At 34.0% G+C, this 101,470-nt stretch overlaps 2 protein-coding genes and 1 long non-coding RNA gene across 4 annotated transcripts; 1 reads left to right on the top strand and 2 right to left on the bottom strand.

The window, feature by feature from the left end:
* Positions 1-14,929: 14,929 nt before the first annotated feature.
* Positions 14,930-21,124, bottom strand: LOC147069439 (uncharacterized protein KIAA2013 homolog). The gene has a single exon (XM_085950283.1). It carries the CDS (start codon positions 20,967-20,969, stop codon positions 19,113-19,115), a length of 1,857 nt encoding a protein of 618 aa, XP_085806409.1. The 5' UTR covers positions 20,970-21,124; the 3' UTR covers positions 14,930-19,112.
* Positions 21,125-21,702: 578 nt separating this feature from the next.
* svr (Carboxypeptidase D svr) lies at positions 21,703-98,564 on the top strand. Of its 2 annotated transcripts, XM_085950120.1 has the most exons (21): positions 21,703-22,446; positions 26,560-26,801; positions 29,957-30,126; positions 41,555-41,751; positions 44,607-44,719; positions 47,584-47,684; positions 74,800-75,027; positions 76,182-76,373; positions 77,723-77,808; positions 79,146-79,346; positions 79,671-79,756; positions 81,257-81,413; positions 82,662-82,828; positions 83,586-83,696; positions 84,319-84,475; positions 84,588-85,257; positions 90,657-91,010; positions 92,366-92,653; positions 92,776-92,946; positions 94,772-94,914; positions 98,433-98,564. In XM_085950120.1, exons 1-20 carry the CDS (start codon positions 21,988-21,990, stop codon positions 94,885-94,887), a joined length of 4,266 nt encoding a protein of 1,421 aa, XP_085806246.1. In that variant the 5' UTR covers positions 21,703-21,987; the 3' UTR covers positions 94,888-94,914; positions 98,433-98,564. The 2 variants fall into 2 exon arrangements, with proteins under 2 accessions (XP_085806246.1, XP_085806247.1); XM_085950121.1 differs by lacking the exon at positions 98,433-98,564 and having other exon boundaries at positions 94,772-95,404.
* On the bottom strand, positions 63,027-83,869 carry LOC147069438 (uncharacterized). Its single transcript, XR_015071135.1, has 3 exons — positions 83,751-83,869; positions 65,007-67,572; positions 63,027-64,946 (listed from the first exon to the last, which is right to left on the bottom strand). It is a non-coding gene; the product is annotated as an uncharacterized LOC147069438 (long non-coding RNA).
* Positions 98,565-101,470: the final 2,906 nt, after the last annotated feature.

Here is a 101,470-nt window from a genome sequence, read left to right as displayed (position 1 = left end):
AGAAATTTTATGTGAAAACAATTCTACTGCCATCTTTGGAATTTCTGACTGTGTTAGCGGAGATTCACACCTAATATTATTAATATTTTTGTTGGAAAAACAATTAATCATTTTTACTACATAATAAATTAGACCACACCAATATATTTGAATTTCTGTTTCCTATAAAGAGAAAATCACTGAAGTGAGACATTGAAACCGATTGTATGAGAACTTGGAAGTATATTACCTGCCTGACGATAATAGAAACTAAATCTTCTGGTGCAGTCACTACTGATTGACTGTATGGGTTTACGGGTCGCAATGTAACATCTGCTTCCAGTAAAAACAATAGTCTTTCACAGAAGTGACACATTATTGGTTATGATATGGGCAGATGAACCGCAAAATAATGTTGATACTTACCAGAAAAATACAACTGTATGTTTGTGATGAGTTCTTTGGAAAAATGTATTTTCCTGTCGGTTTTCAACTGCAATCTGCCGTGTGTTTTGCTGTTAGATATCCTCCTTACGGGAAAGCGGGATTTCAAAATGATTGGGTCATATTTTATTTTATACAAATTTAATATTTCCTTAAATTTAAAGCTCGGAAGTCCAAAGTTTTCTTATAATAGTCGAATGCGATTTTTAATTCATGCAAGGCTAGACCTTCCAAACAGTTGTTAAAATGTGCAATTTTAAAAGAAGTCAGAATTTAGACATGTCTTTTGTCATTATTGTTGTTTTAAAAAAAATATAGTGCCTTATTTTTGCTTGAGACATGTTCTTAAAGTTTATGATTAGGGTTAGTCCATATATGATGTCACACCGAAAGAGGAGTGAGGGTGGCTGATGCTGACCATGGCGAATGTGAATTTGCGATTGATTTTTTAATAATATTTTTTTCTGTCATGCACTTATTTCGACAAGTGCCATCTGTGATCAGATTATTTGACAGTTATTTACAAATTTTACATATTATATGCGGAACATCCGAGCAGGATAAACTATGTAGATTATTTTTTGCAACGCGGAACAAAATTAATGTTATTTTTTCAGTTTATTTCAAAGTTATAATATTACAAAGTATAACATTTATTTTGTTTAGTTTATTAAAAAACTTTTCATATTTTAAATTGTTTGGTATTTCAAAACCCCCGATGTTTGCAAAATTTCAATTATCACGACCGTGTCGAAAACTTATCCCCTGGGGATTAACCTTAATGTGATGATTTGTGATGTCACAAAACCAAAAATTATTTTTTCTGAAAATAAAATATTCTACTGGAATTGATCATTTTCAACGAATGGGGAGGAGTTATGAAATATGCTGTAATTTTGACAGATGGATAAGATTTTGTGACTATTGAGGGGGGTAAAAATTATGAAAATTGTGTGTCAACATTTATGGACAGCCCTTAATGTGGTTTTTAAAAATGCAGTGCCTTACATTATATATTATATTCCAATTGGACCGCATCATATATCGTGGGTATTCTGCGAAAAAGCACTAAGTCAAAATTTTGCTGTTTTGACTTAATGATGAGGTAATCTTATTAAGAGTACGCTCTATAGTCTACAAAAACACACACAGTCATATCTATAAAACTGGCGAAGATAATTCATGTTATAAGTCAAAAAGACATACATCTATTCAGAGAAAAAGCACTAAATGGACTTGGTGCATTTGCTTCTCTCATTCTCAGGCTATATTCACAAAATTCTGTGTGCGAAACTGCACTAAGTCATACTCAAAGCAATATTGCAGAAAGGAATTTGCCTTTTATATATATAAAATAAGTTAAGACCGTCCAAACTTTCAAACTCGATTATCTCAAAACTAGTATTTTTGACTTAATGCTTATTCGCAGAATACCCACGATATTTTGTGAATCGAGTGTGCCCAAAATAAGTAATGCCATCCACACTTTACTCAATGAATGCTTATTTTAAATGAGTTTTTTTTAAATTTGATAATTACCTATAGATAAGTAGTATTTTGTGATCTTCAGTGATGAAGGGTGGAGGTAGGTTGTGGAGATACAACATGAACAGTGTACACTAAACTTTGTCAGTCATACTTATTGAAGTAAGCTTTAATTGCATAATTTTAGATATTTTCTAGATTTTTCATCTATTATGGCTTGGTTTAGGCAGGGTTTAATCAAATTTTAACAACTAACCAAGAAGATCTGCAATTTATATTATTAGTTCAATGAAAACAAATAACTATATCTGACAAAGTTTAGTGTGCACTATTTATGTCTGATCTCCACAGCCTACACTGCTGGTATTTAAACACATGTTTCGTAATCATCGGATGTGTTATCGATCTGGATGTATCACTGTGTAGTGGATCTGATTCAACCAATCCGCTGTCAAATATCAAAAGTGTCCTCGAGTGTTTCACTGATCAACCACCTTCAACACCATAAATGGTGACCTTGACGTGATAAAGAAATAAGTAAAAATTAAACTCAGTGATAAATTTAACTTATCTCCATATAAAAAATGTGTGAGTGACTATGTGATATGCGTCTTGCCTGTGCCGAGGCCCGCAGCGGACTGGTTGAATCATGCCCGATATTGATTTTACAATGTGTTATCATTCATAAAATATTTTTTATGAATGACAACTTTTATGAAAAGACGCACAATAATTGTATCTAATAATGTATCGTTGTATTCATAATATTATATATGTATATAAAGTTTATAATATACATTAGTTATTCCTCAATTTACACAGTGTTAGATTCCTACACTTTGATTGGAAGTTGAATTTCATAATATAAATAAACGTAATGCAAAAACCATTCAATAATAATTTATTTAGTTTAAAATCAGTTGCAACTGCAAAAATATCGTAAATCAAGGAATATCTTTATTACTGAGAATGGAAGTGAGTTCCAGAGTCTAACCAATTAAAAAACCGTCTTCCGACTTTTGTGTGTTTTAAAAAAAGGTCATGCTGTTATAGCGCATGTACACGTGCATGGATTTACTTGCACCAATAGTGTGTATTTTAAACTATTGCGATAATAACCGTTTACAAAACTGTAAAAGTGCTGACTGTCTCGCCAATCTCATTCTTCAAGAGTAAGTGAGACGTGTTGTTGTCATTGTATGATACTATTTGACAGGTCGTGAAAATCGGTTAACCTCAAAATGAGTCTGCACGGTGTAGCTCGTTTTTTTACCGGCAGGTTCGCTACTATCGTTTTACTGTACAGATATCGCACAGTACAATTGTCGCTCGAAAATTCAGAAGCTTCAGATCTTTTGACATGATAATACACATGCATTTTTTTGTTATGGCCGCGATAATATGTACTGTAGGCAGTAAATTCATGCACGTGCAAGTGGGGTATTATACTTCTTATCAAAAATATCCTATTTAATGCATTTATAGATCAAGCTTCATAATCTAAAAAATGAGCTATATCTTTGGTTTTCAAACCTTTTCGCCTTACAGTTCCCTTATTATCTGAATATTTTTTCACGGCACTCAAAAATGGTAGTTTTTTAAATCTTGGAATCAACCGCACTTGGGTAAATTCAAAATGTCGTCCCATATTATTTTTAGTCTCGAATTTTATGTAATGGCTCGTAATTTGTGTGTCATTGATGGGTACGAAGATACCATGCGGCACGCTCCGCTCAAGTGAGCTCAATAGTCGTTCCATGTTATTGAACATGCAGCAGGTCACCGAGCCATGCAAAACAACTGGTCTTGTTAATATTAGTGTATTATTAGTGTTTGTACAAGATACGTTTCAAGTTTCAGTTCAATGCCTTGGAAGTTAACATTAGACCAGAGTGATATTTGATGCATGTTGTAGGTAAACGTTATTTCCGTAATTTTCAAGGAAAAGTTTTAACGTAACAATCATAATTCCTCCATAATTTTTATTTTATTACAACATAATATTCTGAATATTGCAACACTGAAGATGTTATACATATATTATTGTCGATATGAATAATTATTAATTTGTGTGACAATTGCATTTTACTCCTTCGAAATAGTGAAAATGAACTGCTATAGAGGCATTTGCATAATATATAAAGCAGCATTTAGACCAAGCGAACGAATGTTCGTTCTTCCCCCACTACAGCGAAATTCTCTTGACGTAAACGCTTTTTGTCAAGCGAGCAAGCATTCTTTTGGATTCTACGGAGATTCGCTACATTTAGATAGAATGCTCATTCGTTTGATGTAAACGCATGCTAGAGCGAGAACACAGTTGCATTGAACACTCTTTCGTGTTCGGTCACGCTCGCGTGTGGAGTGGTTTTATCAAAGTCTTCTTCGCTCACTGCCGAAAATACCTATACGATTACTAAATAGATTATGTTCTATATTCTAGCTCTTAGTTTAAACTCGTTTGTGGATAGTTATCACTAGGCGTTTACACCAACCGAGCATGAACAGAATGCTCTGGCTCTCGCTCTACGTTATTGTTCGTTTGGTCTAAATTCACCTTTACATACCAGTAGTGAAGGGTGGAGATAGGCTGTGGAGATCCGACTTAGGTAATCCACACTTTAGTCATTATACTCAGCATATTTTGTTTTCATCGAACAAATAATACAAATTTGCCGATAGTTTTTAAAAATTGATTAAAACCTGCCTAAACCATAATAGACACTAGATGACTAGATAAAAGAATATTTTCTATCTAATATCTATTATGGTTTGCTTTAGGCGCGGTTTAATTGAATTTTAAAAAGTAACCAACACCATCTGCAATTTGTATTCTTAGTTCAGTGAAAACGAATACATATGACTGACAAAGTTTAGTATGCACCATTTATGTCGGATCTCCACAGCTTACCTCCACCCTTTGCCACTGTAGATAAATACTATTATAATATAGTTTTTAATTTAAAGCCATAACAATGACAACTGAATATAATATGTTATTAAATATGCATCAGGATCAATTTTAAAGTTTTTAATAATGTACACAAATGAATAATAATGAAGATGCATAGCAATAATAAAATTATGAATTATATAAAAATTAATGTTATTGAATGTTCGAAAAATATCTATCAATGTTTTTAATTATAGTAGAAACCTATGGCTTCCTGAATATATGTGACATTATGGTTGAATGTGCGACAGAAAAGATATTCTAGAAATGTAAAAATGTTAACAAATCGTATAACTGAATTATACATGTTCAAATTAAGAATTACGAAATCTGTATACATTTTTGAATTGTTTTTTTTTTATTTCGATCGAAGGTAAAACCTAATTTTTATATCCGTGTATAGCGTGAATATGTTCACAAGTCTAAAAACATCAATTCTCAGGGCAGCTATTTGTGCGTTTAGCTTTTTGTTGTAAATCAAAAAAGTTTTTAAATTTTAGTTTAGAATTTACAAACATTTTACTAAAATTTAAAAACATCCAAAAACATATAATCTGATTTACCATAGAAAGCTAAACGCACAAATAACTGCACTGAGAAATTATGTTTTTAGACTTATCAACATATTCACGCCATACACGGGTATATAGTTATAACCAAAGATGTTGAAAAAAAACATTCTTCCAAAGAAATGACGTCTAAACATATGAAAATGAAACAAAAAAAGAACTCTAACATATTGCTTAAAAGCGTATGATTGCATCCGTATCTCGTAGAATAACACAGCTAACATGTCTTTCTTGATTCCAAATCTATCCCATTAGAATCAAGTGAGACGTGTTAACTGTGTTAATAATTATTGTAGATAACCAACTGCCATGTTTATGGAATTGCTTCAAGTTATATCCGTGTTATTTTGGAGCAATAAAAATAATGTAAATATGTAACTGTGTTAACTTTTTAAAATCACCCCTGTTGGTCTACTATTTTTCATAGAAACTGTCAAGAGACACGGGAGCAATTTGTTGATGTTTTATCAAAAAATTGACACTTGGACAAACTGGAGTTTCGTCAACATCTTTTGTTGTAACCTACTTATTTTGAAATGAAGAGTTTATCAAAAACAATGATGTCTGTTAACAACAATTTCGAATTTTATGTATTTGAATTTTCGTAAATTTTACTGGATATATATCATGATATTTGCAATCTGTAAAGATATTTTTTAGCCATTGGTCGATACATTATGTTTGTTAATATATTATTATAACCAATAACCGTAATCACTTGTTCACTCAATCATAATACATAATTGTAATCTGATATTTTTAGATATTTAAATAAGAGTTCCTGCCTTTTCAAGTATTAAGTGTTGAATGGTTTAATTATTTTAGTGGAGAAATCAATCAGTGCCTTCTGTTCGTAATATATGACTTTTAAATGATTGTTGATTGTATATGGACCACAAGGGAGACACCGCACAAGTGGCGGAAGGTGGAGGTAGACTGTGGCGATCCGACATAAATAATGCACACCAAGTCAGTCATGCTTAGGCCTTGTCCACATGGTGCGTTTTGACTCGCGCGCATTCTAGGTACATGTGACCTCATTGAGCCGTCCACAAGCACTCGTGCCGTGACGACTGTCGAGGTACAGGTGACCTCATTGAGGTGTCCACATTCACTCGCGGTGAGACACGTGCCATATGGACAAGGCCTTAGGTATTTGTTTTCATTGAACTAAAAATACAAATTGCAGATGGTGGTGGTTAGTTTTTGTATAAACCAAACTATAACAAATAAAAGGATTATAGTTTGGTTAGGCATGTTTAATTGAATTTTTAAAACTATCCCAACACTATCTGCAATTTATATTCTTAAAGCACGATGCAAAACAATACTTAGCCGCGTAAGTCCTTAAGATACGCGGGGCCGATTTCAACGACCTAAGTTCAATGAGAAAAACATATATAGTTGTTATTAGAACGATTAAATGGAAGAGAGAAAGAACATGTGACATGATTTTCTTGTTCGAGCGGCTGCTTAACGTCACCTGTTCTGCATCGCGCTCTTAGTTCAATGAAAATAAATAAGTATGACTGACAAAGTTTAGTGTGCAATATTTACGTCAGATCCCGCAGTCTACCTACACTCTTCGTCACAGCGTTACACACAAATAATCAAATTATTATTGTACAATATCTTGCATGCACTGTTGTCACATCAAAAATAACGCGTCGTGTGGCGTCTCTCTGTTTTAATAGAATTTTAGTACATAATATTTCAAACCAGAATTGATTTTAACATAGTTGCTAAAAACCTTAAGAATGTTTGTGTGACGTGAATGAATATAATAGCCACTTATATATTGTCCGTTTAGCTGTTGAAATCTCAGATTTGACAATTTGATTCAATCTGATGTGGATCCTGTCCGTCTTGAGAAGATATTTCATTTAATGAAAAATGGATGTTGCCCACATGCTAATGTGTAAACATAAAACGAACATGTGAATTTGCCAGATTCATATGAGTTCATATGTAGATATGTAACCACTCTGCAGTGGCGAAGGATGGAGGTAGGCTGTTAAGATCCGCCATAAAAAGTGCACACTAAACTTTGTCAGTCAAACATATTTGTTTTCATTGGAACAAGACTACAATTTACAGATGGTGTTGGTTAATTTTTAAAATTTAATTAAACCCTGCGAAACCAAGCCATAATAGATAATAATCTAAAATTACTCATCTATAAAATATCAAATATCTAAAATTATGCAATTAAATCATACATAACTTTGGATATTTTATAGATAGAATAATATTTTTTATCTATTATAGTTTGGTGGCCACGGTGGCCGCACGGCTTAAGAGTTGGACTACCACGCCGTGGGTCCCAGGTTCGAATCCTGGGTTTGGCAAGTACACATTGTTTTTCAGTTTGTGTGTGAGTCAGAGTATGGACCTAATAGGTTGAGCAAGTGGCTGACATCCATTTCTTGTAAAAACAAATCTGTTAATACAAACCTCTACTCTGTGGAGGCCCATATGATCCTATTAGGATCGGACATGGTCGGAATAGTTTGGTTAGGCAGGGCTTAATGAATTTGAAAAATGAACCAACAATACGTGTAATCTGTATTCATAATACAATGAAAACAAATAAGTATGAATGAAAAAGTGTCCACAATTTTGTCGTATCGCCCAAAATATACCAAAACCATTATGGTTTGGTTTAGACAGGGTCTAATTGATTGTTAAAAACTACCAATACCATCTGTAAATTGTAGTCTTAGTTCAATACAAACAAAGTTTAATGTGCACTTTTTATGACGGATCTTAACAGCCTACGTCCACCCTTCGCTACTGCCACTCTGTCATCGCGGGCCACATAGTTTAGAGTAAACCCTCATGTTCTATTTATATACTACCAAAATTAAAATAAAAACCTCGTATTGGTGCATTTCTGAGGCAACGGGCATTGCACAACGTCTAAGAGAAACACCTGTTTGTCTTGCTTACGCCTACTTATTGCGCTTATAGCGAAAAGAGGACAACATGCGTATACGTTGATGTCGATTTAAAAATTTGAAGCATCCTTTTTGTAAACAATGCGTCTGTGTGAGTATTGCTTCGCCTCAACTCTTGTTAACACATCTATAACACGTCTCATTTTAATAAAACCATAATATCTCCAGTGTATGCTGTCATCACTCCGGACCTATTACATACACTCGATGATTAATCTCCAAATACCTGTTATTTAGATAAATAAAGTTATTCGAGACTTCTCTTGTAATATTTAAATTCTGTGACATTTGAGGCTTTAACAGCTCAACGGCAATATGCCGACACTACTACAGAATATCATTGTAATCCAAGGCCCACTATTATAGCCAGGTTGTGACACAAAACTTAAAATTTCAATCGTAGTCATTGTTATTATTCATACATCGATTGGAATATGGTGAATTGTTGAAATTCATGGTAATTCATGTAGTTGCTACCAAAAGTTGGTAAGTCGATAAATTAGGCTAACAAAAAATTAACATCATCCAATATGTAGAACATGGAAGCACAAAAAAATTAGCATTATGCCTGATTTTAGAGGGCATGTCAAACTTTAAATTGCAATTACTCCATAACATGATTTCGAGACTTACCAACATTTGGCAGTAACAATCGAAAATCTGTATTTACTGCGAAAAAGATACCATATTGCATTCGATAATAATCAATAACTAGCACTATTATTGTCGCAATTCAGTGCCCCAGCCTGTCTATAGTCAGTCTTGATTGTAACCAGAGGTGTTGAAGAAAACCTACTTCTATAAAAATATCTTGATATAAGAAAGTGAAATTGAAAAAAAGATATTTCTGCATTTGTTGATACTTTGTAGCAAGATTCTTTTGCTTTGAGACTTAGTTGCCAAAGCAACACCGAGATGAAAGCGCTTAAATTTATCATATATTTTGGCTCCGTCTATATCATAGTGCCTTGCTTTTAAAAGATATTTCTTTTCAGCCGCCTGGGGAAATTATATTTTATATTTTGAACGAATAATAAGTGTATGTAATTCAACAAAATATTTATATTTTGGATTTCAGTAAGCTAGTTTGGAAATTATAAAACTATTTATTAAAATGAAATAGGAAATCTCACATGAGCACAGTAGATTGCTTATTAGTAAAGTTTTAAATAAAAACTAATGAGAATGTCGAGACTGGTGTTCTACCAATATGCCTATATTTCTCATTTCCGATTTGCTTCCTATCGCCGCCCACCCCAGAGCCTCTTTAGGAAGCCATGGTCTATAATATAGAGAAGGTTATCTTCAATGCTTCGGCATATATTGACGTGTTTGTTATCACCGGAACAGTAAATATTGCATTATACCACGCAGCGTTTGGTTGAGAAAGGATTTCCTGTCTGTAAATAGCTTATTTTCAGTGATATGAATAAAATAGTCTCTCTTTTAGTTAATGAAGTCTTATTTTTACATTTCTGATAAGCCAAAATTATTATATTATATAATACGCAGATCAATCTAGATGTATTAGGGTTATAGTACTTCTTACATGCTTTGTGCCTCATTTATGTTATAGCTTTGATATACACAATAGAATTTGTCAACTATTTTTATACCTATTAAAATTATTAAATAATGAAAACGACCGATTAACTGTGTTTTTATTTTGATTCCCTTCTCCCTCCCACCTACTTAAGACAATGACCCTGTGACTGTCTGATAATATCGTCACTTTTCTGGCAGAAGACACTAATTCGAAAAAATGACATATTGAGTTAGTTATACCAAAATGTTCCTTATTTCAAACTTTACCGTTTGGAAACCTTCTTAATAAATAAAGTCTTTATTTTAAAATCATCTTTTTTACGATTACATAATAAACTCACATGATAGACCATTTCAAACATTTTAACAACTTCAAAGTCAAATTACTCAAAACTAGTATTCTCCAGTTAGTGTGTTCTGCCAGAATAGAGACGATATATGAGTGTGAAAGGAGACAAAACAACACAAGTACACATGCCTGTCTGCGTAAACCCATGTATTTGTAATGGCCAATCCACGCAGTTCCTGCTTTAGATTCCAGCAATGAACACCTGGGCTGCAGCTGAAATCACCGCTGGGAACAAAGATGTTGAAAAAACACTTTACTACAGAGATGGAGCCCTAATGTACGAAACGATTTAACATCAATTCGTGGGTCGGGATGTGAAGTCAGATAAGTCACAAATTGTCATTTTGAGATATAGCAAAAACAAAGTTCAAAAAATTCCCCACATTCCCCTAATTATAGTTTTGTTTTTTTATGAGTAACAAATCAAAGTACATGTAATTGGCTTTCAATTATATGTCCTAGAAGTATTCTAACTATTTCGTTTCATTAAAATTTAATTGGTTTAAAAAAAAAAGGGAATTCACTTATCTGGATTTGCACAAAAAATGATTGACTTACCTTACTACGCACAAAGTAATATTATTATTTTTTCATGTAAATCCGACTAATATTAGCAATAAACACACATTTTATACATAAATCTTATTGGTTTATTGAACAAAATATTATATAAATTTAAAATTAGAATTTTTATAACTTATTTTTACTTTAATGTTATTTAAGTAGTGAAAAGGCACACAAACCTGAATATTATAAAGGTTCATCGTTATCATTAAACTTCAGTACGGATTTCTTCAATTGTATCAGGTTAAATATCCCTGACTGTCTCAGATGTCTCAAGTGACTCACAAAATTCTTTGTAATAAGGTGAAATGTATGGAAGTAAGTCTATCAAATCTTTCGTCTTGTCTCGTCTTATATATGAAATTTGTTAAAATGCAGTCGTCTCGTCGAGAGTTCTTTTAAATTTCACTATTCCCGGTTCGTGTTTGTTGAATTAAAGCCACTTAACATCTCTCCAAACAAACTTATTCCCATATGTGTCTATACGATACGAGTAGTTAAAACAATCTGCACGAGTTATTTCAGTGACTTGAAAAGGATTTTTCTTTGCAGTCTCGCATATTGATGTGGCCCAATCATGAGGATGTTCGATCGTTCCACCAAATGTCTTTTTTTTCTTCTCAATTATGCGATGGTCACTATCGCACTCCATATGTGTGTGGCCAGGGACTAAAATTTTTTAATCAATTTTGTTTCAAGTCTCAGAATGTTTCACTGCTATCATGCACATTACAGCTACGTGGCTATTTTTGTTTTGACCCGCACATCTATCAGAATACATGATCACAATATGCTTAATATTGTCATGTATCCCCTTGGTTAAGTATTTGAATAGGCATGCAGCGATATCGTTAGCTTCTCTATTAGCAAGAGCCTAATGGCATACAAAGCAATATCCCTGGTTATTATCACAATCATGCACTGTCAAAATGTCGTTTGTAAAAAGCCAGGGAACTTTCAACAACTGGTGTGGGCATACATTGCTGCATGTCAAATGTTACAATTTGGCAAGAGGAATCTTGCAAGTACTCTTTATCACAACTCTTAGCTGAATATGCAAAGTCAGCTTCGTCATGATATGATGCTCTTTCAATTCCTCACGATTTTTATTTCTTTCTTCATCATCGGTGGAATTCTTAATTTGTATATATGTATATAAGTTTATCGCATTTTTGGCAAGTATCCTTATTTAGCCGTTTGAATGTTAAGTTCATGCCATGGAATATTTCTGCGTATAAACGAATATTGATGGGATTAGAGCTAATACTCTTCAAATATTGAGAATACATCACAGTTATTGTCAAATGTGGCGGTAAGTATTTTCTGACAGTCACATATGTGTCTTTGCTATTTGCCTATCTTGTTCGCTATCTTTGTTTTTAGGGATATTTTTCCTCTTGCATGAGTATACCGGAAGCAGTCGCACGTTTTTTTTTCAAAACATGTTCAAAAAAATTGTGACTTTCACTCAATGTTTTTAATGTACAACCTTTACAAATTGGTTTCCGTAACAGTACAACAGTCAAGTAATATTGAACTGTTACTTGGGCGAAAATGTTGTTTTCCTGGTTCGCTTTGTCTGATACGACTTTTTTCCATATTCATAACTTTTGCCAGTAATTCGTGCAACTTCTTTATCATTTCTGGAGGCTTTTGTATCATCCTTTAAGTCACGTTTTTAATGATTATTTCTTCTGAATCAAGAACGAGGGTCATAGCTTAAAACAACGTTGTGATGTGTAATCGTGGAAGCATTATTTAAGCATGAAGGGTGTGGTTCTTCAATGTTGGTAAATTAGACTAATAATTCTTGAATATTAAAATCAAGATCTTTTATGCTACCATATGAATCGTCAACATACAAGTTATTGGAGTATGTGGTTGAACCTAGAAGCAAGATTATTTGTTTGGATATTGTTTACTTGTTTTTAGATTTAAATAAATCAAATTCGATAAATTTGGTATATTTTTTATAATTTACTAATAATACACATACTTATTTATATAAGTCATAATTTATTAAAATATGACTATTTTACTAACGTTCTGTTGTTATTTTTTTTCAAAATTTCTCAAAATATCTTAAAAAATTCGTTAGATTCACCAAGGTCAACATTGAGTAGGTATGACGTTTGAAGATAAGCCAACCATGAGTAGTAAGGTAAAGCGTCAATTACATTGAGCTTTTTTACGAGCTGATTATTGGCAAATTTATAATCTGCCTGTAAATTCGCCCAGTGTAATCATCGAACAAGCTAATAAGCAGGTTGTAAACACTCCACCGAGAAAAGTTGAAAGCCGGTCAACTTTATAAGCTACACGCCGGCTTGTGGGCGTATCGCGTCTGCGCAGTAGAGCGTGGTGGTGGAAAAACGAACTACTCATTTTGAAATTTACCTTTTTGACGTTTAATGGAAACATTATTATGGAGCGTAGCGACCTCCCGGCAAAAAAACGAACTACGTTCCGTCAAAATCGCTCGCTGGCTTGTGGCTTATCAGCGAATGGAAAATTTTGTGTGTAATCATGAAATCGCAGTAGCTGAACCGCCCGCTTTTAAATTTGCCAATAATCAGCTCATAAAAAAGCTCAATGTAATTGACGCTTTTGTCACACAAAACGTTGACTTATCTGACTACTCATGTGACTTAACTGTGTACACACCCCGTAAAATAAAAAATATGTTTAGACTGAAAATGCATCTCGCTAATGGTGAGACGTACGACCTATCTGACTACACAGAACGAAAGTTTTTTTTTTTTTTAGTATAGTGGCATTCATATCTCATTTTCGCTGTTTTGTGACTTACCTGACTACACATCCCGACCCACGAATTGCATGCTGAAATTAAGGTCTTTCACTGAGAAATTTTGGGAATTCCGTTCACCCTTTTTAATGTCATAATTTTATTAACTAACGATTTTTTAATTTCAATAACTGCAGTTGGCAGTTTCCATTTTACAACATTTTTCTTAGCTCGTATTCTTATTTGTCCGGTACAAATATTGCAATCGATTTTTAACTAACTTCCAGACTAGCTAGACATTTGAAACTTTTAGAATATATCAGAACACGATGCCAATGCATTTTTTAAATACTTTTAGCCATCTTTAAGTAGAATTGAATTTATTTTCAGTTAATTCTGTTTTGAAAAGTTATTTCGACACTTACCTTTTTAATGTCATAATTTTATTAACTAACGATTTTTTAATTTCAATAACTGCAGTTGGCAGTTTCCATTTTACAACATTTTTCTTAGCTCATATTCTTATTTGTCCGGTACAAATATTGCAATCGATTTTTAACTAACTTCCAGACTAGCTAGACATTTGAAACTTTTAGAATATATCAGAACACGATGCCAATGCATTTTTTAAATACTTTTCTTCTTTTCTTTCGACCATGTCCGATCCTAATAGGATCATATGGGCCTCCACAGAGTAGAGGTTTGTATTGACAGATTTTTGTTTTACGAGAAATGGGTGTCAGCCACTTGCTCAACCTATTAGGTCCATACTCTGACTCATATACAAATTGAAAAACAATATGTGTACTTGCCAGACCCAGGATTCGAACCTGGGACCCTCGACTCTATAGGCCGGCATTTAAGCCACTCGGCCATCTTTAAGTAGAATTGAATTTATTTTCAGTTAATTCTGTTTTGAAAAGTTATTTCGACACTTATTGGTTGCTGGGGGTCTGGGGTCCAAGCAACTAAATTATTAATATATACGTGCGTTACCATGGAAATCGATATGACATGTCAACTACAAATTTTTTTGATCGTTTAAGCTAGTCAAGTCAAGTTTATATGATTCAACAGAAAATTTAAAAACTTATATAAAAAGTTCTTTTTATCTTGTAATTATTTTATTTCTGCTTAGCAACATTTCTCGAAAATTTGGAAAGTAAATTTCTAGAGTGTGGCCGTTTCTGATTATTTCACAACCTCTATTTATTTGTATTCCTAGATTTATAAAAGAATTTAATTCTAGGGTTTTTATTTTTAGTATAAACGAGGATATTGATTCGGCTACCATATCATAATCAGTTAAATAAAACTAATAAAAGACGTTTAAACTGTTAAAATAACATTTATTTACAAGTATATTACAAGATGTTTACAATTTAGGGAATAACAACATATCAACCCTAAATCCACGATATTGCACGCTAAATTAAAATATATTACTATGTAACAAGAGGATACAGAACTCGGGCAACATTTACAAAGATAATACATAATTTATTATTGTAATCACTAAAGCAGTAGATTATTGAAACAATTATCATTATTAATTCGAAAGGCATGTTTTTATCGAGTAAATACATCCACAAAACATTCATTTACCAATATATACATGTATATAACAAGATCTCTCTTTAATCGAGCTGTGGTGAACCTCATGGATTCCATTATAGATCGGCTGGGTTACGGGGCAACTGAAGGAGAATAGGAACTCAGTCGGTGAGACAGGTGGCAGAAAACCGGCCTGGATAACTGCATTCTGGTGGCCATTTTATGTACGTAACTCATGTGAGATTTCAACCGATCCGGACATTACATTGCAATTTGTAACCTGTTCATTCATTCAATATACAAAATATATATATATCCAAAAAATATTACGCCCAGAACTGGTGACAAATGTAGTTTTTTGTACATTCATTGGTTCATTTAGCTAGTGATTGAACCATTGAAAATTTGCGTTAAATTTTCTGTGAGTAGGTAAAACAATGAATGATGATACTTAATTAATAATAAGTAATAATTATATAATAAATTAGTTTACAATAATTAACTAATCTAAACCACTCAATCAGACTTTCAAATAATTAATGTACATTATAGGTAATTCAATGGAATTGGCGATTACCTGTTGATTAAATTATTATTGTTAATAGGATTATGTAAATGCATAGTTTTCTTAGCCGTAAATAATATATTATCAATGGGTTAGTGCACAAATGTTGTATGTCAGATTTTTCAGTTATCTTAAGATAACAGGCTTGTTATAGCTAAACCGCCGTATAATGATTAATTCGATTATACAGATTGATTCAAAAAGTTAAGTTCATACCAAGAGCGTGTCCAGTGCAACCGTCGTGGAAACCATAATTCTATCCGCGCAAACTTTGTTAATCAAACCATATGTGTCTGTGTTACCAGCACAGGGTGTCACCTTATTTATACATACATACGTACCGTGCGAGTGTCTACTAAGACATGAGGGCATGCTCCAGGTACTGGCTTCAGCCAGACCGCAAAACATCATAAAAGGTCAGTGCCTGGCATCCTACGTGTAACCTCCCCCCAGTATCCACATTCACCATCACAATCATTCCACCAAACAATTACAGTCCACTATGAAAAGCGCAACCAACCATCTTTTCAGGAACGTATCTCGGCTGTAAAGCGAAGTATTAGTGTGTTCAAATTCGATTTACAAACTGGACATAGAACATTTATGCACTGATTCATCGGTATTATTAATAGCTGTAAACAGACACAAATCAAAACACTTCATAAGTTTAAACTATCGGGATAGCCTCTGGCAGCACTGAGCAGAGCAGAACGGAATCTAGCCGCAGCATCTTACCCGGTGACTTACTGTGGATTTGCAGAATTACCGTCCAACTGTGCCATTTACGATTTCGAAGTATACATGAGTATCGAATAAGGATCCGAAACAAATACATTGTTTTAAATAGTTTTTAATACATTTTTTCGAAAACGTTTTGAAATAACGCAAAAGTTTTTAAAAGATTTTTTAATGGCGCCCTAACATAATTACCAATTAGTGAGGTCGGTGAACCTGTTGTTCACCGTACAGTTTCGGCAGACAAGGGGAGGGAGATGAAGCCGTATCCGTATGGTATAATATATTTTATGTGATTTCTATGGTTACAAGTAAATTGTACGTAAAACATTTCACCGTGGCACAGTTCACAGCTTTCTTATCGGAAAGAGATGACCGTATACTATACAATCTCCAATTTTATTAGATTCAATATGAACATTAATTACATAGCTGATTTTAGCAAAATTCATGAATTCAAGAATAAAAACCTAACCTAACCTAACAAATAATCCAGTATATCGACTTTTTTCAATACTTGTTTGCTGCTGACTTCCTTTAACGTGTAAACCGACAAGAACCGTGTTTTATTTAGACATAAATTTTATGTCTACTATATGACCTAAAGAGGTTGGACGGTCTTTAATATACGGCCGTATATTTCCGATACAACATTTCACGGTAAGTGTGATACGGCGAACTGCATATATACAAGTTTCTGCACACGCACATGTTTCCTACAAAGTCCATAGATTGTTTAGGTTTAGCTACCAAAAATACCCTAAATAGTAACTGGGCCGTTGCAGAAACATTGCGATGAAAATGTCATGTTTATTCTGACCAATATACTTAGACGAGTCAGCATTTTCATACATGAATTTCATCAACGATAAATATTAGACAAGACTCACTAGCTAATCGCGATGTCGCAAACTGTTTCCCCAATTTGGAAAAAATATCATGCCTTTCAACACAGTGATTTTTTTAATGTTTTTTTTTGTTATTTCCTTGCGTAAAATTACACATAAAATTTTAATTATGAGTGCATTTATTTTTTCAGGAAAAAAATTGGTCGACCTTTAAATCCCTCTAACAGTACCTCACACGACTTTAAAGTTTGCCGACCTTTGGACACTTATACCTCACCAAACGGCCGATAGTTATATGGTTTTTCACTATATGGCTAAAAGTAATACATTTCACGTTGGGAAAGACTATTGTGCCCGTGAAATGTAGGTAATACTTATAGAATATATGCATAAAAAAATTGAGCAAATGAACAATTGAAAATGGAAATATTTGGAGCGGATGCAGGTCATAACAAGTCATGAACATTTGTAACATAGAAATTGGACAAATGAAACATCATAAGAACTACTCGGCCAGAAGTTCGCGAATGCAGAACTACAAGGTTCAAGTGTTTATTTTTGGCGAAACAAAAGTAAAAATATGGCAGCTTAGAATACTACTTCATTGTTAGCCGAGTCGCACATCTATCTCGTCTGTGACAGCCATAAATTAAACCGTGTAGGAATGTTGCATATGACCGTGACGATTGCAACCTCTCGAAACGTCAAAAAACAGCGATTATTATGACATAACTGCAACATAAACAGCGAGCAACCTGCAGCGCGAGTCACGTGAAATTTGTTGCTTGCGACAGATGTTTTTATCAAACTAAAATATCACATTCCATCAATGTGCGGAGCTCCATTTGGTGCCGTGTGTTTTGTGAATAACAACTATGTGACATTGACATATTGCAGACAAGACGAGCTAAAGGTGCTTTTAAATGATCAATTTTGATATCCAATCAGTCTTCGTTTCCGTCGAGCTGTCCATTAAACTGATGTGTAAATGCAAAACTGAAGCGGCCGGCTGAAACCAAAACACTGAGACAAGACAGGATGGATTTTCAATCAATTATCGTATCCGTTTTTAGAGTTGCCAGTTAAATTGACGTGTAAATTAGTATGTTGCCATATTTTTAATACTACTTTTCTAATTTGGTTTGAAATATTATAATTTCTTTAAATATAGGTACTGCATTACACCAACCAATATGTTTTGAAAGTAATTATAAAAATAATATTCATTTTTAGTGGGTAAAAAATACGTAAATATACACCCCCGATTCCGAACTGAGCTGGCAACTGAAACCTCGCGCAACTGATCGTCTAAATACACCGCCGTTTCAAAACTGAACAGACCAAAACAGAACCATCGACTGAACGGACAACAGAACTGACTTTAAAAGGACCTTTAGATGTGCGAGCCGGCTTAGGTTTATTTTGTCAAAAATAAACACGTAAAACCATGTAGGCTCGCGAGTTACCTTTGAAGGGTTTGTCAAAATCACATTCTCAATTCGAACAAGGAGTAAATACTTTACTCGAAATTGATCCTGATGAAGAAGGCATTAATTTATGTGATTTTTAAATTAACAAAATGCAATTTCGAACTAAAAATGTTTTTCTATAATTTTAACAGATCCTATAGAATTTATTGTATTTCACTCTAAGGGTAACTTTCCATTAACCTACCTCGGCCATAAAGTAAGGTATTAGTGTATTACGATAGTATCGACTGCCGAAACATAATTTATCGATTACAAGGTTTTTAGTTTCCGAAAATACATCAGACGTAAAAGCACAAATGTGAAATCCACGACGATATTATTAATTACACCTAAGGCTTGCTGTACAATCTCCTGTATTTATCCGGAGGATCGCAGTACTCAGTCATTATTAAACGGCAGAGGAACAAGTGAAACAGTACGATAATAATACAGATCGTCACCCAAACCATGGTGGGCAATCCCCCTAAGCTGTGGCCATGTTTGTGCAGCGCTATAACGTGGTGCTCATGCGGTGGAGCTTCTACCACTTCCTTAAGATGTATAGCATGCCGTAAATCTTCCATGTGTTGTTTATCAGATGTGATATATAAAATAGCCGTCAACGGATCAGTTAATTTCACGGGGAAAAATTTCCTAGCTGGACCCAGTTGAATTGGACTATCCAAACAGCCTCCGTCGCATGCGTAATACGTTCTATCCGATCTATCAAGCGCTACATATAACGCAGCTTTATTATCTTCTTGCACGATCACGCTTATATTTACGTGCGTCATATTACCGTAGTTTAATCGACGAAATTGGAAGTCTCTGTGCAGATTCGACGGGTGAATATTGAATTCCAAATGTTGATTGCTGAAACGTAACCCGCCGAAACTTAACACCATCGCTTGTACAGTTCCGCTCGCGCCGGCACGTAACAGATTATGACATCCCTGTTTTTCGAGTGTCAATAACCACGCTCCGACAACGAAATTTAATTGGTGAATATTCTCCATTGATTTCCACAAGTTTTCGGCTTGTAGTGTGTAATATCCTTCGTAGCAGCCTTCGGTGTATGTGAGTGATCTGAATATTTCAGCTTTTTTTTGCGGAGATATCGCTTCTTCGTGTTCCATTGAACGGACTTGTGAAAGAACAGCGTATATTGTAGCGTTGATTCTGTCTCCGTTTATAACGTTTTGCGCTTTGGATTCGCTGATAGAAAAACCAGTCAGCCATAATTGTTGCCAAACATTTGTGTGAAGATCCTTTAGTGATTTATTTTTAGTTTTTTCTTCGGACGCCTCGATAGCTTTCTCCATAGCCTTTGTGGCATACTTCTCAACGATATCTTTCTGTACTCCATATTTATCTTTCGGTATCGGTTCGCTGTAATGCACAGTTGTAAATATATTAAACGTGATGCTGTCTTTTGTCTTTAAAGCGACATTTAGTGGCATTATTCTTGAGACAATACTGACGGCTACCACTTCGTCATTCGGTCGTTGTAAATCGATCATACCTGTTATGATTTCGTAGTCATTGACAGCCAAACCGTGGTGCAGTTTGATAGTCTGCTTCACGATGGTCGGCCAGTTGGAGACTCGAGTCGGAGAAAGATTTAGATTGATAGGAGAATTAGACGGATTGGATATCTTAATTTCTTGCACGAATAGGGAAGATATTGTCCGGTGCGCGTAATATTTATACACTACGTTAAAGCCAAAAGGCGAACACTGAAATCTGTGAACGATTCCATTCATATAATCAACAACTAACGATTCTGTAAGGGCAGGATCGTCCACTGAAACAATTGGGTGAAAATTCACGGGAAGAGCGAGCGTGCGGCCGAGTTTAATGTTTAATTGCGAGTCCGGCTCTATTGTTAGTCCGAGAATTCCGTTTCCGACGTAAGGCACGTAGCTATTTTCATTTTCTGGCGATTCTTTCGATCTTATGTTGACATTATGTTCGGAGAAAGGTACTCGGAAGGGGGCCAAACGGTCGAACATGCAGATCCCCTGGGGGTCCGTCGGGCCCTGTTCTTCGCTGCTGAAGAACCATCGCACGAATCCCGGGCCGACGTATAGAAACAAAAACACTACGATGAGCACCAGAATGATTAAACGCCGGCGGGTCATATGACCGTCCGTCAGGCGTTTTAAACGCCTGCCGGCCTCCAACACTTCGGCGCGGAGTCTGTCCATGATGATTTATAGAATGCACGAGTGGACGTTCACAAGCATGATTGTTTCTAATAATTTCTCAGGATGTTTGATAAATTCACTAGACAATTTGTACGATTTTACAAAACATTGATCAAGCACCCATCGTGAGCTGTCATTCATAAACATAAAATTGTTGCCGTATAAAAATATTATTTTCAGCCTCATTATATAAAATCATTATTGTTGTATTAAAAATCAAAACGTAATATTTATGTTAAAAAATGCAACTATGTTATAAAAAGATGCTTTCAAATTGAAATGTTAATTTTAATCTACATTGTGAATAAAAATATGTTCAACATTAAAACAAAGCATACATAAAGTGATTAATGGAAGCTCATACAAAACTGCTTCACAGGCAAATTCATTATTTTTATTTTCTGGTAAAACTTTAAAATTAGGAATAAAAGACACGTTTAACTAACTGAATTGGTAAATAATTAAAAGTATTTGTATTATAAGTCTCTTTTTATTGCTTTTCTTGTAAATCTGTTGTATTTACATGGACGATTATGGTAGTTATGATCTAGATTATAATGTTTGTAATATTTGAATGATTTCTATTGTGTGCATGTACAATATTAAATATTTATGATGGTAAACTAAAGGCTGATAACACCTTGTGTGTTTGCAACAATACGGAAATAAAAAAGTTTACGAAACTCTGTGACAAATGGGTATATTAATCTGACAGAAATGTTTCCTGTCCGTCAGTTCTGAAAAACACAAGTCGCCTTGAGATCGTGCATGACTTGTTTTAATTAAAAACAATTTAAAAAAAAAACTCATTCGTTAGTGTAGTGATGACTTCGCGTCCGCAATGCTACTCATAATGCTTAAATCAATTCGTTCGGTCTAGATTTAGGCACCGAAAAAAGATTTTCTTTATGGTTAATCAAAAGTGAAAGTAAATAATTTTTGTACCTACGTGTGATAATAACAGTATATTAATAGTAGTGATCTGTGATTTAATAGGTACATATATAATAATAGCGAAATGGGTACGTGTCGCGGGTGGTTTTTGTTATGTTTATGTGCAGTTTTTATTGTTTTCGGCAAGGAATGTTTTGCCCGGGTCGCCGATAGTCCGCGCGATATTTCTTTCGAGAATCCTAAATACTTAAAATATGACGAACTCACCGAGTTCTTCAAGAAGTTGGAGGCGGACTATCCGACCATGGCGAGGTTGCACAGCGTCGGAAAATCGGTGCAGGGACGCAATATGTGGGCCATTCAGATTAGCAATAACGTGATGGAAAGATCCATGGGAAAGCCGATGTTTAAATACGTCGCAAACATGCACGGCGACGAAACGGTCGGGCGGCAGATGGTTATATACCTGGTCCAATACTTCCTCATGAATTATGGAAAAATCGACAGGATCACGAAACTCATGGATACAACAGACATCTTCATCATGCCGTCCATGAACCCTGACGGCTTCGAAGCTGCCAAGGTTAGACATCTTATTACATTTAAAATTAGCTTTGATATAATATATAAATATGGGTACTGATACACCCCTGTTACAGGCGGGCTTCTCCCGGTGTAAAATAATCATTTAGTAGTCATAAGTCGAAACGTAACCCTGACCTCTAGAAACGGCTTCATAAAACATCTAATCTGATTCCTTGCTCAACTACGTAATTTTTTTTTTTTTTTTATTCATGAGTAAAGGCCTTCGTCCGGTGTGTGAAAATCACATATTGGGCGGAGGTGTAATTAAGATAAATTTAATTTAATTTAAAAAGTGTAAATGATGATGGATGAAAGAGATAATTTTAAGACTAAATATAAGTATTCATATATAATAAATTTTGCCGCGCTTGCCGGCAACGTTAAAAGCCTGCGCCGGGGTGGTCCTCATGATTCGTCAAATCAAAAGCATCACGCGATAAAATTTGGCCAATCACGAGAGTCCTTTTTGCTGGACGGCGTGGGTACGGGGAATTTGAAAAAGAAAAAGAAAGGTAGTAAGCGTCCTTTGTAAACCGTGTACGGACCTGCGTAACTAATTGTAAAAACAAAATATGTAATGGACTATAAAGTAACGTTGTCCAACCAAATATTAAAATATATAACGCTAAGACCGCACGAGAAAGACTTAGTGTTTTATTTAATTTTACCAACATATGTAAATCCTTTTTTTATCTTTTTTTGTGAATCCGGGGTTCGATGGACACCTGAGCTAGCCGCTGGAACCCCGGGCATCTCAGTACAAGTCGGTTTGTGAAAAGCCAGGCGGGAACTGCGCTAATTTTCATAGCCGATTTTGGCAAAATTCACGAATTCAAGAATGAAAACCTAACCTAACCTAACAAATAATCCACTGTATCGCCTATTTTCAAAATTTGTTTGCCGCTGGCTTCACTTAAACTGAAAAAACGTGAATATATAATATTACTATACTCGATCCGAATTAAGATGGCATATAGGTAGCTGGAATATACATGCTGTCCTGCTTTAACATTTGAGTTGCCTGCAAAACTTTTCTACCATATCACTTAATACCGCTTGTACACGTGCATGGATTTACTTGCACCGATAGTGTGTATTTTAAACCATCGCGATATTAACTGTTTAAACGTGAAAGTACTGACTGTCTCTAATCTCATTCTTCAAGCGTAACCAAGACGCGATATTGTTCTATGGTGCTATTTGACAGGTTCGTCGATAATTGGTAAACGTCAAAATATTCTGTGCGGTGTACTTCGTATTTCTGCCTTCTGTCTCACCACTATCAGTGATAATACGTACTGTCAGCAGTAAATCCATGCACGTGTAAACGGGGTATTCGGGAAGCTTCTGATTTTTCCTGCGACAGTTGGATTTGTTCGATATCTGCACCTGCTCAGTAGAATGATAGTGGCGAACCTGCCGGTAAAAAAACGAATTACACTGTGCAGACTCATTTTGAAGTTAACCGATTTTCACTACCTGTCAAATAGTACTATAAAATGAAGAATGAGATTGTTGAGTTATTATCATGATATCTTAAAATACACACTATAGCTGCAAGTAAATCCATGCACGTGTACAGGCGCTATTACTCTAAAATCAATAAAATAGGGTAAATATAATATGATATGTCGTAGTCAGGCAGTTAATTATCCCGGGAAGTTAACTGTCGTTCGCATGGCCCCGCATCCTGAAGCCGGCTCAAAGGCCACGATTTTCCGTGCTTAGTTGCTTAGGCAGGGTTTAATTGAATTTTAAAAACTAACTAATACCGAAGCATTTTGTATTGTTAGTTCAATGAAAACAAATAAGTATGACTAACAAAGTTTAGTGTGCACTATTTATGTTGAATCTCAGCAGCTTACCGCCACCGTACGCCACTGCTTAATATAATGACATTTTTTTTTCTACGAACGTCATTGGAAATAACGCCCCTCCTACATTTCAGAAGTGTATAAACAACATGTATTCTACCCATTTAAATATTTGCACATCCGTCGTTTGACAAGCATGAGTGTGTTGGTATCTAATCTGAAAATAAGTATAATCCAAAGAGAGTAAGACAGACACAGTAAAATGATAAAAATAGAATTTTATTATAGATAGACCTTATTTGCACTGTTCAATAGGTTAATCGGACAATAGACAGCATTATAAAACATCTGTATTAGTAATCATACCACTCAGCATTACAAGTGTGACACAATTCGATAGCCATGTTTTGTTTTCAAAACAAATTGGAGTGGCGGAAGCGATTGTTAGCATTTTCCTCAATCATAACCTAGATCAACAGTGTCTATTTTGATTTATTTAATTGCGACAATGACTCTTATAACGTATTGATTTCATGTGTTTAAATAGCGAGGACGATCCATAAGTCGTCACTCCATTCGACTCAGTCACTTGCTCTCGACACTCGTCATTTGACATTCGTCTCTAAATTCGTCAGACTCCCGAGCTTGTCATCCGATCATCGTCACTAACGGATCGCGGCTCTGTCTGAGCACCTCACCTAAGCTCACCGCGATACTCTGTACCGACCATTGTAACTCTCTATACTCGGCATCAAGATAATAAACATCTACATCCATCTACACCGTCGCCAATCAACTCACCTGCCTACCTCCTCATCCAACCGCAAACATCCATACTTTGATTTTGCATATTCCAAAATCGTTAAAATCTTCATTGATGCAATGATCAAAGACTTACACTTACCTTAGATTAAAACTTTTTTTTAAAATAGCTCGAGTAGCTGTTTGATAAAAGATAACAATCATTCTGAGTGTGTTTATAAGTATGTTTAAAGAAATATTCTGAAAATAATAAATGAAATAAACACAATGTCAGATATTGTATTTTCATGTTATCACCTATCTGGCAAACACTGAATGTGTTATGTCAGTCAACAGAAGGATTTATCAATGAAATATAATGGCGATTGAATTCAACAATCGCTTTTGCAATAGTAAATCCCAAGGGCAACGCACACTGTTCGAAAAAAAAAAATTCACACAATCTTGACTGATATGCAATAAAATTGAGGCTTTTAAAATGTCGGTTTACCGGAGAATCCTTATGTTGTCGTGGGAACTAAGTATTTGCATTGATAGAGTGCAGTGGTGGCGAACCTTTTTACGTACGCATGCCAAAATTTTCCAAATATAATTTTTTTACTGACGTGCTGAGCAGGTTTTAAATTACAATTGAGTCGTTGAAATTCTATCTTCCATCGTGTTTCTAACCGAAGGCATATCTTTTATTCTTTGAATAAATTTTTCCTTATTTTCAAAATTTTTGAAGAGAGCTCGGGAGCATTTTAACCACCCTTCTTTCATATATTCCCCATCCAAATAACAAGCAGTTGTTATATTTGAATGACTGCCGATAAATTTCCTTAGGTTTGTTGATTGAATATTTTTATTTTTAATTCTTTTTGTTCATCCTTGATTTTCCCAAGGAGTGATTTATGGTTTGTCTCGTAATACCGTTTAACTGACGAGGTTCCGCATACAACTCTCCCAGAATACAAAATACATACTGCTTTCTTGCCTTCATTAATCATTCCATACTCTTCAGTCCACCAACTTTGAAAGTCTCCGGTGATTCTATTAATAAAACGGAGACTTCTTTTTCCCTCCATCCTCTGGCGTAACGAACGTTATACAACCTTCAAAAATGTGCTGAGAGTGTCTCATGAGCATCTTCCCAAAACCTTTGTTGGCGTGCACTAGAGTGCGTGATTCCTATTCTATAATATTATATTAAGTTTCTTCTTCGGCCATATCCGCCGCTTAGTTGGAGCATATGGACTCCACGCGGCGCCTCCAAGAATCCCTGTGGCTTCTTGCTTCGTTCCAAGTCAAACCAGCATCCCGTAGCTCCGCTGTATACACTCAATAAATAGTTTTTAGCGGCCTTCTAGGACGCCGGAATCCGGTCGGCTTGAACAGGCAAGTCCGATTGAAGTTTTTTTCAGGCATCCGCAGCATGTGGCCGAGCCAGGTCCAACGTCGCCTCTTTGCTCTCAGCGTGATGAGAAGCTGCTTGGTGCGTTCTCTTATCTCTATTTTTTTTTTAATTTCATTTTAATTTTAATTTTTGTCCACAGGAAGGCCTATGCGAATCGCTGCCTATGTTTGTAGGGCGGACAAATTCGAATGGCAAAGATTTGAACCGTGATTTCCCGGAGCAGTTTGAACGCAACAAGGGCCTCATACATGGCAGCATCTACCAGGGCCGTCAGCAAGAGACCAAGAACATGATGAACTGGATCAGTTCACTGCCGTTTGTGCTTTCGGGAAACCTCCATGGTGGTGCCGTCGTCGCCAGCTACCCCTATGACAGTTCAGCGTAAGATTTTTAATTTACTTCTGCATTTGTGTTGCGTCCACTGATACACCGCAACGTGTTTCCAACCTTAATTTAGTCATAGAACCATTTGATATTTATATAACGAAATCTCCTAAATATTTATAGCATGGTAATTATATTTTAGTATATGTGGCTGCCCATCGTGAATCTCAAACATGCCTAATTTATTTAAGTAATACCTACATAGCATTAAGTTGAACCTACAATGTAAACTATATCATTTATGTACCCTTCATCAAAATCATGTTTGAACACGTACGCCAGAAGTCACCTTTGTCGTCATCTAGACAAAGTGACATTTGCTTCAGATGCAAGTCTGCAGATTCTTTATCAAATCGCTTAGTTCGCGACTTTCTATTACAATGTATTTTTGAAACAAATCTGAATTTGAAACAATTGAACAAATCAAATATCACCTCGTAAACAAATTCTTTTGGAAGCAATATGAAGAGGCTGTGTAGACGGCAACAAAAAGAATTTGCTGACAGCAGTGTCGCCTCGATACATGCCATTGCATTCGATCAATATATAAAGGAAGTATTTCTATCTACTTTATTAATCTCTTATCACTCAGCACTCACAGTCAATCAACGTAACCACGACCATCGGGTAACCGCTCTACCCGGTCCGATCGTCCAGTAACTTCCTAGAAATAACATCATTGAATTGTACTTGTAACACTGTCTATAAATATTATTTCGTCACTGTTCTGGCAGAAGACACTAATTCGAAAAAATGACATATTGAGTTAGTTATACCAAAATGTTCCTTATTTCAAACTTTACCGTCTGGAAACCTTCTTAATAAATAAACAATATTTTAAAGTCATCATTTTTACGATTACTTAATAAATTCACATGATAGACCATTTCAAACATTTTAACAACTTCAAAGTCAAATTACTCAAAACTAGTATTCTCCAGTTAGTGTGTTCTGCCAGAACAGAGACGATTTATTGTTGAGGATTAATAAATGGGGTATAATCTGTAATCACGCAACCAAACCTATACCTCTCTACTCCTTATTCCTACCAACATATATTATATTCTTCTACTTCGCCATGTTCGATCCTTAGAGGATCATATGGGCCTCCACAGAGCGCAGGTTGTAGTATTTAGTTATTACAAGAAATGGATGTTGGCCACTTGCTCAACGTATTGGGTCCACACTGTGACTCCAAACACAAATTGAAAGACAATATGTGATTTTCCAGACCCATGATTCGAACCTGGGACCCACGAGATTATAAGCCGACGCATAAACTGCTCGGCCATCGTGGGCAGATATATATATATTCTTTTTAGCACTACAACAGGCCATGAGGCGAAATGACAGTAGTATAGGTAGTCATATAACTGAAACAATCCCAAATACCCAGACTTTGAGAAAATCACGTAAATATATTGTGACCTCACGAGAAATTGAACCAGTGGCTCTCGGATGAAAGGGCAGCGCCTCATACACTGGACTATGAGGGCCATGCCCCCAGATCCTGAAGCGGGCCCCCAGGCTAGGTTGTTTGGTGGGCCCCCCTACCTATCACTAAGGGTAAAGGCAGTGTGACGCGCTACATTAGCGTTTTCCATGGTGTACGCGGTAAACATAAGGTGTATTTTTGACGATTTTTTGTATTTTCCCATCCATTTACATCCATTTGAATTATGGAGTTGTCGAGTATCGGCACACAGTTAAAAATTGCATCGTACAATCAAATATTTTAATTATTTATAATTATCGAAGCAAAATAGCGCCGCAAACAACTTTTTTTTACTGTTAGAGCAAATTTGTGATCTGTGTTTATCTCACTCATCTGGCCGACTCGTCACGCCGGGCCCTTTCTGAGCCGGCGCCCTAGCCTAGAGCCCTGTCAGCCCCCCCCCCCTTGTGGGGGCCATAATAAGGGCCATGCGGTGACCACATTTAGAGTGAAGAAGCAATGTTGGATCTGGCTTGGCCACTTCCTACAGATGCCTCAAGATGCTTCTTGCTTTAATGCTAATTGGGCATCTTGGAAGGTCGTTAAATACCAATAACAGGGTAATGCCTGTAGAAATTCTCCCGGACATTAAATAAACCCCCAAATATTTCTACAGTCATGTAGTGTTACCATCGTGATAATGCGGCCTTATAATTAATTGGTTGACCTAAATGAACAAAATTTAATTTCATTTATTCAAAATTCCCGCCCTTTCAGTTCGTAATTTCAAAAGTATATCAAAATAGGCGTTAGAGTGCTAGTACAAAGTACCTGCAGTATAGACTTTTGATAAATGGCAGTTGCAGAAAGGCTGAACGTGCGAGTACGCCATCTTTATTACCGACCCATAACGTAAAGTCATGTTTAAACAACATGTAATCGAATTATACCATTCAATAACGACATAATTTATAACCGTATATAATATATAATGTTTGAGGCTTTCACGGTTGTTTTTTATCGTAGTAGATTTTCGGGTTTCCACCCTCTGCAACGAGCCCGAAACGTCGAGGAAACAAGGAAGAAGGACACATGGTGGAAACCCAAAAATCTACTGCGTATATATTATTATACCCAAACGTAACTAACTTGCCTTGAAGAATAAATGTGTCCACATGCTAAATGCAGTGATTAAATACATTAAACCGACCCTCTCCAAGAAATTTCGGATCGATCGTATGCTGTAATAAGTTGACTTTAAACTCAAATTACTAGTCACTGTTGATTAATTTGCATAATCTAAAAAATTAAACATACAGTGACATCTGTTTGAATAATTATGAAATACTAAGCCAAAAATTATCGATATTACAGTGATTTTAGTAAGAGCTTTGCTCTGCATTAAATGCGTGTCATCGTGAGTCATCATGCGTAATATCGTGAGGCATAGAAAAGGTTAATGGATTTTTTTCCCCAAGTTAAAAATAACAATACAATTATGTACTGTCGTGTGCTTCTGAATTATTACGTGTAATATAATATTAATGACAACTATATCACGAAGTCCTGCAGTGTGCTCCATCTTGGATAAAAATCCCCAGTCGACACAACACCAACGGTTGTATGTAAGGCGGTGTCCATTAGTAAGTCATAAATGACGAAATCGATATGGGTATGTTGTCCAGCTGAAACTGAAGATTAAATATCATCACTCCAGGTCCCTCCGAGAATGTTGCGAGGAGAGTAAATCGCCCGACCACGAGCTGTTCCGCCATCTTGCGACGGTGTACGCTTCTAACCACCACGTAATGAAGATGGGAAACAGCTGCCCCCCCGACAAATTCGATGGAGGTATCACGAACGGCGCCAACTGGTATCAGGTTATCGGTGAGTGGATATTTTGATAACACAAATAAATTAAAATTCATTTATTTAGCGAACAATTTGTATGCTTAAGGCCCTAGGTGCTGTGTGACAGTCGAAAGTGAGGAATTTGGGGTATCTTTGCTAGCTTTCACCATTAATAATCTGTAGACTTTGTAGGAAAAACATGTATAATATGTCATTATGATACCATATCTTTTCTCTGTATCATTTTTAATTCGTAAATGAAACGCACATTCAATATTATTAATATTTGAAAATATTCAGCAGGCGCCAGTGGCGAGGGGTGGAGGTAGGCTATTGAGATTCAACATAAATAGTGCACACTAAACGTTGTCACCAATACTTATTTGTTTTACGATTTTACAAAAAGAATACAATTTGCAGATGGTGCTGGTTAGTTTTTAAAATTCAATTAAACCCTGCCTAAACCAAACCATAATAGAAAATGATGTGTAGCAACATAAAGGCATAATTGTAGATATTTTATAGGTTAATAAATGTTTTTGTGCTACTAACTTACGTATTGCTATGGCTTGGATTAGGCAGGGTTTAATTGAATTTTAAAAACTAACAAACAGCAATCTTAATTCAATGAAAACAATGTTTGACTGTTAAAGGTTAGTGTGCTTTATGTCGGATCTTAACAACCTACCTTCACCCTTCGCCACTGGTGGGCGCTGTATTTATTACGTTTAGTGGCTTGCCTGCCATAAGAAAAACTACCGCCAAAGTCTTGGTCTATGTCGACAGGTTGTTGGTCGTTGATAAAGCCAAATGTCCTGGTCATACCACTAATAAAAAGTATATAAATTATGCAAAAGCCTTGGAAAATCCTCAGAAATATCTAATGCACTAGGCTGAGCACAGAACAGATAATAAATAGAATACCGATAGGCTATATTCAATACGCCGCATGTTAATGCAGGCTTTTGAATGTGTGAGTGTCCTACGAAAATGAAGCACGCATTACGCATGTGCAATAGTGTGTGTAATACCCCAACATTAAATGAGCGTAAATGCATAAACCGAGAGCAGTTTTCCGTATTCAACGTAAAACGTATTCTTGACACGTGTGTAAGTTTAACGCAGATTCTTCCTTACTAGAGTCGGTTACCTGCTATCGCCTTACCCGTTATGTATTTCAGTTTCCATTATTTCTGAGTTCCCTGAGGCTGAGTGATCTATAAATCGTCACTGTTCTGGCAGAAGACACTAATTCGAAAAAATGACATATTGAGTTAGTTATACCAAAATGTTCCTTATTTCCAACTTTACCGTCTGGAAACCTTCTTAATAAATAAACAGTCTTTATTTTAAAGTCATCCTTTTTACTATTACTTAATAAACTCACATGATAGACAATTTTAAACATTTTAAAAGCTTCAAAGTCAAATTACTCAAAACTAGTATTCTCCAGTTAGTGTGTTCTGCCAGAACAGAGACGGTATGGTCAATAAATTATCCTGCATTCAATGTATGTAAATTATATTCTTACATATTTACATTATAAAAATCATTCATTGCATCAATTCTATTATGAGTTTGTTGACAATAATATCAAATGTAACAAAAGATTCTCAGTCATTATTATTAAGGGGGTTAATGGTATTAAGATATCGAAAATTATGAATTAAGTTAATTTAGGACTTAAAAATCCTTTGTATGAAAGGTATTTATGTCATTCTCTCACCCCGTTGCGTCTTGATAACTTCAACCTATAGATTATCCAGACATCTTGTACAACAATCTGTTTTGATTATCCTCACTATTATATATTATTAAATACTTTTCCTGTGTTTGGAAATAACCAGATTAACTCCAGACCATTGAACTTCAGTTTTTAACCAGCTACGGCGGTTTTGCAGCCAAGCTTCTTCAGTTCGGCATAATAATATTTCCGACTTGCTTATGTATCGAATTGCGGTATACTGATCACATCCTTTAGAGCAGGGGTTCACAAACTTTGGACAATTTTGAAATAAAAAATGGGCGGGTTTGATTTATTAATGCCCATTGTAGAAAATGTTTTTTCACAAATATACGTACTTCCAAATAAAAAAGCCATTTGATGAGCATGTTTAACTATATTTGGATATACCTCAAGTGAAAGTCTTTTGTAGAATCACGATAAGATGCGTTTGCTTCCGCGTTCTCTTGCAAATCTATTAATTCAAACTACATATTTACGGCGCACCCGTAACTGTGCCTGCGTCTAACCGTCTGACCATTCATTCTTGCCAGAGGATATTTAATTTTAAATGTAATTTTTAATATTCGATATGAATAATAAAAAATAATACAGATTTAACATAGATCTAGCGGGACACACTTTGTGAACCCCTGCTTTAAAGTGTACCTGTATGTCAGACGGTTGTATGATTTTAAATTACAAACGTTTGCTACTATTGATAAAATATTAAAAAAAAACATCTCAGATTCATATTTTTAAGGGAATATTGATGCAGGTAACTCTTGGCTTTCACCCAGAATGCAATAGATGTGGGTTTGAATGCTATTCGTTCAAAATTATATAATTAATAGTCTATTCTAAACATTCAATAAACGCTAAAATAATTTTTGAGAAAGTTCAATTTGAGTATTTGTGACACCCCTTAAATATACACTGATTGCAGTTATCTGAACATGTGATACCAATTTAATGACATGTATTTATTCATTGCTTTTAATGCATCAACTGCAAAGCATTCATCAATATTCAATTATTGCCTTAAGGTCATTAATGTGTTATCTAACCAATTAAATTCTTAATATTCAATATCGTATTAATAAAATCTTTTATATAATATTGTGTTTATACTTATGGCTACGTTAAAATTATAAAAATTATATAAAAATAATTTTATTATTTTCAATGACATCATCTTTAATAGCAGTGGGGTTTTCCAATATTTTTGGCAAAATAAAATAATTTATTTACTCATTTAATCTAAATTGCCATATTATGTGGAATTTCACAGAGTGATTCGATTTTAGTACGAGGGTGGGTCAATAATTCCTTAGAAAAAAGCATTAAAACAGTTTTTATTTTTGTATTTTTTTTATTTCTCAACATAATCTCCTTGGAGCTCAATACACTTGGTTAGACGTTTCTCAATTTTTTTTAAACCGTCAGAAAAATAAGTTTTCGGAAGGTCCTCAAAATAAGCATTTGTCCGATCGATGACTTCTTCATTTGAAAAAAAACGTTGTCCACTTAGCCATTTTTTTAAGTTTGGGAAAAGGAAAAAGTCACTGGGGGCTAAATCTGGCGAATACGGTGGGTGGTCGACCAATTCGAACTTCAATTCTTCAATTTTAGCCATTGATCGTAAACATGTGTGAACACGGGCATTGTCCTGATGAAAGAGGATTTTTTTCCTGTTTAAATGAGGCCGTTTTTCTTCAATTTCGTTTTTTAGCTGGTCCAATAAAGATGCATAATAATCCCCTGTTATTGTTTTTCCTTTTTCCAAATAGTCAACGAAAATAATTCCACGTGCATCCCAAAATACAGTAGCCATAACCTTACCAGCTGATTTTACGGTTTTCGCCTTCTTTGGACATGGTTCGCCTTTCGCAATCCACTGCTTTGACTGTTCTTTCGTCTCGGGAGTATAGTGGTGTATCCATGTTTCATCTACAGTCACAAAGCGACGAAAAAATTCATCCGGATTGCGTTGCATGAGCGACAACAGGGCTTTAGAGGCCACCACCCTATTGCGTTTATTGTCGACTGTGAGCAAACGCGGCACCCATCTTGCAGAAATTTTTTTCATGCCCAATTTGTCATGTAAAATAGAAATGACGCTACCTTTTGAGATCCCTGTAACCTCAATTATCTCACTCAACTTTAATCTTCGGTCACTTAACACCATATCGTGGATTTTATTGATCATTTCTGGTGTAGTCACCTCTACAGGACGTCCTGAGCGTGGTTCATCCTTTGTTGATGTACGACCACGTTTAAATTCATTTAACCAGTTATAAATAGTTGCAAGTGAAGGAGCAGATATGCCGTGAACTAAATCCAACTCATTTTTTATTTCCTTTGCTGTTAACCCTTTTATATTAAAATGTTTAATAACAGCTCTAAACTCCATTTTCTCCATTTTTGTAAACAAGCAAATTTTTTTTTTAAATGTACGAGAAACACACAACAACCCGACCAATCTGATTGAAACTTCGCAGCATACTGAATCGGTAGTGCCGCTGCATGAAAACAAACCGCTTACAGTACTAGTCGCGCCACCTGTCGGCTTTTCTAAAGACTTATTGACCCACCCTCGTACATGGGGAACGTCCAAAGAGTTTGAAATACTGTAATGAGAGTATTAAGAACAGATTGTATCATTAGTCTGATCGCCAGAGGGAGGAATCTGGTATTTTCGAGGGGTAAAGGTGTTTTGACTGATTCTGACTCAGTTTCTTTGGTTAATTACAAATTATGCCGGGTGACCAGTGCTCGAAATGGACTGGAACGCACCGGAAAGCCGTTCCGGTTCGTGCAATCGGTAAAGTTATCGCTCCGTCTCGTGGAAAAATAATTTGACCGTCTGAGCTAGATAGGCCATATAACAAAAAAATTAACACACTTATTTTCATAAAATTTGATGACTATGTTAATATTTTCAGAAAATGGTCAAGCGCTCCGGTTCGTAAACTTTTCCATTTCGAGCGCTGCGGGTGACACTCTGGTACCCTTGTGCAATCGACACCATCTTGTTAAAATGGCGGCCAAAAATGATTTTTGAGTAATATTTAAACGGTTTTACCACATTTTGAGTAATTAACGTTAGCATTTAGCTGTCTTCTCATTTTATCGACTTGTATTTCTAAAATAAAACAAAAATCGTCTTTGATTCTTTGTATCACCAGTCTGTTTCAATACATTGCAAGATGAAGACTTCTTCAAGCTCAATCTGCTCTTTTCGGTTCCTTGTACTTCTTACTTCTTCTGCCACATAATTCTGTCAAACCATAATATTCATTCATCAGCTAAGCGTACCCTGTGGCAGCCTTTTGGTCATTTTATACCCTCGAATACCACTGCAACGTTGCATTCATCCAGCGACTACCCTGTCTATGAGTCATGTGTCCGGCCCATCTCCATTTAAGGGCTAAGTTATAAATACCTGTGGAAAGATACTTCCTCGTCAATTTTATGTGTGTGGCCACCATTTTTAGAAAAATAATAACATAAATCACCGAGAAATGCAAATGTAGGTTATGTAAATAAAACAACAGACTTCAAACTAGAACGCGAGCTGCCAATTGAAAAAGAAAATAATAAAATTGTTACCAATACGACCATACATATAATCGTTTGATTCGAAAATCGATCTAGCAGTTAACTAAATTTTAAAAACTAACCAACACTATCTCCAATGTGTAGTGTAATAATCTCAGTTCAATGAAAACAATAAATATGACTGACAATGTTTAGTGTGCACTATTTATGTCGGATCTCCACAGCCTACCTCCACACTTCGCCACTGCTAAAACATATTATCTGCGATCAACCATGTGTACCACCTGAAAAAATTGCCTTTTATATTTTCTTCGGATATATCCGCCCATTAGTTGAAGCATATGGACACCACGAGGCGCATCCAAGAATCCCTGTCGCTCGCCGGTCGTCTTCCGTCCGTCGTCCGAAATCCGGGTGTTTGAATCAGATGTTTGCAACGGATATTAGAGGATACGAGGAGATAATAGAATGCACCAAGCATCCTTTTATATAACCGCAAACAAAGGGCATCGCAAATAATTAGTGATTATCTTGGATCTTGGAATAGAGTAGATCTTCATTGTCGTTATCCTTCGTTATGAGGTCTCTATAGACAAGAATTTCTAGTCCAATTCTTTCAATTGAAACTGATGGGTACCTATTCTATAATTTATAATGCAATTGAATATTGGTTTCTGAGATTTTAAATGCAGTGTTCGACCTATTAACCGCTGTGTATGATAATGAATACCTCATTATCGGAAAGGAAGTGCTCTGTTGATAAGTTATCGGGATAGAGTTTATTGTAAATATTGTCAATGTAGCGAGGGAGAAAAGAACTGACCAATAGTTAAACCTATTTTAAACAAACAAATTCTTTTTAAGACTCATTACCTATTCTGATAAATTTACCCCTTGTTTTCTCTTTATTTATAAATGCAGTAGACTCCCGATTATCCGGGCTAATGGTGGGGAGAGGCGGCACGGATAAACCATAAACACGGATAATCCAAACTATGGTTTTTTCTTTATAAAATACTAAGTTTACTATTTAAAATATGTCCCTGCATGTCCTCAAATATGATCAATATTGAATGCTCGTTGCGTTGACGTGACACACTTTAATGCATTTTGTGATACAGAATATAAAATAATTAATTCTTTAACACATGTTTAAGTTTATCCCATATTTCCATATATCTACACTCGATAATAGTACCTTCTTACAACCACATCTAGAAGGTACTTCCCATTATTTTTGGGTTACATGTAAATTGTACGTAAAACATTTCACCGTGGCACAGTTCACCGTGAGCTTTCTTATCGGAAAGAGATGACCGTATACAATATGTTCTCCAATTTTATATGAACATTACTTCTTCGATTTTGGCAAAATTCATGAATTCAAGAATGAAAACCTAACCTAACCTAACAAATAATCCAGTATATATTTTATTTTTCTTTCTATATTCTATTTTCAAAATTTGTTTGCTGCTGGCTTCCTGTAAATAAACCGATAAGAACCGTGTTTTATTTACACATGTATTTTATGTCAGTACTATACGACCCACTTTACGAGTACTTTACGCCCACGGTGGCCGCGCGGCATAAGCGTTGGACTATCATGCCGTGGGTCCCAGGCTCGAATCCTGGGTCTGGCAAGTACACATATTGTTTTTCAATATGTGTGTGAGTCAGGGTATGGACCCAATAGGTTGAGCAAGTGGCTGACATCCATTTCTCGTATAAAAAATCTGTTAATACGAACCTCTACTCTGTGGAGGCCCATATGATCCTATGAGGATCGGACATGGTCGAAAAAAAAAAAAAAAAACGACCCAATAAGGTTGGATGTTCTTTAATATACGGCCATATATTTCCGATACAACATTTCACGGTGAAGTGTGATACGGCGAATCGCATATGTACAAGTTTCCGGACATGTTATTTTAATGTTCCCTGGATACAGGTACTTAATATTTTTTCTATTATATTTATGCTACATACCAGAAAGTTTGTCCGCGGTATTATCTATGAATTCTTATTGTAAACCCACATATAATATCAGTTTACGGTTGTCAATGTCAGATTAAATTGTGGTTTTTACAAAATCAAAATATTCTGTTCAGTTTTTACGCCTTGAATATACAGCCATGTATCTAAAACATTTCCGGTTTACGATAAAATTTGAGTCAGTGGTTTGCATGAAATATTGATAGTATCATCAATAATAAAAATGTTGACAGCCGGTTATCAATGTAGTGATATTACCAGTGGTCTAGGGTGGAGGTAGACTATCAAGTTTCGACATATATTGCGCACACTAAACTTTGTCAGTCATACTTATTTGTTTTCATTGAATTAAGAATACAATTTGCAGATGGCGCTGGTTAGTTTTTAATATTCAATTAAAACCCTGCCTAGACCAAACCATTATAGCTCAGATATGCTATGGGCGATCAGACAAAAATAGTGTACACTTTTACAGTCACACTTATTTGTTTTCGTTGAATTAAGAATATACATAATTTGAAAACATCTCATGCATATGCACGCTAGAAAAAATCGTTTTGTTCAAAAAAATACGACACCCAACGGGACTTGAACCTGTATCTGCTGTATTCGCGTCAGTATGCTTTACCAATAAAATTTTCGGGCGTCTTAGATAATTACGACGATTTTAACTAGTAGTTGTTACATGAAATGCTCATCGAAGGTTTAAGTCATGTCGGGTGTCTAGTGTGTATTATGCATGACATGTTTTCAAATTATGGTATATTCATTATATAGAATGTTACATTCTGAAATCTTGTGTCTTATTCGTTGAATAAAAGAAATAGTTTATTAAAAATATATAGTAAAGATGGTGTTAGTTAGTTTTTTTTAAAATTCATTAGGCCCTGACCAAACCATAATCGATAATAAATATTCTTCCATCTATAAAATATCTAAAATTATGTATGGTTTAATGGCACACTGTAGTTCACATTCACATTGTAGTCTTAGTTCAATGAAAATAAATACTTTGACTGACAAAGTTTAGTGTGCACTATTTATGTCGGATCTTATAGTGCGAAATCATTACGGTGATAAGCGGCGGCTTGGAGAACTACATCCCCTCCTCTCGCGTTTCAGTACGTTCAATACTTCGAAATCGAAAACCATAGACAAGATACAACACGAGCGCCAGGACCGCCAGGTCTCACGTTAAAGATTTCGCAGTGTAGCAGCCTACCTTAGCCACTGGATGTTGCATTACGACCTATATATTATTATAAACGATATGTCTTTGCGGCCATCTGGTAATTAAAAATATTTAAATAAATTGTAAAATCCATATAATTTTAGACATATTTTACAAAACTGTATCTGCCGTTGGATGACATATTATGATAAAAGACATCAATTTATAACAATAAAGGTAATTACGTTAATTTCCTTTTTTATCATTCGGGTGACGTCGGCTATAAAATGCTAATGACATAAATAAATAGAAAACTAGGTCATAATTTCCTTTGTGATAAAATCATGTTGGTTCAAAAGAGAACTGAGGTAGAACAAACTCAACTGTATGAAACTTGTCGAACTGAGGTTAGGTTTCCTGCGATGCGTCAAAGGAATCCTCCAGACAGATATTTTGTTTTTAAGCCCAGACTTGAAGTACTCTGAATGCCTTTTTCAGTGCCGATTCTGACCTGACAATAATGGTAATATCTTCAGCATCAAACTTGTACCCAACCCAATGTCCGACTGATAATTTTTGAATATCTCTCGTATTCGGTGTTATATGTCGCACCCCCAGTAAAATACTGTAGTAAGTCAAAAATTGGCATTTTGCAGGAGAGCCATTTGAAGTTTCAAATATTCTTTGTAAATACAGGAAAAGTCTGAATGTAAAAATTATTACTCATTTTAATGGAAAAACATGATCTATTTTCAACTGTATTCATCATTTTTCTCTAAAACATATACAAACGGAGATATTTGAATATTTCTGAGTTACGACTGTATTTTATTAGGATATTTGACAATTTCATGTTAAAATTTGAATCAACTCAATACTTTCTATGTAAATTTCCCTACCATCACTCTAATAATTTCAACTAATTTGTTGGGCACTGTAAAGGAAGGTTTTCAAAATATTAAGTTATGGTACAATCTTTAAAGATTTATTGAAAAAAAAAGAAAAATACAATTATTAGTTCAAAACAACAAAAAAATACTTAATTATTTTATTTAATGGGAAAATAAATTTTTTACATACGATTTTTAATTTTTAAACATCACTTGGAAGGGAAGCAAAAAATCATAATAAAATTCACGATGTTTAGCGGTGCAGAGGAAAGCAAATCCTTCTTTTTAATTGTCGTTATTTTTGGCCACTCTTGATATGCTTTGGATATATTGAGACCATCCATTGGTAACGGTTTGCCTATTTGCTGTTGTCGAACATTCAATTTCCTACATTCTTCATGATAACTGGTTTTAAAAAAAATAATGTATGGATAGTCTCTGTCTACTTTTATAACTTTAATCTTCTGCCACAAAACTTTTTCTCCATTTTCATCCGTGTTGTAATTTTTACCGATTTCATCTGCTAGTTTTTTCATGTTGAGAAAATTATTTGTCGTCATGGGTTTAACTATGTATGGTTGTCCTGTTTTCTTACTTGTTTGTACAATGGTAATCATTTGGCTGGGCACAAATATTGGTCCACTTTTTAGAGCCCTGGTTTTCTGCTGCTAAATTGTAGAATGGACGATATCGCCTTCATTTTGTTTATGCCCGGTGACCAAAAACTTATGAGAGATCGTTGTATTTTTTTGTGAATTCCCGGTGGCATATAAATACATTGCAGCAATGTATTTATTTTTATTCTGCCCGGCACAATTGTCACTGTAAAAAATAAAATGCTCATTGTGGTGATATTTTTTACATGCATTGTAATCGAGTACACAGCTACCAATTTTATTGGATCCTCATGCAGCTTGACTCTCGTCCCACATGTATCAGTTTGCAATATTTTCAGTGATATTATAGACTGTACGATTGTACATTGCCAAACTTTCGTTTATAATAGAAAGTTGACACATCTCCGCAAGGAAGCGGTAAAACAGCCTGCAAATCATATACAGCTACATTAATGACGCTATTTTGGCCATTAGTTCGGGACTCTGCTACGTCTTTCATCTTTTCATCCCTTGCCTCTTTTTTCCAGGTTGATGTGTCTCATATTTTTCTTGAAGTTATTTTTTTTCATCTGGTGGTGAAGAATTATTGTATACGTCGCATTCAACGCACAAATCTTTTTTTAGGCTTAAAGAAGCCAATATTAAATTCGTCATTAAATATAGATGCGTATAATAGTGTTCTTTTCCAAATGGCATATTGCTGTCAGCTTGTTGTTTTTTGTATAACCGATACATTTCAGCAATTGTTAATTTACCATCTAAATACAATTTGGACGTCTGTGCACGCAAATAATGTTACTCGATCACTGGGAAAGACTTAATGTGAGCTCTTATATCATTTTTTTAAACATCACTAATTTTTTTGTGATTTTTGTGATCTCTTTGTTCTGGAATTGGCGTTCCGGAAAGAAGATCTCTTGTTTTCCATGCAGTGGAGCAGTACCTTTCACTCACCCCAAATGTGTTGATAAAGTATTTTTTGCATACTTCTTGTATTTTACTTCCATTTAATTGTTGATAACAAAAATTGTTGCCTCTGCTGCTTCCAGTTTTTTTTGTTTGAATACTTTAGAACAATAATATCCATGCAATTAGTGAGAAAATTACGCTGTATCTCAAGATTTTCCTGTAGTAACAGAGTTACAACAGTATTTTTTTGAAAAGTATTGTTTTAGTTTTTTAGAAAGCTTCTTGTAAAATACTGTCGTAACTTAGTTACAACACTATTTTATTATCTATTCAACAGTTTTCGGAAAGTAATGTACTGTATTAAGTGCTTTCTCTCCGACACTATTTGAGTTTGAGATACGATAGTATTTTATTAAAATAGCAAAAAAAAATACGAATCCAACCACATCCATAACTCGAAAACGCCCATTTCAGACTTACGACAGTATTTTACTGGGGGTGCGATGTGTTTACTGATATCAAACGTCGTAAAGTCCACACATTGAAAAAAATTACTTTTGATAACACTTATTGACTTAAAGTTACCATTTTCTGTCACCAGGTGGAATGCAAGACTACAACTACGTCCATTCAAACTGCTATGAGGTCACTTTCGAACTGTCATGCTGCAAGTACCCCAACGCGACGCAGCTCAAGCCCGAGTGGGAGCTGAACAAGGAACCGCTGATTCAATTCATTGAGCAGGTCCACAAGGGAATCAAAGGCGTCGTGGTCGACGAAAATGGAGTACCAATCGAGGTGAAATATCATTTCATTGTTTTTATATTAATGACAATTTGGCACGTTCTGTATTTTAGATCGAGTGGCATTTTTGATACTGGCTTGTAAGATTTGTGTATTCTTTTGAGTTTAAATTCTTTTTCTTTTACTAGTTTTTATAAACGTATGACACTTGCTTTTCCCTCCACCACCCGCTATGTCTCCACACCCGTTACGCAGGCGTATACCGTGGCATAGCGAACGTTAGGCGCTCTTCAAATTTGTGCTGAAAGTGTCCCAGGGGCAACTTCCCAAGACTTTGGTTTGCGTGCACTAGACTGTGCGCGATTCCTACTTCGATATAATGTATTACGGTCATTTCAGTATGTATGACACTCTCAATATTTTGCCCGCTGCTAATCATCAGGGAAAAACAAATAAGTATGCCGGCCCTTGGTCGTTTCATCCCACTTTCGCTGCCAGGTCTTCGACGCAGCATCCAGCGTCAAAAGAGCTTATAAGACAAATAGACAATGTTCTTTCAAATATATTTCCTAATATAGGTACACATCATCATTTTTTTAATATCACCAAAAATAACCGATGCAACAGCTGAATCATCAATGGAAACATGAAATTAATCGTATTATTTCAGCCCGCGTGTATATTCCATATTATTTATGTTACGAAATACAATTTCAAAACAGCTGTGAAAATAGACTTGGAAAAAATGATGTTATTAGATTTAAATGTTTATATTATATGATTTTATTATCGCACTAATAGCCTGGTTACACGTGCATGGATTTACTGGCGGTAGTACGTATTGTCGCGACTATATCCGTTCATAACAAATTCAAGTTTCGGGTTGCTAATAATATTTGCACAATTAATAATAAAGTGAAGATTGCTACAAATAAATTTGTAACGAGAAATGTTTTGCAGCTAGCATAATCATTAGTCATGTAGACTGCTTTTTAACTTCACTTTGACATTTGTTTAACTTCACTTTGAATGTTGTGGAACTATTGATATAGTATGTAGAATATGCTTTTAACTAATTTTGCATATGTTTATGCATTCAAAGTTTTTGACAATAATGATCTAGAATCCACATAATGGAGTCCAATTAGTATGAGGCGGTGTGCAACCAATAATGTTTTATAGTATTACTATCTTGCACCTAATGAAGTGAAACTGTTAGGCTGGCTATATTTTTGAGGATATAGATATTAACATTAAAATGCAATGTACACGTATTATGGTGCATGTTGCAAGACTGCATGCATGGATCAAAAAAATTCAGCATATTCTGAATTTTTGCAACTTGTGCAATAATATAAAAAATACGAACTACTCCGCATAGAGCATTTTGACATTTACCAATTTTCACAACCTGTCAAATAGCACCATACAATGACAACTACGTGTCTCGCTTACGCTTATTATTGCGATAGTTTAATTTACACACTATCGATGCACATTAAATCCATGCACGTGTACAGGCGCTATTAATTTAACTCTGAAGTATTCTTTTAATGATTTTTTTTATGGGAACCTAACTTATTGTTTATCAAGATAACCTGTTGAATCCATCAGTATCCTGATTAAAAACAAAGAAGATATTATGGACGGCTGGAGACTGGTTCAATAAAATGATTTGGTGAAAGAATTATTTTGAAATTTCCGAGTTCGATCCAAGAAAATCATTTGGGCCTCCACAGGGTGGAGGTTGTATTAACAGATTTTTGTTATTATGAGAAATGGATATTTGCCACTTGCTCAACCTATTAGGTCCATACTCTGGGTCCAAACACACGTTGAAAAACAACATGTGAATTTTTGCCAGACCCGGGACCAACGACATTATAAACCTGACGCATTACCGCTTGCCCATCATGGATTGTAAAAAACATACGAATTAGAAAAAAACATTGGACCAGGTGGGATTTAAATTGACATCTTTCATTGCCCAAGTGCTCTTATCCGTTAAGCTAACGATCCATCTACTACTCAAGCGAATTAATCCTGACAACTACATTATCAAGGGCATTGAATTCCGCCACTGAAAAGGTAACCAAATTTGTAATTCATCAAGGTAATTATATTGCCAACATGATTATAGATGGCGTCAGGTGTTCATCAAATTTACTAATGTCGTCGTTGTATTATAATTATTATTAATTAAAAAAAAATGTAATACTGAGTATACACAAGATTTAAGAATGTTGGATTCTTATTAATTAAAATATATAATTTTGAATTTTTTTTTCTTAAATTGTGTATATATTGAGTATTGAATAAATAAATAATGACTTAATTAATAAATGGGAGAAGTTTGGTGTAGAATGATCGCTGGCATCTGGAGTGAGGAATTCTCATCTGGCGATAGGCCGAATGTTCAAATCTCTCGTAAATACGTTGTATTTAGGTTTGAATTATATACGTTACGGATATAACTACCCGACGTGCGTATAGCATGCATAAAATCCGTCTGCTTTCTGCGTGCGAAGAAATCCAAACCGCTGAGCATGTCATTGATACCTGTGTTGTATCGACTATGATATGGCTTTTCTGCACTAAGTTGATAAAAACATCACCAAAATCAGTATATTGTGCATATTTATATGTTATCTTCTACACCCTACCGCCATACAGACGAATGAATGCACAAATCATTGACGATAATTTGTACTATAGAAGTTGTTTAGTTAAGGTCTCAAACTCTCAGGATGTCACGTTTGCGATATGCTGTGGTTATAATGGCGGATCTAAAACCAATTCAACGAATCCTTCTGCTGATAATCCAAACTTACTAACGGTCATATGAGTGAATAAATTGTCTATTGATCTACAATAAATATAACGCTGTAATTTTGTTGTGCATATTTTAGCATGCAATGGTGAAAGTGGTTGGAAACGAGCATGCAGTCCGAACAACGGAGCGCGGAGAATACTGGCGCCTCCTGATGCCCGGAAAGTATTCCGTTTACGCTGACGCATTCGGGTAAGATACTCTGTGAAAATTATTCACTTTTTATTGCACAGTTTGTGTAGTTTATATTTAAAATTCAAATTAATTTGTAATTCGATATAGTTTAAAATTAGATTTTATTTTTCTGATTCAATGATTATGACTTCAGTGGCCTTTTGTATGAGCATAAGAAATTCCCGTCAAGTGAAAACGCCTTCACCATTATCACCAAAATGTTTTGCGTTGTCATGATACCATGGAAAAGTTTTCAGGTTTCCAATTTGGCTGGCAGTTTATTTCATTTGTTCCGTCTTTTGTTAGAAGTGCTGAATTCTATAAGTCTAGTTTATTGAATGCTTTAGCCTTTGTTTTTCTTTTTCTTCTACCCTGTCACGTCCCAACATTGGGGCATAGGGGAAGCACAAGTTCGCGCCACTTCCCTCGGTCCATCGCCAACTCTTGCGCCTCTCGTCATGTCAGACCTGCAATACGTAGGTCGCTCTTGTAGCACCGCTGCAGGGTGAGGGAGGGCCGACCACGGTGAGAGAATACGTGTCCCAGCCACTTTGTTTTTACATCTGATTTATTCAATCGCAGGGCATTGATCTCAGTATGTTTCCTCTTTCCTCTTTCCTCTTCTCTATTAACTAAGTAGGGTTTAGTAAATGGTTTACAACAAATCCTTGTCTTTTATATTGTGGTAGTTCATATGCCCCATCTGTAGTGGAAATGGTGAAAAAGAAAAAAAAATACTGAATAAATTTTTTATTACAGTAGAATCTCGATATAACTGACAAAATATCCAGTCAAATGTGAAAATTGTTAAAAACATCATGTTAATGTTATACATGTTTATATCCAAGCTTGTAAACAATATAATGTTTGAGGCTTTCACGGTTGTTTTTTATCGTAGTATATTTTTGGGTTTCCACCGTGTCTCCTTCTTCCTTCTTTATTCGACGTTTCGGGCTCGTTGCAGAGGCCATTATCAAGAATATGTTTAATGATGAAAATGTAGTGTAGGTATGTGAATATAAACGTTGCTCTAAGAATGTCAAAAGGAATCCAATTAGCTAAGAGCAAACGTTGCTCAGAGTAATCTGTCAATCGTTACGACCAGGGATACCGGCTCAAATATTAGATTTTGCTGATAGTGCCGGAAGCCATGACGTTTTTAGCCGTAATCACTATTAATATTTTCAGGGTTTCTATGGATTTCAATGGCCTCCTTTACCAATCGTGCGAAATATCCTTTATTCCGACCCAATATCTTGGTTTCAAAGTCAAATTTGTGGCCTGTATCCATCGAGTGCTCGGCAATTGCCGACATCGTGTAATGTTTAAGTCGGTATGCTCTCTCGTGTTCACTCACACGTTTCTTTACTGTTCTAGAAGTCTGGCCTATATACTTTTTTGGGCATCCACGACAGCTTAACTGGTATACTTTCTTTCGACCATGTCCGATCCTAATAGGATCATATGGGTCTCCACAGAGTAGAGGTTTGTATTAACAGATTTTGTTTTTACGAGAAATGGATGTCAGCCACTTGCTCAACCTATTATGTCCATACCCTGACTCACACACAAATTGAAAAACAATATGTGTACTTGCCAGACCCGGGATTCGAACCTGGGACCCACGGCATGATAGTCCAACGCTTAAGCCGTGCGGCCACCGTGGGTGTGGTATACACCTGCATCATAAAACATATCATCTCTTGATAATGGCCTCTGCAACGAGCCTGAAACGTCGAGTAAAGAAGGAAGAAGGAGACACGGTGGAAACCCAAAAATATAGTACTTGTAAACAATGTTCTGCGCATGATAATCACGTCTTGCTCGTCGACTCAATATAACACTGACGTTTGCAACGCCGGCTGCTAATTCAGACTGCTGCACGGCAGTTTAATTTGTTAACTTGAAGTGAATGGATGCATTGGCTAGTAGATGAAGGGGTCACCCTGGGTATCACATCATGGCTGAAAGTGAAATACCTGAAATGAAATATGTTATTATCTTCGAAAATGAGGATGGAAGTGAAGATAGCGAGGAAGAAAAAAGGACACGTCCAAAAACAAAGTTATGAACAAACATTTATTGAATATTCGTCAGATTTTAGAGAGTTGATTATTGAAATAATTACAATATATACCACGTTATTCAATTTTCTGTTGAATCATATAAACTTGACAATTCTATGTATTAATAAAAACTTTTTATTGTACTTGATAGAAATACTGAATAAATATTACAGAATACAGAAATGTATTTTGATATTTCATATTGATTTCCATAGTAATGCACGTATATATTAATAATTTAGTTGCTAGGACCCACTTAGAAACCAATAATAGTGAGTAGTAAATATTACTTTAACAAATTTTTTCCGAAACATACAAAACAGAATTAACTGAAAATGAATTCAATTCTGCCTAGAGATGGCCAAAAGTATTAAAAGAATGCATTGTCGTCGTGTTCTGATAATATATTCTAAAAGTTTCAAATGTCTAGCGAGTCGGGAAGTTAGTTAAAAATCTTGGACAAACAAGAAAAAATTTGTATCCGGACGTATGGATGTATAATCCGGACAAACAAGAATACGAGCTAATAAAAACTTGGTAAAAAACAGCAGGCTTCAAAAGTAAAAACAATGACTTGTTTCTATTTTCAAAGTAGGATTACTGAAAGCATGCGCATTTACATCGAACATTAACGTCACTCCACAACAAGTGTGTCTGGATATATTATCCAAAAATGAATAAACAGGATTATGTTTGTGTTTTTATATAAAGGACACACTCTCATCCGCATTAGTCCGTCATATCGAGGTTCTACTGTGGTTTGAAAAAATAAATCGTATTATGTTTTCGTACAGTATATTATATTTTCCTCTGCAGTTACGAGAGCCTGGTCCAATCGATCCAAGTAACAGTGCCAGAACAAGCCGACGGTCCCGCAATTGTCAACATAACCCTAAAAACGATGGCGCACCAGTCAGGTATTTAAACTACAATTGATGTTACGGTGGTATTGCTGTTTTGCTTTCCCGGCGAAACCCGTCCCAAATTTTAAACACACCCTTTCCCGATTTGGAAATCCAACTAACAAACACAACAAATAGGAATACTGTGCAAAAAAAAAAATACTACAAAGGTTAATAAAGCAATGATATATACCCAATTCTAACACTGTCATTATTTTAAGTCATACTCGATCAAGACTTTTTTCATGTATTGGTATTATTCTCTATTATAAATTATTTTATTGTTGGGTTGGTAGTTATGACAATATTGAAATAATAAAGTCGAAAATCGTAGCATTCTAATTTCAAATCATCTAAATTTAAAATAATATGGTTGTTTAGTGTAGATTAAATTGGGTAAGAAAATAGACTTTGCTTTTTAGGCAAATAATATTAATTAGAGTGTCAAATAGATGACTAGTGACTGTTCCAATTGCATTAGGGTGTACCATAGACATAGGATTATAATATTGGTGTTCACTTTTTAACTGCCTGGTATGATACAATTATTATTTTATTTACCTAATCAATGGTGATGGTTTTTAGAACATTAAATTATCATGTATGCATTTCTATTATAGTAAATTTGGTGTTGGGCCGCTTGAATTTTAGAAATATCCATCATTCTCATTTAATTTGTGACTGTCCGAAACAAATATTCGCATCGAGGCATGAGTTTCAATGTTAAGTAAACACTTTTATAATCTTACGTTTTATACTTTTTTAATATTTTAAATATTATTTATTTAAAATTACAAATGCTCACTATTACTCAAAGGCAATATCTATATTAATAATTAAGTCGTTTAGTCATAGTAAAAAAGCGCCATTCGCGAAACCGTGAATTGTACAATATTACGGTTTGTTCTATTGTACAGTAGACTGTTTTTAACTGTCGGTGTACAATGCAGCTGTTGCATACAGCAGATTGTAACATGAATGGACACTCGTAGTAAGAATAAAAAAAAGTACATGACATATTAAGGTTTAATAGTCTAAGAATAATAATGTGTACTCATATTTATATTTACATTGTTTTATAACTCACTAATATTCTCTTTGCTCATGAAATAATTGAATTAACGTATTATGTAACGAATTATCGAATTATGCAATTCAAATATATTTTCATTGACATCAGAAATACAGAAACATACATTATAAAAGTGAAAACAATTAAAACGAAACAGTGGGGTTTAGTCAGAGTTATACGTTTACACATGCATGGATTTACTGCTGACAGTACGTATTATCGCCGCCATAACAAGAAAATGTACATGTAACCATGTATTATACTGCAGTTGCAAGATTGCATGCATGAATTAAAGAAGTTCTGAAGCTTCTGAATTTTCACGCGGTTGAGAAATTTTCGATCTGCACCGCGGCAGTGGAACGATAATGGCGAACCTGCAGGCAAAAAAACCAACTATGAATGAATTTTGACCGATTGTTAACCGTTTTTCACTACCTGTCAAATAGTACCATACAATGACAACATCGCGTCACGTTCACCCTTGAAGATTGAGATTTGAGAGACAGGTCAGAACAATTATTGCCACGATAGTTTAAAATACATACTATTGCTGCCAGTAATTCCATGCTCGTGTAAGGCACTATTAGAGAGTTAGGTTTGTATGAAGCTGTCATTGCGGGTTCAAAAAAATCACGCATTGTTTTCAAAAGGCGTTTGGTCCAGAGCAAGGCCGCAATGACTAAAATTCAATATTTGTGATTCAATTCTATTAATATGAGCTTCCTCTCTTTGGTGGAATCTGATATATTCTGCTTATGAGCAAAAATGGTAACTTACATTTTCCGTTAAATAAAAATTGTCATATTATTTTTCTCCTCTTGCGATTTATATTATTGACTTACCATGACATTATTTTTAGTAAACGCAAAATAATTATGTTATAGTATAAGCTATATATGTTTTTCTTATAATCAGACCGCATAGCTAATACATTTGTAGATCTAGCAACACCTGAGCAATTAAATAAAATATCAAAAATTCAGGTGTATATTTCTTAGAAAGAGATTTATTTAATGAAGCACCATTGCATTGAGTGCATGAATAATTCATGGAAGACACAATTTTAATGTTGATTATCTCCGTTTTGAGAAACCTTCACTACTTTATCTTCAAATGTATTCTTGTGGTCCAATTCTTTTTATACTTTTTTTTATACAATTTATTGCTATTCAGTAAGAAGAAGAAGGATTTAAATTATCACATAATTATGAGAGGACAATCGGCCCAAATCTCAATTTTTGAGTTTTGACTTTATTAATTTCCAAATTAAATATTGAAGGTGAAATGGTCTGTCCCATATTGTATTGTATATATAAAGTAATTTTGAAATTCTGTTCAATTCACATCATTTAGACAATGCTTAATCTGACATTGTCAAATGTCTATTTCCAAAAATCGATACGTCCACATATGGTCAAAATCTAACAAAGAATAATATGTATCTACATAATATTCTATATTGTGTGAAATAACATGATCTATAAATGACTAAAACCACACTAGAAAAATGTTTAAAAACCCATTGAGAAATGAACTTGGAAACTGATAAATTAAAAAGAAAAAAAAAATGCTGATATTTAATTTTCCTTGTATTTATTATAATTAATGTTAATTCATCTAATAAAAATTGCTATACTGTATTAATTTGAAAATACATACAATACAATGGTAAAAAGAAACCGAAAATTAAACCAGCCATTTATGCGTGAAACACATAAACATAGTTTACCACAAATCTTGAATCGTGTACATAGACACCTTATCGCATCTATTCTATATACAAGGTAGCTATCGAGGGTAGTTTATCATATTTATATATTGAGGTATTATAATTGCTACAATAAGTTAGCCGTCTAAACTGTCGAAACTGTCTATCTCGCTCTTAAAGTTGACACAGCCAAGAGAGGTGCTGTTAAAACATAGCACTTTTTGACAGTTCAGAAGGTTAACTTACTGTAACAATTAACTGCCTCAATACATAAATATGATAAACTACCCTCGATAGCCGCCGATAGCAGCCTTGTGTATAGAATAGATGCGTATATGCGAAAAGAAAGGTCAAAGAAGACGAGTCTAAATTACTGAAAAACGATTTAGATATGCAAAGTTAATCATAATGCATATTACTATATGTGTTACACCAAATGTGCGAAATTAACTATTACATGAAATGGGCAAAATTTTGGCTAATTCATGTAATAGTCAAGCCTGTTGCCTTATTCCTTATTCATGAATTAGGTAAATTTTCTGCTGAGTACATGAATTCGCCAGGGTATGGAATTCTTGAACTGTCAACATGACAGAAGAAAAAGTAAATTTAATACGGATGGTTTTATTAGTTACAATTGGACATACTATAATATTATTATTATTAGGTTAGGTTAGGTTTTGTAATTCTGAATTAAATTATTCAACTGAATGTCCATTTTGAGGTTAGCTATCAAGTGTCAACAAACTATCACAAACATTCAATCGACCCAAGCACGAATCAAATCGCGAAAATACTTTTCAATAAAATTCTTCCGTTATCATATTATAGTTCTAGATTTTTTTTGCGCATAGTAAATGGATATGAACGTCATTGTAGTTATTGATTGGTATATTTTTATATTATAATCAATGACATTTGACACATTTGTTTAGTTTGATTAGTTGCAAAAAACACCACTGGAGCGCGATCATCTATTTTGACCATAGATAATATATGTACATTTTGACCAATGCATGAGCATTTGATACATTTAGTTTAGTTGCAAAAAATACCACCGTAGCGCTACTATCTAATTTGTCCAATACATGAACTAGGCGGAAAAATTACTGCCGAATTCACGCACTCTTCAGATATTTTGTCTTATTCATGAATAAGGCAACGGGCTTGCATTTTTCATGATTTAGGCAAAATTTTGCCCATTTCATGTAATATTCAATTTCGCACATTCGGCGTAACATATGCATAAAGAAGAAAAGAGATCAGTCAAATCGATGGAGCTGCATTAGAAAATTTCACATAGTGATGACATACATATGCATCTTTTTTTGGCTCTCCCGAATAATAGTGATTTTAGACTTATCACCCTTTTCCTTTCGCACACAAATATAATGAAAAAAATTGTCTATTGTTCGAAAAACAAGAGTTTTTAAATGATTTCGTCAAAACATTTGAGTATACGCCGATTGTCCTTTTAGCCTATCATTATTAATTATCCAATTATGGAGAATGACCGAGGCAATGTAAAATGAACTGTTTACAATGTATATCGCAATATAAAATGAATTCCTTACAATGTATCTTGTGTTCAATTACCTACTTTAGTGATAAACATTTATTAAATCTAATGTATTAATAAGCCTAATAAAGGATGAATTTATTTAAAAAGACTTAAATCATCGAATTACCTGTTCATTTATACTTAAGTTATTATTATAGGAATTAACAATATTTGGAAATAAAGATTTACTGAGATTACATTTATTTTTTGCTAACCGATACATATTATTATGTAATATTATATTACCTATTGAATTAATTTCCTGTTGAATGCACCATAACCACTTCTGAGTAAGCAATGACACTATTATATAACCACAGAGATTAAATGAACCATGCTATTTTTTATTAACTGATCAACCATATCGTTACTGTATATTAAATACCTCCCGTGTGGTGATTTTGACGAAAATGAGTTATTGATGCCATGGGAAGCGCATTTTTTTCTCTACCATATCGTCGGTGTTTTGTAAAAAAGGGCGAATCAGCCATTTTGGCGAAATCTAGATTTTAATGAAAATACGATATGTACCCCACTAGGTTGTGTAAAAACGGCGAATTTGTATCTCCACAGGAAAGTACTTAAAAACGATAATCGACTAAAATTAAATTAACTAAAATTACAGAATAAAAAGCGAATGTGACATATTAGGCCGTTTAAAATATTATAATGACAGTATTCTTTCTAAGCTTTATTATAAACTTGTTAGATATTTATAATCATCCACAGGTAATAAACAAATAAATGTCAAAAGTTGAAAATCCTCCTGTAAAATAGCATTTTGGTTAATTCGCCCTTTTTACAAAACAATGACGATATGTATCTTATTTCCATACTTATGGAAAGATCAATGAAAAATTAAACCGCCGTGTAAAATCAATATTAAATTTATACTATGAGAGAGCGGAGAGTTCTAAATTATGTGTATCCAATAACGAATGTTGCATTTATAAATATTTTGATGTATTAAATGAGTAATAAAAATAGTTGTATTCTCCTGGAAGTTTTCGTTCATTCATATTTTTGAATGTCACTTTATCATTATTCTACCTACTTCTATTGTCAGTCTGTTAAACTGGTCACTTAGAGGCCATCCATAGACTGCAACCATATGAGGTTTAGAACCGTGTGCCATACTAAGGTTATGATTTCTGTTCATGGAAATATATTTTCACAAAGTATATTATAAGCGTCTGATCGTATTCGTTTATACCATACACGTACACTTATCAACTTAGTAAAAATATATTTTCATGACAAGATATCATAAGTTTAGTATGGCACACGGTTCTAAACTGCATATGGATTCAGTCTATGGATCTCTTAGTTACTGCTTTGTTAATTAAATAAGAAATCTATCAATCACCCTCAGTCGATAGTGTTAATTAAATATCTATGTGCATTACAGTGAATTTAATTTAGTAACCTCATTACATATATAGTTTTGAGGTTAGTTTTGTATATATTGTTAAATTATTTTGTAATAAATTTATGTTGTGCACCAATTTTTTGCTCTCAAAATGCGTGTAACCAAAAACATTACAAATCGTCGGTATTTTTTGAATCAGGAAAAATCAGTCAGCAAAAATAAATTATTACCACTGTTAAGGTGAATTGTTATTATTTTCCAATATACAATGACAACCACTAACAGTGTTGTTTATTTTACCGTATTATATGTAATTACAAAATACTTATTTCCCCATAAGCATTTCCTTGTTTATGGTTTTTACTATATACATTGCCAAGACTTCTAATTTTAAATTTTCTGGCTTAGTGACATAATAAAAACAAAAATATTGACAAACTATAGATATGAGAGTGACATGGCATATTTAATTACTTAGCATGTACGGTCTTTTAAATTAAATTCTATTCAACAACTGATTTTAATCACACTGACTTACAAGGTTTGTGAAGTAAGAAGGACATACTAGTAATTAGAAGCTAATTTGTATTATCTTACACACTTTGACTTGCATATAATGCCAATATAGTTAAGGCTTATAAAAATATTAAATACAACTTTATTGGACAATTTTATGACGGTACTCATATTAGTAAAACGTCGATACAGTTCGAGTGGCACATTTTTTCATAAATACAATTTTAAAGATAAATGGTAACATTTTTATTATGACTATCCTTTAAAATTAACACTTTACCTACTGCAAAAATTACACAAAATACTGGCAATATTATTGATAGAATTTTGCAATTTTTGATTGTGAAATTAAAATTTTTCAACGAATATAAAATGTCTATATTTATACCAATTATATGGGCCTTCACGGAGTGGACGTTGTGTTAACAGATTTTTGTTTTTACGAGAAATGGATGGTTAGTACTAAATCTATTAGGTGTATTCTCTGGGTCCAAACACATTGAAAAAATAACATCCGAATTTGCCAGACTGAGGATTCCAACCCGGGACCCAAGACCTTATGCCGATTATAGTATGATTTACCCATTTCACTCACCTTCACTTTGAAATATTATTATCGATCTGGCAATACGTAAAAATAATGTGTTAAATGTGTTAAAAATAATGTGTTAAATGACTACGTGTATGTGGGTTTGATGGATAAAAATATGTATGGGTGTATAAAACTTACGTGTGTAAAACCCAAACATATTTTTAAAATAACCGACACCTGTGAAATAGTTCATATTTCGAGTGTATTTTTAACCGTCTTTTGATAAATTTAAAAAATAAAAAGAATTTAATTTGTGTGTGGCAAAGTTGCATACCTCTAAAGAGCGATCACTGTGTGTTTGACTGCGACTGGACACCAGTGACGGAAGTGGTTGGTAAAGTGTTAATATTCTTAAATTCATTGTAATGTTAACTACAATAAAATTAACTGATTCTCAATTCGCTACTTAGGTTCCATCTTTTTGCTGTTCTTTTAAATGTATTTAGGACCTTTCAAAATTTGTGATATGTTCATTAGACTGAATAGTTCTATTTTAAATTAATTTTACCCTTTCCCTGATGTATTTACCAATGTGTATAAGAAACAAAATATCGCTACTTCAAGATAACAAGGTTGTATCTAACACAGTGTTGCCATCTTTCTCTATGCAGATTATAGTACAAAGGTGTAAAAAATATAGCATTGAATTCCAATGTATGGTATTTCCTCGCTTATAAGACGCATGTTTTTTTCCCTATTTTGGTGTCTCTGAATTCGTCTTATAATCGACGGCACGGCGTCTTACAATCGCTGTAAAATTCCGCGGTTGTAATGAATCATCACCGATTACTATTAGTGGGGGGGTCAGTTGGTCCGGTACTGTGGAACAGGTAGTCGAGTAACAGTAGCCACTGCCTAAAGACATTTGAGTTTGAATAAAACTTTGGCCCTAATTACCGTTTAATATCTTGGCAAGAAGATTACATTATATTGTTGCATTGAAAAGAAAAGTTATTGCGTATGCAGAAGAGAACGAAAACAAAACTGCAGGATGTGAATTTGTCATAAGTGAAGCGACTATTCGTCGTTGGAGAATTGATTGTGTTCTTATTTTTTATTATTGGTACCTATATAAAAATATGGGTGCGTCTTATAATCGAAGAAATACGGTAGATTGACAGGTATTTATTATAATAAAACCGGCGTATTTTACGTGAGTCGCATGATTGAATTACCACGCGGGCCCGATTGCGCCGTCGTTACTATGCAGTGCAATGCTCCCTGGTGCAGAGAGATAGAACGTGTGACAACGGACAGACTGACAGACAGCTAGATCAAGTTAATGTAATTGTACTTTGTTACTTTTGAGGATGCTTCGCGTCTAGAGCATCTATGGACAGTTGATATACAACCTTGTAGTATTGAAGCAGTGATGTCCTACAAAATAATTTCAATACTCTGAAAAGTTACTTATTTTATGGTTTATGGAAAGGGTTCAATAAATAAATAATAAAAATACACAACTTCTAAAGACTTTCTTTATCATATTAAAATTATTAATAATACATTCTTTAAGCCGCGTTGACACAGTCCAAGTACGATCCAAGTACACTTGGATCGAGTGCCATCCAAGTGACAGCTTCATACTATTTATTCCTATCCAAGTGCACTCGTATGAGACATCTTGATACTAATTATTCCTATCCAAGCTACTTGGACCGCGTCCTACTCATCCAAGTTAACTTGGATAGGAATATATATTATGAAGCTGTCACTTGGATGAGACATCTTCATACTAATTATTCCTATCCAAGTCTACTTGGATCGTACTTGGACCGTGTCAACGCGGCTTTAGACATGATATTTAATATAATTATTTATTCATAATAGACTTATGTATTTAAAATGGTATATAATAGTTAAGTAGAAATTAGTAATGTAACAAAGATATTAGTTACATAATTTAAACAAAAATGTATACTACTTATAATGGTAACAATAGAGTAACAAATATATGTATTAATGAAAAACATCTTTTATTTACAATCATAATAAAGACATTAGACAATATTAGTGTAATTTTGGTTGTTAATTTTGTGTTCTTGCATGTTTTTAATACATAGTTTGATATTTCCTTACATGGTGTAATATATTGGTATGTCGACAATTCATTATGTTCATGCAATAATTAGAGATTTTCAAATGTCTAATAATTAGATGCTGAGGATTAAATGAGTCCAAGTGACACGTAATTAAAAATTATTTAGTATCACTTTTCACATCACCATAATATACATATTATTTATCTGTGAAACAGTATTCAAAACTAGGTACCAGTGGTGAAGAGTGGAAATAGGCCGTGGAGATCTACATGAATAATGCCTACTAAACTTTGTTAGTCATACTGACTTTGTTTTCATTGAACTAAGAATACAAATTGCAGATAGTGTGTTGGTAATATTTTGTATGATTTAATGGCATAATTTTAGATATTTTATAGATATTACAATATCTTTTATCTATTTTGGATTGGTATCTTGGGTATTTTAACTTCTGTTCTTCACAATATTACTATGGCAGTATTTGACAGGCCGTAGATTTTTAACGAAATACGTTGAGTGTAGAGCGAAGTTCTTACTAAAATCGCTATAATATTGATAACTTGTGGCTTAGTATTTCATTGTTATTCAAACAGATGTCTGTTTAATTTTTTAGATTATGCAAATCAATGGACAGTAGCTAGTAATTTGAGTTTAAAGTCGGACGAGATAACTCACGAAATTTGTATAAAGGCATAGAACTGGTTAAAAACTAACTGACACCATCTGCAATTTATATACTTAGTTCAATGAACACATAAGTATGTCTGACAACGTTTAGTGTGCACTATTTTTGTCGGATCTCCACAGCCTACTTCCACCCTTCGTCACTGCTAGGTACTTTGCATAAAAAATTAATAAGCATTTTATACCTAATAATGGAGTGTAATCTACGGACATGTACAAAATGTCATTATTATTTTAATCGCAGCTGTATGTATGTAATTTCAATGTTTTGGCGTGATTTGTTCTCCTTAAAACACTAAAAACATAATGAAATGTCAATTTTTTTTGTGGAATAGTAATGATGACTCTTATGAGAAGAAAATTTTGAAAATCATTTACGGAATTTTGAAAACAGTTACGTAAAATTTACAATCACATATTATTTAATTTTGCAGTCATTTTACTGTTGGACTTTATTGATGCACTTCTAATAGTTCAATCCTCGGCATATTAATGAATCTTTTCACATTTTGAAATCATGTAAATTTACATTCATTGCATTGTGAAATATTACTCAAAGAAAAACCTTTTTAATAAATAATTTAGATTATCAACATATTGCTCTGTATAAGGATATTTTATAAAAAAATATTTTGTTTCTGTTTGTATTTTTGTTTTAATTGTTTTTATTAGAATGTAGATGATTATAAATAAAAAATACTTCTATAGGCTTTTAGATTTCTTGATCTTTCAAAAATGTTGCATGACAATTCCTTCAGTTTAAATTTTAATTGATTAGAGTTTTGTACTATTCCATTTGACTTGTTTCTTGCGACTCCGGTTTCATCTTTCGGCGTCTTAATAATATACATTAATATACAGGAAAAGAGGGTAAAAATCTTATTACCTACTAAGAAACGGATCGAGTATAAAAACAAATTTTGAATATGTATTTGAAGTGTTTGTAAAAACCCGTAGTAAATACATTAGATGCTCACTATTAATACATTCAGTATAGTATAACACCCATTTTGGCTGAGCGGCTTAAGCGTCAGCCTATAGCGTCCTGGGTCCCAGGCTCGAATCCTGGGTCTGGCAAGTACACATATTGTTTTTCAATTTGTGTATTAATCAGAGTATGGACTTAAAAGTTTGAGCAAGTGGCTGACATCCATTTCTCGTAAAAACAAAATCTATTAATCCAAACCTGCTCCACTCTGTGGAGGCCCATATGATCTTATTAGGATCGGACATGGTTGGAACTAGTAAACAATGGATCTAGGTAATGCAATATAATTCAAATTTCATCAAGAACCCTCGGTGTTTTCTTTAGTTTAACGATGCAGTTAGACAATGAATTTGACCATATAACCCATCAACAGAAAAGTGACATAAAATTATTCAATATTATATCAATAAAACATTTAACTTCATTTAAAAATATAGTTTCTTTGTAAGATTTTAGAATCAGGATCATTTATTTCATTGCATATTATAATATACATAATATGAGACATCTATTTCCATATACTGATATGTCAACTATTCAATATAATATATCCTAAACGACATTTTTGTGTTTCAAGCATAAATGATCGGTTTTAATTTTTCAATGCATATTTTTGAAACATCTATTACAAAAAATCTTGAAATAAATATATATCCAGACATGACTTGAACCTGTATCCATCAGATTCTGCCTAATGTGCATTACCAATTTAGCCACCTGTACCCCATCTAATAAATTACAACGCAGTTAACTAATAGTTATGCGACTGAATCTTTTCCCAAATTTTGTTAGTATTAGTGACCGGCTTTTGTGGTTTGAATTTAAATTAGCAATAATATGTACTTTCCTTGATTACTCGCCGGGTTCAGGATCTTTCCAGTTTTTTTCATAATTTGGAAACTCCTCAAAAATATATATATTAGAAAAAAATTCCAGGGGAGGGATTCAAACCCAAGATGTTTCCAAATTATGTAAGTTCAATAAAGAATGTTACATTCTTAAATGTCGTGAATTATTCGTTGTATTTTGAAATCAGTGCAAAAAACCTTTAATTGCAATAAATGTAAGTAGAACTTGGGCTTCATTAGCATTTGTTTGTATTATTTTAATATATCGGTCATTTTAAACTTTTTTCCTATGCTTTTGGTGGGTTTTGGTAGTTATAGATATATTATATTGAAGTTACAAGTAGAATATGTACGTATTTTTTGTTAGAATTTGAATATGTGGACTTATCTGTTTTTGAAAGTAGATTTTTACTAGTATTTAAAAAAAAAGACAATACTTTATTATACGATCCCTTTACTTACACAAAAACACTTGTACGAAGGTAAATTTTATTTGTCAATATTATTAGACCGATTTACAAAAGCCAGAAGCATATTAAAAGTAATGGATTATTAAATCAATAACAGGCTCTTATCCGATTTAAAAAAATATGGTGTTTAATTGAGATACACTGTTTTATCACTATTAATGTAATAAGTATGAATTCTTGGTGGATATATATTTTTTTATCTTAACTGTCTCCGTTAGATGTTTCTTAATTGAAATATTTATGAGAAACGGTTATTAGCCGTTCGCTCAGCCTATTAGGTTCATTTGAATTTATCAGATGCTGGTTTTCAACCTGCGGCCGATGGCTTCTGAAAATAAAACAAAACTCAATACATACTTACTTAATCCGGTGGTACAGACCATTCAGGTTCATGACTCTATTTCCGAGTTCTCTCTCTCTACAGTCAGTCACATTCAGCAACTTTGCGTCCCTCTTGACGTTATCTGCCCATCCCCTCTGGGGGTGGCCATGGGGCTGAGTGCCTACAAAGATTCCTTCATAAACTTTATGGAGAACTCTAGAACAACGTGATCGGCCCATCTGAGTCTTCGTGCTCTCAATACATTGTTTATATTGGGCTATTGTTTCGCACAAGTCAGCATTCTTACGGATGTGCCACCTTTCTCAAAAACTACCAAAAACCAAAAGTCAATACTATCATTTATTAATTAATAATGATTCACTTATAAAGAGTTTGTTGAATGATGTAAACAGTTGACAATATTCTACTAAAAAGACGAAACAGTTCCCGATTGTTATTAAATTATGTGTCAGTCTCTCTTGGTCCACTGCTGGAGTAATACCTCTTTTGTGGTCTCCACTTCTCTCTGTCCTTAGTTTGAGATCATACTTACTCTTAACTTAATTATCTCATTGATCCGGCACTCTTTTGGTCGCTCCTGAAGCCTTTTAGTATCTCTCAGGTACCATTGGATGATGTGATTGGGTGCTATGATCTGTTCTTAGAGTAATGTAGCCTGCCCATCTTCTTCTGTTTGCTTCTTTACCAATTAATTTCATTTTCGATCCCTTTACATTATACATGTTTCCATAGTACTTTGTGTTACTCTGGACATCTTGAATTTAAAGTCCGTGTTACTAAAAAGATATTGAAGAAAACCTTTTTTAATAGAGATGAAGCCTAAAGATATAACTGGAATTTGCTTTAGTGGTTTTAATAGAGTCACTACAGATGGCTCCATCTCGAAGAAGATTAAAATTCTTTGATGTTACTGTATTATATTTACATCACCATATTTGATCCTAAAAGGATTATATTGACCTTCACAGAGTGGAGGTTTTTTTAACCGATTTTTGTTTGATGTTTTGATGTTATCCACTTACTGAAACTATTGGGTCCATACTTTCGGTCTAAACACACATTGAAAAACAACGTGTGAATTTGCCATACCCGCGATTCGAACTTGGGACCCACGATATTATAAGCCTGATGCCTTACTTCTTGGGTCATCTTGGGCGACCCCGATTTTTACGCGTTTTTGTGTGTAGTTTCTGCAATCCCGTTTCATTTTAAGATATTTGATTGCCTGTTTTACATTTTTATTTCTACCAATTTAGTTTGCCATAGTCTGGCTCTAAACACGCATTGAAAAAACAACATGTGAATTTGCCAGACCTGGGATTCTAACCCTGGATCGACGATATCTGTATAAGCCGGCACGTTACTGTTCGGTCATCGTGGGTGTCGTATTATATTTAGATTTTCATTTGATAATATATTATGAATTTCCAACAAATTTACAGTGTGATTGATAATAAAGAAATCAATGTTGATCAATATTAGATTGGCACATATTTTGCGACTCTTGCAATGATTTCATAAAAAGTGCCCCCCAGCAATGGTCACTGCGGATTTTTCATGCAATATTTTCATACATCATCATTTTTATAATATAATTTATTATAGAAATCTTATGTTATATTATTATTGTCCCCTAACATTAGATATATCCAAAAGCAATACTAACACGTTTTACCTGGCTTTGATTATTGCGTTTTTCAATTTAAATTTATGAAAATCATTTTTGTGGAACCAAATTATCATAAAAAGAAAACAGCGAAATAACACAAACTCATTAATTGTTTTTTTAATGCGTAGCCAATATTATTTTCAACGTTTTTAATCTCTTCCTTTTCTCAATTGTAGAACTGCTAACTACCTATCCTCTTAAAAAGCATTTAAAACCTGTAGTGTAAAGAGCGTATAGTAAAATATAAATTTATGATAATTTCTTTCCATAAGAATATCTATTTTTATAGGTACATCTTTTGACATATTCAAACATTTATATACAATATAGTGAGCTAACATTATCATTGATGGTTTTCATTTAATTTTTAATGATTTTAATATCATCTTTTAATGTTATTTTTTTTCGATAGAATAATTTATTCACCAGAACATCACAGACAATAAATTAGTTCTTAACAAAGAGGGTAGTATCACTCATTTTTTTAATTTGTTTGTGGTATGAATGATGTTTGAAAATAGAACACAATACATACAGACCTACAAACTTAGCTGGAGAATGGCCAAAAATGGAACTACGAACTACCATAGGATGCCATATTGAAAAACGTCATTCTAATGTCAGATTTTGCCAGTTACGAGTCTGTGATTGGGTAGTTTTCGACAGTGGCTCCCCCATCCTATTCTTCAGATAAGTTTGTAAGTCTGTAATTACAATGTGCAATAATCAAATGAAAAATAACATTTGAATTAAGAACGTCAATAAAACAAATGAATGTCAAATAATAACATTATTGAATAGACATGATGACATTATTATCTTCTGCTTTGTAATGATAAGGAATTTCTTTTCCTTTGCGTATAGCTAATGGAACCGACTATGCTTCCGGATGTGGGTCGTACGGGCCGCTTGGCGCCGTCATCATGCTAGTTCTCTCCGCCGCTTCTTTCGCTTGAGGATAATAATAACACGGTGTCGCCACGATTGTAACATTTTACTAATCCATAAAACATCTGTGGGGAATATTTCTTTGCAATTGTGTCAACACCGATCTTAAATAATGTAGGTAGTGCCTTATCAGCCAAATACACATAAAGATTTACACAATCAAAAACCAAATTACCAATGAATGTTAATTATAATAATCGGCATAGTGCAACCAAAATTTTATTAATCGACGGGTTAGTGTTCAGCGCATCTATTCTATACGCAAGATTGGTTTCGGCCGCTACGGCAGCTATCTAGGGTAGGTTTGTATCGAAGTATTAGAACTTATTAATTGTAAGAATTACAATAAGTTGGTTGTAATTGTTTCAATAAGTGTTATGTTTTAACGGCACCTCTCATGGCTATGCTAAATTGTAGAGCGAGATAGACAATTTTGACTATTACGGCTAACTTATTGTAATTGTTACAATACGTGCTAATACTTCGATACAAACCTACCCTAGATAGCTGCCGTAGCAGCCGAAAGCAGTCTTGTGTATAGAATAGATGCGCAGATATTGAATGTATATTTTGAGATAATTGATTTAAAATCAAAGGTGAATTGGACAAATAATTATGTGTTTGAATGAGATAGTAGCTTCTCACAATATCTATTTACATCATAAGGCTAAGCGCGCATGCATGATTTATTAATCAGCCAATCAACAATCAGGTGGTTTAGACCGTGGCATCATATGTGAAACCGTGTAAAATCAGCCAATTTAAAAATCTTTCTTCAGTCACAGATTTTTGACCGATCGAGATCTGTTGTCATTGTTTTAAATGTTGAGCGCGCATTCCGGATGATCAACTAAGTTACCTCATACAGGTGATACGCGTAACACAATACAACCAACATGGTGTAGCATATTGGCCGATTAATTAAATATTCATGTGTGCTGAATTGGATAATAGAAAAATGGTCCATCTATTATCGGCTGAGTATTTATGATCGTCCGATTAATTAACCATTCGTGCGCGCTTAGCCCACACATTGTGCATAATACCTTAATTTTAGTCAAAACAGGACATCTAATATCTGTACACTAACCCATCGAAATAGGAAAATATATCGGTATATTTTATCATACGTCATGCATGAAAATGGCTAGATAAAATATGACTATGTTTTTCGCGGTTGCAGGATGCCGATAACCATTCCCAGGTATATTATATTTTAACAAAGTATCATTGATCTCTCAGATTGTATTGGTTTTCATAGAAACTAAAATCAACAGTGTAGACATATTGGATTCCGCATAGGAATCTCTGAATGACAAGTATACGACAGAATACCAACTTTATAAATAGCTGCCCTGAGAATTAATATCTTTAGACTTATCAACATATTCACGCCATAGACGAAATTAACCTTTTGATGATTCTTTGTGAATGCTTATTTTTGAAAATAATTTAAATATTTGGTTGGTTTTAAGATTTAAATAAAAATAATGAAAGTATGTAAAAGCATTTTAAAGCCGCAGGTTCCTCATCCTTGATCTACATCAACCGTAAAAAAAAATCTTGCTTTCCTTCTGTCTCTTCATGCATTCTTACTATAGAGATAATTCTGATGCCGGCTCCGAACGATAGATCGAAGCTTGTTGGTTAGTTATTGCATTACATCTGAAAAATATACTCACATTATATCAAATGCATTAAAAATTGATAAGCTGCGCATCGTCTAAAGCCACCGTATGTCTTTAAGTGAATTTGGCTGTTACATGAATAATATATTAATAATAAAAATTTGTACTTCATAGGTTATAAGTACATTTGTAGATCAAGCAACATTTTCGTGAAATTAAAATTAAAATCAGCTTTAAAGTTATGTCTTTTCCTGAATGAGATATCAACATCCTAGTAAGTGTACTTTAGTACTTTTTACGTTTAGTTTTGTGTTTATCAAGTTTGAGGATTGAATACAAAGTCGGTGTATGCCAGGGTTCGGTGAACATAAAAATCGACCTAGGTGGGTATCAAAACTTTAGAACAATCATTATAAAACTAAAATTTCACTCTTGGAAACAAAAAAGACACTTAGTAATTTGCAAACAAACATTTTCTTCCTATATGAACTAAAAAACTGAGTGCAGAAATCACTTGGACACTGAAGACAGCATCAAAGATGGACTTTAAAACCCCGATATCAATGTTGTGTTATTAAAAATAAATCAACACCATTTTTCCAAAATCTGTAGTGGAGTTGTTTTCAATTAAATGCGTCAGTTCTATACTTTTTAAAATAATTTTTGTATGTTTGCAATTCGTATTTTGGGTTTTTAAAAATTTTTAGTAATTTTTTCTTAAACTTCAGAGATTTCAATTGATTGTTAGTCATTTAGTATGGGGGCGGGATAAATATCATTTAGTACAAATAATTTTAGGGTAATACATAACCAAGAACATTCCCGACCTCTGGTATATACTCATGAGTATAATTCTGACTACTAAAGATTTATATAATATGGTTAATGCCTTTCAAAACCATACAAATTTTTGAATACTGATAGCAATTCAAAAAAGTACACTCAATTGAAAACCTACAAAAAAAAACATAAAACTGTGTTTATTTTATACTACGTCTGAGATGCATAGAATAGAAATAACATCGAAAGTCGTGCATATATTATCAAAATAGAATGACAAAATGCGAAAATCTTAATTAGCAAGTCAACGTCACGTTCTGCAATTAAAATTGTTGCCGGTTTTTAAATTCCGGTTGTCCGATAATTATAAAAATATTTTTTAATTGACGGCAATATAAATTATAAATTAGTAGTTAATGTAAAGATCGCTTTCTCAGAAGTGAATTGAATAAATTAACATATTGCAGATACAGTATCCCTACAGTGTCATGTGTATATTTTTTATTCACATGGCTTATTAATATGGTGTTTGTTTACGTAAGTAGATGTCAACAGTATTGATGATACAACATATTTTGAGCAGGCTATCCGTACGCAAACACTAATCGTTTATCTCCGGAAAAATGGCTAATTAGTGTTTAATCATTATCGACATTCTATGCATCTCGTCCCAGGAATTGTCATACAAAAATATTTTTTGTAGAATGTGTCGCATGATCTATAAATGGATAACTACGTCCAATTTCAATTGTTTTCGAATATTAAATACTATATTTTTTTGTTCTTTGTTTTATATTCTTGTGACTTAATATTTTAGTAAATTTTATGTGTCTTACGAGTAAGTAATGAATTGTTTTTATGATGTGATTTTTTTTGTTTTGTGTTTTTAAAACCTACTTTCATGTTGTCATAATGATTATGGGAATGATGCAATATTATCACTTTTGTTAAAGTAACCCTCAAAACTTGCATGACGCTTGGGAGCTGATGCCTTGTTAGAAATAATATAGAAAAATTGTATAACTTGTCCATTATTATAATAAAATATATAACTTGAAGCCGTTAGTTTCAAAGTTGGTAACCTCCATATTCTGCAATTTTGAGATATTGATAGTTTTTTTATGTAAACATAATAAGTAAATAAGTATTAGAAAAAGCGAATAGCGAAAAAAAATGTCATTAAAATTAATAAAAATTCATGTTTAAACTTTGTCGTAAAATATTAAAATTGGCGGTTGATGAACATATAAACGATTTTGCAATCAACCTCCGGTTTAATTCTATTTCACTAACAAACTGAGCTTGATTTGAAAATCAGAATCAGAATTAAGGAAATTATCAAAAAAAACTGAAAATGGAAGTTATTACCTTTGAAATTAATCGCCTCATGTCTTGTTCACACAGAATGCATTTATAATTTTATCAATATCTACGACAATAACATTGAAATTAAGTATTTAAAAAAATATGATGTTCCACTAACATGCTTTGGATCTAGGATGATTCGACACCGTCAACTGGATGCCAGGACAACTGGACAATAGACATCTGGGTGCTGCACAGATTAATGAAATGCGCTGAAGAAATACACGTATGCTACGATATGAACCATCAAGTAACAAAGAAATTCTAATATAAAATGTCTACCTATAATTAAGCGAGGTTTGTGGTTGTTTCAAAGATTCATGTCGATAGTGTGCTTTTACATTCTAATCCTGCACTGAACTACAGCAATCTTGTACAATAATATTTACAAAATGGTCAATATTTCACAAATTGCGTATTAATTGAATATCAGTTCACATCTACTATTATTGCGCAATAATATTGAAACAGCCATGAATTTAGGTAGATACTTTATATAAGAGTTGCTTGTTTACCTGTATTTCTTTTACACATTTCATACATCTGTGCGGCGTCGAGATGTCCGTCATCCAGTTGTCTTGGCAGCGCCGAATCGTCCCCATGCTTTCACACAATTAAAGCATGAACTGCATTGTTGTTATTTACTGTCATTAACGGGTGTGCCATCTATGTGCTCTCTGTCGTTCAGCATGATTATATTACGACAGGCTGTAATTGCGTAATCTGGGTTCGACATTACATAACCTACAAATTTGATGTAAGAAGCAATTTTAAGGTTTGTATTTTATGTAAATAATTTAATTTTTTTAATATTAATGTGGTTTCTTGTTTTTAACACTACAACAAATGATCACAGTAAAATTCAAACTTTGAGAAAAACTATTGTGAGATCGCCGGAAATCGAATACGGAGCCCCCTGATGTGTAGCCAGTGCCTTACGTAACTGCATCATCTGTCTGATTCCAAAAACCTAACACAAACAATGAAATCGTATTTGCATAATAACATCCTCAAATAAAAATATCAATACGAGAGAGAATATAGGGTAACAGGTTAATTTATTGAATTTCTTTTTACGAGAAATGGTTGTTAAACATTTGCTCAAAATTTGTATCGGATCAAACGCGCATTGGAAAAGACAACTTGCATTTACATTAACAAGTGAAAAAAAAATATTCATTTAGATTTGAAGAATATGGTCTACAATGTCACAAAAAAACAATATATGAAATTGAACCAACTGCATGATTTGAATCTGGGCTTAGAAGCGGGCATTCTGCCACTACTCAACTGCAGGCGCAGAGTTAACCGCTTCTATGTCTCCAATGACTTATTTCACTCTATGAGACCGTGATCGACAATTTCGCAAGTTATCTTGTCCGACTTTAAACTCAAATTACTAGCCACTAGCATAATCTAAAAAATTAAACACACGTTGACATCTGTTTGAATAATTATGCAATACTAAGCCACAAATTATCGGTATTACAGGGATTTTAGTAAGAGCTTTGCTCTACATTCAACGTGTATTGTTCAAAATCTGCGGCCTTTCAGTGGATGCAAAATGTGTTTAGAAAAATAGTGTTACAATTTTATACTGATAATGACATGTCCAGCGGTTATCGTTAGATTTGCTGTTCGACAGAATATCGTACAGCGCAGTGTGTTGTACAATTTACTGTAACATAGATGATTTAGTTTATTCAGGGTTTCATTAAATTTTAAACACATACTAACCAACATCATCTGCAATTTGTATTCTTGTTTCAATGAAAACAAATAATTGGATTGAGATAAACATAAAGGATATTTAATAACGTTTTTAGGTATTTTGACTTAAGAATGAGAACTAGTCCTAAATATTCCAAATTGTAATTTTCTAAAAAGATCCAAGTTACATTCGGTATAGTTCCCATTTTATTTACTTACTTTTTGTTTAACGGACAGATATTCTAAACGTCTATATTTTTGTTATGAAAAAGGAACCAACTGCAAAGTATCTGTCATAGTCAGTATCAAAGTATCATAAGAGGCAAGAGGTCAAGGTTTTTTTTTGATGATATGGAGTACTCTTCCATTACCGTGGATGTACACTTGGATGTTTTATGATAAATAAATAGCTTACGACTTTGCAAGTAATATGAAATAATTAAAAGAGAATCACCTATTGGTTCCCTTTATACAAAATAGTTTCTCGTGATTATTTGTATGAAAAATGTTATAAAGTGATAAGGAGCCAACTGTATTATTGATTAATGTCCCAAGATATATTACTGCAGTTTATATTCTTTAACTGGTAATAGAGATATATTAATAATAATCACAGTATTTAATAGTAATAGACAGACTTTGAACCTCAATATATCTATTTAGCAAATTTTCAGTCGGGTCCTTTATGTTTATCTCAATCCAATTATGACTGATAAAGTGTGCATTATCTATGTCTAATCTCCACAGCCTACGTGCACTGGAATGACATTGTTTGTCATATTATGTAATATTGTCGGTGTTTTGTAAAAAGGGCGAATCAACCATTTTGGCGAAATCGAGATTTTAATGAAAATACGATACGTACCCCACTAGCTTTGTTGTGTAAAAACGGCGAATTTTTATCTCCACAGGAAAGTACTTAAAAACGATAATCGACTAAATTTAAATTAATTAAAATTACGAAATAAAAAGCTAATGTGACATATTAGGCCTTTTAAAATATTATATAATAATACCTATTATAATGACAGTATTCTTTCTAAGCTTTATTATAAACTTGTTAGATATTTATAATCATCCACAGGTAATAAACAAATAAATGTCAAAAGTTAAAAATCCTCTTGTAAAATAGCATTCTGGTTAATTTGCCCTTTTTACAAAATACCAACAATATGTACTAGGGTTGTGGTTTATTTACATTTATTTTCAACTAGGCAACTTGATAGATGTTGTTTTTGAGAATGCTACTGAAAACAAACAACTCAGAAATCAATACCAGGTGGGCCCTACAAGACCAATAATAATATCATTGATCCATAATAATGACATTATTTATTAATGACTGTGTAAAGTTGATTGGAATGGAATGTTTGCTCGTAATGTTGCGAAACCGGATTTTATGATTTTGAGGCATCATTACAGGCAACACTATCATTACAATCGGATGTTTAAGGCGATTAATTGTTTTGTTTACATTGTGAAATCAACGCGATAATATGGACATAAATGAAATTATGTAATCTCTTGAATATATGAAGCCCTCTGGATAAAATGACAAATACTTGTCACGTTTTTGTAGCCATTCTTTCATCCGACGTCGACGCTTATTATCTCGTTTAGTTCCTTATTCTAAAATTTTAGCAAATAACGATATCTATTGAAGAAAACCTTATTGTATAGAGATGAAGCCATATTAAAATGGGGGAAAAGAAGACCTATGTGACTTATAATTTTGTAACTTGCTTTAGTGATTTTTTAAAAGCAACCACCGAAGGCTCCAACTGGATAAAGATTCAACGTCTTTGGTTATCGTATTGAGGTGACGGTTAATATATTTTTTATGTTTTTAAAAATAAATTTGGGAGAGGAAACGGGTCCGCACTATATTTAGGCTAAATGAATAATCTCATAGAAATGAATTATTCAAGACACTATATTTTTTTATAAACATACTAGTTGGCCATGCGTTAAAATAAGTCTACACTGATCTAGGTCTGCGAACTGAACATGAACATGCAAACAGCATGAGCCTTAAGCTATCATTATGACATCACTTGAGTATGCACATGCTATAAAAATTATTGGTACATTCAATCATAAAAACTGACAACCCACAAAAATGTTGTGTCCGATTACCTGTCATTCATAGCCTTTCTGAACCATTAAAACCAAGGATACGCGAGAGCGTGTGTCAGGTTGGTGGTGTGATGTGATACGCGTGAGGTGACATTTATGTAGTTCTGCGCATTTATTCTATACACAAAACTGCTCTCGGCCGCTATGGCAGCTATCTAGGGTAGGTTTGTATCGAAGTATTAGCACTTATTGTTACAATTACAGTGAGTTAGTTGTAATTGTTACAATAATGTTTTAGCAGCACCTCTCTTGGCTATGCTAAATTTTAGAGTGAGATAGACAGTTTTGACTGTTTAGACGGCTAACTTATTGTAATTGTTACAATAAGTGCTAATACTTCGATACAAATCTACCCTAGATAGATGCCCTAGCAGTCGAAAGCAGTCTTGTGTATAGAATAGATGCGCAGATACATTTTGGCAGATTTTGCTAACTGAAATTATACAATTTTAACTCAAAATATGCTACAGAATGAAAAGATTTGTCTAATAATATTTTAAATATTTTTTATAAATAATTTTTGCCCATGCACCTTTGAACGTGCGCTCACGTGACGTGATCGTAATGTGTTTCTAACATTAGGAGTCGTCCGTATATGATGTCACGCACCAAAGGGTCTGATAGAATGTGATGATTTATGACGAAGGGATTAGAAAATTGTAGAAAATGACATCACTAAAGCTACAGACTATAAATTTCATGAGAACATTATACTGAAATCAATCATTCAAATTATCATGTTTGCCGATTGAATTACGCGCGAAAAATGAAAATTATTCTATTTTTCCAACGACCCTAGGGAACGACCCGAATTGTCATTTTACGATTGGGACAGAAAATTGGCTTGCGAGCATACCAGTGTAATTTGAGCTTAAGAATTTAATGTTTTAAATCAATTACTTAATAATTTATGCCTGTCTGTGATTTATATTTTTGTATTGTATTAAATAAAATTTTGCAAGCACACTATATAGGAAGTTTATTTTTTTTAATATTGTATAACACAAAAAAATTAAATAATGAAGGAGACTTTGAAATGATATAATATATGTAAGTATATGAATTCATCAGTGTGTCACTAATGTCTACAATACTGCAGTATGACATCTATGTTCTGGCTGATACGTCGTGAGCGTTGTATGTATGGAAGCTGGGGCCCAAAGATAACCCGGGTTGATTGTGGGAAATATGTATTGGACATGGTTATACAAATAATATATCTTTGCAATGAACTTAAAAAATACTGTTTTATATCAATCTTGCAATTTGCACGATAATACGTGTTAGAGGGCTTCACATCACAACTCGCCGCATGTGTCTTACGACGAATTCGTCGATGTGACGTCATCGTAAACCAAGAAACAAACGTTATCAAATGGAGCTTCGCAGATTGGCCGATGCAACTGCGACGCTGCGACGCTGCTGCATGCATCGAGTTGCGTTGGCCAGAGCCTGCATGTCGATATCGGGTAATATCGACTCCGCGCATGCGCACAGCCGCACAATCGGCCATTTCTCTCCAGACTGTCGCCACGTTCGGTGCAGCCGCGATGCGGTGAATGTCGATGTCGCTATGCAGATGTGCGAGGTTGTATCATGGAACACCGGCTGCCCGTTCGTGGAAGTTTTGATTTATGGCGGTCAGGCACACGAGGCGAGTTGTGATGTACGAGCCAGCTTAACACGTGTATTCTTTTTTTATGGCCGCGATAATACGTACTGTCAGCAGTAAATCCATGCATGTGTAAACAGGTATAACACTATCTAGTAAAAGTAAATATAACAACCAAATCATAAATAACAAATTCAAAAAAAGAATGTCTTACCTCTGACAGCTGCAACATCGAACTGGTTGTAAAAATAAATTTAATATTCATTAAACAGTAGAAAACCCCACTATTAATGAAATTGGGTAATTTAATTATATGCAACACTGCCCAGTACTCCTCAAAGTGTGAAAACAAATCAAAAGTACCGTATAATATGAACTGACCTCAATTTCGTAAATAATAAAAATATTATGAACAATAGAATATGCATAATATACACAAATTTTTGTGTGAATTATTAGTGTTTTTTTTAATATTGCAAATGACCCAGTTTCAAAATCTCTTATTTTAATTGCAAATGCAATTGAATCTGTCATTGTTCAATAAAATAAACAAAAACAACCTTTACTTCAATTATTTTTTATTATAATCGTCACTATAGGATTGGTTTGTCGAATATCCGTTTTTGTCAAAATCGACCTTTTAATGCAGAATGTTTTTTTGTATCTAAATGGACCAGAACCATCCTTTTCTTTAAATTACTTTGTAATGGTAATGAATACATAATTCGTATGCTGTAAAAATAACAATTTAAATATAGGATTATGAAATTTGTTTTTCGTCTCCTGAACATTTGGTCTATTCGACAAACCAATCCTGCAGCGACGATATCACAACTGAAATTCACAAGATTTAAGATTGTAGCATTCATTAAAATACATAACTTGCAAAAGCCTCAAAAATATACTGAATATAAGATTTTTCATTATCAACCTTCAAATTAAATCATCGTCACCGCTGTATGGTCAGACAAAAATGGTAATTTACCAATCTAATTTGTTGTATTTTCTCATATTTTAATAAATCTCCCACAGTTAAGGCGCCTTTCATTTGTAATCATAATAGAAAATTGTTGTATCGAAGTTAACACATGCATTAAAGATAGTTGTGATCGTAAAAACAAGATAATTCTAAGCATTAATCAAATGGTGATTTATGGAAATTGAATCAGAAGGCATTACCCAACAGATTATGAAATTTTAAAATTCTCATTTCTTAATTAAATATTCATTATTGCTTTTTAATGGCTGTGTGCTTGTAAAAGAGATATTATATGTTTATAGCCCGTTTACACGCGCATAGATTTACTGGTGGCAGTAAATATGAGTAAATACGATGCATGGATCAAAAAACTTAAGCAGTTAATGAATATTCATGCGATAGTTGCAACTTGCATGACATATCGTTGTTGAAACTAGAAAAATGTGTATCTTCGTTTTAATCGAAAATTAACATAGAATGCTATCCAGTGGTCGTTCTTAATATCTAACCATGATGTAAATGATGTAATTCCAAAAAATTGTAGCATTTTTAAATGATGGGTGATTTAACTCCATAACAGTGGCGAAGGGTGGAGGTAGGCTGTTAAGATCCGCCATTAATAGTGCACACTAAACTTTGTCAGTCATACGTATTTGTTTTCATTGAAATAAGACTACAATTTACAGATGGTGTCAGTTAGTTTTTAAAATTCAATTAAACGCTGCGAAAACCATGCCATAATAGATAATAGTCAAAAATACTCAGTTGTTTCTAAAATATATAAAATTATGCAATTAAATCATGCGTAACTTTGGATATTTTATAGATAGAATAATATTTTTTTATCTGTTATAGTTCAGTTTTGGCAGGGCTTAATGAATTTAAAAAAATGTACCAACAATATGTGTAATATGTATTCTTAATCCAACGAAAACAAATAAGTATAAATGAAAAAGTGTGCACAATTTTGTCATATTGCACAAAGTATACCAAAACTATTATGGGTTGGCCAGGCAGGGCTTAATTGTTTTTTAAAAACTAACCAACATCACCTGTAAATTGTAGTCTTAGTTCAATAAAAACAAATACGTATGACTAACAAAGTTTAATGTGTACAATTTATGGCGGATCTTAACAGCTTACCTCCACCCTTCGCCACTGCTCCATAGTCATAGAGTTGTACACGACACTATAATATTTTTTGTTTCTCCTGTAAAGTAGTATTTTTTAGTTATACAATTTTCTAGTTTCAACGACGATATGTGCATGCACAGTAGAACGATAGTGGCGAAGCTGCCAAAAAAAATACAAACTACACCGCTCAGAGCAAGTTTACCAATTTTTACAACCTGTGAAATAGCACCACACAATGACAACCACGTGTCTTGCTTACGCTTGAAGAAGGAGATCGGCGGAACAGTCAGCATTTTTACATGTAAACAGTTATTATCATGATAATTTAATTTACACCCTATTGCTGGCGGTAAATTCATGCACGTGTACTAACAGGTGTTATTAGTTAGAGACGTAACCTAAACTTATCAAAGTAATTGCAAAAAAGGATCTCAAAACTCTTGTCGCCTGGGAGGGGATCAGATATTGCCGAAGGTCAAAGATTTTTTCCGCTGATTACGGATCTGCCAGGTGCCACTTTGGTATCCTTGCTAAAATGGCGGCTAAAAACGGTTTTTTGGGTAATTTTTCCCTAAGCGTTAAAAATAAAATAACAAACAGTTAAATTCTACATATAAACAGTATCCTACATATTTTTGGTAGATTAAACAATTTTACCACAATTTGAAAAATTAATGTTAGCATTTACCTGTCTTTATGTTTCTTCAACCTGTATTGCTAAAATAAAGCAAACAATCGTGTTTGATTCTTTGTATTATCATCCGCGTTCTTTGCTCGGCTCGTCTTATGCTGCAAGTGTGTTCGAGTCATTTTCTTGACGATTCCTTACAGTGATCCTCATGAGTTGTTGAGTTTGCTCTCGTAGTTTTGAATATTACCTTTTTTCAAAGTAAAGAATTACAAACATTAAATTATATCAAAGCCTATAATTCAATAAAAATTAATAACACTTTATTATATTGTTGTTGATTTCCAGGAGACTATGATAAAGTGCAAAAGATCCAGCGATCGGCGCAAGACCAGTATGGCTTCGTCATACCTCCGGATTTCGTCCATCACAATCACCATGAGATGGAAAAGATGCTGGAGATGATTTCTGTAAATTACCCAGCCATCACAAAGCTGTCATCCATCGGGAAATCAGTGCAGGGGAGAGATCTGTATGTCTTGGAGGTCACCAAGGATCCGGGTATACATGTTCCAGGTTGGTGACTTGGATCCTCCTACGATTCGACTGTATTATTCATTGTTAAGTTCAGATATTTATTTTATATTCCTCCAAAGTTGAATTATACTTTTGATTACGATAAAATGATTAACATATTATAATTTTAAAATTGATTAAATATTCGACTATTTAGATTGGTATGGTAAAATAAAGGTCTCAGTGCACTCACCCAATATAATTGTTGGTAGAAACGTGCTTTAAATGTATGCAATGGGAGCAAATAAAAAGTGTCTGTGGGCTACTGATGATTAAGTTACCTGCAAGTGACTTCGCATTGCGGATTCATTTGAAGAGAACTTCACATTTCTACTATGACATTCCATTATAATTTCGGAATTAACCCAATTAGTTAATTATATACATGATTCTATGTGCAGAGATTGCCAACATCGAATTCGTTAGATCGCGATCGATTTTTGATAATATTTTTTTGTCCCGTACTTATTTTGACATGTGTCCTGTGCTAGGAGTCGTCCAAACGTCCAAATTCTATGAGTATAGCCACCACCATCTTTAGATTAATATAATTTGAGCATAACTTTTTGCACAAGCAACGAATGGTCCACTGCCATACTATGTTTTATTGATAACGTACTTGCAAGCAGAGTTTGGTATTCTATAATGACTGAAGAGTATAAATAAGTTATTAGTTATTGTCGTTTAGAATCGACTGTCACATTGACAAACGTCCTAGTGTATTGTGATATTATTATACACAGAAGAAGTTTACTTCCTTTGATCGTCATTTCCAATTATTAATAACACATAACCACTAAATCAGATGAACTCCAAGGTCTCCAAGATACGTTAAAATAATCTAAAAGAAATCTGAAACTAAGAATACTCCGACAAGTGAACATGACAGACGAGTCAGTATGAGCACTCTATAGACAATGACAGGCAATGACAGGTAATCCATAGACAAGGGGAGGGGCGAAAAGTAGGACCAGTCGTGTAATGTATCAGCTTTCTTCTTCAGTGGGCAATGGTGTAGCACATTTTATAAAATACTATGCGGGTTTCAAAAACTTTTTTAAAAATTATCTTCGAAATTATTCCAAAGAGTTTTCAATTTTGACAATAATAATTTAGAAGTTAACAATGATATATTAATGTTTTCTTCATTACAGGCAAACCGGAGTTTAAATACATTGCGAACATGCACGGTAATGAAGTGGTCGGAAGAGAGCTTCTGTTGCTTTTAGCAAAATATCTCTGTGAGAACTATCTGCTCGACAGACGCGTAACGGAACTGCTCAACTCCACCAGGATACATCTTATGCCATCTATGAATCCTGATGGATATGAAATATCTCGTAAAGGTATGTAAAACATATTGTATTGGCATGGATTTATTCGTGTCCGGAAATTTTTACGTATGCAGTTGGCAGTTGTATCGGAAATAGGTGACCGTATAGTAATTAGATCAAATTCATGTCTAAATAAAACACTTAAATAAATTACAAGATAAAAAGAACTTTTTATATACGTTTTAAAATTTTCTGTTGAATTATTATGCTCAATATGCTCAAACTTGTATTTGATATGAAGTAAATAAAAAACAAACAAACAAACAAATATAGAATACTGAAATGTCATTTTGACATTTCATTTTGATTTCCATAGTAACGCACGTATATATTAATAATTTAGTTGCTAGGACCAACCCCTTAGCAACCAATAATAGTCTTTTACTTTTTACGGATTTTTCTGAAATAACTTTCCATACAAAACAGAATTAACTGAAAATGAATTCAATTCTGCTTAAAGATGGCTAAAAGTATTAAAAGAAGGCATTGGCACCGTGTTCTGATATATTCTAAAAGTTTCAAATGTCTAGCTAGTCGGAAAGTTAGTCAAAAATCGATTGCAAGATTTGTACTGGACAAACAACCACCGGAAAAACAAGAATACGAGCTAATAAAAACATTGTAAAATACGTAACCGGTAATACGGTGATAAAAACCACCGAAATACAAGGAAATGACAAGAAAATAGCTACGAATTAAGTACAAAAGAGGTTATTAGACAGAACAGATTAAAAAAATATAAATGTAAAAGCCATCGACATATATCAATGTTTTGAAGAAGGTTACTTTATGTCAGTTAGGCCATAAAACCAAAGTAAAATAAAGCGCTCTGTCTGCGCATAAATATTGGATGCGCGTTACATTTACGTGACAAACTTTAATGCACATTAATATGATACAGACATAACCATTGAAAATAACATATTATTTAACACGTGTTTAAGTTTACACTTACAACAGGCCATACGACCCAATGACAATAGTATGTATAGTGAAACAGCAGAAACAATCACAAACACCCGGGCTTTGAGAAAATCATATAAATATATTATGACATCACCGAGAATCGAATTCGAGGCCCTCGGTTGAAAGCCTAGCGCCTTATGCACTGGACTACGAGGTCCGCACAGGTCTACGTGATCTGTAGCCTGTTATACCCAGTAGAGTAAGCCAATTCCAATTAATTTTGTGTTCCCATGGTTATTAAGTTAAAATTCATTTACATGATGCCATACTTATATGGTTATAGGACAGTATATTGTCACATCGTACATATCCTAACTCTCCCTTTATTTAATTTTTTTTATCATTGAAATAGCTAAGAACACATATTTTTTTATTTTTGGTGTTACTTTTTACAGGTGATGCTGACGGCATGCAAGGAAGGTCAAACGCCAACAAAGTCGATCTGAATAGAAACTTCCCCGATCAGTTTGGCGTTACCAAGGTAACAAAATAACTTCCATCATTGTCCGAACAGCTTTCCACTAATATTAAATTAGTTTGATCTTCTATGTATCGTGTCATCAAATGACATGATCAAAGAAAGTAAGAGGCTTTTTAACTTCTTAAAATGTCATTCTTATTTTGAGTTTAGACGGTTGATTTATTTTGTTATTCATCATGACTTGTAAAGCGGGTCGCATGTGCAAACTCGTCTCAACTGCAACATGTAACATTTGTCGATGTGAACATTCACAATATATGTGTAACTTAATGTAGTGCTGTACATAGTGTTGATGCAACTTTTTTGGTAGAAAAAAAATCTGCTGTCGCATGCAACAAATTTCACTCAACACAGGCCGCATGTTGAACATAGGAAATGTTGTAGCTACATTTTGGTTAGGCACGTGACATCACTGTTCCGGCACGGTCCCAGCTGTGTGCGTCAAAGAGAGATGCAACATTTCTGGCAGTTTTGTTGCGTTGCAGTCAGGTATGACACTATGTTGCAGTCGAGTCAATTCTGTATGTGCGATCGGGCTAAAGATAAGATGATAGTTTGAAATAATTAATGCTTATCTACTCTGGAACAGTTTCAACAAAACAAATTCAGATACATAAAGCTTAGAGTATGGAATTATGTGTATCTCCGGACTATTGCACATGTGGACAGATTCACAAGCTTATCCAAGAAACTGTTACATATTCACTGCGATTCTGAAGAAAATTAATAATAGCATTGACATTACAGAACGATAATAATTTCATATTGAACACTTTGTTTCGTCATAAAAAAAAATTAATAACATCTATTGCAGTGTTACCTTGAGAATTTTTAATGTATTAAAGTTTACACTGATGGATTTGTTTTGTTATCTACTTTTCAATAATGCAGCAACCATAAAGAAAACAAAGAAATAGTAAAGATACACAAAATATTATAATATACGCACAATAATTGTCCGTTACCATTGAAAAGATAATTGTGATTTTTTTTAAACCATGTTCAATCCCATAAAGATCTTTGTTTTTTTGTGAGAAACGAATGTTAGCCATTTACTCAACCTATTGCGTCCATACTTTGGGTTCAAATACAAATTGAAAATCGACATGTGAATTTTACCAGACTTTAACCCGGGACCCTCGACATTATAAGCCGATGCGGTAACCGCTCAGCCATCTGGGCGTTGCAATTAGCAGTGCATAAGAAATAATTTAACGTTTGGAAAGAGTTGCATTGTTACGACTGTGTCAAATATTCATTTTATTTTGAGACATTAAGAAAATCATCATGATGGATGTCGACTCCTGGTAACCCTCAATCATTATCGTAATTTCCAGTTCAACGCAGTTACTCAACCGGAAACCATGGCCGTGATGAACTGGTCCAAGGATATACCGTTTGTTCTATCGGCGAACCTCCATGGCGGTGCGCTGGTAGCTAACTATCCCTACGATGACAACAAGAGCATGCGAGGCGGCATCTCCAACCTCAGCCCTGACAACGAAGTCTTCGTGCATTTAGCGCACATTTATTCCAATGTGAGTTCAATACACCAGATTCATCAGATTATATTTCAATTTATTTAGTTATTTTGACACATCGTGAATGTCGCAAAATATTATTGGTTCAAGACATTCGCAACATAACAGATTTCTTTTATAGAATAAAAGCTTTTTTAAATGATTAGATTCCTACTTTACCCCTTGGGATATCTTTAAGGATATATTATTATCTTTAAGGATATATTATTATATCTTTATTCTTAAAGGAAGGCTTTACTATCTTTTGTTGCTGTATTGGTCCAGATTTCAAACGATGTCAACAATGTGAATTTTTTTAATTTGAATTGATGATTTTTTCAGGCTCATCCTACAATGCACTTAGGCAGGCCGTGTACCAGTCTTCCTGATGAAAAGTTTCCCGATGGCATCACTAACGGAGCAAGATGGTAATTATTACTCTATCAAGTGAAGGGCCACAGTCCGACTTCTATATTATGACTGACACATTGGCACAGCCAATTCGGGAACCAAAGATTACCCATGAACCTTCATGTACATCTTAAAAGCCCCGCCTCTCACATCAGTTCTTTCACAATGTGTATTATAGACATAATTTGCATATAGTGTTCATGTGGTGACAGCCAAAACAAATAAATTAGCTTTTTTGTTCATTTTACTATAACATGTACAGTAAAACCTTGTTAATACGAATTCCATGGGACCGAAAAAAAATTCGAATTACGAATTATGACATGTATGGGGGAAAAATATTAAAATTTTGAAAAATATATTTTTTTTTGATTTTCATTAATTTTGTTTACGATCATAGATGTGCCTGCCGAAAATGTCACGATTATTTTTAATAACTTCTTAAAATTTTTGATTTTTTAAGAAAAGTCTGTCACAATTTTTTAATGACTGGCTCATGAAATAGTGTACTTTATTACGATTTATTGAATATTTTTGTATGCCAGGGACTCTGAAATCATTTCGAATTACGAAATTCGAATTAAAGGTATGGTTTTATATGAAAATAATGTTCAACGGACTTTTTTTTCGGGAAAATATCGAATTACGGCGAATTTCGAATTATTAGTGTACTTATTAACGAGGTTTTACTGTAGGTATATTTTTTTATTTGTAACGTTTAAAACGTTCACGGTTGTTTGTTATACCCCGTTTACACGTGCATGGATCTACTTTTGACAGTAAGTATTATCGCGGCCATAACAAGAAAATGTATGGGTAAACATGTTTATCCATGAATCAAAAAAGTTTGGAAGCTTCTGAATTTTCATGCAACAGTAGGGATTTTTTTTGCGCAGTAGAACGATAGTGGCGAACCTCCCGGCAAAAAAACGAACTATACTCATTTTGAGGATATCAAATTTTCACTACCAGCTATCAAATAGTACCATAAAATGACAACATCGCGTCTCGCTTACTCTTGAAGAATGTGATTGGAGAGACAGTCAGCACTTTTACGTGTAAACAGTTATTGTCATGATACTTTAATATACGCACTATTGCTACCAGTAAATCCATGGACGTGTACAGGTGCTATTATTGTAATAAATTTTTGTGTCGTCATCACGTGTTTTTCCTTCTTCTTTCCTCAACCAGATCGATACCAGATTGAATATTGGATTTTACTGAAAGTGACAGAGCCATACATTATTTAGAGCACTACAGAAATACATAAGTATTTTTTAAATATTGGTACTAAGTGAGACACGAACCTGCATCCAACGGATACCAGCCAATGTGTTTTATCAATTACGTAATTTGTAACATTCTAATCACACCAAGATTTAGTACTTAGTCATGTTTCTGAGGTGTTACACCATGTCCGGTAGAACAAAAAGCGAGCATTCTATCTTCTGCTCCATTGTGAGTGTAGTATATGGTACTGCCAGTAAATTCTTCAAAAATCTTTAATTCCACAGGTACGTCGTGTCTGGTGGAATGCAAGACTGGAACTATCTTCAGACAAATGATTTCGAAATAACTCTCGAGTTGGGATGCTACAAATTCCCCGATGAAACGAAACTTCCCCAAGTCTGGATGGAAAACAGGGAACCCCTCATGCAGTTCATGGAACAGGTAAAAGTTTTATTTATATTCCTAAACACATCCGAGAGACTGATGTTCACAGTGGTTAGTATGTGGTAAATGTTACCATGTCAAATTTTTTTTTTATCAGACAACACACCACAAGAACACATATTACAGTAGTGAACAACCGAGGCATGAAAAATTCCCTTATATCTATTGAAGTGTGGAGGTGAGCTGTGGAGATTCAACAAAAATAGTGCACACTAAACTTTGTCTGATTAACTAACTAATGTATGATTTCATGGCATAATTTTTGATATTTTTTATCTATTATGGTTTGGTTAGCAGGGTTTAATTGAATTTTTAAAAATAACCAACACCGTCTGCAATTCGTATACTTAGTTCAATGAAAACAAATAAGTATCACAGACAAATACCCCGTTTACATGTGCATGGATTTACTGCTGACAGCACGTATTATTATAAGTTGCAAGATTACATGCGTGGATCAAAAAATTCAGCATTTTAAAAAAAATTACGCGGAACTTGTGAGATATCTGCGCCTGCGCAGTAGAATGATAGTGGCGAACCTGCCGGAATAAAAACACACTACACCGTGCAGAGCATTTTTGACGCTTACCAATTACAACCTGTCAAATAGGACCATAAAATGACAACAACGCATCTCACTTACGCTTCAAGAATGAAATTGGTGAGACAGTCAGCGATTTTACGTGTAAACAGTTATTATCGTGATAGTTGAATTTACTGACACCATTGGTGTCAGTAAATCCATGCACGTATACATGCTCTAAAAGTTTATTGTGCACTATTTATGTCCATAGCCTACCTTCATCCTTTGCCACTGGTGTAACCCTGGTCTTGGGCACAGCAAACATGTCTGTAAATATAAATGTGAATGTGAATGAAATAATATCCATGCATTGAATTGAATATTATATTCATATAAATTGGATTTTTGATTTTAATACATAGTTTTAAATACCTAATTGAAATTTGAAGATTTAACCTTTTCTATGCCTCACGATATTATTATGGCAGTATCTGACAGGCCGCAGATTTTTGTGGCTTGGTATTTCATAACAGATGGTACTGTGTGTTTTTTAGATTATGCAAATCAATCGACAGTGGCTAATAATTTAAGTTTATAGTTTGACAATCATGTCGATCACGAGCGTGAAAACTCGCTGAAGGCATAGAACTGGTTAATATGTAATTTAAGGAAATTAAATTTGTGCACTTGTGTCAATATATTCATTTTTTTTAAATATCTAGGTTCACAAGTCTCTCCATGGCTTCGTAAGTAGTTCAATCGGCCACGGTATCCCGGGAGCAGTTATACACATCAACGGCATCGACCACATTGTCAGGGGCGGAGTCAAAGGTGATTACTTCAGACTCCTTCTGCCGGGAACGTACAATGTTACCGCTGCAGCTAAAGGGTGAGTTATATTATTCTTGATTTTATCCTACGATATTTTCCTGTTGATAAATTTTACATCATAATGCTCTATACTAAAAATGCGCAGATCTCATTCCCTTCCTTACCCAGGAAGTAGGCGGGTATGTGTATTGTGTGTAATGTGTATGTCGTTGTGGGTAATGTGCTTCTTATCCACGGTCGCTATCACTGACAGTGTTTAAATCAAACCTGTTGTATCGACTAGTCTAACCGGGCTCTCCTGCCACTTTTATTCATTTTATGTCCGAACTATGGAACCTTGTTAAAATAAACAAACTAAATGAATGACCATTTCTATGATATCGAAGCACGAAATATAGTTTTTATTTAATCCATGTCTGTTTTTCGCTCGGAAACTATTAGACCAATATCGATGAGACTTAGACAGCTTACAAATTAAATTGTCGAATCGATTTATTACGATATTTCTCAATAGGTTCCGAAGTTCAGTTCTCAAAAATAATGCAACAATTCATCACAAGTAGGGAAAGTAGTTAGATAGCTGTGGTGAAGTGGTGAGGTGAGGCGCAGGTTGATAGACGCATGTCTAGTATAGTCATATAAATAATATTATGAATTTATTATTAAGACACCAGTAAACATTATTAAATATCTCTTTACATAAGTACTTGATCATCGGGTTAATACTGAATACGTTAATAAGATTATTCACTATGAGTGGTACGAGTGGGACAAAGTACGGTACGATTTTAAATTTTTTATTTTGCTTGTTGCAGTTACGAAAGTTTAACGGTCCCTGTTACAATTCCCGCCGAGGGTTCGCTGAGCTACAACTTCACTCTGATGGCTGACGATCCGCAGCACTGGTCTAGCGCATACGACTTCAGGTATTGTCCACTGAAATCTCATTAATTCAATCATCCATAGTTTGAATTATTCACCTCCAGCGAGTCATCTCGCTCTATGAGGCCGTGATCGACAGGCCGCACATACAAATTATGCGAGTTTACTCGTCTGACTTTAAACTCAAATTATTAGCCTCTGTCGATTGATTTGGTAATCTAAAAAATTAAACACACAGTGACATCTGTTTGAATAATTATGAAATACTAAGCAATAAATTATCGGTATTACAGCGATTTTAGTAAGAGCTTCGCTGCCTAACTTAGAATATGTATAAATTATTTATAATGTTCATAACGCGTCATCCATTCAATCCATGTGTCATGTCTTGAAGGGGGGAAGAGGATCTGATATAACTAACAAAATATACACTCATTTTATTCTGAAAATAAAATATTCTATGTACAATACTATACAAATTTGTTTTTTATTGAATGGGAAGTTTAAAAATGTGACATAATTTAGACAAATGAGGAAAAGATTATGTAATGAAGTGTCATGTCATTTATGGACAACCCCTAAGTTTTCACTCTAAAGATAAGAAATACTTAAAGATGTATCAATTTCTTTTCCTGCTGAAAAGCTCAATTACACGTTATTTTCCAGAATCATCGAGAATGTTGTCCGCACGAAATATCACACGGACTCAGAAATAAACAAAGAACTATCCGATTTGGAGAACAAGTTTCCGTCCATTGCCGAGTTCAAATCTGGTGACAATGAAATATCATTGAAAATACATTCGTTGAAGATAACTGATCAGGTATAAAACCAGTCAACTTTACATAACTTTTTATTCGATTGGGGCAATCAGGGCAATTTGGCGCCGCTTCCTAATTAATCGTTGAGCAATAATTCAACGGTTTCTTTTCCAGGTCGGTTCTCCCGAGGAGCTGAAATTCCAAATCGCGATCATCAGCAATCTGTACGGCACGCAACCGCTAGGACAAGAAATCCTCCTCAACTTAGCGCGGCACATTACAACAGCTTACAGCATCGGCGAACCGGTCCACAAGAGGCTCCTAGAAAACGTCGTCCTGCATTTCATGCCAAGCTTAGACGTCCTGTACGCCAACTATTTGAAGAACTTCGACAACACAAACCAGTGCAGTTTGGCTGCGAACGAAGAAGAGTTCGGAGACAAGCTATTCAACCACTTGAAGAATAACGTAGACCCAAACAGCAAATCCAAGGAGATGATGTTCGAGATGATGCTCAAGTGGCAACGGTTCGATATGATTATCGATCTTGGCAGCGGTAATACTGACGTGACTTATCCAGAAATGTCCAAAATGGTTTACGATAAGTTTTCCGAGACGTATCAAAAACTGCGGACGTACAGTACGGGGTCGTCTTGCGAAGGGATCAGTCGTAAAGAGAATGCGAAACACGAGCAGTTGATTGACTTGCTCTGCGAGAAGTATAAGGTGCCGATGTTTTCAATCGGGCTCGACTGCTGCAAGATGCCGACTGAAGATATGATCGGACAGGTCTGGAGGGATAATATTCACAGTATCATGGCATTTGTCAGTTTGGCTAACACAGGTATGTTAAATTATGTAATTAGTTCTGTTGTAGTCAGTTAATGTTGGTGACAAGACAATAACCCCCTGGATAATAAGTAAATAAAATGAGAAAATTTTGGAATAGAAGTTCATGTAATTCTGCTACATGTTTTTGTGGCGCTGTTAACTTTTGTATCTTTCATCATACTTAAATATTTTAAATAGTATAATTTTAAATAATAATATCAAGCTATTTAACGGCCCACGTGCTCGGCGTAGGTCAAAATTGAGTTTTTATTGTATTTTCAAACCATGATCCTGGACACTCCTTAACCCGATCGGCGCGTTAAGTTTCCATACAAAAGATGTGCTGTCCGCGGTAGGTTTTTCGAAATGTTATTCTTCGCTGTATTATAATAAATACGGCATGGCGGCTCTCGTGGTGCAGTGGATAAGGCGCTGGCCTTCCACCCGAGAGTTCTGGGTTCGATTCCCGGTCATGACAAAAACATTTATGTGTTTTTCTCAAAGCCTGGGTGTTTGTGATTGTTCAAAATTACTAACAAACCACCTTGTACGAAAAAGCAAGGACATGGTTATTAATAATTCAAAAAAAAAAAAAAAAAAAAATACGGCAGTTAAAAATTGTGGCTACAACTGTTATCATGCCTAGATACATAAGGATCCAAGTGCCACACTAAAACACATAATAGAGTGTTGAATTTAGCTGTGTTAACCATAAAAATTATTGAAAATAATAGCTTTTATTGGTGACTTATGAATTATTGTTAATTAGTGTAAGTTTTATTGATGACAAATCCATTAAAATTGGATGGTAGTCACCAGTTTTATTTCGTGGCATAGATTGTGTCAGCATTTTACATGTTTTATGGGCCATTGTAATTTAAGCGTAAAGGTGAGTCCACACTGGTTGAAAATATTACAATAATTTTTTTGTTTTTTTTGTAGTGAAACTTGGATTTTGTAGATTACTTTTCAGTTTTATTGAGCATTGTATTATGTTAGTGATTGTCATTTTATGTTTTGTAAAAAAAACAATATATATTTTTTAAAGTGCGTAAATTTTTCCAAGTGCTATAAAAACTTTTTTTGGCTAAGGTTTTAAAAATTTATAAGCATTAAATTGTACGCGAAGATAATATGTAATATAGTTGAAAAGTCAATATTCCATGATTTATATTTTATATTATATTTTATACCTACCCGTGTGTGTTTTTTTAGCAAAAATTTATACGTTTTATATATTCCTTCATAGTAATTCGTAATTTATTGGTAAAACTTGCAATCCTCTAAAATATAATAATATATATTTTTTCATTCCGTGTGGACGCATCTTTACTAAATATTTACGACTTTCAATAATGAGCTCGATTTATGATTTTGAAACAATTAGGGAGACACATGAGTAATAAATGACATAATCCAGAACACAAGTTCAAGTACATTTTTAGAAATATTACGACAAATTTCTTTTCGTTTTTTGGTTGTCTTTTTCGTATTCCCGCACATGATGTAAAAATCGCGGTGAATTCAACTTTACACGGTAAATACTCGGCGCACACTCAACTCGAATGAAATATATTTTGTATACCTACTGCGCAGCCGCGAAAAATACCGCGTAGATTTGAACTGATGCAATCGTACCGGCGAATCTCGATAGATCGAGGGGGTTCGAAAGATCGATGTTTATGAAATTAAAACAACATATTTTTGACAAAGTTATCGATATGGCGGTACGAACACGAATCAGAGCATTTTTCAATACAAAAATTAATACTATGCGTGAAGTATTTCCTACTTTACCGACATTTCAATTTTCGATATCAACAGTTGCGACATCCGCCCAGTATCAGAGCTTATGTAAAAAACAACATATGTCCCATCCGCGGCGATCGGGTTAAACATTGTAGATAATCCATTTATATAATTTTGAAGCCTTATTATCCTTTATAATTATTTTAAACATTTGATGACTGCATAAAGTATTTTTGTTACATAAAATAGTATTCTTTTAAAACTCTCGCTCTAATGTTTTAGAATATAGTCATATTTCGGTACACGAATGTGCAGTGGTGTTAAGATTTTTTACATTTATTAATTTTTAAACGCATTTATAAAACCATTAGTATAATTTATGACGAGATAATTTTAGTAAAATATTTATGATAAAAAATTATATTGATAATCTCTGTGATCCCAAATTTGACAAGAATTAGGCATTTTACTATTCAAAAAATGGGCAAGATTAACACATTTGAAGATGATTCTAAAAATATTTATTATAAGCTATGTCTTTGACCATTTAAGTGTGATAAACATCTTACGAATAATGATTGCTCTTTAACCCTTTCCCGGCGACCGTATTCCAGTAGGATACAGCTAGTACGTAACACATGGGCGACCGTATAGCAGTCAGATACGCAAACCTTGACCTGTGGATAACGCAAGAAATATTTTTCATGCGGCATTGAGAATTTTAGTAAAAAATAGCCCGATCCATCCGCCTACTTCCACCTATATAACTTTGTCAAAAATATGTTGTTTTGATTTCATAAACATCGATCTTTCGAACCCTCTCGATCTATTGAGATTCGCCGGCACGATTGCATCAGTTCAAATCTACGCGGTATTTTTCAGCGCCTGCGCACTAGGTATACAAAATATTTTCATTCGAGTTGAGTGTGCGCCGAGTGATTTATCGTGTCAAGTTGAATATTCACCGCGATCTTTACAACACCATGTTTGCGGGAATAAAATACAACCAAAAAACCGAACCTGTGTCGTCGAAATATTTATAAATATGTACTTGAACTTGTGTTCTGGATTATGTCATTTATTTTTATTACTCATGGTCATGTCGTCATGTGTCACCCCAATTGTTTGAAAGTCATAAATCGAGCTCATTATTGAATGTCGTAAATATGTCGTAAAGATACGTCCACACGGAATGAAAAAATATAATATATTATTATATTTTAGTTAGGACGATTGCGAGTTTTACCAATAAATTACGAACTACTATGAAGGAATATATAAAACGTATAAATAAACCTAAGTATAAAAAAAAACACACGGGTATACAACATAATATAAAATGTAAATCATGGAATATTGACTTTTCAACTATATTATATATTATCTTTGTATGCAATTTAATGTTTATAAAATTTTAAAACCTCACGCAAAAAATGTTTTTATAGCACTTTACAAGCACGCAGCAGATTTTACAAAATAAATATTGTTTTTTTTATAAAACATAAAACGACAATCACTAACATAACACAATGCTCAATAAAACTGAAAAGTTTAATCTAGTAAAAATCCAAATTACACTCAAAAAAGAACATAAGAAATTATTACAATATTTCAACCACTGTGGACTCAACTTTACGCGACCCATAAAACTTGTAATAATATGCGACACAATAAAAGCTATTATTTTCAATATTTTTAACGGCATTTTTAAGTGTTTCTAACATGACTAAAATAAAATTAGTGTCAGTGATTTATTTCTTTTCATAGGCGCACAATCACAATGACGCGTTTTTACGTCACAAACATGGCTGCGTAATTTTGCGGTACAAGGGACTATGGACGATTTTATTCAAGTATTCACAGCTAAATTCAACAATCGATTCTATTTTTTAGTGTGGCACTTCGAACCTTATGTATCTAGGCATGATAACAGTAATACCAGCTATTTTTAATTGCCGTATTTATCATAATACAGCGAAGCATAACATTTAGAAAAATGGTAACGCAGAGAGGGCCCCTTTCATATTGAAACTGACGCGGTGGCCGGGTTAATAATTATTGACCTAAGAATAAGGTAGTGTTTTTTTGAAATACACCATTTCTTTTGTCATTCCCCAGTGGTTAAGCTACAACATACGGCCGTAGCCATAAATTGACAAACTATAATTAACCATTTGACCTACGCCGAGCATGTCCCCCCTTAACGTTTTCTATCAAAGATTTCAATATTTTATTCGGTACCTAATTATTTTTTCTCTCCCTATCTCCTAAGTCTAAAAATGTGCATATTAGTTGTAGTAAGATGGCAAAACACAATATGTCCGTTTTTCTAAATTGTTCAGAAGAGCAATATTAAACTTCGAAAGATATTCAAACAATGAACATATCACATATTAACACAGCTAATTTCTCCAAACCTACAAGACCTGGTTATACCATATTTTGATATCTCTCACTGAGACGAGTCTGAAGGTATACATAACTTAATTTGCCACAAAAATGGACATAAATCATGTTTTGCCAACATTATGTACATCTGCGGGTCTATTCTATACAAAAGGCGACTATCTTCCGCTAACGTGATAATGTGTTAGTATTTATTACATACATTTTATATTGAAATATTATAATTGTAATTGTATTGTGATCAGTTAATCAGTCGAAACTGTCTCTCTCTCGCTCTCTCTTTATCGCTTATGCTCTAAATTTCAGCACAGGCAGGGGGAATGCCGTTAAAATATAGCATTTATTGCAACAATTAATACCAGCTAATTGTAATTGTTACAATACGTGTTAATAATTTGATACAAACATACCCTAGTTAGCGGTTTTAGCGGACGAAAGCAGCCTTTCGTATAGAATAGACCCGCTGATGTGGGTTGTTATAATTTTAAATTTGTATCCATATATTTTTCTGTCAAATAAATTTTTATTTTGTTAAATTCATTTTAAAATGTTTATTTTGTCAAATAATAATAAATAATATATGTCTCTTGTATTCATGATTTTATTGTGTCAATGAAATTTTATTTTTATCCAGGGGGTTTTTTATATTGGGGTAATTGTCCTAGAATCAGTAATTTAGCTATTTGACAATACACTAATACCTCACTTTATGATTTAGAATCGAGATACATTCTTGCGTTTTAATATATTGCACATTTCTTTACAAATCAAGGTGAATATTAGTTAAACGTCAAATAATCGTTTCCTGTCGAGTCTTCACCAGAAAAGTACTAAATAATTGCCTAGTAAAAGTTCTTCGTCATTGATTTATCTTTGAGTACCGTAAATCCATAGTCTCTGGGATGTATGGCATGTCCCGCCGTTATGTTGTATATCAGAAGCCAACAGAAATTCCGGATTATCAAACGGTATCGGTCGCCATTAACAGTCAATGCAGCACCAGCCTCGGCAATCTTGGAAGATATACGAGCCAATGATATCTCCAAGCCAAAGTCTGCACTAGATGGTTACTTTTTCAGAATAAAATGGATGTTCTCTTGAGGATTTTCAATCGCCCAGATTTGACAATTTTGCTTGTTGACAAAGTCAATAATGAAATAGTTTTACAACAGAAAGTTTGACCACAGCTTATAAAACACAGTAATATAATTAACAGTTGTTTAATATTTATATAATTATAAAAAATGTTATTTCCAGGTATGCAAGGTTACGTAACCAACGCATTCCAATCGCCGATGCGAAACGCAACGATCAAAGTGTCTGGCGTGGACATGCAGTTTGAAGTGTCGCCCAACCAAGCCTTCTACAAGATAATGCTCCCGCCGGGTCACTATAACATCGACGTCCGTTGCCACGGCTACCAAGACTTTGCGTTCGCCATGAACATTGAGCAGGACAAGCTGTCAAACTACCATGTGAAGATGATCCAAGATAACAATAATGTTGGTGATATAACCGCACCGAAAGTAGCAGAGAACCGACTCATCACTAAGCCTAAGCTGGACAATGAGAAGATTGCCAAGCATCCGGCAGGCTATTTGAAGATATCAGGTATGACAACATTATAATATTAATATATCTACTCTATAATACGAAAAGATTATACAAGCATATCTATATTACATTAAAAAAACCATTTAATATACTGATAAATGATAAACAACCCACATGATAAATGATGGACAAATAGCATAGTTTTATGCATTAATATAGAGGCATTTTTGAAGCCCGATAGATCTTGAAATTGTGGAAAATAAGCTACGAATAAAAAAAGACAGGAAGAAAAATACTGATTCATCGCTGTATAAAAACTGGCAACCAAATTCGCCATTTTGGAAAGTGACGATTTTGCGTAAAAAAATATCACATAGTTTGTATGTGTTTGTAATTTTGTGTATTTTATGTTTGTGTATCACGCAATGTCGGCTATATTTGCCGGCCTTTCTGATTACCGAGTAACCATTTGTACACATGTTCCTTCCTGTCTTTTTTTATTCGTAGAAAATAACACAAAAAATTAACTACCAATCAATATTTTATACTTGAAAGATTAACAAAACATGGCATTAACATTTGAAAATGATTTCGGGCATGTGTCCACCGCGGTTATTCTTGACAAAGCGCATTCTGGTCGTGCAATTTTGGGCCACTTTTTCAACAACCGCTAGCCATATATCACGAATAACACGAACAATGTTGGCTTCTATGGTGTCAATTCTTGCTGGTTTGTGTTAATACACATAGCCCCACTGGAAATAATCCAGAGCTGTCAAATTACATGATCTTGGAAGACAATAATTGACATGTCAATTTCTCGATATCAATGTATTGTGAAATTATGATATTAATAAGATGGCTGCGGTCGCAGTATGGTATGTAGCGCCATCCTGTTGAAACCATATCTCGTCCGGATCAATTCATATGGTTTTCCATATTTAAAATAAAAAACTTTTTGATAATGGTCTAGTAATGATCTTCATTGACCGTAACACGAGCTCTGGCCTCAATTTTGTGGATGTAATGAAGTCTGTACGGACTCTTCTGGATTGGTCTCACTTCATATGTGACAATTTTGCTTATTAACAAAACCCGTTAAGCCAAAAATAAGCCTCATCGCTGAACACAATTTTGTGTTAAAACAACATCTATAAGTTGCGCTAATCGTCGACTGATGTACAAAGTAAATTTTGATAGGATTTGGTAGTGTTGTTCGAGCATACCTCTATTCAGGATGAATAGCCAGGCGGTACTGATCATAAATGTTAAAATGTGAGCACAGTATCACAGTTTGATTTGACTGTTAACCCTTTTGTAAGTTCTATTTAAGCAAATATTTTCTGAAAATTTGACTGAAATATGTTATACAAACGCTACTCTATACTAATCGCTATTAATTTTATCACCAGGTTACGTTCTAAATCTTGACAACACTCCGATAGCCGACGCGATGGTTCGATTAGACGAGAAATTCACCGACATCAGCAGTCGTTCAAAGGACGATGGCACATTCGAGCTGATGGTTCCGCCATGGCTCGCCGGCAAGAACCCCATCGTTGTGGCCAATAAGAAAGGCTTTTTGAACGACAGCAGGTTGGTACCGGTCCGCACGGGTGTAATGCCAGCTGTCATGCTGAGGTTGCGGCCCGATGAGCGGGTCATGGGAATGCCGCGGCTTGTATTTGTCATCTTTGCAGGTATGTTCAGTTCAGTATTGGAATGTGTTTTTTGAACTGACTATTCTAAAATAATATTAGATCACGTTATACATATAATCCAAATAAAAAAATAAGTGCTTATTAAAAATATGTATTTCCAGGTTGTATCGGAGTTGTAATGGTCGCAATGGCAGCCATGTGCTATGCACGTTTCCAAACCAAACCAAAGAAGTCCCTTGATGATTACACCTTCCAAATCCTCCACCAGAAGGATTCCAGACACTTTGATGATGACGACAGAGAAGATGCTAAGTTATTCAAGAATATTGATGGTAAGTCGACAATATATGTTTATATTGCCACTTTTAAATTTAATTTAAGCACATGATTAACACAATTATTATACTAATAATATTTTAATTGATTAATAATGTCAAGAAATAACCAAAGCCCTCGAACATTGTACTTTCGATAAATTTTGATATCCATTAAAACCCCACTTAGGGTTTTCAAAGTATTGATGTTACACAGTGATAATATTGTTGGAACGAATAAGAAAATGTATTCTGTCTCTATCTACATGTATCGTATTTAAGCAAAGGCAATCGGCCTATCTGAATAGTCTTGATAATGGTGTTTCAACCGAAATAGCTATCGACAAAACCTTTTTTAAAAAACCTGTAGAATTTAATATTATTTATAATTTCATTTCTTGTAGAATGGAATTCTACGAAGTAAATGCTAACTCAATTAATAATTCATATTGTGATTAATTTGAATTAATTTGAACATATGGAATGGCAAAGATTTTTTCTACGAGGGAGGTAAACGATTCAAGACCAAAAAGAACAGTACATACATACTTTGACAGTAAAAATAGATTTATGAAACTTAACTAGCTCAAAACAAAATTATGAATGCACTCTACAAAAATAACTGTGCACACTAAATTTCGTCAGTCATACTTATTTGTTTTCATTCAACTAAGAATACAAATTGCAAATAGCGCCGGTTAGTTTTTAAATATCAATTAAACTCTGCCTAACCAAACCATAATCGGTTACGTGTGCTATGGGCGATCTGACAAAAACAGTGCGTGCACACTTTTAAATTTATTTATTGTCGTTGAATTAAGAATATGTATAACATTCTTCAATCTATAAAATATCTCAAATTATGTGTGATTAAATGACATACTTTTAGATATTTTATAGATAGATGAATATTTTTTGACTATTATCTATTATGGGATTGGTTTTTACGCAACACTATCTGCAATTTGCAGTCGTAATTCAATGAAAACAAATATGAATGATTGACAAAGTTTTGTGTGCACTATTTATGTCGGATCTTAAAAGCCTACCTCCACCCTTCACCATTGATTTCTCAACTTTTTTCAGTTCACTCGAAAAATCTACAATTCAACATTGTATTTAGAATCATTTAAATTTTTCGTTTTTTTTCTCATCCACCCACAAATTGCTGCACCGACAAGTCCTTCCTTTTTCCATTTCCAAATGTCAGTTTCCTTGTCATGCGTGACTCGTCCATCCTGTGTACATAGCTCAGTCACCTAAAGCGGCCCAATTTGATGAACTGTACGATGTGTAACCCCCCGTACATAGCGTATAGTTTGTAATTATTGTATCTTTCTCTCCGCCCCAACTGTATGTCATTGCTGGGTCTGAAAATACCACACAGCATGCTTTGCTCAAATGAGCCCAACACTCTTTCCATGCTTTCGGTCATGCACCAGGCTTCCTAACCATTTCTTGTTAAAGTCAGTTGAATGTGAAAAATGTGATATGTTTCTTTGACCCTAAGGGGGTCCATAGAATAAAATCTAAAGTTATAGATCCACCACTATAAGTTGTCCGCTTAGTTAGGGCGCCACATGATAATATTTGATATATCATTCAATACTTTTTATACTGTGATGAGTTCTAAATTCGAACACCGAACAATTTTTGATGGTTTATCTATAAGAATAAAATTCTTAAGTATAACTTTTCGTACTAAGCAGTTACAATAATATGTCTGAATCCTTTTTCACGCGTCGTTAGTGAAAACTGCACCTAATTCATTTTTAATTACCTACTACATGTCACTTGTACTCGTTTAATCCTCAGCATCTCATTGATCTTCTATTATTTTCAGAAAATGCTTTAAAGCGGCCATATTATGACGATGACGAGATTCCACCTTCGGAGACAGACTCCGATGATGACGATGTTGTACTCATGAGAACCAACCGAGAATGGGTGCCCAAGTGACAACAAAAACTCTAGATATTACATAACGTAAATCCACTAGTATTACTAAGTCATTTGCGACACACGTCAGAAGTTTGTGAGATCCAACCTCGATGAAGAGAAACAAAACTTGTTTTTATCAGTGATTCCCAATATTTTTTTAATTGGGGGAACCCTTGAAATATTTTGTAAAATCACCAGAGAACCCCTACTTGGTAGACACATATCGTCACCTTACTATTAAAACCTCGTAAGTCCGATATTTTGGAAAAATGTAGTTTGTTCGACAAAATTTAAACATAAGAAATCATTTTAAATCATATCAAAACCTTAGTTCTCCAACCCACCAACCACTAGTATACTGTCCATCTATCGACAAATTTTAAAAACTCATAGGTCTCGTAGTTTCAAATATGAAATTAAAACCTCGTATTTTTTCACAACCGGTGTTAGCAGATTCATCGATTAGAGAGGTGTTTAAAATATTGTATTTATTACGTTTTTTCCTTCCCCTAAATATTCTTCTCAAACAGACTTTAACAGGTTTTAACAGTAAGGTGACGATATATTTGACAGGGTTAAAAAATTGCAAGAAATTACATATTACGGTTGGCTTCCTGGTAACAAACAAACATTGTTAATATATGTGTTTTTTATTATAACATTATTCAATAGTGGAGCATATGGGCCTCCATAGAGTGGAGGTTGTGTTAACAGACTTTTTTAAGATGAATATCTGTTAGCCTTTCGCCCAACCCTTGTGCTGGATCAAATACACATTGAACAAACATTCATTTTTTTAATCAAACACGCAGCTAGTTTAATCGCAAAATGTAATCAAGTCAAACATTCCATAATTTTATTAATAAGTCTCATGAAATCTAAAAAAGGGACATATTGTTGCACCCTTTTTTCGCAGGCTTTTGTGATTTTTCTGCAATACCCTGATTGCGAATCACCGATTTAGATCATATAATATGTATAAATAACACCAATCCTATTTACTAAGTCATTCCATTCAGAAGTATTAATGTTGGGCTTTCATTGTTATCTATTGACAGTTACATTGTAGAAGTTCATTATGTATAATTGTTTTTAAAACAAAGTTTTTGTTAATTTTGCAAAGTTATCTATGTTGACGGCTGTTTCAGGCCAGAATGCATAAAATGTCGGTAATCAGTAATATCGTAGAACTAACAAAAACTTTATGTCAAACGGTTATGTTTAGCTATTTTGAAATCAAATTTATTAGCCCTTTAGTCGGCTCTCACATCTAAACTCGCTTTGTATGCCGCACAGCCGTCAATCAAACCTTCCGAGAACGGCGATCCAGTGTTGCTTGTGAAGACCGTGCACATCTACCTAGCGACAGTCGCGCGTACCCTTCGAAACATGTAGATATTTGAATGCGGCGATCAGCAAGCTCATATAGGAATGACTAATTAGAGAATTAGAAGCATGCAAGTTGTCGATTGCAACAGCAGATGTTTTTTTCAAACAAAACAGTCGCATTCGACCAATCTGCAATGGTCCATTTGGCAACGTGTGTTTTTTGAATAACGATGACGTCACATCGACGTATTCGACACGTAGGCGAGACGAGCTTTGATGTGAGAGCCGGCTTAGATAACCATTATAATCGTTATTTTTTGTTAAAAAATGATTTGTAAATGAAACATGAGTCGTCAATGTATAATATCTGCAAAATGCATATCAATTTTGGCAAATGGCCATTTTGTTTTTGTTTAAATTTGGAATGAACTAATTGAAAAATCATTTTTTATTTCTATTCATTTTATGAATGAAATAAATAATGAATGACCAAATCAAAATAAATGTATTGTTTCATATTATGCAGATAGCAAATATTAAAATAGAAGTCTCACGTTAAAATACTGTGTAAATCGTTGACAATTTAGTTTCTATGGATATAAAGACATAACTGATGTATGTAAAATGAAATGTGATTTAAAATAATATCTTTATGTACATAAATAATATTCCATCGTTTTTACAAATTAATACAAATTTATAAATGTAATTGCTGTCTTCGTAATGTTGGTAGAGATAGAATCACGTAATGATTCAATTACATTATGATACACGTCGCGTACTGTCGCGCTGTCATGGTGACAAATTTTGTCTATAGTTTCGTAATTTTGCAGAATTTTTTGAACGATCACTATCTCTGTAAATTTAATGATGTAGAGTGTCAACTCTAATGTATTAGTATTTTTAATTATTATTCATTATTCATGCTAATTTTAATTATTTTTTTAATAACATTTTAAACGACATTACACACTTTTTTCCCGTAGCGGCAGCTTACTGTGACGTCACGTGATAGTACGCATCGTGCATCATAATATATTTAATGCTTAACATGTCTCAGTCTCAGTGAGGGTATACAAGGTGCACCGATTGGTTCTGATGATTTTTTTACATGAAAATATAAACTTATTAGCAGTATGGTAACTCCACATTTGGTTAAATTTAGTTATCACTATGTCAATTCTTGTTGTGCATTATTTTCTTCTTCTATTGGCAGCACTGGAAACAAAATGGCGGCTCACTTCTAGTTTGAAGTACGTTGCTTTGTTTACAAATACTACATACACTGTACATGAATATTCATGTTGAAAATAATGACAAAAGTATTGCTTTTGGCTAGTAGGGAGTATGTTTTGACGGATATTATATTCAAATGTTTTATACAGTTATAACGTGAGATGTGTTTAATGAATTTAATTTACATTATCTAATCCTATGAATTTAAGTATTCATGGCTTTTTTAGCAATATCTGCATCATAATGTATGTAATTAATAAATTGGGTGAATCTGCAATGAAAAGTCATTTGTAGTTTACTTAAGGCTATACCTCAGTTGAGGCATGGTCTAAAAAGATCGTGGCTAGGCGATGCGCGGATTGCGGGTCGCGGGTGCAAATAACGCATGCCAAACGAAATATAATTTTTCATATAAATCCAACATGCGTCCATTTAATGTTCTGTTTATTGTTCTATTAGTAACAATAATTATATATTCATTGACATGTTTTCTTTTTCAAGTAAATGGGTAATGTTTTTAGTCATCTTTACACGATTTAAGAATTAATATCCCCGTCGCCATCACGAAACAAATTGACGTATTGACACATCGATGTTCGCTCTCCGAATGCCAGCGAGTCCAAAATTTCGTCGAGCCTATAGTTGAAAATTATTTGCCATTTCACTTATGTATCGTCTTAACTCGTAGACCAGACCTCTTTTTTTGCTTCAATTTCATACATTTAGGCTCCATCTCTATAGAAGAAGTTTTTTTTTCAACATCTTCGGTCAGAACCCATTACTGCATCCCCTATAAATGTATATTAACTGTCATCCAATAAAAAAGTAGATTGTCACATCAATACTGTCACAAGATTATTAAATTCAATTAAATGATATGTACATATATTATGTTGGTTAAAACAGAAGAGGCTTTCAAAGTTATCAGACCCTCAGTTGGACCGTTTGGTCGATCTTCGCAGCCGCCCAACGTTCAAAACAACACTTGATTATTACAGATTGCTTGTTGGTAGAGGCGTTGGGAGGTTGCTTGACTGCCACTCCTGACGCTCGCATACGCGTGAAAATGTCCCGGGTTGCGGTGGGAAAAGTAAGTCACAAAATGGACGAGCTGCTTATATATATTAAAGACAGTTTTGATAAAATTGATCCTTCTCTTAATAATCATTTATATAGATTTAGTTTATTATTAATGGCGTAAAAATGACCAATGTTAATTATTATAGAAACATTCTAAAGCAGTGGCGAAGATTGTCTGTTGGAGAGAATAAAGCGATGTTTAATCGAAAGTGCACATTCGAACGATCGTACTTGTGGAGTTTGATTGAATTTTGTTTCATCTTCACTATTTTACTGATTATCATACATGTGTCTTTTAACTAATATAACAGACTCAAGTTATTCTCATACAACTCTCATTTCAAAGATACAGTTTACAGATAATGTGTTTATTTATATTTTGAAGGCGTTGAGTAGGCTTTAATAATTGTGAGATTCCTATACAGTCAGACAGATGTCACTGTCTAATTTAAATAAGCACACAAGTGTATTGTCCGACAACAAGATATCGTCGATAACAGGAAGTCGCTGTAGTCGCATATAGAAAACTTCTCAGTGATGTACCTGTCATGGCGGCAACGCACGTTTAAATAATTTATTGGCTCTCTTTTTAGGTGCCACTCCTTTCCTTCTTCGCAATAAACCAACAGTTTACTAATAATAATTCTAACATCACTCCTGATCGTTTTATAAAAAACATCAAATTACGTAAATTCATATATCCGTACACCACGGAAGCATAAAATGAAATGATATATTTGGGGGCGTTCCTCATTTGAAAACGGAAGTGCGATTAACTACACAGGAGGGGCTTGTTAGTTCACAGTTTTAACACGTGGACAAGAAGTTCTTGTTTGACAATATATTATTTTGTCTACCACTGCGATGATTTTTGAACATGTATAGAATGTTAAATGTTTAATAATTGCTTAGTAAAGAATCTTCGCCACTGGTTTACAATATTGTCTTTGATGATCTATAGATTATATTGTATTTTTGTAATAGTTATTAAGGTAAATTTGTTTAATAAGTAAATATTTTTTATACTTAAGTAATATTTAGATATATGTATTCACAAAATAATGAATCTCTCTTTAAAACAAGTTGTTCGATTAAATACATATTTACTACATTGAACACAGTTATAAATTGAAATAGTTAATGTCATCATTTATGGCACTACAACCATTGGCGAGTCTTGGCCTCCTTTATAAACTTCTTAAATCTCCTGTGGCGCAGTTGAGCCTTCAGTTTCTCAGAGTTAACGTACAAACCGCCTTGCTAGTATATCCTCAGGCATTCTATGCACGTGGCCAATCCAGCGCAGTCTGCATTTTCATATGCCACAATATGATCTTTACACCCCATAAGGTTTACAATATGATGTTATTACACAAGATAAAGGTCACATATGTTGCAGATCTATTGGAACGTAACGCTTTACTCTGAAGTCATTATAAATACTATCACTCGAAGCAGGAACAACACGAATAGTGAAACATGGCTACCGTAATTAAAAAACGCCATGCTACCAATTATTTTAAGTAACCGTCTTGCAAATAGAATACATCCGTATTACATCGAAGCTGTCTCGGGTCAAGAAATATAATGAAATAGTGTCAACTGTTATGTAGTTGGAACAGAGCTACCGGGCTGTTTTCACACATAAACTATTGGGATTACTGCCAAAAGTTGTTAAGTCTCGAAATCATGTTATGGAGTAATTGCAAATTGAAATTTGACATGCCCTCTTCAATCAGGCATAATGCTAATTTATTTGTGCTTGATGTGGATGATCTAGCATACATATTTATATAATATATACATGTCATACTCCGTTGTTAACTCTAAAAAAAACCTAAATTATCGACTTACCAACTTTTGGCAGCCACCCCATGTAAATGCAACATTCCATTTATATCCCAAACAATATTTTTCTGTCAGCTCAAATATGTAATAAACACATAACTGTTCCTAGATTTAAAAAATATTGATATACTGTCCAAAACTACGAAGTCCATATTTGACAAAGATGTTAAAAAAACCTTTCCTTTAAAATAATCCTTTATAATATGTCGTATTATTCACAATTATTTGTTATACAAGCACTCCAATATCACGCAAGTCAGTGGCCTAGCCTGGCTGCCATATTGTTTCGCTGTGAAGGCTTTTTATTTAGATTGGTATTGCCATAAGTTGTCTGGCTTGCGTGCGGGGTAAGGGCGCTATGCATAGTCATACTTAATGTAAATAAGTGAACTCATGCATTATGTGTTACTTCGAAATTAATTCTAGACATGTTCGCATTCCAAGTAACACACTAGCTCACTTATTTTCACAAGTATAATATGCATAGGGCCGTAATAAATTAACACTTAAAATTTATGAACGTTAATATAATTTTAGTGATATTAACCTTTTTTCTACTGTAATTTCCATTCCGTTGTGTGCTGTCACGTTGCGTCACCGTAAGTATTTTAAAATGAAATTATCAGTTTAGGCAACCTATATAGATTTATGAAAAGAATTATTCTTTATCTTTATTTTCTAATTATTTTATCAATGATTCTAGAAATATTTAAAACATGAAGTTAATGAAGTACATTTATTAACTTATTATATAAGTATATACTATTTAAAAAACTGTGTATTGTGACTTGACATAACAGAATGGGAAAGGTTAAAAAAAACGTACTGTTAAAAATGAATCATGAATTGACAATATCATAGAGGGGACCAAGTAGAATAAGAATGGTTATTGCTCAATAGATGACAGAGTAAAATCCGTTCATACGTCATGTTTAACATTCCGAATTCTCTGTAGTATTGTTGCAATAAATAATATGTTTAATTTAGTAAAAAATATCATGTTACAAATTATAATATTAGATACCGCTCGTCTAAAGACTGTTATTATTGTGTTTGTCATTCGCTTTAAGCGATTATCACTGGAAGCAGCCGATGTATTGGAATATGT

The sequence above is a fragment of the Rhyacophila brunnea genome, unplaced genomic scaffold, assembly GCF_057557595.1.
Source record: "Rhyacophila brunnea isolate RB1 unplaced genomic scaffold, BYU_Rbru_1.0 scaffold_23, whole genome shotgun sequence".
Classification (NCBI taxonomy): domain Eukaryota; kingdom Metazoa; phylum Arthropoda; class Insecta; order Trichoptera; family Rhyacophilidae; genus Rhyacophila; species Rhyacophila brunnea.
The sequence above is the reverse complement of the archived record's forward strand: the minus strand, read 5'-3'. Positions and strand labels throughout refer to the sequence as shown.

Bases quoted from the DNA above. Each gene is read 5' to 3' on its own strand.
- LOC147069439 (XM_085950283.1), bottom strand. From the start codon at position 20,969: ATGGACAGACTCCGCGCCGAAGTGTTGGAGGCCGGCAGGCGTTTAAAA.
- svr (XM_085950120.1), top strand. From the start codon at position 21,988: ATGGGTACGTGTCGCGGGTGGTTTTTGTTATGTTTATGTGCAGTTTTT. The intron at 91,011-92,365 runs GTATGACAACAT...TTTTATCACCAG, and splicing joins AGGCTATTTGAAGATATCAG to GTTACGTTCTAAATCTTGAC. The intron at 92,654-92,775 runs GTATGTTCAGTT...ATGTATTTCCAG, and splicing joins TGTATTTGTCATCTTTGCAG to GTTGTATCGGAGTTGTAATG.